The following is a 117,867-nucleotide window of genomic DNA, read 5'->3' as shown; positions in this document are numbered from 1 at the left end:
AATAGTATACACGGTGTCGTCTGGATTTGCAACATAAAACTATTAAATATACCGCAACAGTCACTGGCGTGTACAGGCTGTCTGTGTTAAGTGCTGCAAAATTCGAGATATTTACAACGTACCCATGGCGTCATTCCACCGACAAGTTTTCTGGAGTTGTGTCTATCATATTAAATAGCGGAGACGAAGAAAAATTTATTCTGGAAGCAGCTGATAAGAAATTAACCGCAACATCTTTCTCGTGGTGTCTAGAATTTGTAGCTGAAACACCTCAATTGGTTACTGTATAAAATATAATGAGTACCTCAGCATCGCAAAATTACAGGTACAATCAAGCAAGCAAACGAACTTAAAACATCGAGTCGAACAATACACGGTAAAAATAAAGAAATATCGACGACGACTAGTTATCGTTTACGTAATCGTTTATTCAGTATCCGCTGTTGTTGTGTCCACCGGCGTATTATTATCAACGTTAACAATGATGGTGCCAGTAGCCGTAACAATCTGTATTTCAGCTACAACATAAATTGCAGGCGTGCTAAATATCATTGCAAAAAAAGATAAGTACTTGCACGAATAAAAAATTATCCGATTACATGATAAAGTTGCACACGGCCACGGTAGCATACTCGAAGTTATCTTCGTTGATGTCAACAGGTCTTAATGATGGAATTATATCTGATTTTGAGTTTACAGAAATGATTAAAATATACAATTGTGCTGGTATTATAGGTACAAATATATTAAATAATGACATCACTAGAGCTACTCCCGCAGATCGTGACAAACACAACTCCGCTGAAAAACAACAATGATCTCAGTAAGATCGACTAATCCTGAATTTAATGTCAGTTTTCCAACTGCGATTCCAGCAAAAGAAATAGCATTAGCACAATTACGAGTATATTACAGTTGGCCAAATATCAGATCGAAATCATTTAATGGTAAACCAACAAATAATTCGCTTGTATTTGCTAATAAAAATAAAGATGATGGAACACCTGACTGGGTCGTTGTTGGAATACCAACTGGCGGTTATCAGATTGAAGAGATCACTGAAGAATTTGCGCGTAGAATAAAATCAATAATCGGAAAAGAAGCAAAAATATCAATTAACGTTCATGAGCCGACGCTATCTTCTGCAGTTGAGATACATTCTCCTGATTACGCCGTTGATATTTATCAATCATCGATAAGATCAGTACTAGGTTGGCCTGATATTGCGCCAGAATATCATAGACCGCCAGAACCACGTCGGGATGATTTTATTTCAGATGAAAAGAAATTTATAACAACTCCTAAATACCGAAATTTATACCCATGAAATGGAACCCGTGAATATAAAGTTTATACTTTTAGTGGTGAAATAAGATATTTGGAGGTTTATGAAATGTATTCCGGCCCTATTAATTCTGAGGTCAAACAACCAATCGATAATATACAAAATTTGTTTTTGTCGTTAGCACAACATTATAATGATGATATAAAACAACAGATCATTATGTCAATAGTACATCTAAATCAATTGGAATCAGAATATAATTATGTTAATGAAACTTAGGGAAGTACGTAATCATGCAGAAGCAGAGATTGGTGCTCGGGTTTTTATTTTTCCCACCCTAGAAAGCCGTTCATCAATTATTACAGAATATCAGAAAAGGAATATGAAGAAAAAGATTTTACATCTAAGGTACCAACATTTAAAAAAGATGAACTGAAAATATTTATTGACACAATTTTCCTAAAATCATCGAATCATGGAGAAAAATAGCACCACCTCCAGTTGTTTTCAAACATGAAAATGATCCATATGGCGGCGGCAGACATATTTCACCAGGAATCGTTAATATAACCTCGACGATCGCGGTTAATCTCGTTTGAGATGTGATCGATGGCAGCTATCAAATTGATCTTGGAAAGTCGAGTCAGGCTCAACAAGGATACATTTTATACACGTTCACACCACAAGTACCCCCTGGGGATTTGATCGTGCAAGTACCAACCAACCCGGTTTATCTGCAGTGTCATACTAATATGTTAACACAAATAAATTTTAAACTAACTGACACTTAATTGACCTGCGGGGAGAGGAATTAATTGTGAATCTGCACGTGAAATCGTAGATTTTTCGGAAATATTTTATTTACAAATTAATGGGGTGGTTTGGTACAAATCCATCGGTTTGTTATTTCTGATAGGGTGGTTGGTACTCAAAATCGTGTAAATCAATCACTTTGTTGATTTTGATGGGGTAAATGATACTTAAAATTGTGCAAATCAATCAGTTTGTTGATTTTGATGGGGTGGTTGGTACTTGTGCAAATTGCAATAATTATTATAATCTGAAATATTTTATTCAAAAAGATTTTATTGTTGGTACTCAAAATCGTGCAAATCAATCAGATTGTTAATTTTGACGGGGCAAATAATACTCAAAATCGTACAAATCAATCAGATTGTTAATTTTGACGGATAAAATGATACTTAAAATCTTGTAAATCAATCAGATTTTTTTTGTATATGGTATTTAAAATTGTTCAAATCAATCAGTGCTTCAATAATTATTGCAATCTGAAATATTTTATTCTGAAATATATATTATAATCTGAAATATTTTATTCAGAAATATTTTATTATTGATGGAGTAAATGATGCTTAAAATCGTGTAAATCAATCAGATTGTTAATTTGGACGGTTAAAATGATACTCAAAACCTTGTAAATCAATCAGATTGTTTCTTTTGATGGGGTAAATGGTACTTAAATTATGCAAATCAATCAGTGCTGCAATAATTATTATAACCTGAGATATTTTATTCTGAAATATTTATTATAATCTGAAATAATTTGTTCTTAAATATTGCATTTATTTATGGGGTAAATGGTACTCAAAATCATGCAAATCGATCAGTTTGTTAATTATGTTGGGGTAGATGGTACTCAAAATCATACAAATCGATAAGTTTGTTAATTCTGATGGGGCGGTTGCTACTCAAAATTACACAAATCGATCAGTTTGTTAATTCTGATGGGGTAAATTGTACTCAGAATCATGTAAATCAATCAGATTGTTGATTTTGATGGGGTAAATAATACTCGCTGTAAAATAATCTGAAATAACTATTATAACCTGAAATAGTTTATTCTGAAATAATTATCATAATCTGAAATGTTTTATTCTGAAATATTTTATTTTTTCAGAAATTGACGGGGTAAATGGTACTCAAAATCGTGAAAATAAATCAGATTGTTGATGTTGATGTGGTTAATGGTACCCAAAATCTTGTAAATGAATTAGTTTGTTAATTTTGACGGGGTAAATGGTACTCAAAATCTTGTAAATCAATCAGTTTTGCAACAATTATTCTAATATAAAATATCCTGAAATATTTTATTTATTCAGAAACTGACGGGGGTAATGATAATGATAAAATACATTACATGTATCTCTGCAACGGATCTAAAAATAGTTTTACTATATTGTATTGTATTATACAAAGTAACTGCAGTTATTTTTTCTGTTTGTAACATAGAAACCATAAATATCCTTCTACGTTACATTATTGATATTAATTACGACGTAGATGGTTAATTGACTAATTACGACCATAAAAATCATAATCAACGGAGAAATATATTATTTACAGAACTATCTCCCTTCGTTCAAGTTGAAAAATCAGTTGTATACGAGTGGGAATTTCTGACAAAAAAAAGTAATTAATAACTATAATTTGAGGTAATTCCTTGCTGTGATGACACTTTATCTCCATCATTGATATTGGAAGATGATTCTTTATTCATATTTGTTAGAGAAGGCGGTTTTTGTTATATTTTGTGCAACGAATTGTACCACACGCGGGTTAATATCAAAATTTTTCGCAGCTGAATTTATTGATTCAAACGTTCTCTCTTCGCAAGTCTGTATATTGAAGGATTTAACCGCTGTTGGGATTTTTGGGTATTTACCCGTTCTTCCCCGTGCAGAGTTCTCGTTTTGTGTAATAGCCTGAAGATTAGGTAAATAATTATTAAGTTTATTTCCGTCAATATGATCGATCACAAGACTGTCTTTGATCAATCCCTTGTGACACTCGTATACGAATCGATGACAATAATAAGTTTTCTTCTCAGTAGTAAACATTGAATAACCGGTATTATTAACAGTACCAACTGGTCTGTTCAACCGACAGTGTCTGATAAGACAATCACGATTTGATTCGAAGTTTGTTATTATATGATGCTTCGTAAATTCTTGGCTCATTTATATAATAATAGTATTTGTTTAAATCATAATTTGCTTGAAAACTTAGTTAGATAATCCTCTACAGATTTATAGACCTGTCACTGTCATTATTTTTTATCATAATATCTTTTAAGTTCTCTGTATCTTTTTCCACCAGAGCGTGCGCATAACTGTGTTTTTCCTGGTACTCCAACACCACATCGCAGGCACGGTATTGGTCCTAAGCTTCCACGGTGAACGCTCTGCAAGTGCTGTCCCCAGAATTCGTTTTAACAGGATTTATGACAAGGAGTTAATGAACCGCTCATCAACCATTTGCATCGAGACATTATATATAATATTTTCATTTAAATACTTGTTTAAAATATAATATGAGCTAGTTCGATAGATTTTCCAAAATCAGCCCTGGAGCGCAGATAAATTTAATCTGACAGAATATCTCCTGACCTACCGATGCGAGATCTGGTTGGTCCAAAAAATAAAAGCTTGATTAATAAAATTCACGGCGCCAAGAAAGAATTTCACACAGATGGTGCATTTCATGTATGGTCAACGTTCAAGATTATACGCAACGGTCTCATCGACGCTACAGTGAATGACGAACGAGCAGCAACTATCATTAACTATATTGATAATCGAAATATCTTTTCAGAATAAAATTTGTCGTGCTAACAGAAACAGGTAATTTGATTATCCGTGACAAATATGATCCTGTACAAAAGGGTGAAAAAGCTGTCGTAGTAAGTAAAGATTCCAAACCAGGTCTATTGACTGGCATTGACAAACCGTATTATGAGTAGGCGTATACTGTCAACGCGGTTATTTATGGAATCTATGTGATAAATGAAAAACCCAACGTTGATAAACTGACGCCGATGAAATTTTCAAAAATAAGCTGTGTGGCTGAACGAGTAACAAAACATTTTACCGTTTCGACTCGCAGAAACGGTCTAACAGATAAAAGACGTAAAATAATAAACACGTAGGGAGAAATGGTTAAAGATACCGGGACGTCAATCAATGATGTCGCTGAACTAGGGAAAAAACTAAAGTTCCCAATAACCGTAGCGACGATAACAGGAGAAATATTGTTTGAATCAAAATATACATCAAAACGAGCTTCGATCGAAATTATTGATCATAACGCACATGCGTGGACAAGCGCAGTAACAGTGTTTCCACGAAATCGAACTGTTAAATACTATCGCGGAGATATGTTTGATTTTATTAACGAAATAAGTAAAAACGTTCCGGTGTCAGTATGGTTATTTCAGAGTTCTAACGACGAATCAGATGAAAGCATTTGTACCGAAGAAAAAATCAAGTTCGATCAGTTTGTACGACCTAATGGCGTTATTTATCGAAAAGATCTTCTCCACGAGAAAATGAAATATCTTGCTCTGCAATATACTGATGATACTGACGAACTATTGAGCAACTGTTTTACTGTTCCGTCAGTTGCGGCTCATTTTGCTAGAAAGAAAATTCGTGGAAACCAACCCGATTTGATTTTCTCAATGATATAATATCCAGTTTTGTCGAATACGTACACTGTGGATTATGGAATACTAAATACAATCACAGAGATGTTATTTCGGTTGATATGGTCGTGTGTTATCCCGGAAGTTTTCTCGGGTAAGAGATTGTTGTTTCTTTGAGCGATTCGGTCATCCGACGCACGAAATGACACGAGTATCAATAAATGGACCACTACCGGATTTTGACCTGACTGGATTCGCTTGTATCGAGTCATTCGAGTTTGCTATGGTACTTCATCCAATTTGTTATGCTTGGTTAGGAAAACATTTTTCAGGAAAAATGTGGGTACCAATAGTACTGTTACGGTATATGCTTGATTGTGTGATGTTAATATCGTTGACGATCAGCGAAGCAATTATATCATATCGGAAACAAACCAAAGTTTGGTTACCACAACAAAAACTGTATTATGATGATGAAAACCCGGATAAAACAGATTACGAGAATAAAATTACAAAAGATCTTGGCAGAAAAATAATTGGCAAGTTCACTCAATGAGAATCATACTATCATAAACGACATTGTACAAGGTTGATCATGGACGATGCTGCGTTAGATTTTATAATCGCTGATACAACGAAGAAAAGCACGTTTATAAGTCGAGAAATAGCTTTCTTGTCAAATGGAACTAAACTAGGCACAATCGTGAGCTACATGGACGGTGAGTCACCTCAGTATACTCATTTAAGATCATCGATTCTCTCTTATGTTTACTTAAATCTGTTATCGATGATAAATAAGGTTTCTAAGTTTGCTGTCAGAGTCGCCACGGATTTGTTTTATATCAATAAAAAATACTCAGGATTGCTAGAACAACTACATATCGATACTTGTGTACAGTGGGGTTCGTGGAGAATAAAAAAAAGAAAACATACTCGATTATTCCGAATCCGCTGATGTTACGATTAAAGATAACTACCTGATAAATAATCAGATATCCAAAAAATTATCATCTGCGGCATCTGTGTACGATCCAATAACCAGAAATAAAACGTTTTATCTGAACGGACCGGCAGATTCTGGTAAGAGAACTCGAGCAATCGAATTATTTCAGAATTCAGATATGATTGTTTTAACTCCTACACATAGACTCACGCGAGAGATGAAACAACGAGGAGTGCAGTCGTGTACCTATCACAGCTTCTTCCGATGGAAGGATGATGCATGGACTTTATCGAGGATGGGTGAAAAATATAATCCGAGGAATATCGTTTGGGATGAAATATGTACAGTACCGTTAGAAACAATAAAAACATTTCTTGATTGTTTGTTAACAAGAAATACTGCTGTGATAATATGTGGCGATCACGGTCAACCACCACCTTTTGTTGGACCATCTCCACATGATTGGCTGAAAGATTTTGTTGACCACATCGAAGAAGTGGCTGATAATCATAGAGCACTTGATCCAGAATTAAGTGAGTTTAAAAAATTAATCAGACTACGACCAAATAAAATTCAATGTGAAGTAATGCGTGAAGTGATTTCAGAAACACCCGTGAAAGACTTTTTGCGCGCGTGGAGACCAAACGATTTGATAGTTGCAAGTAGAAAGATAGTCAGAGACACACTTCAGCAGCGGTTGCTTCAGTTACAATGAGAAAAGTTTCCAACGTAGCCAGTGCCGTTGTGTTATCGACCAGCTGATACACGACCGCAAAATATTGATGTTGATATACCAGGACAGACCGAGAAACAGAATTTAGTGTTGAATGATATTGTCGCAGTTGATGTCAATGTTGTTGAAGATGCGCTAAAACAAATAAATCCCCGTGGACGCTAGGATACGCGATGACGATTCATTCATCTCAAGGATTAACTATCTCTGATACAGTTGTTTGGATCGTCGATGATCGTATCCAGTTGTCAAATTTGGTTTATCTCGAAGTGTCTCGAGTCAGAAGAATATCTCAACTAAGAATGATTGTCCTGGACGAGTCAGTGATCAATGATGATGATGCTGACGGTGACATATTAAGAAAAAAATTAGCTGGTTATAAACAGTGTGATAAAAAAATATAAACGTGATTTTGATCTTGACACTGATTTCATCAGCGCGCTAAAACAACAGCAGAATAATCATTGTACAAGTTGTAATTGTATAATGTTATGGCGGTATCTGAAAAATGATCCAAGACAATTTACCGTAGATAGGAACTATAACCATCTTAGTCATACACGAGAAAACACGATGTTGACCTGTCTTGAATGTAATCGACGTAGGGGTGTTAGTTAAGTGATTGTGGTGGTAATTGAGTGTCCTCAGGAATTATTTGTAGTTGTTCACGTACAAATCCACGTTGAGGAGCAGTTGAATCTAGTCTGTAGATTGCTGGTCTACCAGTGGATCTTGTTATGTTAGATATTTTTTGTGTCGTAATACTCCAAATAGGATCAGTCGCTCTTTTTTACCACCTTCAAGTTCACCTCATTCATATAAATATCTTACGGTCACATTACCTAATACTGGCTGTATTGACAAATCACGTCGCTGTACGGGTATGTGTTGTTTATTTTTTGACTGCGCTAATAGGTTTCATGTTGGTCGTTCGAGTAATCTCATTATTTAACGCAGTTGTCACACTTGGTAATCTTGAAACCCATTCGCAAGATCTTTTATCTTGAATGAATTCCTTCGCGTATTGATATCCAAATAACCGCTCAGCAAGTGTTCGATTAAATCATTCAACAATTGCCTGAACACGGTGAATTGCAGTGTGTCCTCGTCTGATGGTGACGTTATGTTGTTTCATCAACGATGATACTGCACCCTGAAATTTTTTGCCAGGATCAACCTGTAATAGTTGTGGCCATCGTAATGGTCCTCGTTGATAAATTTGTTCAATGGTTCTGCCTCTTTATATCTACTTGCAACGTCAATGACAGTTAACGCGTATTTGTATGTTATTTGACGTCTACGTACTTTAATCGTATCATAAAGTAAAAACAGAATATCTGCTTGATGAACTTCATTAGGAACACTAACATCGAAATACGCGTACTGAATTCGTTTCGGTGATGGTAGGTAAATTTGCCATATTGCTTGTTTGGATAACCACGCTTTAGCAGTAGACTGTTTAACCGCTGCTGCATCATCGAGTTTACTAATTAATGCTTTACCCCTCCAATATCACCTTGGACTATAACAAAATGATTCCATTTATAATTAATTACCATCTCCTAATACAAGTTTACTTTTGATTGCAGATTTTACCTCCAATTAGCTAATGATTCTCTGATATTTTTATTTATTTTGGAATCTGGCAAATGAATCAACTTCACATCAGAAATATGCCTATGTTGTAGATCTTTATTTTTATAAGCCACATCATGAACGTGACATACTTTATCAATATCATTTATGGGATACTCTTCTGGTTTTGGCTGATCCTGATTGTCAAGCCTGATATCAAGTCGAGTACCAGGACCACAATAATTATATCCTGGTAGATGTTTTTCTCCAGGGTATTTAGCCCATGGGGTTCCTGGGAAATTTGACATTAATTTAGCAATATCACCACCATCTTTTTGGGGTAAAAAAGAAAACTCTTTTCTGTTACATACTGCACACATTCCACAATATGCTATTCTCGCATTTGTTTTGTTTTAACCGTAGATAGATCATTAGTTGGAGTTTTAACTCTACAACGTAAACAATATAGATTCATATTATTTATATATGGATATGATTGATTTTTCAGCGACACGAAAACAAGAGCCAGTTAAACACCATCCTGCGTTGCCAAATTCGATCCGAATGATAATAATAGGTCTATCTGGATCGGGATAGACGCAATTATTACTTAGTCTGATAATGAGATGGTTAAAGTGGGATAAGTTATATTTGATAGCACCATCAGTTAATGATCAACGATGTTATGATGTACTTAAAGATTTTAATGAAAACGCAAGATTATTGGAAGAAGATAACAATGTTATAGAGTTTATAACCGATATTGATGAAGCGCCGAGCGTTGATGTTTTAGACGGATTTATTAATAATTTAGTTGTATACGATGATATGATGCTGGACAAACAATCAAATCCTGCCAGAATGGTTTCACGTGGCAGACATAAAAACACTGATGTGATTTATGTTACTCAGCGATACACACAAATACCAAAAGTGATCAGAAATAACTGTAATATTTTAGTTATGTTTAATGGAGTCAATGCGCACACGTTGCGAAATATTCATCAAACTTGGTGTAGCGGTGACATGGATATAATTAAATTCAGAAATTTCTTTTCACAAGCACAATCAACCCAGTACGGGTTTATAACAATAAATGTACATGATCCTAGAACAAGATATCGTATTAAACTTGATGTGTATGAAGAAACTGAAAAAAAACCCCACATGAATGCGATGTAAGATACTTTTGGAAAATAATCAATGTTAAGAGTGGGAACATTATAAATTTTTGTCAGGAACTTTAAACTGATGGAGTTAGTGTCCGTGATGATGGTTCCATTGCAAATGGCTTTGCCAGATACTATGAGGACATTCGCACGCCGAATTGTAGAATTAAATCGGGGTCTACAGGTCGGAGTAAGCCATATCGGCGCCTTACAGACCAGTATCAGTTTAAACGAAGTAAGAGAAATCATTAAAAGTCTAAAGAAATCAAAAGCATCGGGTCATAATCAAATTTGCAATGAACGTTTGATCTATGGCAGCGACTACCTCATCGAGTGTATGACAATTTTAATTACTCGGATGATTGATCAATCTTACATACCTGTAGATTGCAAGAAAGGGTTAGTAATACCACTGTACAAAGGTAACAGAAAATCAAAGAACTCCCTCGAAAGTTACAGGCCTGTTACTTTACTGCCTGTTATCTACGAAACCTTTGATAAAATTATTCAAGAAAGTTTGGTAACTTAACTCAAAGATACTAATTCTAGTATACCTAGTTCACAACAACATGGTTACCAAAAAGGTTTAGGCTGCACAACAGGGAGTTTTGTGCTGTTGCAATCAGAACAATATAATCTAAACATGGATTCACGAGGTTGTGCTGCTTTTCTTGATACAAAAAAAGGCATTTGATACCGTGTGGCACAAAGGACTGCTTTTAAAATTATTAATGTTGGGAATTACGGATAAATCCCTTTTGATATTTTTTAACATGTATACAAATTTACAGAGTAAAGTTCTTGTCAATGGGCAATTTTCAGATTGGTTCTCAATTGGCCAAGGAGTGAGACAAGGGGGTGTTTTGTCAACCTTGATGTACACAATATTTATAAATGACTTGCTGCTACAGTTAGAAAATAGTGGATTTGGAGCAAAGATTTGATCCTTATATATTATTGTTATAAACCCTAGCTGATGATGTTTTACTTTTGGCTATATATTCTAGCAATCTACAAAAGCTGTTAGATATAGCATACGACCACAGTAATAAGTGGCGATACGAGCTTAGTGTCCCAAAGTCATACATTATCATTTTCGTTCCCCAATACAAGAATTATATCAATACGAAATGGTATCTTGGCCGGTCATGTGTGCCGGTTACTGATTCGGCAAGACACCTGTGTCACCGGATTAACTCAACGCTGACGTCGCAAGAGGCAATACTCGATGCATGCAAGAAAGGAAAAATAAAATATTTTCATTGTCTGTTTGGTATTGGCATTAAACCGAATGGTTTAAATCCTTTGGTTGCTGCAAATGTAATTAAAAAGGTAATTTTCCCTTCAATGTTTTATGGAAGTGAATTATGGTGTAACATTTCAAAAAGTGACCTCGCTTTATTGGATAAAACTCTGAGGTATTTTGCCAAACATTCATAAGGTTTTCCAACACATACAAGATCAGACATCGCCCTGGGAATGCTAGGGTGGACATCAGCGCTGTCCGAAATTGATAGAAGAAAATTGATGTTTTTACACAGATTATGTTTGATGCCTAACAATGTACACACTAAACGTGTGTTTAACGTTGCGTTATTTCACTTCATTTTGAGCGGATGCATGTCAAGCTACGGGTTAATTTCCAATTTATATTATACCTCAAAGAAGTTTGACTTGCTCGGGTATCTAACTGATTATTTGCATCATTCTGAAATTCCAGATAAACAAAATTGGAAAGAAATTGTAAGGTCACAAATTGTTGGTCTTGAAAATAGCCTATGGAGAGTTCGTATGTCTAATCAAGCAGATTTTGATAGATTCTCTTCGATACACGAATTCTTACGACCTGCCTCAGTGTGGCAGTCGGCTAAAACCAGACAACACACTAAGGTATTTACATATGTAGCTAAACTATGGGCTGCTGTTCCTCAAACACAGTTTGATATGTGTATTAGATGTGGGAATGTTTATACAGACTTGATACTTCATTGGTGTGTCAGTTGTCCTTATATGTCGAATTTTAGAAACTATTTATGGGATTTCCTTACTGATAATTATCCACTGAGCCTGCACATTACGTTATTTAATGCAGAAGATGATCTGCAACTACAATATCTTCTAGGTAAAAGGTTACCATTAGGTGTAATTGACAAAGAAAACTCCAAGCTATTCGTCCTGTATGCAGCATACTTTGTCATGCATTGTGCAGCTATCTTCTGCAAATAAAGGTACTGAAACTTGCAACTTATGCAGTTGACGAACACTTTGTTGACTGATATAGTGTAAGAATTTGTATTCTAATATTATTATATATCTATTTTTTAATATTTTTTTATTTGTTTAAATTTTTTTTATTTTTTTTATTTTTCATTTTTTTAAAATACTTATTTATTGATTGTATTCAGATGATTTATTCTTATATCATGTAATCTTCTATGGAAGGAAATAAAGATGATGACGATGATGATCTTTGGAAATAATAAGTGTTTACTTTTGCATAACAGGTCCAGAAAATCTAAAACACCGATGTCGGTATTGTTCACATGAGACGTTCGTTATGAAAGATATTTCTCGGTGGATGGAGACTAAATGTACGCATACGAATTGCAAACATATTGCCCGTGAAGAAATAAAGGTTGAGTATAAATGAGATCCATCCCGACTGATCTTTGAATTTTTGTAATTATTTGTTTTGCAAAAGGATACTTATCAGAATCCTTGCCTTGCTTAAATATATGACAGTAAATTAGGTTTGACACCATTATTTCTTTGTTTTCTTTTTAAAACTCTAGCTAACATTAATTAATCTTTAATAAGTATCCTCGCTGCAAAGAATATGTATCTGTTATATGAGAAATATCTTTGCATCCACGCCTATTTTAGTTTAACTGTTGTTCTCGATTTTCCATATATTCACCAAACACACTGTTGTTCAACAATATGAAACTTTTATAAGAAGCGATTGTTGCAGTTTTCATAAATAGCAGAAAAGTTAGAACAATAATAACCTTGACCATGAATTCGCTATCTGACTTTGTCAGTCCATCATCTAGCTAAGTACTTAGCCAACTGTTTAATTGGCTGTACAGTTATTTATTTATGGTGAGGGCTTTCTTTTATTAAGTTTATTAAGGTACCAACTCTGAAATGATTGGTTTGCTATATGTATTTCTCGCGGCTCTTCCGTATGACGAATCATTCTTACAAGGGTCTTGATGAAAATGTGACTATCGTGACCGGACAAACTAAGAATGAAATACGTATGTATTTTGTGTATTTAAATTTCCAGTTGTATGTATTATTTCTTAAACCTACGTATGACTATTTAATAGGCAAACTTTGTATTTAACTGTTTTATGTTTGTTCTTTCTTGGTTTTAGTTTATAAAAAGGACATATAATTGATCACTGAAAATCTGCTTTATCTTGTTTTTGAACACCTCTGGTTTTGATTTTTCGTTCTAAATTTTGTGTATGCTAGCTTTTCATTTTCAGTCTTCCAAATGTGATTTTTTACAGAAATGTTGCACATTGTTATTAAGAAGTCGTTCATATCACATTCATTCTACACATAATAACATAAATGTTACAAAAATTATGTCAAATTCTGCATGTGCCGAAATACTTTGAAATTATTAATGATCTATAGGTATACATCCACGATGATGATCCAAAAATGTCTGAAGGAATAAGAGATGAAAATAAATTATATCCTACTTAACTTGCACATTAATTCCAGTACAATAACTGAAGCATAACCATGTGCACCTTTGCATATATATCTATCTCAGTCTAACAGTGGGTATATGTTTCAGTTATTTTAACTTGTACGATGTAAGTTGTTTCAATATATATATATATATATATATATATATATATATATATATATATATATATATATATATATATATATATATATATATATATATATAGTGTAATTTTGCTTAATACCTTTATACATTTTGTATTTAAATAATATCAACACGGTCCAAACACGACACCTTAGGATAACTACTTCTACTTCGCACATCCAGCCTCCCAGATAACACTTTTACCTAAAAGAAGCTAAAAGTTATCTGTCCTCATTGGTCACGGTCGAGCAGAGTGATCAAACTTTGGTATAGAGGTTGGCGCAAACTTGAGCGAATATCTCAGTTACTACTAGAGGTTAAGACACGTTCTCTATGTGGATGTCATTTGGGGATGCTGGAAGGATGTATGTAAATTTTGATTCTGTAGGCAATATCAAAGAGGTACATTTTACTAGCAAAATTTTTTTTCTGCTTTAAATACATTACCGTATCATACATTATACCGCAGTAAAACAAGCAAACTGTTCACGATGACACATCCCTTTACTACTGGGAGACCACTTATGGTTGCCTAAAGTGTGTGAAACAGCTTCCAGATAACCCTACTATAACACGTTCCATCTAAATGAAAGTGGCTTCAAAAAGGAAAAATATTCCATCCCGCAAATTCAGCCGAAGTCGTGAAGCCACGTCTGTATGAAGTTGTCTATCGATCGGGAAGGGTAACCTTTGTTCCACATGGAAATGTTCCTCCAACTCTCCAACTCTATTTGAGCTTTTTAGGATGAGAGATCTCTAATAAGAACAGGAGAAGTTTTCTCGGGTTTCCATTCTATATAGCAAGGCAAAACGGTTGGATAACAGTTTTACTCATATACAAGGATAATGCTGACTGTTTTAACTTCGTAAGCCAATATGATGAGTAAATTCATTGGTGTTGGTTTAGTCCGATATGCAGGATAAAGAGCCAACGTTATTCATGATGAAAATGCCTATGTTGATATATCATGAGTCCCCTCTTTGAAGTTAAAATGGGGCCGATTTCCAGAAATATCACTCACTTCATTCTCGTACTGACCATGAATTTGAGATGAAAGTTTTGGAATAGTCGGGAGTTATTACTAATAACTAATTACTCTTGAATGCAACCCAGTTTTACTGGTAATGAAATGATGGGAGCTTCATGAGCGATATAGATCCAAGGTATAAGAATGGCAAGTAAATTGGTCTACCGTTATGAAATGTATTGCTGATTTTCCCTGACGACTGCCGAAGTAATTAGGAAGTAGTGGGAAGAATGTCGCTGAAGAGTCAGATCACTCTAATATGTTGCTAAGTAGAGGCTTGCGGTTAAGTGACATACATTTCTTGAAAACCTAGACCACAAAATGAGCATCGTACGCAGGAAGTTGTTTTGAAGAATCACGTTGTTTTTTTTTTATTTTATAGATAAATGAATGTTTCTATATATAAGCGTCATATTTGCTCAACATCAGTTCGTAAGTCGTGTATAAACTAAGGTATTATTACAGGTATTATTACAAGCCATGGTTTCATGTCTGAACGTGGTTGCAGGCTAGAGATAATCTCTTACGCAAGGCTACCGTGACCAGAGAGAAGAGCTGGCATCTTAAATCAGCACCGGTGTTAGATAGCGCTACTTCCCACCTATGTGTTGTAGCTTTGTTCTAAGCTCAGAGGAATCCGCGAGGGACCTGGGCGTGTTCCAAATCAGCCTCCACGTGGACAGACAAGGAGAAGACATTGTCCGCTACGTTTGATTTGAGCGGGTCAAGGCGACACCCAATCGGAATTGAGATAGAGGGTGAGATAACAAATTCGATCCGAATTATAACTCCTAACTAGCAAGTGAAAATTTAGTTCTCTGGGAAGATTGCTGAGCGAATAGGATTACTTTGAGAGAGCCACTCGTAATTTGGCGGCAAAACTTAGGAAATTGTAAGGAAAGACAAAGATTCGTAAAGCTCAGTAAGTTATTTGCTCGATTTGTGCAGAATATTACGGCATTGTAATTGTAATTATTTTAGTATATATACTTAATTACTCGGATCCTTTAGTACGTATAATTACCTTTGTAGTGTTTAATTTACATACGTATTTGAGAAATGAATTTGAGTATTACGTAGTGAATTATGCAGAATATTAGCTTGTGGTCAGAAATAAATTTGTAATTCGTTATTAGGTTACTTCATAGTTAACTAGCGCATTAATTAATATGATATGTTAAATTTTACACATGCTTTAATTGTGAATTTGGAAAATGGTTGAAGTGTGTCAGATTAGTTAATATGGATGAATGGATATATCAGAGCATGGATATTTTAATATTTGTGTACTTTGTATGAGCTGTAATATAAAGAAATGTGTCTGATTGCTGTGATATTGTTTAATATAATAAAATTATTTATATGTACTGATGTGAAGCAATTTATTGGTGTATGTACGATGCGTAATTCATATTTCCTTTTAATAAGACGTTCTTTTTCCATACACGAACATATGAGTATTTCCATGTGAATAAATGCGTGACCGAAGAAATTTAATAGCCGTTATCTGAAGATAGGCTGGGTGTAGTGTGAGATGAGAGGGCTAAGGAAAATATTGTACCGTCCTTGTGTTTTCACAGGAAGCCGTTTGTGGAACAGAACTTCCTGTTCAGTTAAGTCCCGAGTCTCTAAGAGGGGAGACGGAATTGTAACTAGCAGAGCAGTCTGAGTCGACAAGTCTAGTCGGAGGAGAGAGTCGAGAAGGAGGAGAAAAAGGAGTTGAGGAAGAGGAAGGGGAGAAGGAGGAATAGTATAGAGAAGTCGAGGAGGAGAAGTAATTTGGATGAAGTCGGGAGGAAGCAGGAGAAGGAATTGAAGGAATGGGGTGAAGAATACACAGATGAGTATAATACAAGGACAGATGGAAAGCTATCTCACACATCAAATCAAATTATGCCATATGCCATCACAGCGTCGAGCAGAAGGAGTGTACTTGGGGAATTTAATCAGTTGACTATTGAATTGTCATTAAATTGTTATTTGTTGAATTTCACTTTCTTTTGTATATTTAATAATTTAACCGTCGGCATTGCTGACTCGGGGCTAGGATATTTACATATATATCTTTCACTAATTTAACTTCAAACCAAAGTCAAGCCTGGGTGGGACTTCTATAATAATTTAAGTAAACATTGGGAGCACCCAACCCCAATACCTACCACTGTGGCGGCATAACAATCCGTCACGCCACAATAAGCTTTACGTCCTCCACAGGAGGTGCCTAGCAGCACTATGTGGTTAGACTCGCCTAAGAGAGTGTATGGATAGACTGAGTATTGTCCGCAGGAAGTGTCAATACTTTAACAGCTTTGCAACACTTTGTGATTCGTGGAACCTGAAAATTCGTTTTCTGCTGATACTTTATGATCGATTGTGACCATGGCCAATGTGATCAGTGTCATATGGCCACGTCCGGTGGTGGAGGAACATGGCTATCTTGGCTGGCACGACGCTGTCCAGTTCTTGAGATTGGGACGGAGATGTGGATATCTGATATGAGACTATGATGCTTGTTCACCATCACGCTGTCCTTGAATGAAAGCATATAGTCCTTGAATGAAAGGGTATAGTTTCATGCCCCAAGTTATGATTGACGTTTCTCCATCATATGCACGTCATACATATATTGAAGAAGTGAGAACAAGTGAAACTGTACATGTTGAGTGGTTCGTATACTTGTCTCGCCCATGGTCCAAATCTGCAAAACATTCTCGAGCAGACCCTATCTATACGAAGAATGGTAAGTGGCCTGTTCAATGAACAACTGACAATCCTTGCAGAGTTACCCACAATAATATATACCTGTAAAGGGGCGCATGCGACCCATACATAGAGAATTAGAGCGTAGCGTTGAATATTAGATAGTGGACGCTAAATAATCAATTATATTAACAGGAACCCGTAGAAATGTGAATCTGCCTGCCTGTACAAGTAGAGTGTGTGTGCGTGAGAGAGAGAGAGAGAGAGAGAGAGAGAGAGAGATGTGGATTGTTAACGTAGCTTTGAAAATTTTTCAGTCATATCGCTACGATGTCTGTAGTGTGATAGTTTATAGTGATGTCTATCACTGTGGCATGTAGGATGATGTCCAACCCAATCACATTATACTGACAACAGGACAGCTAGTCCTAAGACAAACCTCTTAATACTGAGCGAATCTGAGTGAAAGAACACACTATACCCTCAGAGCATTTGATGGAAGTTATTTGCAGAAGACACAAGTACGAAGCAAGCCGTAGAATTATTACCGCTACAGTAGCTGAATGAGACACGATGTTTAAATCGCCAAAACAACCTATAAAGTGTATAATAGCGATAGAAACATGCAACTGGTTATATTCAAGTATTGCTTAATTTAAGGTAGCAAAACAATAGTTTCCCACCTCAGGCAGGCTACACACACAAGCACAATAAAACTCAACTGGAACTTCTGTTACTATGAACTGATTGTTATCGTTGAATAAAGCTAGAAGGTTTTGTTTGCTTCAATTGATCCAGTAACGGCGTACAGTAAAGAAAATTTCTGATAAATAAAGGTGTTAAATCCTTAACAAGGGATAAGAATTTAATTGAATGGAGTGGGGCACAGTTTCCTCGGTCAGGAGATCAAAGGCGTATTTGTCATTAATTACCTCAAATAAAATTTCCTTGTATTTAATCATTCAATATTTTTTTTAAAAGTTAACTATATCACAATAACAAATGAATACTACAATTTACTTTAATGACATTTGCTATTTACCCTTAGCTGAATAACAGGTATTTGAAATTTTAGGAAGCTAGTATAGAAATGCAAGAACAATTTCCGGGAGGGAAGATTAATTTTAAAGATATACAGAGCTGTTCCTCGTTTGGCACTTTTCTTATCTTACATATTCTAAAATGTTCATACTATATTCATAAAATTACAAACACTTCTTTCTGATACTATATAGATATAAAATATTTCTTTTCAGAGTGGTTTTAGAAAGTTGTATGTAAGATGAACAAAAGCAGGAGAGAAGGAATATTTCCCTCCGGAGACAAATATACGTATATATCTAGACTAAACGTGAGGCATTAAAGTTAGTGTTAACGTCTGATAAGGCCAAATTGATCAATTTTAACAAATTTGCGTGTGCATATACATACCAAGGTTTCAATTATATAAAAATTTAAATACATTTAAAATAAAATACACTTAATCAACATTAATACCCGAATTATCGGACATCTATATTTTATGCTTCGGGGGAGGGAGTGGTACCCTACCTTAACTACAACGCATCACGGAAAAATTGAAGGTGGGTTTTAGATGTACAGATCAATCTGGTAATACTGATTCAACCCTCAGAGGCTTGCTAATTAGGTTCGCATATCGCTCATTTATGCCGATGTCAAAGACAAAAAGGGATGAATATGGCGATGGAAATGGGGATAATCACGGCTACGACACAATTTATTAAACAGTGAGCAAAGTTAAAACATCTGCATGAGCAGGATAATTTGGTAACAATGCATGAAGATTTACAGATAAAGCTGTTATACCAAATACTGTATTCGTATTAATCTTTCTTTGAAAAACAAAAGGCACAAGCTTGGACTTTGTCCAAATGAAAGTGACAAAAGTCTAAAACTATCGTTTTAAATAACTTGTATTGACTTGATTAAAAAGAATTGCATAGTTTAACGCGACAGCTAGTAATAAAGCTTGTGGGAAAAAAGGTTATGGGTTCTTACTGATTTTAAACAGGTATGATTTTTAGATATTGTAATTGTCATGGGGCGTAAATGAATGGAGTTTCGAAAAATCGCATACACTTTCTCGCCTGAATTTTGTATGCTTATCAAGGATGTGATGCACTTCATATAGTATATTTGCAAGAGTTATTAAGCAGTTTTGAAGTAAATACCCAGCTAAAACACAACCTTTTCACAACGTTGCTATATGATTGTGTTTCGGTTACGTAGGAAAATAACGTTTTGGCAACGTTACTAAAACGTTATACATGAACATGAACTTAAATAGTCCTGTGATCTAAAAGATATACTAAATTACAAATGGTATGTACATGCATTGATCCTAATAGCACGGGTAATAAATAATATAGATATTACAAAGATAAATATAACGTTTTAACAACGTTGTACCAATGTTGTGGTTAGATTTACATTATGAGGGGGAAAAATCATATTTTCGTAGTTTGTTCATTTGTATTTTTAAAAACAATAACTAAAAGAAGGTTGCAACTTTTGTAGGAAAATATTTTACTCGTCAGCTTTCTTTTTATTACAAACATGACGTACTGCCATTGCCTTAACAATATTCTACGTATATACGAACTAAAGTCTAGCTCAGCCTCTACGGGACGAATCGTATTTGTGGTAGAGACGTGTCTCCTGTTTTCCGCTATTATCAGACGTTAACACTAAAATGGACATGAGAATAATGAAACAAATAATACATATATTGACTTGTATATAATCTCTTATTTCATTTACTTCTCTCTAAATATTAGTAGGTCAATTTTACACTGTATTCATGAATTTAACTCTCCTCTAAAGTAGTATAACTGTTTTATGTCTTACAAAATGTTGGGTAATTTGCGGCTGTAAAATTTAAACACGTTTTGTAGCATTTAAAAACGTTTATGTTTCAATGCACATCAACTTCATTGTGTGCTGTCGCTTCAGTTGATAATAATCTTGTCATCTTGTAGACATTATAAATGTTAGTGTTCAATAATAAGGTCATATATATATGAGTCTACATCAAAATTTGTTTGGAAAATGGGAAATTATGACATGAAAGCACAAGTTTTTGTTGCTTAGTTACTGTTATTTCTAAACATTGTGAGATGTGTAATTAGTTAAATTATAGGTCATAAAACAAACTGTTCAAGACTTAGTTGTACATATAAACAATATTTAGAATGTATTCTTTTTAAACGATGTATTTACTCTGTTCATTATTCCGTTGGGTGTTTTTTTTTTCCTTTCTTAGGTACACACTTGTCATCTCTAAGTCTGATGCCAAAACCATCAACATTGAATGCAAACTTTACAGACAGCAGTCGTGAAACAAGACGTACAGGGAGTAAATCAGTACAGGGTTCCAGAGAAAGTAAGTTTTTTGTCTTTTCAAATAAACTGTACAAAAACATCAAGAATTTCATTCCATAAATATCTTTCATTGTTAATCTCATGTTCACTGTACAGGTCGTTACAAGAAGTTAATAGTAATGGTTTTGATCCTTCAAAACTGGTGCTTAATTTCATCAAAAATCTCTCGCAGATTTCCAGGTCAGTGTACCTATGAAACTGGACACAATTATTGAGAATCGGCAGGAACATCTGGCCCTCCTAAGGAAAGTTTTAGTCAATACACAAGGCCCAGACATAGAATATACATAAGAAATTCTTGCAACGCCATACGATTCAGTGGAGGAACTAGATGGTCTTTGCCAGAGGTTGGAGGGGAATCCCGAACTCTCCAAGAAGATGATTAATTTGGGGCCTTATTTTCTCCAATAAAACTGTTATTCGGTCTATAACCTTTAATCGATGTTGTGAACCTCATTATGCATCATACAAGTGATGGGGCGCCTGCATAATTATTTTCGGGGATGGGGTCGAACATGTAGTGGTCATCTATTTTTTTTACGACTGTAGGCCAAAACACGTTTATAGATGAACAAGTACATGTGTTTTACTACATATACACTATTACATGTTTTTGGGCTATTTTAATTCAATCTTTGAGTGAATGTCATTTATGAAGTTAATAGACCCACGGTGGTTAATTTGTTTTATAATTGCTGTTAGTACATTGTGTACCTGAGATCCTTTGGCGGGTATAATATTGGGGCTAGTGTCAGCAGGATGATGAAAAGGCTTGGAACAAAAGACTCTGGTCAGAGTATAGCCTAAACGGACGCAAAAGGAAAAAAGCATTTCAAAAGCTTGAGATGTCCCGGGTTTTGATAAATAGGTATGACTTGATTTCAATTGTCTGATTTCTTTTTCATATGACTTGCCAAAGATTTTTAAATGAATCGATAAAGTACTACATGTTTCATAATACATGTTCTGCAATTACATGTATATGAAAGAACTTGAGACCACATCTCAAAGTACGTTTTCTATAAATACTCCATTGATTATTGCTGGCATTTAAAAAATGCAATGCATCCTTTGTTGTGAAACTTATTTTAAGACATTGTGTTACTCTTGCAGAAGCCTGCTTGAAAAATAATGGCAAAACGAAATGAAATGGAAGAGGCCATATCGGAGACCCTCAAACATGCACGCAACCAACACTGGGGGATAAAATACACGATTAGACATTTGACTCTTATTTTATCAATATTGAATTCATTTTTGTTATTTAAAGCACGGAATTTGCAAAGCGGACGCATTTCTAAATTGATACAAAAAAGTCAGCTGATCCTAGTGCCCAGGACTATCAAAGCTTGCGTACGGCTAACTACAACTTACATCCATCTTTTCTGATCGGTGAAGTTGTTCCACTTGGAAATTTTATTCACATGAACTATTTGGAAAAAATAAATTCATCTTTGCGCAAAGTGATTTCACCATCCACTTGCCTGTAATGACAAGTAAGTGCAAAGTTACCTTGTAACTTGTCATAACAATATATGGGAAGCACAAGTGCAGTGAAGAAAGTTCCATAACTTTTCATAACGCTACTTAACACGACTTCGTATATAAGCAGTGCTGAGATGATATATGGGACATTTTCAAAAAAACTCGAAATTTATGTCACACTCATTTTTTTTTCAAGATACACAATTAGAGCATTAAAAAAATAGTTTACAAGGTATGTTAATACATATTCTAAATAGGAGCACACAAAAAAACTATACACCTACATATCTTATTGTCTCGTGATCATGATTTATATCCTCAAAATTGACATTTTTGCATGTCACAAAAACAAATTTTAATATTTGTGATAAAACTATGTTACTTAAAACATACAATTTTTAACTTTTTATAGCTCAACTATAAACTTTAACATGATTTCTTTACTTCTTTGTCACTAACATTCAAATATTATAGTATTTTTTTTTTTTTTTCAATTTCACTTTTGTCACAGAAAAAATGTCCATTGCATAACGCATACACATTTTTTTTATTTTGCATTACCCCCCTTTATGTGTTATTTCCCCTTGTACTACTTGTCACTAACTCTACTTTCATAAAGTTAAAATGGCGGGGTGATTGAGACAACAAAAGACATTTTACAAAGAAAACATTGATAAGGTAAGTCCGATTAGTGGCATATATTTTAAACATGTCCAGTAAGTAACTCATACAAATAGCATTTGCTGCAATCTTTGGAAAACAAGAAATTATTCTAATAATTGCATTTCCTGTGCAGATGTTATTAACAGAAAATTATCATTGACCTTTAAGTAGTGACGAGTAAAAATAGAAAAGCATGTGAATATGTCCATTGCATAACAGTCCATGATATAACGCCGAATATCGTTATGCAATGGACATAGTCCGTTATGCAATTGACAAATGCCGTTAGCTGATGGACATGATTCGTTATGCAATTGACAAAACATGCAACAATGAAATAAAAACATTCAGCAAAATAATACACTACCCTCACAAACATTTTTAAAGTGTTTGCGAATTAAACCAGTTTTTATTGCATTTATTCAAAGCCCTTCAAGGTTCATGTAGACTCACAGCATCATACAAAACGTCCTCGTGATGAAGTGGACAAAAATATATTGCTTATTTTAGTATGGCAGTAAAGTGGCACATCATTTATCTAAGAATGTGGTAGATTTTATATTGAAAAAAACAACGATAAAATAGTCTGTGCATTAGTTAAAAATCTGACTAATTCCTGTAACAAGACATGACAAAAAAGTGAATTTAAGGCTATATTTGGCGACATGTCCATTTGAAAAATATCTTCTTTTTATTATCCACAGATAAACCTAAAATATCATGGTTTTGACAACAAAAGAAAGACAAAGGAGGTTTCGTGAAAGATTAAAACAAGATCCAGAAAGATATGAAGAATTTAAACAGAAAATGAGACAACGGTATCATGACCAGAAAGCAGCTGGCAAAATTACCTTAATTGACACCAAATCCGAAAGAAATAAAAGAAGTCAGAGAAAATATTGGAGACAACAGAAGAGGAAACAGAGATCAAGACAGAAAGACTTGGAAAAAGAACTTACACCGCCATCTTCGCCATCTACACCCGCAAGTAAAGATCAAGAACCTCCAGCACCGTCAAGACCACAACCATCTAGACAAAAGGAACAAAGTAAACGTGAAAGAAAAAGAAAGGATGCAAAGTGCTACAGAGACAAGAACTCCCTACAAATGAAACTTGATAGTGCCAACAAAAAGCTGGCTATGTACAGGAAGAGAATACAAAGAATGAAAGATGCACTAAGTAAGGATTCACCAAAAACTAAAACAAAGAAATTACTGAGACATCTGGCAGGCAACAACTCATCGCTCAATAAAGTAAGAAGGTCCCTAGAGTTTCACTATGCTTTAATCAAACAACTTAGACTTAAATACAAGTTAAAAGAGAATAAGAAAAAGGTTAGTCATGCTGTAATTGGTAGTGTGATTCGAAAATATAAAGCCCTAAGCTATATTCGATCAGAAATTGGAATAAGGAATCCATCAAAAGATGACAGGAAGAAGAAGAAAGGAACTAAAATCAAGCGTCTGCGTGTTGATGTTCAGCAGTTTTTTGAAAGAGATGACAATTCCCGAATTACAACAGGAGTTCGTCAAACTGTAACTAAACTCAAGGATAAAAGGCAGAAACGTTTATTGCTAGATACGATTGAGAATCTTTATGAAAAGTATCGAAGGGAAGCTAAGGAAGCCATAAGTTTTACCACATTTTGGCGTCTCAAACCATTTTGGGTGAAACAAAAGACAGAAAAAGAGAGGGAGACATGTCTGTGTAAGACTTGCGAAAATCTTACTTTTATGGCCACTGCCCTGTACAAACACAAGGCAATAAAAACATTTAATATTGAAGTCCTAGTAACACAAGTGGTTTGCAATCCTAATAACAAAGACTGCATGTTTGGGAATTGTAGTAGTTGCAAGGAAAAACAAGTAGAAACAAACATCGAAGATTTCAACACTGAGATCAGTTGGAATCAGTGGAAAACAGAGAAGGAAAAGAGAACATTTAAAAACGGAGAAATAAAAGAAGTAACTGTCACGAAAAAAACCCAGGAAAATGGATCACTTGGACATCTTATGGACAGATTTCACGATGACCTATGGATAAAAGGAAGAAAGCACCTTTTCATTGTTAAAAACCAAATGAATCACTACAGAAAACTTAAGGAATCACTAGGCCCAAATGAATGTCTTCTCCACGTGGATTTTGCAGAGAATTATGTAGGAAAGATGGAAAAAGAGATTCAAAGTGTTCACTTTGGAGCTTCACAGAATCAAATAACACTACACACAGGTTATTATATCACTGGAACAATGAACAAGCTTCAATCTTTTTGTGGAATTTCAGATAGCCTCCAACATGATCCATATTCTATTTGGGCTCACTTGAATCCAGTGTTGAGTGAAATTAGAGAGAAATATCCAGAGGTAGACACTGTACACTTTTACAGTGATGGTCCAACGACACAATATAAGCAGAAGTTGAACTTTCACATTCTTAGTAATGAAATTTTTAGTTACGGCTTTACACAAGCTCAATGGAATTTTCATGCTGCAGGGCATGGCAAAGGGATACCAGACGGAATAGGGGCAGCTCTTAAGAGATCTGCAGATCAGAAAGTAAAACATGGAGCAGATATTCTTAATGCTGACAGCTTCTTAAAAGAAATGAAGACTACAAACACTTTGATACAGGTGTATCTTGTCAGAGATGTTGATATTCACAGTATGGAGGCAAAATACAAGAACCCACTGTTAACAGTTCCAGGGACAACAAAACTCCATCAGATTTTTATTGATAAACCAGATGTTATCAAATATAGAGATGTTAGTTGTGTATGTTATAAACAATGTTGCAAGGACCATCAACTTCAAACGTTCTCATTGTTACCAGGTACAAAAGCAGAAGAATCAAAAAGGGTGTTCAGCAAAGGCAAAAGTGAAACAAATCAGAAACAAGATAACAGCTTCAAGGATATACCGATTACAGATGAGAAAAAGAAACAGACTACCTTGAACGGTCGAACGAATGAGGATCTACAGGAAGTCAGAAGAAAAGAAGGAACATTTAGAAGAATTCTAAAGTCATTACAGGCTAGAGACACATTCATTAATCTGAAAAAGCAATGTGCCATAATAAAAAATCAGATTGGGTATACACATGGAACACCAAGGTCTTATCATAACTTTCAAGCTGAGCCTATTTCACAATCAATTCTACCAAACAACATTTCTGTTAATGGTGACACGGCAGTGAAGGTCAAAGCAGACGGAGATTGTCTTCCTGCGTGTGGAAGTGTTTTTGCATATGGGAACGACTTACATGTATTTGAGATGAGAACACGAATAGTAGCAGAACTGACATTAAATGAGGAATACTATCTAAATGAAACTAATCTTATCAAAGGCGAGGTAGCAAACACTGAAAAGGTTGGATCACTGATAAAAGCATATGCAATGTATTCCGAAGAATACATGCATGATGGGAAACTAACATCAGATAAAATCAGAGATATTTATGAAAGAGAAGTTCTGAAGATAACTAAAGAAAAAGTTTACATGGGAATCTGGCAAATCCATGCCCTTTCATCGGTTCTAGGAATGTCACTTCGATCTATTTACCCTGAACTTGGAAATCCAGTAGTTAGACGACATTTGAATAGAACAGTTGAACCAAGAATTAATGAGAAAAGGTCATGTGTTGGACAAATTTTTTGGACAACTACTAGATCAGACATGCAAAATCAAAACTGGATACCGAACCATTTTGTCCCCATTTTACCAGAAACCTGCAACACCAGTGTCAATGAGATTGAGAAAAAAACAGAAAGAAACACTAATGCAGAAATCAAAGAACTATATCATAAATTTTGCGAACAAACCAAATCTACTGAAGTGAGTATAGATGGTTACCTAGGAAAGTATGTTTTAATAACATACAATGACCAGTATTATCCTGGATTGGTTAATGACATTGATTTTGAATCTCAAATGGTGTTTATCGAATGTATGGTCAGAATTGGATCCAAAAACGAAAACTGCTTTTTCTGGCCAAAGAAAATTCACGACAAGAACTGGTATGAACTTGATGAGATTAGATGCATGATTTCTGAACCAGAACCTATTGAGGGTACAAACCACTTTGCGGTAAAACAGTCTGAGTGGGAAGATGCTAAAAGACCCTAAACCTGCACTTACATTTTAACTGTGTATCAAGATGTAAAGATGAAAAGAAACACTGTTTGAATTTGTATTTCTGTGTAGTTAAGATTTTTGACGTGATAAAATTAGGGTAAAATGTTAGTGTAGTTTGATAAAAGTTAGTTATGATAGTTAAAATTTGCATATTTTAAATTTTGTTTCAATGGTCATCAAGTAAGATACTTAGAGACTTTTGCCTTTATATTAATTGACCATACCAATATGTTTTTTTAGTAAATATGTTTCTTCTGTTTTGACTTTTTAATTTAAAGTTTATATTAATTCTTGACAGGATATTGTCAACTGCATAACGAGAGTGTCAATTGTATAACGGTAATGTCAATTGCATAACATGCTTAATATAACATTTTTTGCAAATTCTAACACCATTCAATGCTTGTTATCTAATTATTTAATGTTGTTTTCATCATGTGTATAACATCAATCTCTTCAAATGGGGATTGTTTATTTGTTGTTCATGTAAAATAATTTTTTTCGATTGTTTTTTAAACATTTTTTAACAATAACTACATGTTTCAACAATATAATAAGTTAGTTGAAAAAATGGAGGATAAAATAGGTGGGATATGTTTGTAATCGTATAACACATTATTTGGTTTATGGTTTTGATTACTATATTAACTCAGAAAAAAAATATAAAGATTTTTGTTATCGTTATGCAATTGACATTTTTTGTAACCTGTATTTGAATATTTTGAAAAAAAATATATTTACTGTTTGAGTTAAGGTTGCATATTTTTTATTAGTGGTATTTGATGTTGGTTTGTTTGATTGAAAAAAATAAAAAGTCTTTATCAAATAATTTATTTTTGTCCACGGCCTAGTCTGAAATTTCGCGTTTTTTTGAAAATGGCCCATATGCCTTTCTTTAAGCATTATAATTATTTTTTAATTTGCAGGTTCCTGAGCAGAAGAAGAAACAGATCAACTTTACAGTGGAGGAGGTGACTGATTCTGATTAGTAATCTTAATTAAATCTAGAAAATAAACATTAAAGTGATATTACAATATCTGTTGTATTGTATACTACTTTCATTTTTGTCTCTTAATAATAAATGTCTGAACCTTCAGTCTGTAAATACAGGGGATTCCTTATCAGCCCATATAATTTTACCGTACACCGTGCTACGTTAAAAGAAAATTAGTTATCCACATTGTGGTAGGTCCCCCAAACCCTCCGCCTACTTTGTCAACTAACCTGCGATATTTAAATCTAATGGAAGGCCCTGTTGTAAAGCCTGTTAGTAATGCTACCCAACAAGAGGATTACATCGCAACTCCTAGATGGTTGGCAATGTTTACATTTTTGTAATGTAGATTTGAACATTCTTGCCAGCAGTGGGGAATATGTGTTTCAGAAGCACAATCAGCTTTCATCAGATTTATTTTAGGTGTTGAATGTTGTAAGCATATTGTAGGAAGGTTTAATTATACCGTTAAACAACAACGTTGTCGCAATATTCCAGCAAGTTCACCAAATCACGTTGCCACAACGTTATATGACAACGTTGCCACAACCTTACTGCATCGTTGCTGCAACGTTGTTACAACGTGAAATTTTTAGCTGGGTAGTAGTGTCAACATGAACGGTGTACTTACAATTAAGTAAACCGTACATACATACATACATACATACATACATCCATCCATCCATCCATCCATCCATCCATCCATCCATGCATGCGTACGTACGTACATGCATGTATGCATACACACACACACATACATACATACATACATACATACATACATACATCTTGCATGCATGCATGAAGACATACAGTTGTATATACGAATGAGAACTTGAAAAATAAGTTCTTTAATGCAGTCTGTGGACATGAAATCGCATTTGGTGATCACTACCCTGTGTAGTGTTATTTTAATATATTTGATGAGCGTGGATGATCGCAAACGAGAAGATTTACAATATACAGTAGTCAGACGTTTTATCACGGAATAGTTGTCATGGTTTCACGCTTATCCAGAATGTCATGCTCACCAAAATTGTTTGATAGCAATTTGTTGACTGTACGCTGCTATCGGAATACCAAGAATAGATAAAAATACAAATGTGAAAGCAAGAGAGAGAGAGATTGAGAGAGAGAGAGAGAGAGAGAGAGAGAGAGAGAGAGAGAATAATGGATTTTTATTGAGTTGATTAAAACGAAATGGTTTATTATAATATCACAAGTGGTAGAAATGTTTAGTAAAAATTATTATTATTTGTGACCTACGCCTTTTTTAGTCGCGCTAATTTAATTTTTTGTAACGGTGGAGTCTCGATGGGTGTAAACACGTAGATGTTCTAGTAACTGCAGTCAGTCAGTTTAGGGGGGATATTTGAAATAGCTATACCGGATGTGACGCTCTCCAAATACATTTGCGATGATTTTATATTGCATTTTGTCCTGAGTATTATCAAGAGATCTACATATATGAGAGAGAGAGAGAGAGAGAGAGAGAGAGAGAGAGAGAGAGAGTTATAATGGATTTTGTATTTAGTTGATTAAAATTAAATGGTTTGTTTTAATGTGGCCGGTAGTAAAAAAAAAAAAAAAAAAAAACTTTTATATTCGCGCTATTTTAATTTTTTGTCACGATGGAGGGATGATGGGTTTAAACATGTAGATATTCAAGTAACTCCCGTCAGTCATATTATATTCGGACGCTTGTCATAGTTATACCGGATATGATGCTCTCCAAATAGATCCGCGATAGCTCAGTTCGTAGAACGATCGACTCGTAATCCCAAGGTAACGAGTTCAACAAAAGCCCGTGAGTGATGATGGTATTTAAATGTATAAATGATCAAGTAACTGCATTCATATTTATGGCCACATAAGTGTCTTAGTTATCCCATATGTGATGCTTTCCAAACAGATCCGTGGCCATTTGTTCTTGCTTTGCTCTCATGGTATTCACAACATAATTACATTCGAGAGAGAGAGAGGTGGATTATTGGATTCAAGAGTAACGGACTTCACTTTGTATATCGTGCTCAACATATGGTATATTCGAAGCAAGGTAACAATCAGCAAACGAAGAGAGTCATGGTAGCTATTTGCATTGAATGTTGGACTCGTAATCCAAAAGTAGCTAGTTCGATGTACGCCCAGGCAGATCAAGATCGGTTGCTACAATGTGTCTTTGGGAAAGGCACTTAGCTACTATTATATTGACGTTACTTAGCCACTAACGTGTTAACAAATGCCTTCAAAACCAACAAAACCTCTTAATGGATTGAAAATACAATGCACAAAATCCATAAATAAAAACAGTCACAGAACTGCTGAAATTTCATGGTCAATATTAATCGAGGTAGGAAACAAATTCCATAATTCATTTATATCTTAATAAGATGTAGACCAATTAACTGCACTGCGCATTTTACAACATGATATTGAGATTGGACTGATGTTAAGAAAATTCCTCCTTACAGTTATTCCTGACTACAGCACCTTATGGTAACATGATTTACCTTACTACAAATATTACTTCAAATTGCCGGTTGATCATAAAGGATATATCTTAACCATAATTCCAAAACCGTTTCCAGATCAAACTCCAATGATCGAACATATGATGAGAGTCCGAGTTTTTTCTCGTCTTTTCTTTCGCAGTGACTAAGGGTTATAACTCCATTGTTACATTTCAGGCGTTTGAGAGGTGACTGGGTTCAAGCTACATCTGTAAATAAGTAAACAACTCAGAATGATGTTAGGTGCGGCTTTTATATCCCCTATATTTTCATGACTGCATAGAATAAGTAGAATACGGCTACTCTAGTTCCAGATATGAATAAGAGTTTTGAATAAATCATAAAATCTTTAGCAACAACATTGGGAGATCGTTACACAACATATTATTTGTCCCAACACCACTCCCGCCCAAAGAAAGACATCTGAACAGGTACTTTAGAGTTCATTACCTATCTGTCGCATTTACATGAACGTAAAGTAGCAAAACATTGTGCCCCCTTCCTGGCAATCGTTGCTGGAAACTCAATAAATGGCGTTTACAAAGATTTATATATTAAAACGGAGAAACAGAAAGACTCACGCGGAGGCAAGCAGAAATGCATAATATATGCGTCTGATGGGCAATATGACTGGATGTTTGTCTGTAGATCAGCGAGATTTAACCGATCTGGGATTTCACATTTCATGTCAGGTATTTTACCAGCGAGTTGTACTTATTCACAATGTATATTGGACGAATGTTTGGCAGGTCATTCATGTCTATTTTTAGCAACGAAACAGGACACGCTACGTTCCATTCGATTTACTTACTGTCGGGCCTTTATCGCTTAATAACGTATGAGCAGGTTCACGTTGGTATTATTCCATGCAGATCAACTTAGTCAACAGTTAGCGTCAGTGTTGGCTGTTTTTCGTATGACGAATTAGTCCGTGTTGCATAGCATAACACTATACACATTGTGTGTTATTAAGAAAACAACATATTCCTGTTTTGAAACTACGTTTTAAGTCGGTGCCTTTTGATTAATGATTATCTATTTGTGGCCTGTCTAGTACGAATGCCCCTGAACTCTCAGTTACTTTGAGGCCGGTAATATAAGGTCACAACATGTTTGCCGAAAAGCGAATCTGGTCTTTCTTGATCTTGACCTGGTTTTCTTGGATGTACAACGTTCGAGCAGGTGAGTATTAAACTCTCTCTCTCTCTCTCTCTCTCTCTCTCTCTCCAATACGTACCTCTCCGCGAAAAATAAAATAACGACAAACTACAACAAAAAACAAACGAAACTGAAACCAGAAAACATCACACGTGTGTGTGTGTGTGTGTGTGTGTGTGTGTGTGTGTGTGCGCGTGCGTGTGTGTGCGTGTGTGTGATGCTGCGACAATATAATTATTTTACTATTCAGTTATTATTCTAGTGAGATATTGACCTTCCAATATAATGAATACATATTCATATTTAAACCGCAGGGGACCCAAAGTCAACAAACTATCGTAATGATGATTAAGTTTGACGTATAATATCAAGACTATAAAATATAAATCTGTCTATATGTGTGTAATGCCAAATGATGACACAACTGACGCTGTAGGCTTTCTATATTCTATCATATGTACACGTATAACATACGAATACTCAATTCTGTTAGTTTTGCCTTTGAAGGACCTTCGTGGACAATACAGCAGATGCAGCCATGGCCATATCACATTGCACAAGCAAATAACATTATTTAAAATTATAATAAGAAAAATAAAATTCTGTGTGACATTTGATTCATCTCCATCATTTTCCTGTTGTACCAACACCATTTACGGAGGCTATTTTACATTTTTGGTTAATGTTATCTTTATCTACACTTGTAATAATTCGTAGATGAATCAAGAAAAGCGCGTTGAACGTTTTAATCTGATGGCTAACTGTTGATGTAGTTCAGAACGGACTTGACTATATAATCAGTGACTTGTTTAATGTATGTGATAGTTTTGACACAACAAGCAGGCGTTACACAAGCTAAATATATCTAAACTTAACCTGTGCTGCCAAGAACGAGTTGATCTGTGTTAACATATTTTGTTTTGCTCAAATAATCCATTAGCTACGTCGATAAAGAAGATGTCAGATACATAACGATGTTACATGCTTAAAACGAGTGTGATGGTGTAGACTGGTATAGGTATACATTTGTAAAATCTTTTTTAAATTAATTGTTTAAAAATTATCTTTGTTTGGTGTTAAATCATCTGGACTCGGTATACATTAAGTTAATATCAGCTCTATGAACCATTATGTCGCGACATACTCAAAGTCTGTCATGAAGTAACTCATATGATTAGGTTATTTACTTGTAAATAATCTCCTTTAATATAATAACAACATAATAAGAATTATTCATCATTATTCGATATCATTTCCATTTAATTTCATAGACAATGAACTAATTATGCTTGACGTACGAGCATTTTGACATTTTATTGCAGAATATGAAAATATTAGAATTTTTGTGTATTTGGTGGTTGTGGGGGAACTTGAAAAAATATAGTGATTCTCTTTGCTTTGCTTTCTGTGTGAAATATTTTAATAATTTTATGCCATATTCACAACATTGGCACGTCTTGTGACTGTAAGAAAACAAGTGCAAAATTTTACTTGGACAAAGGATTTAAGAAAGTTTGAGGCGAAGCGTATATACGTAAAGGCGAAATATATATATATATATATATATATATATATATATATATATATATATATATATATATATATATATATATATATATATATATTAATAACTTGAGGCCTATTAAACGTATTCACCGCTCCGGTGGCCTAGTGGTTAGAGCGTCCGCCTCGGATGCGGGAGGTCGTGGGTTCGATCCCCGGCCGAGTCATACCAAAGACTTACAAAAATGGTACTAACAGCTGCCTCGCTTGGCGCTCAGCATTAAGAGGTTAGTGTTAGGACTGGTCGGCCCGGTGTCAGGATAATGTGACTGGGTGGGACATCATGCTACATGTCTGCGGCATGATGCCCCAGTGCTAGACATCACTATAAACTGCCACATTGCATAAATCGTAGCGATATGACTGAAAAATTGTTAAAGCTACGTTAAAAATCCAAATCACACACACACACACACACACACACACACACACACACACATTAAACGTATTCTCAATGCATATTAATGCAAAAATGAGGAATACTTACAATGACTGAAACCATACATACACACATACATGCATACATACATACATCCATCCATACATACATACATGCATGCAGGCAGACAGACAGACAGACATACAGTTAGTTGTACATACAAATATGAATGAGAAAATTACGTTCTTTAATACAGGCTATTGAAATGAAAGAACTTTTTTCATTGAATGTGTAGCTGTGAAGTCTTTGCAAAATCACATATGGTGATCAGAACTCTGTATAGTGTTATTTTTAATATATTTGATGAGCGTAGATAGGTTTAAGCGCGCAGATTTAAAATTTATAAGAGTCAGACATTTTATCACAGAATAGATGTCGTGGTTTCATTGTTATCCAGGATGTTATGTTCACCAAAGGTGGTTGTCAGTGATTTTTGGAATGTACGTTACTCTCGGAATAGCAACAATAGATAAATAAATATACCAATGTGAAGGCAAGAGAGAGGGAGGGAGAGAAGGTGGGAGGGACAAATAATGGATTTTGTATTATTTTGTATTAACTTGAGTAAAGTGAAATTGTTTATTTCAATAACAAGGGTGGTAAAAGTGTTTTAATAAAATTAGTAATTGTGACCTGCACATTTTAAAGTCGCGCTATTTTTAATATTATGAAACGGTGGAGTCTTGATGGGTGTAAACATGTAGACATTCAAGTAACTGCAGTCAGTCAGTTTAGGATGATATTTGCCATACCTATACCGGATGTGACGCTCTCCAAATACATCCCCAAAGATATTATCTTGCACTTTGCCCGGAGTATTTACAAGAGATCGACATACCTGATTCTGCATTTAGTTTATTAAAATGAAATGATTTATTTTAACGTGCCCGGTAGTAAACAAAGTTTTAGCAAAAATTTTGTACTCATGACCAACACCATTTATAGTCGCGCTAGTTTAATTTTTTTTTCACGGTGGAGGTATGATGGGTGTAAACATGTAGATATTAAAGTAACTCCCCGTCGGTCATTTTATGTCCGGATACTTGTTATAGTTATACCGGATGTCACGCTGTTCAAATGGATCCGCGATGATTTTATCGAGCACTTTTTCCAGAGTATTTACAACAGATCTACGAGAGAGAGAGAGAGAGAGAGAGAGAGAGAGAGAGAGATACTTGATAAATGCCTTAGTTTTCGATTTATATTCAACAATATGGCATAATCTAATCAATAATCTAATCAATGAAATACAACAATACACAAATGGAGTCGCGCTAGTTTAGTTCATAGAGCGTGAGACTCGCAATTCCTCTGGTAACTATTTCAATAAACGCCCATGAGTGATGATGGTATTATATTTATAAATGGCAAGTAACTGCAGTCATTTTTATGACCAAGTCCATGTGGTAGTTATCTCATGTGTGAAGCTCTCCATGATAGATCCGTGGATATTTGTTATTGTACTTTGATTTCAGAATATTCGCAAAAGAACTACATACGAGAGAGAAAGAGAGTATGAGGTTAAAGAGTAACGTACTTCAGATTTTGTATGATACTCAACACATTAGATATTCAAAGCAAGAAAAACAATCAGCAAACGAAGGGACTATCGGTGGCTATTGCCTTTGTACTTTGGACACGTAATCCAAAGATAGCGAGTTCGATATACGACCAGGCCAGTTCAGATCGGCTGCTTCGATGTGCCTTTGGGAAAGGCACTTAGCTACCATTATCTTGACGTAGTTTAGCCACTTTCGTGTTAAAAGCGCCGTCAAAGCCAACAAAACCTATTAAAAGATTGAAAATTCAATGCACGAATCCCAAACCCCCCCACCCCACCCCCCGAAAAAGAAAGAAAAAAAAAACAATCACAGAACTTCTGACATTTCATGGTCAATATTAATCAATGTAGGAAACAACTTCCATAAGTCATTTACATTTAAATATGATAGACTAATAAACTGCATTGCTCATTTTACAACATGACAATGGGTTTGGGCAGTTATTGAGAGTACTCTCCCTTACAGTTGGGGGGGGGGGGGAAGGGGCAACCAGGCACTCGGGCCGAACAACACTTTTTAATTTTATAAAGGAAATATTTTCTTTGAACAAGAACTATGCGAGGCTCGGGTGTTTCTTACCCCAGGGCCCGTAATCGATCTCTAACGGCCTGCTCCGGACTACAACATCATATGGCAACATGTTTTACCTTACTATAAATTACTAGCAGCATTCTGTTGACCGCCGGTTAGTCATAAAGGATATGTTTTAACCACAATTCCGAAACCGGTTCCAGAAGAAACTCCTATGATCGAACAAATGATGATAGTCCGAGTTATTTCTCGTCCTATCTTTCGCAGTGACCAAGGATTATAACTCCATTAAGATGCACAATAGGTGTTACATTTCAGGCGTTTGAGAGGTGACTGGGTTCAAGCTACATCTGTAAAGAAGTAAGCAACTGAGAATGATGTTATGTGCGACTTTTATAACCCATATATTTTCATGACTGCATTCATAGAATAAGTAGAATACGGCTACTCTAGGTCCAAATATGAATAAGAATTTTGAATAAATGATAAAATCTTTAGCAACGACAATGGGAGATCGTTACACAATATATTATTTGTCCCAACCTCAGTCCCGCCCAAAGAAGGGCATCTGAACAGGTACTTTAGAGTTCATTACCTTTTTGTCGATTTTACATGAACGTAAAGTAGCAAGACATTTTGCCCCCTTCCTGCCAATCGTCCTCTGTCGAACACAGTTTTTCGCGTTTATACGAATGTATACATTAAAACGGATAAACAGAAAGACAGACGGTGAGGCAAGCAGAAATGCTTTCCATATTCTATCATATGTACATGTATTCTGTCAGTTTTGCCTTTGCAATACCTTCCTGGACGGCACATCTGATGCAGCGATGGCCATATCACATTGCACAAAAAATAACATTATTGAAAAGTTTATTAAGAAAAATAAAATTCGCTGCGACATTTGATTTATTTCCATCATTTTCTTATTGTACCAACACTAGTAATCTGAGAATGTCATACATTTTTGTATAATGTCCTCTTTACCCACACATCGAATGATTCGTAGGTAAGTGAAGAAAAGCTTGCTGACGTTTTTCTTATCATGGCTAACTGCTGATGCAATGCATAGGTAGGCTTGTCAACACTATCACTGACTCTAGTTTAATTATGTGATCATTTTGCCACGACATGTAAGCGTTACACAAATTAAACATAAATAAACTTTAATCTCTGCCTCAGCTACCAAGAACGAGTTGATACATTTGATCTGTGTTAACATATTTTGTTTTCCTTAAATGATCCATTAGCGACTTCGATTAAGAAAATGTCTGACACACAAGGATGTCACACGCTTAAAACGAGTGTGATGGTGTAGACTGGTATAGACATACTTGTATGTTGTTGTTGTTGTAGGGTTTAGCGCCATTTTTCAGCACACGATAGGCTATACATGGCGGCCAGTATTAATGGTGGAGGAAGAACCCGGGAAATCCCCGGAAAGAACCACCGACCCTCGAGAAGCTACTGGCAAGCTTTCTCACATATCCACATTGGCCGAATCCGAGACTCGAACCCATGCAGACAGAGGTGAGATGGCAGTGATCCGTAACGGAGAGCGCTTTAGACCACTCGGCCACTCGGGGCCCCCATACTTGTATAAAATCTTCAATAAATTAATCATTTTTGTAATTATTATTTGGTGTTAAATCATCTGGACGCGGTACATATTAAGGTATCAGCAGCTACATGAACCATTATGTCGGGGCATACTTAAAGTCTGTCATGAAGTAACTCCTGTGAAAGGATATTTTCTTGTAAATAATCACCTCTGTCATAAAAACTAGATAATAAGAATTATATATCATTATTAGATACCATTTCCATTCAGTTTCACTAACAATGAGCTAAATATGCTTGACGTACGGGCATTTTGACATTTCGTTGCCAAATATGAGAATATTATATTTTTTGTTGGTGGGTGATGGTGGAGGGGAGAACTTGAAAAATATGATTTTTCTCTTTGCTTTATTTGTTTTAAATATTCTAATAATTTCTTACCATATTTACAAAATTGTCAAGACTTGTTGCTAAAAAAAATAGTGTAAAATTTTACTTGGAAAAAGGTTTTACAGAAAGTTTTAGGGGAAGCGTACATACATACACCCGAGGAATAAAAAATAAAGAGTAAAGAGTAAAAGATTATTCTCCCTCCAGAGAGAACTGTATCTGGTGAACGAAAAGAAAAAGAAATAAAAACTATATATATATATATATATATATATATATATATATATATATATATATATATATATATATATATATACTCTTGATATCAAAGAATCTGTTACTTATGACTATTACAGGCATTATGGGACTGCTATATTTTACGTTACTTGTTGCGGGTGCTGGGGGTTGAAGATGAAGCAAACTCCCAACAAACCTTGCCGACACAGCGTCATGCAAATAATGCATGCAAATGTTCATATGCGTGCTTTCGAATACTGTATCGTTTACTCCTCTAATTCAATTAATAGAGACCAAACTCCATTCATGCCAATGAATATGGTTCGTAGACGTGTAAACCCTTCTAGGAATAAGGACTAAACCTCCAGTGGCAGTAATGTCCGTCTATCGATGAAGGCGATGACAAAGGAAAGATAACGACAGAAAATGACAAAGATCGCTGTGACGAAATATGCTATGTTGATCTTCATCATGGCAATTTATTAAACAATGAACAATGTTGAAACGGAAGACCGCTCCAGTGGCCTGGTGGTTAGTGCGTCAGCCTTGTTTGCGGGAGGTCACGGATTCAAACACAGGACGAGTTATACCAAAGACTTTAAAAAATGTTACGAACAGTTGTCTCGCTTGGCGCTCAGCAAAAATAGGTTAGCGTTAAGACTGATTGGCCTGGTGTCAAGATAATGTAACTGGGTGCGACATTATGCACAATATCTTAGACAAGCTGCACCAGTGCAGACATCGTAGCGATATGACTGATATTTTATTATAATAAAAGCTACGTTACAAATCCAAAAACACACACACACACATGTTGAAATATTTGCATGACATGCCTAGTGTAATATTGTTTGTCTTACATGAATCATGCACTGAAAAAGCTCTGATACTAAATTTTATATTTTTATTTCTTTTCTTTTATTTTTCTGAAAAGCACATACTGCAACTTTCGTCCCAAAGGAACGCGATTGAAAGTCCAGAAATTTCATTTGAAATAACTTTTATTGAATTCAGACGAAATTATTATAATTTTATAAGTAGTGAAAAATTTGTGAAAAATTAGTCAGTTCCTGACATTTTTATACTCGTGTTATTTTGTAACTGTTTTAATGGTAAATCAGAGATGGGTGTAAATACACATAGGTTCAATGAACGGCAGACTTTTTCTCCCAGAAATTCTTAATGATTATCCAAGAGGTGATGCTTATCTGCGAGAGATTGGTTGTTGTTGTTGTTGTAGGGTTTAACGCCATTTTTCAGCACAAGATAGGCTATACATGGCGGCCAGTATAACTGGTGGAGGAAGAACCCTGCAAAACCCAGGGAAGAACCACCGATCCACGAGAAGCTGCTGGCAGGCTTTCCCACGTACCCACGCTAGCCGAGCCTTGGACACGAACCCACGCATACAGAGGTGAGATGGCAGTGATCCGGAACGGTGAGCGCTTTAGACCACTCGGCCACTCGGGGCCCCGCGAGAGATTGGTGATTTTGTTTTCTTAAACCTTGTTGTCAGAACATTCACAAAAGTTGTTAAGCAGCAAGGAAGTCAACTATTATAATCTAAGTGTCCTTTCAGGGCACCAAGATATTTACAATACTAGTTACGGATATACAACACTCCAGGACGACACTGTACATACATACATACATACATACATACATACATACATACATACATACATACATAAACAGAAAGACAAACAAACATACGAAATATAATAAGAATAGCTCCATATAGTCAATTGAAACGTAATGGCTTATTCTTCTTGGAACATATTGTAAGGTCTTCGCAAAATCAGTTATGATGGCCTCCATTTTTTATTATCGTGTTAGCTGTAATATTTGTAATGATAGATCGCAGATGGGGCTAAACCTGTCCATGTTAATACAATATATTTGTCATGGTTATCCAGGACGTTATGCATTACGAAATATATTCGTATTGATGTATTTCTTGTAGGTCGTATTAAGGACACTAACACAATATTTGCATACGAGAGAGAGAGAGAGAGAGAGAGAGAGAGATTATAACAATAAGTTGGTATGACTTATCGGTGATTCGCTCCAGCATTTCCATTTACTTTAATTACTGGACACGCGTACATGCCTTTAACATTTTATTCGCTACTTATGAAATTATTACAATAATGTTAGGTTCTGAAAATGTGGAGGGCATACACACATCATTTTATCTTAAACTTAGGGACATTATTAAGCAAAAATTTGAAACACGTACGTGAAAACAACAAATGATATAGAATAACTATTTACATCTTTGAACAAAGATTATCTGGACATCTATATATAAGACCCTTGACCTAATTATGTTGTTGTCAATGACTCATAAACTAATTGGAGGGATTCACAAACTTGTGTGTGCTTTTGTATACCAAGGCTACCATTATACAACATATTCAATGCTTTGAAATTCAACGATTTTCTTAATTAAAACTACTGCTCGCATTATGGGACTTCTGTACTTACGTTTAAAGGGGGAGGGGGTGAAGCAAGCAACCAAACCCACCTATCCAAAAATTCCAGTGTATATATGCAGTATGCATGCTTTCATTCGCAGAATCGCTTACCTCATTTTAGAAAGTAAACCGAGACTAAATTTGTTCGTGATGTTGTGATAACATATTAGCTGATGGACTACACCTTCAGAGACTATACTATTATTTCAACATATCAGACGATGATGGCGATGACCAATCAAACAGTCACAGAGATGACAAAGGTCACGTTCAAAACCATGATGCATACTTAAATCGAGATCATATTTTGACCACTATAGGGAATTGAAATGTTTGGATGTTCAGTATCATGTTGTTATCAAATATGATTTTTTAAGGTCGATACATTTCTGATACTAGATAATTTACGCAGGTTCAAAGTTATTGAGTAGATTCAGAATGGAGGATATATCATGTTTATACAGACAGATATACGTGCAGACAGACTGATGTACATAAGACAGAAATACGTGAAAGTTTAGTCTGTCTTACAGCGACTGCATGTTTTCAAAAGATGTGCATATTAGAGAGTCATATTTGACCTCTAATCAAATATCTTCCATCGTTCAAGTTCAATCTGTGAATTTATATTTTTATCTTTTCTTTTGTTGATTGAACTATGCCTTTACGAATGCGATACATCTGCACACACACAGATACACACACACACACACACCTATCTATGTAAGCTAAAATACAGGTGCAAATCGGGATTTCTTGAATCAATTAACCTTTTCGTTGATTTGATTATTCCTGATTTACGAGGTTGTTCTCTAAAATATGATGGTTATTTAAACCATTAAATATATACACTAATTTAATGTGCTAGTTTTATTTATCTTGTGCAACATCTGAATTGATTTGACAAAACCTAATTGTTACTTGGTTTCATGTACCATCTTTACTGTCACTTACTTCAGGAAGGTCCATCGCCACATGTGGTCATCCTTAATATCAGCTGTTATTTGCTATCATTATGCGGCTATACTACATGTTATTAAGGCCCATTTCAACATCAAGTCACATTTAATCGTAGATATTGTTAACCGCTCCGGTGGCCTAGTGGTTAGAGCGTCCGCATCGGATGCGGGAGGTCGTGGGTTCGATCCCCGGCCGAGTCATAACAAAGACTTACAAAAACGGTACTAACAGCTGCCTCGCTTGGCGCTCAGCATTAAGAGGTTAGTGTTAGGACTGGTCGGCCCGGTGTCAGGATAATGTGGCTGGGTGGGACATCATGCTACATGTCTGCGGCATGATGCCCCAGTGCTAGACATCACTATAAACTGCCACATTGCATAAATCGTAGCGATATGACTGAAAAATTGTTAAAGCTACGTTAAAAATCCTTCACCATGTGGTCATACTATCTATGCTTTCAGCAAAGCCCCTCTCTGCGTCAAGCCAAATTAATCTTAGTTGTTATTTGGCTTCACGATGATCCTTAATACCAATGAATTCACGAAGGTCCCACTTCACGTAAAGATACATACATACACAGCACTTTTAGATGTAATGGGATTGTGTCACGTGTGGGTTACACCTTATGTACACATCTAGTTCGTTTGATCTTATGGTTCACTGACCACTGTATACACATTTATCCTTTTAGAAAAATTAGTTTCACATTCTTTCTCCCTCGGGGAACATTTTATCGGGACAGCCTTATGGTTGACAGAGTTACTTGATGTAAACATTAGTGCATTTTTAGACCTACTACACAGTGTCCTGCGCAAGGTAACCGCGAACTTAAACTTTGACCGACTATCTTAATTGGGGTAAATGAGACTGTACATGGAACAAAATACCAAATATCGATATGTTTTTACTATTTGAGATGCCTTATACTAAATATATATATTACTCGACTAGTACTTTAAAAAAAATAAAACAAAAGACTTTTTTAAACAATGATGTTTTGGAACCATGTGTTTTATCTGTACCTACCGATTCTTACATTCATCTGTATTATGTTTAGGTTGTCTCCCTTCTTAAGCTTTAAAGCAGAGCTATTATACCAGGATACAATTTCAGTATTTGATATCATTAATGAAACATATACGACTAATTTTCACCAGGGAAAATTTGTCAGTTTCTACATGAATTATTAAGTCAGAGGTTCAGTTCCATATTTGCGGCTTTATTTGCTAAACGTTGTGTGTGTGTATGTGTGTGTGTGTTTGTGTTTAATTTGGATTTGTAACGTAGCTTTAACACTTTTTCAGTCATATCGCTACGATGTCTGCAGTGTGGCAGTTTATAGTGATTCATCATGACGCAGACATGTAGCATGTTGTCCCACCCAGTCACATTATTCTGACACCAGGCCGACCAGTCATAACACTAACCGCTAAATACTGAGCGCCAAGCAAAGCAGCTGTTAGTACCATTTTTGTAAGTCTTTGGTATGACTCGGCCGGGCTAGGCGTTTAGTTGTGTATAACAGCGAAGTAATCTTTATATCAATTGATGACAACAAAAATTCAATGTCTGAAGATAAGTACACTATTTCAGCACTGAACACACCATAATTTGTTGTAACTCAACGGTATACAGTGTTGTCCTGGACCAACACTCCCGTTTAATCAGGTCATTCGACGCTCCCTTAAGAATTTGTTTACAAATGTGACGTCATTTAAAATGTTGCTAAAAGAAGCCCCTAGCACGACGGTATATGAATTGGAGAGATTATGTAGGACAGAAATATAGTGTGAAGAATAAATGAAATTCTTCCTCAAAATGAAACACTGGTTCACATGATGTAGTTATAGTAACAATAGTAGTAGCAGGAGGAGAAATGGAAACGGATAAACAGACATATAAATAGTCAGATAAAAACAGACAACCAGACAGAGGTAGGGGTAGCTAAATCATTTTTTCACATCATTTCGTTTCGATTTGCCGGATATTTTAACTGAGACAACGTCGCGAGGTATTTAATTAGTCTAATGCGTCAAGTATTCCAAGCACAATAACATAATTATTGAGTGGACAATAGCTTGGTTGCGACAGTAAGTAAAATGTTGAAAATATGCACTTAGCCTCGACGCGTTTTCAGTTTTACAAAACTTGTAACTTTGAAGTTATAAGCCCAAAGAGGTAGGTAGGGAAGAGAGACCCCGATAACCATAAATATAAAGTGAACAGCAGAAGTAGAACTATATAATCTATGTGACCAGTACTGAATCTTTTAAACACATATTATAAAACATGAAAAGGACAACAGGAGTATATATATATATATATATATATATATATATATATATATATATATATATATATATATATATATATATATATAGATAGATAGATAGATAGATAGATAGATAGATATATTGCAGCCGCCTTTTAACTAATCTTATACTTAGCTATTGATCATTATCATTTTTGTCTATGTTTTTCTAAAGTTAATGTCCAGTATATATTAGGTTTTACAGGAGGTTAGTCATATGACCATACAAACGGACTATTCAGATATTAGGCAATAATACACCACTATCATATCAAATGGTATTAAAGAAAAGTGGTATTAATCACATACGGGTCTTTTAGCCTCTTACCGGAAACTTGTTGTTCATATCACCCACCTAGAACAATCCGTGGAGTGGCTTGCATCCTGCAATGTCACTAGCGCTGGGCAAGCTAGCTGCCATTTTGCAATTTTATCACTCTAGTTTTATAACATTTTAAAATGTCATATGTATCTTTTACAGCACATGCATTTACAAATAAAATCTATTTTTTCTAACTGGCCCATGCTGTTAATATATCAGTTGCTATTGTGTAGACATTATTTGTAACTTCCTTGAGTTTGCTTTCAGGTTATTCTACATATCAGTGGTTTTTGAGATCTGGCTTATCTGTTCTAATTCTCTGTTTTCTCTCAAATAATAAAGTTTATATAAAAATTTCATCATATATTTTAAGGTTTTAACCCTTTAACCACTACTTTGGATTTGATGTACCGTTTAAAGAATGAACACATTTGCACGCGTTTTGAATCTTGGAGGAATCACATGTTCATCTTCTTTTCAAGGGATTTATCATCCTTAAATATTTGGCAGCATTTATATCCATTATAGTTCCAGAAGCTGTGTTTAATTATTTTTACATATCTAACAATTCGATGATGTGCCGTGATACCCAATATATATATATATATATATATATATATATATATATATATATATATATATATATATATATGTGTGTGTGTGTGTGTGTGTCTCTGTCTGTGTGTGTTTGTGTGTGCTTTAATGTATTGTCTAACTTAACTACTGTAGCAGTTACCATTGAGGCGTGTAACAGTCTAAATGCATCTAGCTAAAATCTTGCGACTGGAGTGCGCACTTTATTATGTTGCTAATATGACACTGGAGTCCAGATTATTTAGAAATAGTTGGTATCTTTACAGTTCAATGTTTTACATTTTAGGCCTACATAGTTATTTATATTTGGTTTTATCTTTGTTTCTAAAGAGTTAAGTGAATTCGTTTTTACCTTGACCATTGTGTACTTCCTTAGTTAACCTCTACACGGTTGTCACTATTATGCTGGTGCGCCATTAAACTCTACGCGTACACAATGTGACATAATAAAGTGCTGCTGGGATTAGAGATGAGCTAAGATATAAAGCAATTTCGTGAATGAAATATTTATACTGTAACTGAACGATGAGTGAATCTGAAACCAAGCTCTTGCGAATAAAGTCCAACAATGGATTTAACAGAAAAATGCGACCGAGTTAAACAACCGAGATAACGAATTTATATCGTCGGAAACTGGAACTAGTCCGAACATCTAACTTAAACCTGTATTGAAACTAGAATAAACGTATGCTTGATATATGGGTCTATCACCATGGGTGATCAGTTTATAGAGTTTAAAGCATAAATATGAACAATTTGATATCAGTAAGGTTATCAAAGTATAGGATTAAGACAACTACGAAAAACGTGTGATTTTGTCACCAAGGATGATCAAAGCATAGATTACAGACACAAATGTGAATAATGTTTCATCAACAAATACGAGATATAAATATACTATTTATTTTCTCGTAGTGGTGCTGAATGCTTTATTTCACTCTTATAGTTATATGGAATATCGAGTTAACAACGGAGCATATGCAGCCCTTGGCGTTCAATTGATGAACACGAGCTATTTCTAGTTCTTGACTGTGGCATGTAACCGGGTTTTAATGATGAATTCGGTTTGCAAGTTGGATCCTTCGCTTCAGCAGCCTCGAACGGAGCCTTGGCCGAGACCCGACGGGGACCGTGACGTGAACGCAGATCCATGCTCCCCGAGACATTGAATCTGGTTTGGTCCGTTGTCAGAGCATATGAGAGCTATTTCGACGGATGGAGTGATGAGTGGTCGTCAACTAATGTTGTAAACCACTCCCTCTTCGCTGAGCTATATGTCTGCGCTCCTGGTTTCAGCCTTCAACGACATATATGGACGTTTCCGGACAGGACAGGGTCGTTGTGCAGTCGACCTGGTCCTAAGGGGCCGGGCCACTGACTCTATCTGGAACTGTGGAGTTCTACAGTCTATGTCACACGTTATGAACAATCGTCCACTGACAAAGTTCCCCGGTGAACTGCAGGCTCTGCACCTTACTGACGATGACGCTGTTAAATGGCAGGGCATGCGCTGCACACGATACATACAATATAACTAAATTTCCGGTTCGACATCTCTTGTCGAATGATTAAAGAGCCCCCACATATGACCCGTCCCTTCCTCTCAGCCAATGGATCCTTTGAAAGCCTCTACCGCTGCTTTGGTCCTTCACTGCGAGATAACAAATACTGTCCACAGAGATAACGTTACTATTTATATCATCGTGCGGGTTATACAAAAGCCTACAGTCTTATGCTTCGTCATACAGAAGTCCGATAAACATAATGAATAGAGCCGTGTTGCACAATATACACACTAAAGTCCGTGTGTAGTTATGCACGTTACGCATGCGAAGAAATGACTTTGCTTCGTTACAAACTAAATCATTTCATAAAAACTACTATACGAAATTATTATTATAATAACATAAGTTTGCACGCGCAGATGTATCCGCCAAGACTAATATCACTGACTTATAAGAGCTCTAACACTACTCTTCATTAAATGAGTGCAACTTCTAACTGAATTCAATTTGTCTAGTTATATAATGACAAGCTTGAAACAGGCTATAGTCTGTATAAGCAGATGACATAATACCTATAATATTTAGAATAAATACGTGTGCATTCAATAGATCAAATTTATTTATCACATAATGCAGATAACTAACAGAATGCAATTTTACATTGCATATACCTCTACAGCCGAGCATTGCTCCCATAAAACTACAGCTTCTAGAGAAAACTCGTGCTGTCATAATACAATCAGACGTGACTTTCTAAATTCCGTAGAAATGGTGAAATCAATGGCCTAAGAGCTGAATCTAATCGGTGTATCCAGTACTAGCACTTTGCCCTTGCATCACTGAGTGAACCGACCTCAGTATTTTGAAATAGCTAAAGTTAATAAACCACCCTCATATAAAGATACACGCGATAACGGAACATAGCGAGTATGTTTTCTTTCATATTTAAAACATTGACATTAAGTAGACATACATACCTACATACATACATACGTACATACATACACACAGACATAGATACATACACACACATACGTGACTGTAAGCATTCCTTAAAACGTAGCGTTTGCCCTTATAAAGAAGGCAACGTTATTTGGAAACAAGACGTTGAGACAAAGGAATGAGTATCAAAAAGACACGAGAAACTGATAACTCAAGCAGTAGAATGCGCTATGGCAGAACACTCGACAACAAAGCTGAGTTGTTATTACTGCAGTTGTTGAAAACTTGAAATGCATGTTTAGTTGAATCATGAAGACTGGAAGTTTAATATATACTCTGCATAAATTGCTGTAGCAAAACGAAAGCCGCCCGTGTATAGTGTGAAATTGACAAGTTTCATGACTCCATAAATCATGTAAAATATGAAAATATTCATATAAAAACGAATCTATGAACAAAAACAGAAATATATTTTGACCATTATTTGCTAATATTTTCAATAAGGACGTTTTAATACAAAAGTTGTTTTTATCTGCTATTACTAAACAGAATCGTGTTGTTTTCGGTGTCACGTGTGGGAATTTTAGCCAGTCTAAATTCTTGTTAAATTGTTTGATAAAAATGTGAAATTATGTTTTGGATGTGAGGAAGCGAGACTGTCGAGGGTGCTTATAGTCACTACAGTAAATTAGAGTGGTTATATTCACTACTGTAGATTAGAATGGTTATAGTCGTTACAGTAGATTAAAGTGGTTATATTCACTACAGTAGATTAGAGTGGTTATAGTCACTACAGTAGATTAGAGTGGTTAGATTCACTAAAGTGGATTAGAGTGGTTTTAGTCACTACAGTAGATGAGAGTGGTTATAGTCAGTACAGTAGATTAGAGTGGTTTTAATTCACTACATTAGATTAGGGTGGTTATAGTCACTACAGTAGATTAAAGTGGTTAGGTTCACTACAGTAGATTAAAGTGCTTAGAGTCACTACAGTAGATGAGAGTGGTTATAGTCACTACAGTAAATTAGAGTGGTTTTAAGTTACGGCAGTAGATTAGAGTGGTTATAGTCACTACAGTAGATTAGAGTTGATATAGTCACTATAGTAGATTAGAGTGGTTAAAGTCGCTACAGTAGATTAAAGTGGTTAGGTTCACTACAGTAGATTAAAGTGCTTAGAGTCACTACAGTAGATGAGAGTGGTTATAGTCACTACAGTAAATTAGAGTGGTTTTAAGTTACGGCAGTAGATTAGAGTGGTTATAGTCACTACAGTAGATTAGAGTTGATATAGTCACTATAGTAGATTAGAGTGGTTAAAGTCGCTACAGTAGATTAAAGTTGTTATAGTCACTACATTAAATGAGAGTGGTTATAGTCACTACAGTAGATAAGGGTCGTTAACGTCACTATAATAGATTAGAATGGATATAGTCACTACAGTAGATCAGGGTGGTTATAGGCACTGCATTAGATTAAAGCGCTTTGAGTCACTACAGTAGATGAGAGTGGTTATAGTCCCGAAAGCAGGTTAGAGTGGTTGTAGTCACTACAGTAGATGAGACTGGTTATAAATCACTACAGTAGATTAAAGTAATTATAGTCAGTACAGTAGATTAAAGTAATTATAGTCAGTACAGTAGATTAGTAATTATAGTCAGTACAGTAGATTAGTAATTATAGTCAGTACAGTAGATTAGTAATTATAGCCAGTACAGTAGATTAGTGTCGTTGTAGTCACTACAGTAGATTAGATTGGTTATAAATCACTACAGTAGATTAAATTGTTTATTAGCTACTACAGTAGATTAGAGAATGGCATTCGGGAGAAAGCGTACAACACTCTTTAAGCAAAGAGATGAGACAATACTTACTGGCAAACTAGGAGGTCGCTTGACCGATCAGCGGCCTAGTTATACCAAAAACGTGCAAAAATGGTACTAACAGCTGCCTCGCTTGGATCTCAGCATTAAGAGGTTAGTGTTAGGACTAGTTCGCCTGGTGTCATGATAATGTGACAGGGTGGGACATCATGCTACATGTCTGCGGCATGATGTCCCAGTGATATTCATCACTATAAACCTCCATACAACAAACATCGTGCGATATGACTGAAAATTTTTTAAAGCTACGTTAAAAATCCAAATCACTCACACGCACTGGCAAACTAGTCTTTAAAGGTTAGCTACATTGAGCAATCACCTTTCCTAAACACTCATTTGTGCCAACATCCATGCAATAAATTATTAAGTTAACCTCTGCTAAACAAACGCCTGTGTTCAGAGGCAACAGTTTTTACTTCCGACATTAGAGTGCACTAGACTGTTATGTATCAGCTCTCCGTAGGAAAATGTGAAGACAACAAAACGGTTAGTAGCGACTTGGGTGTATATCGCAGTGGGTATTAGTGACTATAAATAAGAAATCATACGTTATCATATGTTAATTATTCTCAAACTGGTTAAAGTTATACAACGTTAGGTCGATAAACTTTATGACACAGATATAACTCACGATCATATTACAATCTGAATGGAAATATGTATATATTAAACCCATAAAGGACTAATTAGATACAAGGTACTAATGAGATATAATCGAATTTTACCTGTTAGGACTGTTAGGATTTATGAAGTTTACTATTTTATTTTTAGTCAAATGTAATTGATTTATGCGGCACATATTTATCTAACCATTCGATTTTAAATGTTCTATCGATGTATTAGGCAAATACAACACTATATTACAAGCATTAAATAATTTGTTGGATTACACCTTTCTTCTGTCATCGTTAGTCTTTCGTTGCTTGCATTATTTTAATTGTGTACACTGGACTTTGGTATTTTAGAATTTAGTCCCTTAACCGAATCTTAAATGTATTGTTTATCCAACATGCAATCCCATCATGCAACACACTTACGGTGTTGTTTGCATACGTGACGTACTAAGGTCATAAGTATGTTTCAGCGTACGCAGTATTTAATGGATTGTATACCTTACACTTAATAGCGACAGGAGAGCACATTCCAACGCTTTCAAATGCTGTATAATTTCAGTCGACTGATCTTTGTGATCTTTATGTACGGTTTTTATATATGGCATCCATGTGATCGTTATGCGTAATGCCTTAGAGCGGATGAAGGTGAATTTAATCTCATCCCCATTAAGCCTTCTAATGGTTAAATTTTTACGGTCTTTATGGACAGATATTCACACTTATCACCAGCTAAAACTAGGAATATAAGAAAGAAAAACGTAAGGTGTGGAAAATTGAATGCCTGTTAAGTAATTTAAGTCGAATTTTATTTTCCGTGTTGGTTTGGTTGCCTTAGTTTTAAAAAAAAACTATGCAAGTAATAAATTATCAAGTTTGCTGTTCTTATTGTTTTCTGTGTATGTGTACATTCTTTTATGTTTATTGCTTGTTTGTTTTTTTGTCTGTTTAATATCTTCTGTGTTGAGCGTACGTCTGTACTGCTCATATGGGGAAAAAAATTGCATTTGATTTTTTGCAACCTACTCCTGATATATTAAAGCGATTTCTATAAATGTATGGATTACATTGGATTCGTTTTTCCCGTTAGGGACATATAAACCCACAGGCATGCATACGTTTACTTGCTCCACAGTAGCTTTAGCTACTGTCTCGGCTTACATTAAAAATACCTCGCCTTTGTTCATGAAACCATGACACTCTTCTAGGTTGAAAACCATATCCTGATACTGTTGTGAACATTTATCTTGTATTGTGCTGATGGCGTTGGTCTCAGTATTTGAGTGTAGAGGAATACCGGACCACTCGCACGTTTTGGTTGTGTTGTTGGGTTTTGGGGGGTCTTTTTTGTGTAAAGAAATTGCATAGCTAATATATGTCTATGATTTCAGTTTATATATTAAGATGTATTTGTATGTACAAATGTCTAATTGAGTCTTAATTCAGGTCGCTGGTATTCACCTTGGGAACTCCTGGTGTACCTGCTGTTTGCCATGTTCTTTACTAAAGTTTTGGTAATAGACATGCTATTGTTGAAAACTTAGATTGTTATATAAATACAATTTGACCCGTGTCCTGGTCCTTACATTGTGACTTAGGTTGTTTATGTACGGGTACGAAAAATATAAATTCTTCTTTCCATATAACGACATCCGTCGTAGTAGAATCGAGTTGTGTTCGCTGATAGGATTTAAGTTATTTTTATTATTGATTTGAAATACATACTATTCTCTGACTTTAGAATTAAATCACTGGCTAGGAAATATTGCGAATTAATTCAAGTTCATTTTAGATTATATTAATGTGATACATAAAGACTGTTAGCACATTAAAACTATTCCAGACTACTGGCAAGTCAGCACATTTTATATCGAAATTCATTCTGAGCCCCACTGCAATTAATTTGGGATACTCTATTCTTTTGAACTTGTGATAGAACTTGTATGACTAATTGGAATTTAACATAGAATACTGTCGGTTCTTCTATAAATACGTTAAGCAATCATAATACCTTAGGAGAACTGCTACTAACTGGCCAATCCAGCCCTCCCATATACTAATGTCAGCTAAAGGGAGCTAAACGATGATTGCCGACATATGTGACGGTCGGACAGAGTTACATCCGTTTATCTATAAGATTTCGAGGCAAAGCCTAAGAATACATTAGTTACTACTTCCGCTCGTGAGAAGCATTATGCTCTCATCACGAAAGACTTCGCAAAAGCCAGAAGCGAGGTGGATGATATACTAATATTTGTTGGAGTAGTTTTTCACTTCTAAGGAAAATACACTCCATCTAATACCTTAGGAGAAGTACCACTAGCTCGCCAATTCAGCCCTCCAAGATACTACTTTTAGCTAAAGGGAGCTAAACGTTGTCTGCCGACATATGTGGCGGTAGGACAGTTACCTCCCTTGATCTATAAGATTTCGAGGCATAGCCTAAGAATATATTAGTTACTACTTCCGCTCGTGAGAAGAAGCATGCTCTCGTCACGAAAGACTTCGCAAAAGCCAGAAGCGACGTGGATGATATACTATTATTAGTTGGAATAACTTCTAAGGAAAGAACACTCCATCTATTTCCCACCGTTTTCTCTTCCTATCACGACAACGTTCTGCCTTTGTCGTTGTCACACATTGAGGTACTCGCAAGGGGGGCCTAAGCGACTTCACCTTAAGTACGGGCTATACTTATTGTATGTACTTGCTATCCCCCTGGCGATTATAAAAATTATAATATATGTAACTGATATATATTAGCGAGTTTCTATTCCAAGTCATTGGTAGCGTCCAGAAGCCAACTTCAATGATTTTACTTGTTCAAGCGACCTATGGAAATATTTCTACAGCTAATTGCCTCATTTTTATTATTGTCGCACCTACTTAGTTATTATCTATAAATGTACTTTAGTTCCTCTTATGTGAAGCTTTTTGTGTGTAATTCTGTATTGCTTCCGCTCTCGTCGGACAAGTACAGGTAAGCTTTCTATACATGGTTTACTCAGTCGCGTCTCGCTTATGCATCCTTCTTGAGTCGTGTTTATCTGCATAAAGAGCGCGTAATCTCTCGCACGGGTAGCTTATGCGAATTCACAAGATGGGTCGGGCTAAAATGCTTCTAAATGTGCAGGTCTTTACGCCCGTAAGAAAACCCAACCTCCTTATACTTGTATAATTTCGTCGTTTCTGGTACATACATGTGAGTTGCTTTACCACGGCTTCCTTAGCCTTGGAGCGCTCTACTTCAATGATTCTACCTGTATATACCGTCCCTGACTTTCCCTACAGGTAGCATTGTAAATGAGACAGTCTGCTATCAGTTTTATGCAGGTAACCATCATTTATTATAACTCTGCTCCCACAAAAATCACAGAGACTCCATCCGTGGACCTGAATGGTTTGCAAAATAATGTTTGTTATATCAGGAATTTTCACTTTATTACAGCAAGATGATACAGTAGTCTTGGTTATATGTACTGTAAAAGCTGCACGATCAAACTCTATGCAGTAATAATAATAATAATAATAATATTAATCTCATGATAACAGTGTTAGAAAAAAATCCCTTCCTTGAAACTATGTACTTTAATAATCCTTCAGTCTCGTTTAAATCCGTTCAACAATATGTACGTTTGGGAGCTGAATGACATAAGGATGTCATGGGAATTCGTTCACAGTTCATACATTATTTTGCACGCAAGGAATATGGGAATTTCATCGAAATAATGGATACAATTACTTAATCAAAGATAATAATTACGTATCACGTACCATGCTATTTGGAGTACGTACCACATACCATGCTATTTGGAGTTATTGTCAAATACCAGGCTATTTGGAGTTATTGTCACGTACCATGCTATTTGGAGTACTCCAAGGTTAAAAATCTCCGATCTTTCATGTTTTTATTAGAAGTATTGAAGTCATATACACGACTTGTACATGAAAATCTAAAAGATTAGCCGGTAAGTGCACATTGCTTTAGCATAGGAAGAGTTTAAGACTATATACATATCTCACTATTTGGTCTCAACCATAATTTGGAAGCGCACACTTTCAGATTGCGTATTAAAATCCTTCTTTACCTCTTTCCAGAAATTTGCAACAGTTCACTGGGATTAGAAAATGGAACTTTAAGAACAGATCAGTTCTCAGCATCATCCAGCTACAATAACAATAATTTGCCTCATGCTGCTCGACTCAACAATGGAGGAGGTAAATTATTTTATCATCTTTTCACTATTTATTGATGAATTTATGTCAACTGTGACAACAACAAACGGCAATAATATGCAACTTCTATCAGTAAACGGACTATGGCATTTATTTTCCTGATGGTCTTGACTATTTTTTATGTGAAAAGTGATGTTCATTATCTGTCTGTTATTGTATATATTCTGTTCGATATTGACTGTATCCTAGAGTCGACGAACCGCATATTAACATCAATTTAAGGACAGTACAGTGAAAAGATGACTTATGTCTTCAGCAATGTATGTGATGAGCTAATTCGAAAGAAGGGAGCGACATAAATAGGAACATGAAGGAAACCCCGGGTTGCGTAGAAGAAAAAGACGAAGAAGAAAAAGAAATAGAAGAGGAGTATGATGGAGATGTTATTATGATGTTGATGAGGATGAACTAGGATATGGTTCTTCCGAGAAAAGAACAAACACCAGGTACAAATTGCCCAGTTTTACTGCAGTCGCCGAAACGAATTACTATGCAGATGGTGTACAGGCATCTATATGCGACCTAAGTGTCGAAAGGCCTTTCTATTGGAATGTGGTAGGGTTTCCGAAAGTGCTTAAAGGAACAAAATCGTGAACTAAATGATCATGAAATATACACTCATCTGAAACTTTTTTAGAAAAAAGGATAGATTGTTAAATATGTGCACATACAAATATGCCATATATAGGTACATTATATCAATTCAGGTATTTCATACTTGAAATTATTGCATGATGTATGGTCTTCACTTATCTCCTGTACTGGCTTGTACAAAGATGCTGTTATGCAGCAAAATATATGTGTTGTGAAGGGGTTTGTCCTGTGTTTCTTGAGTAGTTCTCTGATGCTTTTTCTGTTAGACCTTGTCACGTTAAATAACATGACTGACGCTAGTTAGCAAGATAAATATTTATAGTGGCAATAAGCTTCATAAGACATTTTCATTTTTCTTTTGTTCTCCACTCTTCTCTGAAACCAGGCCTAAAAGTTCTTAAGTTGATATGTGTTCTTTGCTTTGCTAAAGCCTTAAATGACCTGAATTCATATATCTATACAAGTTGCTTTTAGCGTGTTGTGAAAGTTCACGTGTGTCAAGTAAACACCTAGGGCATTAGTGGTATTATTCGGGCAATTATATTGCAGTAGCGGCAACGTAAATCACTTTAAGCACTTGATTATTTGCCTATTATATTTCAATGAAAGTTACTAATTGTACTAAATATCAAATTTTAATCAGTTGCAAGCTCTAAAAGTCACTTTCAGTAGTCACTTTCAGTTACAGCTACTTAATTTAGGTTACTAGTTTGGTGAACATTTTCAGGAACAAACTAAAGATGAATTGTATGATCAACATTAGATCAAATGAAATTCATGAAAAAGTTGATCTGAATATTACATATGGCACAAGATGGTTTATGGATATTCTGTACATGTAGAATATATATATGAAGACGAATGTGATGTTTTTTCCGTATAAGCGTTCAAGACAGTATAATACATACACACCAAACAAGTGAAGATAACAAAGTCTGTAAGAAAGGTATAATTTATTTGCTTCAGGTTGATGTCTTGTCATATAAATAAATAGACGTCACCGAATAAAATTATATATGTAAAGAGTACTTGAATTTTTCCACATGAAAACAATTTCAGAGCATACAAGACTATATTTGTATTTTTCCACATGAAAACAATTTCAGGGCATAAAAGTCTATATTTTTCGGGGCATACAAGTCTATATTTTTCAGAGAATACAAGACTATATTTTTCAGAGCATACAAGTCTATATTTTTCAGAGCATACAAGACTATATTTTTCACAGCATACAAGACTATATTTTTCAGAGCAAACAAGACTATATTTTTCACAGCGTACAAGACTATATTTTTCAGAGTGTGCAAGACTATATTTTTCAGAGCATACAAGACTATATTTTGCTGGTAAGATGATAGACATCATCCTTGAAAGCTTTTACATTTTGAAGTTTGAAAAAAGATAAAACCTGAAACACTCGTAATCTAACCGGAGTTCTGGCTTCTGCATGTATATTAGATTAACGAATCTGCTTATGAACCATTCATTTACAGTTGTACTAATCGCTTTTGTGTATTTTATAATACATTCTGCAAAACTGCACAACTAGCATATCTTAATTAAAGCCACATTATTCATGAATGGCGTTCACCCTTAAAGGTGAGACACATTTTAACTCAACCAATATGCTCCATATTTGTGATAAAATAAACACTTTTAAAAATAAGGGTCCAAGGTCACATAACAGGTAAGTAAAAATGTTCATATCATAATGCAAGCAGTTTGAATTTAAAATATCAAAAATTCACCTGATCTTTGACTTATACATTTTCAGGTTATGACTGTCATTTATTCATCAAAGTCATCAGTTAGACAAATATGCATATACAACGAATAAGTCCCTTTGTTGCAGTCATTTTGCATCTGGCGAAGATATTTAAAATCAAAATGATTTCTAGTACTTGCTATATACAACACGCATAATTCAACATAACTTGTCAATTCAGAAAAAAAAGACTGCAGCCTGAAACAAACAATATTAATTATGATACCATCGTGTTGTGTAAGATTGTACAACCTAATTAAATTTTAAGACCATTTCTAAAACATTAAATTAAAATGCTTTTTTTTATCAAACCTGTATGATAGGAAAAATGAATCAATATACTTATTACATACCTCTACAACGAAAACACATTTTATTGCCAGCACCTTCTCTGTGTGCATGTGCGCGCGCACGCGTGTGTGCGTGTGTATAATGTGGAGGAAACAGCTGAAATAATAAAAGATACGGATGCCTTCTTCCCCCGGTAACATCGTACGTGCAACAAAATAAATCAATCGGCAGAACTAAAGGATACATCATGGGTAATGCTGTAGGTAGGAACGTGGCCCGTACCAAATCTACGCTCCATACAATGTCAGCATTATTTAGAAAAAGAGTGACAATGATCATGATGTCAATGTTCTTGGATTAGTTCAAAACCTTAATTTTGGGCTAACCAATATAGAGCATAGCATAATCGGATTATATTATGTTCGCAACAATCGAGAGTAGAATAGGGGAACAAATATTACCACGAACACTATGTGGATAACATTGCTTAAAAACCCTACGAATAAATAATGGCAATGCAATAGGTATAAAGCCAAATGCTTCATTTTCACATAGACTGAACCACGTGTTACACTGAGTCATGCATTGTTTACAAACTTTGCAAAAACTGAATATGTTACTTGGATAGAAGTTCACCTGATTAAGAACCTGAAGACAATGAAGCTGGGCGCATTATATTAATGAATTTGGAAGTGCCACATAGCTTGCAAAATTACTTCAATAACTATCCTGTCACCAGAAACGATTTAGCACCTTTGGAAGTAAGAAAGCATTGATATCCAATATTCCAATTAACCTAATAAAAAAATAAAACTAACTTAACAAATTACAGTGTAGATGGGAAAAATAAAACATAAATACGATATTCGCTTTAGTAATGTGAAGCTTAATATAGGGTAACCAAACAGCTGAAACATTATAGAGGATTTTAAATTCCAGGTACTAGGGCAATAGCTGACACAAGGAGTTACTAACGAATTCAAAAAGAACTTTTTATATTGAAGAAAGAAATTATATTCGGTAAACAGATGAAAAATCTAATTCAAAGGGCAGCATCAAAATCATGTCGAAACTAAGATATATTTTTAAAAATTGGATAATATATACTTTCTTCATTTTCAAAGAGAACTAACATGCAAAATAATGTGGTCATATTAGCAAAAATAACTACAAAATAACATAAAATCGAACCATCCACGAAATTTTCACTGAGCTAAAACCGTCTCATGTATGAATTGTAATTGTAACTATGTAGAGGATAATAAACAAAACTGTTCAAAACTTAAACACATTCATTATGAATCTTATTAGAAAGTGACAGGATTCACAGTGATTCGATAAGTAGCATTACCTTTTACGACACGTTTAATTAAAAGATAGAAAATATTTTCAGGGAAACACAAGTAAACAGAAAGTTATGAGCTAGCGGCATATTGTTATATAGATTGTGGTTCAACCCTACTCGCCTAGTTCTTATCATAATGAGATTTATAACATATAAATAAAATACACACATCTAAAGGATCATGATTATAAACTACGGTCTGCAGACAAAACGATGCCTTTCCTTAAACTGATATATTTACGCAACAAATTAATCTCTATTGAGTACATAAATAATAGTTAAGGAAACAAAACCTTATGTTCCCAACTGTTATGTTGACACTGGGTAACTTAACGCAAAAGTAGAAAAGTCATTATGAAAATCTTCTAATTACTGTTAATCTGTAACGTTTCCCGGAACGTGGAAAATACTGAAATATACTAACAGAACACATAATGCCTGTGCACTTGGAAGACCTTATTATAAAATCATCATGGATTTTGGTATATCATCCCATTTACCACGCAAAGCTTAAAATAAAAAGTCAATAATTTGGGAAGGCAGAGGCACTCTTGTTCTGCTGAGATGCCTCAAGTGTTTCACGGCAGAGGCAAGTTATAACCTGTGATTAAATAAATTCTTCAAACAAATCAGAAACGGTAGGCAAGCTAAAAAGAAAACTCTAATGGAGCAAGAAGTGGTGTACCAGCTAACAATTAAACATGTCCACTCATTGTCCGTTGCACTTGCTGAAAAACCGACTCTCGTAATATTTTTAATGTGATTGAAGGGAGTTATTTGCATTTTCGCTCAATACGTTTACTTAGCTTGATCACCTTTACTAAATTATTTAGACCTTGTAACATGTTTATGTAAGCCTTTACAACGTTTATACCAGTGTAATAAATGCAAGAAGTCCGAAGTCCTGAAATATCTACCCGAAAGTGATCTGTTGAAAAGCATGACAGTAAAAGTCTTGCCTTGAATCTGCTGAATGATTCATATATATCCTGGTGCACAGTTAACATTATATTCCTTGATGCCTTGTCGAACTCAATTCTACAAACATGGATGTCATATTCAACACTCGGCTTGGGAGAACTCCAGGACTGAAGTGCAAAATTTTGAACAGGAATTAAGACAACTAAGCAACAGAGCTGCAATCAACGGAAAGAGGAATGAGTGAGCATTACTGCAATAACATTAACGAGAACATCTGAATTAATAGGAACTGTCTCAGATCAACCGGTAATAACAGAGATTTAAAACCTCCGAAGCCACAACCTCTTATAAATATAGTACGAAGTAACCACAGTTTTACAATGGATACCTGTTTAAAGCCGTGCAAAGTAAAGAAGTCACGTTAATAACAAACTATATAGTTAGTGTACAGTATGTTGAAGATATATGTTTCGTTTGAAGTGCTGTCTATCTAATATATCTAACATTTTATATGTATTCAGCTGGATGGATAGCTTCAGGATATGATTCCTATCAGTACCTCAGAATAGACCTGGAAGGTAAATGGGACATCAGTGGATTCGCTGTACAGGGGGCTACAAATGGATGGTTTACAAGAGAATTGCGAATATCATACAGGTAAAAACTTTGAATCTAACTGATGCACAATATTTACGCGGGTCTAGTGCCGTTTTTACTGCAGGATAACTCTCATCTGTTTCAGCGTATATCAACAAAGATGGGGAAGATATAAAGCAAATTAGTTTGATGTGGCTTTCGAAACGTACATATCGGCATCGTTTGACACTTAATAACCCATTTCACATGCAATAATTGTATGCTACCATGGAAACACAAAATTGTGTCACATTAGCATATAACAGAAACAGTTTACCCTAGGTTAGTAGAAAATATGCAGGATGTAAATGTTCTTGCTAGACCAAAGGTAAAGTACATTTGTCAATCTCTCGATAGATTTTTCATCGTTGAGCCCAGAAGCTCTGAATCGAACAAGGCTCAAAAATACCCCGCTGATTTATCAGCTTAATATTGTATGGCTTAAGTAACTACGGATGGATTACATTCAATTTCAACACCTTCATGTAATAATACAGTCATATCTTTTCAGGGAACACAAAAATACAAAGTAACTGACGAGCGAGTCTCTCTTATCGTGTACAATAGCTTTTGATGCTTCTGTAAAAATGAGTGGAGATGATTGTATTTGACTATTCATAATTTGTAAATACATATCCCCCGTCAACCACATTACGGTGCCTTGGTAGGACCTGAGTTATTCTCTTCACATTTCAATTGAACAGCATTGTATTTACATCACGTATTATTCCCTGACCAATTCCCGGTCTGCTCAAGTCCACTACAAGCTGTCCTTTAATATCATGATTATTTTCGGATGCGAGGCATTGATGTCTCGTTTGTCATAGACGATTTTTGGGAAAGGTTAACTGTTTGTTTTGTGGTGCTAGCACATAAGCACATTCGAAACATCGTTCGGAATACATTTGGATAGAGTCCGGATTAATGGGAAATTAATAATACATTTAGGATACTATTATAGGAATTCATTCACTGATAACTTTAATTCTTTCACTTTTCTTTGGTTTATGATTTTGGGAAATATATAAAATAATGATTATGTGTGAATGTGTGAAATACATTTAAGCGTTTATATAATTATGTTCAAAGAACCACAAAGTATATATGTTGTGGTCCATTATTTAGAGTCAACACTATACTAAACATAACTAGAGGGATCACATTTAATGTCTGCTGTGAGCAGGTGGGAATCTATACAGTTAAATTGATAAGAAAATCGGCCCAAACATTAGTGAGTTATGAAGCGTTGCCCTTTATTGGAGTTGAAAGCTTGTGTAGGCTTTAAAAATTATCACGGTGATTGTTGTTGTTGTTGTAGGGTTTAACGCCATTTTCCAGCACAAGACTGGCTATACATGGCGGCCAGTATAACTGGTGGAGGAAGAACCCTGGAAAACCCAGGGAAGAACCACCGACCCACGAGAAGCTACTAGCAGGCTTTCCCACGTACCCACGCTAGCCGAGACTTGGACTCGAACCCACTATCTCAGTGATACGCATGGTTTATCTGCATGTCGATTTGTATAAACAAAATAACATTTATTCATATAATCTAGTAAAACCATTCTAACTTGCCAAGGATAAATATATTTGACGTTCTGTTTGTATTTTATTATTTTGTCTTTATGTGCTCTTTGATTTTTTCCGAATGTCATAACTACCTGTGCCTTTTTATTTTGGCTCTTAGGATTACTATGTTAGTGCTTGTTGACATGGTAAAGCAAGGTTTTTTATTCTTGATTTGAGTTTTAACATGTGTACCACACTAACGGTCTCTAGAGAATCCTTCTGAATTTATTCAACCAAAGTTTACACAGTTAGTGTTTTAGCAATAAAAGAAACAAGTCTTAAAGTTAGGAGGATAAATATCAGTAAATATCATGCCGATCAACAAGGCGGGTTAAAATGTACAACTGCAGTTTACAAATCGCTTTGCAATGCGAATCGTTAAAGGCCATAATGTAACACATTTTATTAAGAAAAGTTAATAAACCTCGCTTCGACGAATGACAGTGTCTGTTATGAGTTTACCCCACGCTGCATATCTTTTAAATCAAGTCTTATCGATATAACTGTTATCGTCATACAGATTTATGTCTAATGCATTATCAGATCTTGTCTTTTAAAAACAATGCAATTTATTCTCATTTGAGCGAACAGGTACAAAGCTTATTTTAGGTTGTCTAATTATTCAATGTTAAAGTTGACCAAAACTTGGCAAGGACATGGAAAATAAAATAATACCGAGAAAAAAACTGAAGTAATAATCGTTTCCTCAAAGAATCTATGCAAGAAGTATTCTCTATTATGCTGATCATTTAAGAAATTTCGTCGAAGTTCTAATACAGTTCGTTTATCAGAACTGGGAGCGGCGACAATACACGTCATTTATTTAAACAATTGTTTTTAGAAAATCAAGTCTGTTTGCCAATTTTGCCTTAACATGTATACTTTTTCCGTCTTACTTCGTCTCCAGCGTAGCTCTTTATAAATTGTTTTTGTTAAGTTGAAGCTGCTACTTTTTCCGTTTCAATAATATATCTAAACCTTCTCATTATTTATGGAACAGTGATGACAACATGGTTTGGTATCCATACAATTCCCATCTATCTGACGACCTATTAGGCGAGGTTATGGCTGCAAATGTACAATATAATCAAATAAAAAGAATTCAACTAGTTCCAACAATTAAGGTAAGATGTGATATTTCAATATTTTTCAGGTGACTTTAAGCTGAAATTTGAATTAATTATTTTAACACATAGATCGGTTTGATAACAATTATTGACTGCTCTTCTGCAGCCTAATTTTAAAAGATGTTTACGCTAAGGCAGACCACATATATAATGTATACATTCCAATGGAAGGAATACATCAAATGTATAAACAATTAGTTCGTTCTAGAGAACCTAAAATTTATGGATATAAAAATTTAACGGTATAAAGATGATCTGGATTTATATATTTTTCTATTACACGAACTTAGTTCTCGATGAATGCAAGCCAAAAACGACACTTAGCACAACATATAGAAGAATCAACATTATGTTTACTATAGCAAATTATAAACTGCCACAAGTTAACATTTACATAGAAACGCATTAAAATATCATTCAAGTGATACAATGCGATATTGCTATCAGTGTAATCATGATATATATAAGGATATCAAGGAAATAAAAAACCCATTATATTATAATATGTAACAAACCTATTACAATTACAGATAACAGATGGCAATCTAAGAGTCCCAGAGGAGACTATACGTGTACTCTGGCGTGTTTCAATTGCTTTGATGTACATGACATCAGCCTATATATATATATATATATATATATATATATATATATATATATATATATATATATATATATATATATATATATATATATATATATATATATATATATATATATATTGCAGGCACGATTCATAGCTTTCAATACTGTTTCATTCTACGGTAGACCATCTCTCAGACTTGAACTGTACGGCTGTAACGTCGGGAACTACAGTAATCCCGTATACACAACCATTGACAAGGATATCGAGGTAGTACTGCATGAACGTTTTGTTCAGCTTAATTCAATCGAAATCGATTTAATTCAATTCAGCTCGTTTCAAATATACCTTTATTACTCTAAAGATATACTTATTTATTGTGTCCGCGTCATACGCTGTGTATAATGTGCTCTTCCAAAGCATATTTCTCCACCAATTCATATATTAATAAATGCTTGACAAATCAAGTATTTTCTTCAGCGGTATTGACCGTAGCATAATGTTATTATTTGTCATATAGTGTCTCATATTTTGGTCATAATGTCTATAAGCTTTACCTGTGAGACAGAAAACTGGAAAGATAGCAAATTATCCGTTTGATAAATATCTCCCACTGTCTCTAATTTCAATACTGTTACTTGGCTTTTATCGGTAACTGTAGGAAGGAGTTGCGGAGACTGTAAGCACTTTCCTGAATAAGTTGTCTGGTATTTAACTTGGCCTGCCCCCACTAATTTTATCAAATAAATGATAGACACGATTAAACAAATTTTAGGATAGCCGAACATGGATTCCAAGTCAAAGTCCGGTTGTCGTTGACAGAAAGATAGCAGTCAGACCTTCTGGAATTTTATCAATACAACCAGGCGTCACAGTAATATTCACAACTCCAGAAGCTGAACTAAGTGTATTCGGTGAGCAGAGCTGGTTCTCTCTCTCTCTCTCTCTCTCTCTCTCTCTCACACACACACACACACACACACACGCAGACACACACACACACACACACACACACACAAACACACACACAATGTACTGAGGTCCCCATTGTTGCCCAGATCAAACCTGGTAGTCTGCGCTCTAGTAAACAAAAGTCCCATATTTCATCCTTCTTTGAGTAGTGTTGTGAACGGACAACTCACGAATGGGACGACGTCTTGAGACCAAAATTGTTTACATTGGCGACACAACGAACACCGAATAGAAATAGCTTTCTATATCTTAAAATAAGTTCTCGGGTCTGTGGAATATTATTTCCTAACTTCCACTGACATGTTCTAAGATAATATCATGAAGCCGTTTCGTTCACATTTCATATACATAGCATATGATTTGTAATTTAATCAAGCGCGCAAATCAAAATCCCTCAAAGAAAAATGGAAACTTCCGGCTATTTGGACACGATAGAAGAAACATATCGTTTTGTATAACAAAATCTATTGACGTAAAAATTCAGATGGTTAAGGATACTGACATTGCTCAGATTCTAATGTATCAATAAATGTGACGTATTTTCTTTATTATTTCACTGACCGTACCAATCATTCAATTCTTTATTTTTAATTTCGTCAGAATAAAATATCTCTTGCTTTCCAAATTGTATAACCACATGCTCATACTTCAAAGAAGGCAAGGACCGTATTGTAAAACGGCGAGTCAAAAGAGACAATTGCATGTCATTCTTTATGCAAATCTAATTATCTTACGACGATTAAATGTGTGAAGAACGAAGTAGTTCCTTAATTCAATCTTGCATGACATTTCGATGTAAGCTCTACATTATGCTTTGATTTCAAATAGATTTGATAATTTTGTGCATAATGATTGAAGTTAATCATCTGTGTAGCAACATATACTGGTCTTGTTACCTTTCTTGTAAAAGTTATGTCTGTTTAATTTTTAAACAACTGTTTTGAAACATCACCTTCAAATGGCAGGAACAAAATCTAAAAACATGTTGCAGTCTATAAGACGTGAATAACCTTAAGATAATTCAAGTTTCTTCTTTAACGCTTGTGCGCAACTTTTGCTTAGTCAGTAGGAAAATGATTTTGCTGCCTTTGATACATAATTTAGACAAAGAGGTAACCTTTATGACGAAAATATATCTGGCCGATGAGACACAATTTGCATGTTCTGAAAAATTATAATTTGGTGGCTGAACTCTTTTAATTGTAAAAGTTTGAAATGGCAATTTCTGTCCACTTTTTGATTATACTTGTATTACAGGAAGGCTGTCTACAAATGGGGTCAATGGCGTACCAGTTTTATTCAGTGGTAGTCATCCGGTCATGCAAGCCATGAATCTGTGGAGTGGAATAAAACTTCAGGCTGGAGGTAAAGTTGTAATTTCTAACTACAAAACAGATTTCATTTTTTGGTAGGTTAGAAGGGCAAGCTCAAAATCCATGTCGCGAATTTGCGTTTTATTTGAATGACACAAAGTTCCACAAATCATAAAGCAGGCATGTCATCGATATCATTTTTGTAACTGCAGTGTGCTCAGTCGTAATGGACGAAGATCCGATCCACCCGCTTAGCAACTGTTTCTGGAAGTGTATTATCTTGCAAATGGACATTTTTCTTCTAATGGTTGAATTTAAAGGTACCTCACAAATGTGCCTTTCCCCAATAAATCCTGGTGTGACGAGTACGAGATTGTTATACATATTGTTTCGTAAATTAAATATTCTCCAATATCAACACTCTAACCAGATTTTCATCCATAAAGATTGTGTACATTACTCATTTAAGGTTTAAGCGGCCATCACACGCAGTTTTCACGTGTATGCTAACAAAGTCATGATTATATTTATGTTATAGAACATTCACGTTAAGATAAGTATTTCAGTTTAAGTATTACACTTTATCAATAAATTTATAAAATATCTAATACATGAATAGATGTGTGTGTGTTTGTGGCTCATTCTGAAAACAGAAAGAGTCACTTTGATATTCCTTCTAAATGTAACAGCATAAATGATGACTGACTAAACACTGCTTTAAATGCACAAATATATATATATATATATATATATATATATATATATATATATATATATATATATATATATATATATATATATATATATATATATATATATATATATCAATTGTGCATCTTCTTTGTCTATCGAACTGCATTTTGTTTAAACCTATTAAAATACAAACATAATTGTCAGAAATAGGTAACATCAAACATGTCTAGATTTGTATACATACTTCTATATTAAATTATGTACGTCCTATACAATAATGAATATTTAATATGTTTGAATGCTGGTCACAATTTCTTTCTTTATCACCTCTCTTTTATTTTACTCTCATTACGTAAGTGTTCTATTTTAAAGACTACATTTTCTTGCATTTATCTTTAATAGCTAAATCCATATCGAGTATCACGTCAACATTATAACTTTCTTTCTCCAACAGATGACATGTTCTGTGACATTTATGTGCAATATGAAAATAGTTTACATCTATAACATAATTCATATAGCCACCATCATTATCGTCGTCGTCATCGTTGGTTGTCACTGAGCACTTAATTTAAATTTTTAATTACAATGAAGGAACAGATACATAAATGCATGCTTTCTCTTTTTTTCAGGCTCCATTTTTACTGTTGACACCCGAATTAGACAAGCAACTGTAGGCATCACGGGTGCCTCGCAGGGGTTGAAAATTTTGAAGACTGTAATACATTCCTGCAGCGATGCAATTCGAATATCTAATGGAGTGGAATATAACAACATTTCTGTGATAATCGAATCGAGACTTGTTTTCAATGAAAGAGGGATCGTTCTGCATGGTAGCAATGCTGTCCCCTATATTACCATAGAGAAAACAGAAATCATGTTGAATACAAAGAGTGGAGTTGTTGTGGAAAACTGGGACCGTACATTGCAGGATCCTTCAGCTACAACAAAATTGAACCTGATTAGCTGCAAATTAAGCAGGAATTCACAACATGGACTTGAAACATCGCAATCTAATCCAGGGCATATTCGGGTTGAAAATTGTTCTTTTGAACAAAATTCGCAGCAAGGAATATATGTTTACAGGTGGTACAGTTATGGCAATAGCATGAACATGACGGTATCTTCTTCAAACTTTTATGGCAATGGTGGGCGAGGAATTTATATTAATCAAGTCTACATTGATTCATTTGCTCTTATGTTAAACAATAATAACTTCACGGGAAATCTAAATCAGGCATTGTATATGTACGTTACTCCTGCATATGACCGAACTACCTTTATTACAATTATGGAAAATGTATTTTCATTCAGCCCTGGACAGATGTATCCCCTTGAATTTCAAATTACAAGAAGAATGGAGTTCCAGTTTCAGAATAACACTTGTATGGAATCTCCTGGATGTTTAATTCTAAAGAGCAGCATTGATACGGAAGCAGTCATCACGAACAATCGATTTAAGAACATATACGGGGTTTCAAACAGTGTCGTAAGTTCGGATAAGGCTGTACTCCTTTTCACTAACAATAAGGTAGAAAATTGCAGTACGTCGACTCTTCTTGAAATCGGAAGTGGCTTTGATCATGTCATAAAGCACAATAACTTTACCTCAAACAGTGGCATATCGTGTCTTCTTAAAGTTATGACCCTATTTGATAAAGACAAGTTTATCTTGGCTCCTGAAAATTATTGGGGAGACACTAACATTACAACAATAAAGCAGAAAATATGTGACTTTTATTTAAACGTTGCGGTGGCACGTGTCAAATTGCAGTTTTATTTTGCAGACCCTTCCATGGACAATGGGACTCTCACACACATAGATAATGAGGATAAATTTGATGATATTCCACAGTTATTGAATGGTTCTTACTTGTATGGAGGCATTATTACAGGCACACTAAACGGGGTAGACCAGGCAAATACCCCAGTACTTGTAAACCGGAGTATTCTAATAGAAAAGGCAGGAATATTATGGATCCTTGGAAACAACGTATCGTTTACAGAGAATAGGGGAATCGCTGTCAAAGGTTTATAGATTTGTTTTATATATCAATTTTGCATTAATTCAAGTATTTGCGAAGAAAACATTATTTAGTATTTGGGCTAGTTATTATATTCGAAAATAAACTATTTATACTGTCTTTTTAATTTCGAACAATGCTTGTTCGAATGTAAAGAGGTATCAAATAGTTGTCATTTGGTCTAATATGCAATGAAACATAACAGGCCCACAACGTCCTCAAAGTAATCACGTTGCATTGCTGAAAACGATTCGATACAATATTATCTTATGTGTATGGTCCTTCATGTGAACAACTTTGCGGCAAATTAAAGCCTTGAAGATCAAGCTCTTATTTATGTATCGTATTACTAATATTTCTATTTATTGTTCTATTTATTTAATTATCTATATTTATTATTATTATTATTACTATTATTATTATTATTATTATTATTATATGATTATTATTTTTTAAGGTCAGTTATTCGTTGGCAGTAACAGCAGCTTGGTCAATATTACAACTCTTCAATCAAATACAACTGGCCAAGTATGGAAAGGTATCACCATGCATGGAGGAAGTAAGTAGAAATCTTCGCATTTTCACTTCCAACACTAACGATAATATCAGTGCGGCTATCTGCAACTCGATCCTCTGTTTGCTAAATCCACATTATTGTTTTGTCTCTTAACACAAAAATTGTAATACGAGAAAAACCATAGGAATCAATAATTTTTTATTAAATTCCTAGTCGTGTTCTTGACAGAAGTTACCTATTAATGCTTGGCTTTGTTTCGACTCTAAATACCTTACCCAATCCTAATTTCTTAAGAGAACTACCACATCCACGCAAATACATCCTTACCAAATGTTGATTTTTACTGAAAGGAGCTAACTGTTGCCTACCGACCTATATGGCGGTCGGACAGAGCTATCTCCCCTTACTTATAAGACTTGCCGTCAAAGCCTAAGAATATATCAGTTACTATTTCCGCTTGTGCCAAGAAGCACGCTCCCGTCACGAGAGACCTTGCAAAAGTCATAATTCACGTGAAGGATAAACCATTACAAGTTAGGGGAGGTTTTCACTTCTGTGGAAAGTGTCCTCCATCAAACGTGTTCTTTTCCTATCCCTTCAAAGTACTGCCTCAATCTTTTGCTAACACGTTGTCGTAGTCACACATTTAGGTACTTGCACGTGGAGCCTAAGTGGTTTCACTTTAAGTACGGGATATAATTATGTTACGTACGTGCAAGTCTCTAGCGCTTATAAAAATTTGTAAAAGATATGTAATACCATTAATAACGGGTACATATTGGTAAGTTTCTGTTTTTACTTGTAGAAGCAGTCTGAATTCCTCTTATCTGGAGCTTTTTAAGTGCAATATAGAAACTTGTGTACATTTTGTTATTGCTTCCGCTCTGATCGTAGAAGTACAGGTAAGATTTATACCCATGGTTTACCCAGCCGTGTCTCGCTCGTGCTTACTCCTATAAGGGACACTTGAGTCATGTTTCTCTCCAGAAGCAGTCGATCATATTTAAAGAGAACTTTGTCACTCGCACGGGTAACCTATGCGACTTCACAACACACCTTACATATGCATAATTTCGTCATTTCTTGTGAATTTGCTTTACCACGACATCCCTAGCCTTGAAATGCCATACTTCAATGATTCTACCTGTGCATGCCGTGCTATACCTTCCCTACAGGTAGCATTGTAATTGCGATCGTTTGTTATCACTATCACATAATTACAAGTAATCATCATACCAAAGACTTGTAAACATGGTACTAACAGCTGCCTCGCTTGGCGCTCAGTATTAAGAGGTTTGTGTTATGACTGGTCGACCTGGTGACAGGATAATGTGATTGGATGGGACATAATGTTTCATGTCTGCGGCATGATTCCCCAGTGCTAGACTTCACTATAAACTCCCACACTTCAGACATCGTAGCGATATGACTGAAAAATTGTTAAAGCTACTTCAAAAATCCAAATCACACAGTCTCATTTAGTATAGCTCTGCGCCTGCACAATATTCAAACATCACATGTGCAGCACCACAAGCTTATAATTCTTCTCCTTATAGGTGGTAATGCTATCATATTTTACCTGTATGATTCATTGCTTTATAGATTATATGTAATCAATTTCTGTGTCAACAATTTTAAGATTTAGATCTTCTCGAATACTGCGTTCTGACAAACCGGTGCATGGCTATAGTTTTAAAGGTTTTGCTCTATTAGTTTAATAGAGAATAACTATGGGCAAGCCGCAAAAACACACATCTCATGGCGAGGACGTCAGAAGCCTGCATGCTGACTTTTCCTCAGTATGAAATTTGTGGAGGAGAAATGAGATAAATCAAATTACCCTTCAGCCACAAATCTCCTGATATTAAAAGGCTCTGAAAGAGCTATATCACCCAGGTCCCCACCAGATGATCAGCATGTATTGTCGACTCGCTCTTTATTGCCTTCTCTGAGATAGACGCGATTCCGATTGCCGAACATTCAGGTACAGAACTAACAAATAGCCATTTTCCATCTCACTCAACAAACATTCCAACGATTACATGGATCAAACATCCTACAACCCGTCCCAACGGATATTCCTAACGATATCCTTCCCAATGGTTGGCCTACGTCCGCTGCGAACGACCTTGGCCATATTCACGGGATCACGAAAAATCAATAGCATGGGCTCAGTCACTACCAACCTGGCTTCCAGTACCTCGAACCCGACTTTGTGCAGTGAACAGTGTAAACCCTCATACCACATCGAGACTCATTCGGCACGATGACACGAATAGTTACTTACGCTTCAGTTACGTCGCTTCGCAATTATTCAAAACTCTGCCACGAAACGTAACTCTTTACTCAGCTAATTTCTCGAAAACACGGTTTCTAATCCAAGCCGTTCTACGAGTTTTGAAAGCGACAGAACTCACGACCCTTCTCCAGCTAAGTCCAGCGCATTGCCGGGGACCTTATCCTCACGTCATGCAACCCAGTTAATGTTACTTGATCTGCAGTGCTGTCATCTATTCTACAACATAAGATGACAGATATAGACTTCCGAGCCTCAATTGAGGACGTTATCCACCTTTGACCGCTGACAATGTGTCCTCCTCCTCCTACATCAGCAACATAAACAGACCTTCAACATATGTTGATCTAGCAACGTTCTGACTAGTCTCCCTCATCAATTAGTTGTTGGTTATACCTTTGCCACACACCAGTCTTCCAACTGGAACACCAGTAGTTGACAGTGATATCACCACTTAGGGGATGACAAAGGCGCATTACATACATATGCCACTGATGTCACTTGGCATTTAGTGCGTAAAGCAGTTGCCGTGGCTTCGACGTTGTACTTTAGTCTCTAAAGCTATTTTCCAACAAGCAGAACATAGCTTATTTTCTTCCACTTCGAATCCCTCAGGTCACGCTTGGGAGTGGGTTTCACGAATAGCCTGTATACTGAACAAAGCAGCTCATAACAATTTGTTCAGTGCAGTAACCTCAGCTACAAAGTTACAACTGGCAAAACGTAACTTAGTGATCTTTGCCTGCACTTTCCTGAAGGACCGCTATAAGTCCAAGATAAGAGCACAGGCCTTTTCCGCGAACCTTCTCTTTCACGGCTAGATTGAGAAATTCTACAAACAAGCCTCCAAGGAGACCAGTTCCGCTTTCTGCCACAACTATAGCGTCGATATAGGGTTAGTACGGGAAATAAACCAAACTACACAAAGCCCACTCACTGGAAACTCTGAAACCGTCCTATGGACGCTTTGCTCAGCGAAAGCCACAGTTCTGGCATACTAAAGAGGATTTAACACTGAAAGGGTCGTATCATTTTTCTAGACTTATTTTGATCCTAAATACAAACGGCATTCTGCGTCTGGTCATTGACCTACGCGCCCTCAGTCAAATTTTCCGCACCCCTTGGTTCTCAGTGGAAACACATCAGCGTATTTTTAATGCCATCCATGAAAGAGACTTCTCTATCAGTGTGGCTTTAAATGGTGCATATCTTCATGTCCCTATTAACACGACCTCCATGTTGTTCATGCGGTTCGCCTACAACGTGTACCAATTCAGAGCACTGCCACTGAGGATTAGGAGCAGCCCTGGGGCTTCACTCGTCCTATGAATCCAGTAATGGTGCATGTCCGGGTCATTTCTATGTTTGCAACATCAGGTTACCTGGACAACATCCTGTAGAAATGTCACTGAGTTAGATCAAACAAGATATGATATCCCCATTTCCCGATATGGACTTCTCGTCAACAAGGAAATATCGACCTAGTACCATCTTAACAATTTCTGCACCTAGGTACTAAATTCAACACAAAAGCAACATGTTTCGTCTTCCTCAAGATCGGTCATTGTAATCTGAACCATGGTAACACCTTCACTTTCGTGAAATGATATCCGCACGTGAATGTTTCGCCAACTAGGCTTTATCAATGTGGCCACGGACTTCATGGTCCTAGATCGCCTTCCTGTACCCCCATTGTAAATGAATCTTCTGCCCGAATAGAGGCTACACTCTCAACATCCGCGCACAACTGGATCACCATCTGCGACATTGGAGCAATATAACTTCGCTCATTTCGGGTACACGTCTACCAGTGTCCCGCTCGGGATTAGAGTCTGTACCGATGCAAGTGCTGAAGGCTAGGTATCCTACCTGCTACCGCCGGCTCTGCACGCTTTCCCTGGAACGAAATCTTTATATCAATAGGTTCATTGGAAGACACCATTGTGAAAACCATTCAGTGGTAGCAGGAATATTTGCATGGCAAGGGAGTTCCCATTCTCACCTACAATTCTACGGTATAGATTTCTCTCAAAACAAAAGGAGGAACTACGTCCTTCAGAAGTCACGTATTGCAAACGACAATGATGAACCAAGACCCGAGAATTTTTCGTCGTGGTGTGGGATTTTTAAACTGGTTCCGTCAACAACAAATCCACGTAAAAGTTCACCATATCCCAGGACTCCTAACGTACTAGCCGAAGCTTTGTACTTGAACAATTGACTAAAACAGAAAAAGAATGGTCTTTTCTTTCCTCGCTTTTCGTTCTGATATGTACCGATGAGACTGATCCTTGGTGGACCTCTTTCCGACAAAGTGGAATACCAAATCCCAGCCTTCATATTTCCAGTCCCAGACTCAAAGACCGAGCAATCGACGCTCTATCGATAGTTTGGAATATGCCTACCCTACAACACCTTTGCATTCAAAATGTGATACAGAGAGCAGGAGATTCGGAATGTCACCTTATCTTCATTGCACCACTCAAATGGAAGAACTGGTGGAACAACGTCCTCATCAATGTCGCAAAGGGAACTCCACGGAGACTTCGGATTTTTCCTCATTTACTGAAACAACCACAACGGCAGTTGTTTCACTTCTGTCCAGAGCTACGGAATGTGTACGTCTGTTTGATATGAAAGAGGCCCTCAAATAAAACATTTCTCACAACCAGTCGTGAAAGAATCGCTCTGGCAAAAGGTTCCTCCACTATGAATGCACAAGAAAGCAAAAGACACATTTTCAATCAGTGACGCACAAACAAACACATCTTACCTTGCCAGGCATCTAGACCGCAAATAGCTTAATTCCTCCACCTCTTCGTGGAGATAAAGTTTGCAGTGAGTACAATAAAATGATTCATCATCACGTAAGAGTGGATACTGGACAATACAAGGACTTTTCAGACCTACTATCCAACTTTGAGCAGATACGACCATAAACGTTCGCTTTGTAACCAATGTAGAACCTATCTTGGGTGTTAACTGGCTGAACAAGACATATTTCAACCACTTTTATGGGCATCTCTGTCGCACCTTTTATACAAGATCTGCTTTCTCGTTGAGTTAGCGATGGCAGGCAGAATTTGAGAAATACAGACACTATCGGCAGATCCGAACAACGTTCAGTTCCAACAAGATGGGTCAGACGTATTCATAACGGCACTTTTTTATCCCAAATAACTGGTTTCATTCCACCGGTAAACATACTTTGGTCACGAACCCTCTGTTTAATCTGGAAACATAAGCTGAAGGCCAACTATATGAGCCTTTCAGGGCGTTCAAATGGTACCTTATTGGACCAGATCACCCTTCTTTCTTTTCATAAAAGGAGAGGAGTATAAGTCAGAACATGCTATTTCCTCCTGGAATAGCTGGGTTGTTCTTTCGGCATATAGAGAAATAACCCCAGATCAATGATTTTATTACGAATTACGGCTCAAACGTTTAGATCACTTGCCATCAGTCAAGCATTCTACTGGTACTGTTTGCATAACCGACATCATTAAGGCTGTGGCATGGAGATAGGGGCCCACTATGTCTATCTCTCTGTTATCTCTGAGATATGTTATACCAAATGGACAAGTCTGATCTACTATAATTTCTATCCGCACCTGAACCTGTCACCATGTCGAACAACAGTGTAACAACAGGCTTCATCTCGATTTCCGCTGGATTTACGGGCCGAACCTTTTCCTTGTTTGAAGAAGCGTCCCCGTAGATGAAGTCTCCTGAAGTCGAATCTCTCTCGCATATCATACTAGACCACATATTGTATCTCCTAAGTGAAGGGATGCACCTCCCTCCACCTCTTACTTGTTCTCCTAAGGTAATAAGAGTTCGGACAGGACAGGTTCGTTGTAAAGTAAACCTTGTCCAATGGTGCCAGTCCGCTATCTATTCTTGCTGACCTGGAGCTCTTTAGGCCATGTCACACACTGCAAACAACTGTCCTCTGACGAAGTTCCACGGTTGACTGCATGCGCTGCACGCTGCTGCTGATGATGTTGTTAAATGGCTGAGCACGCGCTGCACATGATAATATATATATATAACGTATTTAATGCAGAAAACAATTTTTCCTAGCAAAATATGTTTCTTCGACAATACTTACTCAATTATAATATACATTCACCCACCCGGTCTCCTCACAGTTACATCCATATAGAGCGTGCCTTCCGCCCCAGTAGTGACATGTATTATTAGGCTTTTCCGCAAGTTATGTACCAAACGGGAAATAACTCTGACCGACCGTTAGATAGGTCGGCAGACAACTTTTAGCTCTCCTCACCTGAGAGGAGTATTGGGAGTGGGGTGCTGGATTTGGGAAGTAGTAGAAGTTATCTTAAAGTATTATCACTGAGTAAGTATTGAAAAAATAATTACACAAGTGAAGTTTTAATACGAAATTGTTAAAACCGGCCACACACCAATTAACAATTTCAACGAGTGCCACTTTACGAGTTAAATATATCCCTATTTATACCAACATACTGTTGAGTTTTATATTAAGTTCATGAAAGCAGAGGATGTCGACTTGCAATGAATTTTTCCTTATTTGTGTTCATGTGGTAAAAGGCTCTAACTCTGATAATAGTACAATTTCCGAATTATTACACAATATTACCACACTGATTTTCCATATATCCTTCCTATATAATGCCTCATTATGTGTATTTTTTCGTATTATAAATGGAACTATCCGTCAGATCTGTCAGATTTCAGAGTTTAGCGTCTGTTCAATACATATGTTAGCATCGTATGAGTTTAGAAAAGACTTTGTTTATTTGCTCAACGTGCCTACATTTTCAAAATGTTAAATTATACATCTTTGACAAGTATACAGTCTAGTCGTGCTCAATAACAGACAATAAACATGACAGTCATTAGTCGCTTAATTTTGGTTCATAATACTCATTAATTTGTCCCCAATTTTCCATGGTTTATATACGTAAGTGAGCAAGAAGAAGAACGAGAAGAATGAAATATCTGTATCTTTGGGAATATCACATTCATAAGTGAGACACATTTCAATTAGTGAGAAAAAGAACCACTTCGGTAACGAGATTGGCGCTTCGGCGATAAAGGTTTTTTTTCTCACTAACTGCATTATTTCGAATTAGAAATGAAATATATTGTATTTAAATGATGTATATGTAACTCACAATATAATCCATGATTTTGTTTTTGTTTATATATTTTTGTGTGGGGTTGAGGAGCGGAAACTACGATTGTATTTCAATACTCGAAATTTATTATTATTATTATTATTATTATTATTATTATTATTATTATTATTATTAATTTTAGTATTATTATTATTATAATTATAATTATTATTATTATTATTATTGTTATTTTATTAATAATGAAACATTCCAAGAATAAGTGTAATAGCGGTACCTTTGTTCCCACTTCCTACTGCCGTTTTAATTCATAATGAACGCTGTTTTGAAGTACAAATATAAATAATATGCGATTATTGCTGGTTTGAAAAAAAATCAGATCAGTTGAATTCAGGTATATTAAACGTAACCATTGATTACTATTATACTTTATATATTGAATACGGAAATGAAAACCTGATGAACATATGGCCCATACAATATTTTGATTTATCCTTACGGTTATATGTAGGAAATTATATTATCCAAATTTGAAAAGAAATTCAATCTACATCAATACATTACACGTTGCAAAGACAGTCGACGAAATTATGTTTATATAAAGATAAACTTGCATTGCGCCTGCTGGGAAACAATCCTTCTAATGAAAGACATTATGTAGAGAGGGTGCTTATTTTCTAAATGAATCTTCTCAATCACCTTTTAGCAGTATAAACAACATACTAACCCAAATTTTAGCATCTCTATTTATAATTATCAGCAACATTTCTTTGTCAAATTGTGCAACTTACTTTGCTGGAAAATTACTTTTTCAGAACTGATGTTGACGAATACAAACATCAGCGGCGTAAGTGAAGCTATCACTGTAAAATCACTGAATATTAAAACCCAAACAGGCATCAATGCATCAGAGAATGTCGCCACCGTTAAATCGGTATTTTCATCAGCCATCTCCTTGGAAGTTCGAAGCACCTACGCAAGCAATTCTGGTACCTTCATCAATGTACCGGGTCTAAATGGAGACTTGAGTATTCTAATAGATTCATCACGTTTTAATTTGAACAGACAGACAGTGCTAATTGAGCTGAATGATACACAGAATATCTATATTCAACTCGTTAATAGCACATTTCAAAGTAGCACATCCAATGTCATCAGCATCACTGAACAAAGACCACAGACAAATTTAACACTAGTTAATGTCGATATACAGAATAGTAGATTGAGTAGCGTATCTAGTAATACAATATTGGTTTCTACTTGTTCTGTTCATTTTAGCTTTCGGACACATGGTAGCATTTTCTCCAGTTCATATTATATCATTTACATTAATGCACAATCATCAAACACATTTGCCACCCAAAACTCATTTATTGCTGGTCAAAGAGCGTTCTCTTTTCAGTTCTGCAACAGACAGTTTGAAAATGTGAACGTTAGTCGGGTTATAAGTATTCAAAACAATACATTCTCGACATCATCTAATGGGGAGGATATTTATTACTACAACTGGTATACAAATGATGCAATACACACATTCGATATTCAGGATAACGTTTTTGCACAACCGGGAGTCACAAATAAACAAGGCTTTGTAGTCTACGGTCCATTTTGGTACAATACAGCCAATAATTATTTCATTAGGGAAAATTCATTCTACGGGTATGGAACTGCTTTAAACTTCAATGGAAAGACAAACGAAATTCAGATATCCCATAATACGTTTTTGAATAATTCGTATGTCTTGAAACTAAACAGAAGAGATTACAGTACAGGGTTTGTAAATATATCTGAGAACCGTATAGAACATAACAGTGCTGATGGAATCCTACAGATTCAGCCTTCTGTGTCAGACGAGAACGTTCGAATTCATGTCATCAATAACACATTTATAAATAATACTGGCTCGGTAATTACAGTGTCGGCTCCATTTATACTTCTTAGACATAATTTCTTCGCAAATCAGAATGCCAGTTACAACCTGAGAGTTATCCCTGACATAGGAACGTCATTTGCAGGCAAAGTTATTAATGCTTCTTTAAATTATTGGGGTACCACTGATGTCAACGTTATTGGAAAACAGATATATGACGCAACCTACGATGCATTGTTATCTGATGTCATTTTCCGGCCATATCTCGGATCTATGAATTTATCTAACATTCAAGATGAAGACGCCGCATTCGTAAGTCCCAACGGAGAAATAGGAGGCATGGTAAAGGAAAATATTTATTTGTCAATTGAAAGAAGCCCTTATTTGGTGACCTCGAACATTGAAATTAAAGAAGAGGGAACACTTACGCTCGGTGCTGGAGTAATCTTAAAATTTAAAGCGAATCTTGGAATATCTGTCTCTGGTAAGTAAAACTGTAAATTGTATACTTTAATCTGCATTTGATGACCTTATTTTTCAAACTGCTCCAATATTGGATTCTAATATATTCTATTTTATAAGTACGTTTTCCAATTTTCATGCGTTCGTTATTTGACTATCGATGAATGTTTTCGATGTTTGCTGGGAAGTTCTCATGAACAGACTGACAGTCAGATACTCATAAACCATGTGTGGACTTGTTTTTCTATCTTGATTCTCCATCTGGTGATATTTATATTGCTATATATTGGTCCATTCTTGTTATATGATGGTAACGGAAACCAGGACTCCGCGAAAATACTTTGTCGTGGATTATATCTTACTTTTTGTATCTAACATAGGTCGAAATTGCACTCTGACATAACATAAAACTCTTACATTGTATGCATGCCCGTTCAAGTTTATGTCATTTATCATATTCTGATAAACAGTTGCTCTCTTGTATTCCCTCCTGTAAACCACCATATTACCCTTTTCAGTTTAAATTTCAGGTTCTTTAATAGCTTTAGGTAATACGTCACATCCAGTTCAGCTTTTCTCGGAAAGACATGACCAAAAATGGCGAGGCATAGAGTTCAAGCGAAATAGAGGTACAGTTACTGTTTCAATTTATGTAATAGTAGTGCAATTCAAGGTTATGAGATGGTAGTTAAGTTATACTAGGTTATTTATCTTCCCTATTTAGGATTAGATCATTTAATGTCAACATTTGTCGAATAATGCAACTAGAAATAAAACGACAAAAATGGTATGTCAGCGTGCAAAAATGAATAATGTGGTATAATCAATAACCTTCAGAGAGTCAATTAGACTTAATAATTGATAATTATGTATAGTGTAAAATTTAAATAATAGCAGCGTCATTCGATAAGTTTCAACGAATTTGAAATATGTAAATATAAGCCCACTGGAGAAGAGCACGTCATTTTGAATTTGCGTTAAATGTGGTATCATTATTGATCTCTCCATTAGATTCACGTGTTAGGCTTGGGAGTTTATGCAGGTGAAGCTGTTGCAACGAGCGGGAATTATTTAGTTTCAGATCCGTTCTGGATGCAAGCATTGTCAGGCTTCACATACGGAGTTCGAGGGTGTAGAATATATATATATATATATATATATATATATATATATATATATATATATATATATATATATATATATATATATATATATAATCTTCTTTATATTTGTAGGCAATGTAATGTCAACTTTACGCAGCATCCACGTTAACAATACGCTGAACGGTGTCTCTATCAATGGAAATTTTTCAGAGATAAGTGGTGTTGTATCCAACTTCTCACAAGAACATGGGTTTATCTTCAGCACTACAAAGGATAACTCTTCTTACTATGAAATAAAGGTTGAAAATCTTATTGCTGCCAACAATACTAAAAGTGGAGTTCTCATCCGGTCAGAACAAGTACCAATGAACTATCCAAGGATCGAGATTCAGACTTGTTTAGTACAAGGAAACACCGAAAGTGGATTTAGTGTCGAAGCAAATGCCACAGTAATTATTTCGAAATGTCATATTGTGGATAATCATTTGAGTGGAGTATACATAAACACTGGAGGAAAAACCCATCTCTTCTCATCCATGCTGTCTCTGAACCGTCAGTATGCTTTAAATGCTTACAGGCCCTATGAAATCCTCCTTGAATCTTGCAATGTGTCGAATCATAATTATGGCAGTTATACTTATTGGGGAGCATGGAATACGCGGCAATATATAGAAATCTATCTTGATCAATCATCGCGTCTCAACGTGACCATGAAACGTAATCGATTCGTAAATAATACAGCAGACGGAATTCGTTTATACAAAACTTACTATAGTAGTAGTGAATTCTTCTATACTTTAGAACACAATACATTTCAGAATGGCAATCGAACACTCTTAATTACGGATCAATCGTACTCGTACGCAAACAGTATCGGACACATTACGATTCGTAATAATACGTTCGAGAATATCACTGAATCTGTGTTTCAGTTAGCATATATTGACATAGATAAAGTGTCTACCGTTTGGATAATGAACAACATTTTCAAAAACAGCATTACCGCAAACTTAATTGTCTTTACAGGAAATGTCGACGTTACTTACAATGGTAATATTACCATTTATGAAAACAATTTTCTAGACAATAAAGTAAAGTCAACAATCGTGTTGAACACTTACTACGATAATGTAACAATATCTAAAAATATTTTCAAAAATATAGGATCTGAATGTGAAGTATTGGGACCAGACTTCAAAAGTACCTTTAAGATTGATGCCAAATTCAACTTCTGGGGCGAATCAAAAGGGGAGAGGGTTGTAGAAAAGGTGTGCGGTTTTGAAAAAAACATGACAAAATCTTTCATTTACTATGTTCCATATTATATTGATGTCAACATGCAAGTAAAACTTGCACAGGAACAAGACACATTCAACCTAGATGGCGCCCTAGGAGGAGAAGTGACAGGGGTAGTCAATCTATTAAAGCAGATGTCACCGTATAGAATTACTCGATCGATCATGTTGAGGTAAATCGTTCAATTTTCAATACGATATTTGGATCAAAGAATAATAAACTGTTTCTGACGAACGATTTCATACAAATATTTTCAAAACGTTTTGTGTTTATAAATATAATTTATTTGAATTTTGACATGTGTAACTATTTGAACTGCGTCCTGTCTCAGTCGCAATAAATGACAGTCTTTTTCACTTGGTAAACTTTACTTACCATGTTGGTGCACTTAAATATTGTATCGAATCAACGCAAATTTGTTGCTTTAATCTTTCTAAGATATAAATGTAATGTTCTTCCAAAGTGAAATTTGCTATCCATTCTTTTGTTTTGAAATTATATTATGAAATATCAGTGGATTTTCACCAGACGAAATTCTTACAATTTCTTCTAAACCAATCCTTGGTTCAAATGTAGTGCTCCACCAAAGTAGCACTTGCTATACTCTTTTGAGTATGCATATAGCAAACATCTGAATTCCAGGAACGATTCAAGACTCGTCATCGAAGATGGGGTGATACTTCAGTTTGAGAACGATCGCGGAATTTATGCATTGGGTAAGTATGCAAAATTGTACCTGGTCACAAATTATATAATAAAAAAATGGAATATGCGACATTTTCACAATTTAAAAAATGTTTTAAAAATTATTCCTGTTTAAAGATAAAGTATTTTTACTATATATATATATATATATATATATATATATATATATATATATATATATATATATATTGAGAGAGAGATAGATAAATAGATATATAGAGATATATAACTCACACCAAGTCTTGATACAAATCAAATGAAACCCTTAGTTTCCGCCGAATTGTTGACAAATAAGACAATGTTGGAAAAAAAAATATAATTTTTTTGAAGTTCGCATTGAATGTTTGAAGATGATTTAGCTCATTTAATTGTATTCGTAATGGGAGATGAGGATGTAACATTCAGGGACCACTATAACGGACTTGACATCTCATTTTACTTTTTACAATTGAAGATAATATATCCTTGACATAAATTTCATCTTTGCCATTATACCCAGCCTCCTCTGCCAGAAGTTGTATATTAGTTTTCTCCATTATTACAACATTTACTTTGTTTTCTCGTTACCATTCCGAGAGGATCACCTGGACCCTAATTAAGGAATATTTCTTACCAGTGTTAATTATATTTCGTACCAGTGTTAATTATGTGTATTGTCTTGCTTAGGTTCCTTACACACCAGAGGGCTTGCCGACTCAAGGATAGTATTAGAGGGATCTAATGCATCTAGATGGTTTGGGATTATTCTGAATTCAACAGTCGCAGGTACATTATTGACATTTTTATGACAGATCTTGCATTTAATAACATCTTACCTCATTTTGTTAGACGATGTATCATTGCCTAATTGACGACATCTCTGGTATAAACCAATTAGGTCTTGATAGTTTCTCTTCAAAAGGTGATTCACTCGTTATTTCTTCCTTTCTTTACCCCTTCCACTACTCCAAAGAGTTAAATTCCCGCGATAGGTGTATCTTTCTCTCCGACGATTCGCTCTTTGATCATCCCTATCGCTCCTCAAACCTAAGATATGAATGCGGTCTGTAAGTAGTGTTGGGTTTTTGTAGTTCTTTAGATGAGAATTTGATGTCATGAAAAGCATACTAACATTTATTTTCCGACGTTCTGAACATTACATCAATTACTGATAATTATTTGTCTAGCCTTTAATGAGACTACTAGCGAGTTAATGTTTCCACTAACCTGAATCGGTGTTTAGACGATTATATAAATGTTATGATAATGTTCCACTAACATAATGTACTAGATATATGTGCGACACTTGAATATGTTAAATTATAGGGACGAATAAATGGCGAATTTCGCTCTTAAATATATATCACAATATTTAGAATATATTCCCTATCTTCAAATATTTCTTTCTCAAATGTGAATGACGATAGTTCAGTTTGTCGTTATTACTGTTATCATAATACCATATACTCATCCTAAGTATAATTAAATAGTTCATGTAAGGCCTGGTCCACCTGTCTCGGTTTTTACGGAAGGGGCAAGATCAACGAGAATGGTCAGCGACTGCTGGAGATGTGCTGCTCCCACAGCCTATGTGTGACAAACACTTTCTTCAAATGCAAGGAGATCCACCAGGTGTCGTGGAGACACCCACGTTCACGCCACTGGCACCAGCTAGACCTCGTCATCACCAGGCGTGCAGAACTGGCCAGTGTCCTCCTTACCCGCAGCTTCCACAGTGCCGATTGTGACACGGACCATTCCCTGGTGGCCAGCAAGGTGCGAATATTACCCAAGAAGCTGCACCACGCCAAGAAGAAGGGTCACCCACGTATCAACACCTACTGTGCAAGCAACCCAGAGAAAACACAGCAGTTCATCAGCAAACTGAAGGAAGCCCTCACCAAAGTGACACCTGATGACACCATTGATTCCAAGTGGTCCCATATCCGTGACTCTGTGTACAAATCAGCCATCACAGCTTACGGGAAGAGGGAGCGAAAGAATGTCGACTGGTATGAGGCAAACTGGGAGGAGATGGAGCCCGTGACTGAGGCAAAGAGGAAAGCCCTTCTGGCATACAAGGCTGCACCTAGCCCCAGAACACTACAAGCCCTCAGGATTGCAAGGAATAACGCCCAGAAGACCGCCCGCCGCTGTGCCAACACCTACTGGCTGAACCTTTGCAACAGTATACAGACAGCTGCTGACACCGGGGATACAAGAGGAATGTATGAGGGTATCAAAAAAGCGAGAGGCCCCCCCCCAGCTACAAGACCGCCCCCCTCAAGTCCAAGACGGGCGAAGTCATCACAGACCAGGGGAAACAACTGCAGCGATGGGTTGAGCACTATCTTGAGCTATATGCAACCCAAAACAATGTCACTGGAACTGCCCTGGACGCCATTCCAGACCTGCCTGTCATGGAGGAGCTAGACACACAGCCCACCCTGGAAGAGCTCGGAAAAGCCATCGATTGCCTTGCCTGTGGGAAGGCTCCTGGAAGCGACGGCATTCCGCCTGAAGTCCTCAAGAGCGGAAAACCAGCACTGCTCCAGCCCCTACACACACTCCTCTGCCTTTGCTGGGAACAGGGATACATCCCACAGGACATGCGTGATGCCAACATCGTCACTTTGTACAAAAACAAAGGAGACCGTAGCGACTGCAACAACTATCGGGGCATCTCCCTCCTCAGCATCGTCGGAAAGGCCTTCGCCCATGTTGCCTTGGCACGCTTGCAGATCCTAGCCTCCCGCGTCTACCCAGAATCCCAGTGTGGATTTCGAGCCGGCAGGTCAACTGTAGACATGATCTTCTCACTACGTCAGCTGCAGGAGAAGTGTCGCGAGCAGCGGATGCCCCTCTACATTGCCTTCATAGACCTGACGAAGGCGTTTGACATGGTTAGTCGGAGTGGACTCTTCAGACTCCTGCAGAAGATCGGCTGCCCCCCACGTCTGCTTGCTGTCATTATGTCGTTCCACGAGAACATGCACAGCACAGTGTGCTTCAATGGCGCAACATCTGAAGCATTCCCAGTCGTTAGCGGAGTCAAACAAGGCTGTGTCCTTGCACCGACGCTCTTTGCCATCTTCTTCTCCATGCTTCTCCAGTACGCATTCAAGGACTGCAGCGAGGGAGTGTACATCCATACCAGGGCTGACGGCAAGCTGTTCAACATCGCCCGTCTCCGTGCTAAGACTAAAGTCACAGAGGTACTCATCCGTGAATTGCTCTTTGCCGACGATGCAGCCTTGACATCACACACGGAAGATGGACTCCAGCAGCTGGTATGCTGCCTCTCCCATGCATGTAAGGAATTTGGACTGACCATCAGTTTGAAGAAAACAAATGTCATGGCACAGGACACAGACTCCCCTCCCTCTGTCTCCATCGATGGGTACAATTTGGAAGTTGTCGAGAACTTCACATACCTCGGGTCTAACATCTCCAGCTCACTCTCCATTGATTCTGAGGTGGGCGGCAGGATTGCCAAGGCAGCAGCAGTGATGGCCAGACTTAACCAGAGGGTCTGGAACAACCCCAGCCTCACAGAGAAGACCAAACTGCGTGTCTACCAAGCGTGCGTGCTCAGCTCACTTCTCTACAGCAGCGAAACATGGACCACCTATGCAAGACACGAGAGGAAACTCAACAGCTTCCACCTGAGATGTCTGCGGCGCATTCTGCACATCCAGTGGCAGAACAAAGTACCCAACACAGAGGTTCTAGAACGCGCCAACATGAACAGCATGTTCTCCATACTCAGCGAGAGGCGCCTTCGCTGGCTCGGCCATGTCAAGAGAATGGACCCTGGTCGCATTCCCAAGGACCTGTTATATGGGGAGTTAGCAGAAGGTGCACGACCAACTGGACGACCACATCTGCGCTACAAAGATGTTTGCAAGAAGGATATGAACACAGCAAACATCAATGTCAACGACTGGGAGAGCTGTGCAAACAACCGTTCCAGCTGGCGTCTAGCTGTCAGGCAGGGAGTTCAAAACGCAGAGGAAAAGAGAAGAATAAAGCAAGCTGAAAAGAGAGCTAAAAAGAAGGATAAGCAAAAGCGTACTTTGGAGCTATGCCATCGTCACTCGTAGACGGACGGATGCCAAGAACGTTATTACTGTTATCATAATACCATATACTCATCCTAAGTATAATTAAATAGTTCATGTAAGTTTTTTTATATATTATTAGCGTCCATTTCGTAGTTATATAGGTGCCGCTCTAATGATTTTTACCTGTAATGTCTCTTAGGTAGTCTTTACTTCATGTAATATTGTCATGCAAGTGATAATATAGCGTAATTTCGCTATGAATCAATTAAGACGCTTGATTTAATTTATCTGTGCATGGTGTGGACTATAGGAAACACAGTGATTTTGCTGTATTGTTTTCTCCGCGGTCATGTACTTACAGGTAAGTTTTATATCTATAGTTTAGTCAAAGTTACTATGAGCGAGGCTTATATGAATTAACTTATATTTATATAGACAGTCAGTTGGCCTTCCCTACAGGTAACATTTATTACAATTGATATTTTAGCGTATTCTTCATAAACATTAATAGCAACTATCCAAATCTCTGCTTGAATGGGTAGTCAGGTGCGCATATTTATAGGTAATTGATCATAGTGTGAAACCCTTCATCTCTACTGCGAATTTCAAAGCATAACAGGATGCGTGCTTCGCTGAATCTGTATATATTGTTTGTTCTCTTTTGTCTTATAGCTTTAGACCATGAGCAAGATCGGAATGGCAACCGCTCAACATGGGTAGCTTATTGCTGTTGTCATTCTTCAAATACGTTACAGATATGCATATTATGGACATAAGTTAATGGGCGGGGAAATCGCAGAAGCACACCTTCAGAGACTGGCATGTCATTAGTTTTCACACTCGGGTTCGACACCATATCTCTTGCTGGATAGCGTGATAGAGAGTAAAGTAACAGTGATCGTGGATTAATATCCCATACCCTGCCCCACCATCATGAACTGAACAAAGGCAGGCCAGCCACTATGGCCCTGTACTTGACCGGTCTCTGTCTTATACCTGTGATCTTAATGTATCACGACCACAATCGATAATTCAGTAGCAGTCACCAAACTAACGACCTTACCCATTCTCACGAACCCATATTATTCAGGCACTCTCAATGGCCTATTGTAACCACATAGTGCCTAAAGGCACTCCCTGAGTAATATGCCCAGCGTAGTACCTCAGAATCAACGAGATATATCTTCACTTTGTGCTCAAGCATTTGCCACACAAATGAAGTATGTACTTACCAGCGGCCTGGACGTCACCCCATCAAGCTCGAGATGTTCTGCGAGCTAGATAGGCACCATACTCGACTATTCTCCAGGTATTTCACAGGCAAGACCTTCATCCACATTCAAAGGAAATTTCCCGCAAGTCCCCTTGACCTTTTCGTTTTTGTCTTTTTTCTTTACGCATCGATACTCACCCAAAATCCGCAAACAAGCCACGTCCCTCACTATTGCAGATAAAGCGGAGTTATTCTTGGGACTATTAACAAAACGATATAAATGACACAATATACATGGCACAAGCCACTGGAAAGCAGTCCACCGAATATACAACTGTCGCAACCTCAGTTCTCCTGAACAAAAATGGACTACAGGCAGAGAATTTGGGTCCGCTACAGCCCAACATCTAAACAATTATATCATCTTCATGTTGCCTTTAGCACCGACCACGGCATGGAGAAGATCTTGTTCATCCCTACTGAATGGGATAAGATGTGACCCGATAACCTATAAACCCGACAAGTGGTTCCCTAGGAATTCAGGGTAACATTTACCGTCCCTATGCCTTTGTTAATGGTCACGTGAGTCACAAACATACTCTTTCAATTCAATCGCTCTCCTTGTGTCGCGACGAAAACACCTTGATTTGTTCTAAATGTCTTCCACGCGGGAGGCTATACAATCAATGTTGACTTGGAAGATGCGTATCTTTACGTAACCATTCACACAGCTTTAATTTCAGAACACTCTCAGTAGGACTCAGAACCAGCATGAATTTGGAATTCTTATCTGTCCGATAAATCAACTGTGATGAGATATCTCAAATTGCATGTTGGAACGAAGTCTCCCGACGTTTGTGTTTTTTTTTTGCTTGCTTAACATGGTGTCCTCAGCGACAAATCGACATCCACATTCGTCATGTCCCATGCCGCTTTCCCTCCAACAACTCTGATTTTGAAGGTTGTACAGAAGGCAAATGACTCGAAGTGACTCTTCATCTTGATTGCTTTATCCAAATAAGAGAATCGTGTTATCAACGACCTCATCACTGTCTGGTCAGAAATCACCAGGAATCGAAAATGTCATCGTTTGTTCAAGTAACAGCTGCGGCAGGTGTTTTGATGCATCCCAGAGTAACTGAACCTGCTTGTCTTGATAGCATTACACAAACCCTCAGGAACAGACTGTTCTCACAACCAGTAGCTGAGATATCGCTCGAGCGAGACGGCTTTCCACTTTAAAAGTGTATGAAAACAAATGGGATCTTCACACTGTTGCGTTCCCAAGAAGACAACATACCACTGCAGACATCTGTGTCTCAAATATCTAACTTCTTACTATGTATGTTTGACAAGAAACAATTAATACCAATCAAGCGCTTTCGTTTCACACGTACTGACACTCTGCATCATCGTGAAAGAAAGGATACCGAACAAAACAAAGGCCTATCCGCTATTCCTTTAATCTCAATGTATTGTACGGGAACATTTCGACCTAGGAAGTGTTAATTAAAAAGGGCATAGCCGCAAGGTAAAAATCCCACACCTCTTCCTACACCTACCTGAGGGAAAGGATAACATCAGCACGAACAGTCTTGTCTTTAAAGGTGAGTTAGTGCTTCCGCATATCTGAAAATAAGTCCAGGCCAAACGTACCTCAGCAACTAAAGTGAGGGCAGTTTGAAGACACACTGCATTTGAGCGAAACTGTTCTCTATCTATTATTATCGATTTCTTTCTATAGAGAATCGAGTTCACCTCTCCGTCCTTAACTCAGAGATCTTTAATCCTAAAAGGCACACCTGTATCTGCTGTTGCATATAGTCGTTTCGCAAAACTTTACAGTCTCAGGCCGTTCAAATTCTTCATCAGGACGCAGGTAATCGACTGCTCTTGATTTGCAGGAAGAAACATATTTCGATGTTGCAATTGTTCCTCAGACGAATATAGTTTGTTCTCCAGTCGGGTTATCTAGAAATTGTCTCACACACTTAGCACACCTCATATCGTATATCCTTGGTAAGAAGACGTATCTTCTCCACCTCGAACCTATTATCTTAATGTATTATGATTGTGTAACGTAGTTGAGTAAAAAAACAATCTTTGTCTAGAAAAATGTTTCTTTAGTTATACTTACTCGTTTACGATATACATACACACACAACTCCACAATGGCATCAATATGGAGAGTGTCCTGTCTATTCTAGCAAAACCACTCGCAACCTATCATGGTTACGTCCATACAGATAGAAACCATTTTGATCTAACAGTAATTGAAACATTTTTTATATGTTGCGCCAATACATGTTCCAGTGTCAGAACAATATACCTTCCATCTAAGTGGACAGATAACTTTTATATTGTTCGCTAAATGTATCAGCCTGGATGGGCTGAATTTGCGAGGCACAATTATTTGTCCTAACCTAATATATTAGAAAAGAGGTTTCCTTATACGCGCCATTTCATTATAAGTGGTCATACAAAGAGCAACTATATATATATATATATATATATATATATATATATATATATATATATATATATATATATATATATATATATATACAAAACTTCTACAATCATATATATTTACCACTTCTCCGAATATTAATATTTGCTTATGAAACTTTTCGCTTTTATTCCCATTCTACCATTTTTTCTTCTTCAGATGAGTCAAGGCTGAACTTTACACAGATTTTACGAACGCGATTTGGAATACAGACTCAGAGTCCATATTTTGTTATATCGTCGTGCATTATCTCAGATTCGTCCGGGTTTGGACTTGCTATGAGTCTCGAGCAAGGAGCCACCATTCATGATTTCTTGGGAACAATTATCGAGAACACGAATGGAGATGGAATTGTTTTGAGAAACAACGGAAACATCTCCATTGTGAACGTTACAGTTCGGAATGCATCGTCGCGAGGAATATATTTGAACTCAGACTGGGGTCAATTCAAACTAAGCAGAAGCATTATACGTAACTGCGCCAAAGCCATCGAAGTGATATTCGGTTCCACAAATGTTGCCGGAAATTTCTACATGGAGAACTGCACTATTGACAGCAATACAGTTGGTGTATTTATTTCAACTCAGAATTACTACAGTATTAATACCATTAACTTATTTAAAAATAACTTCATGAATAACAAGGGACTAACTTTGGATGTAAATGCTCCATCATATCAGTATTGGTACGTGTATGACAATGGATTTACAAGACAGATTGACATAGGGTATAACTACTTTGAGAATAATGGAGACATCATGTTAAAAACATGGAACTTAATGAACTTAACATTTCATGATAATATTGTGAAGAAGGGTAACAAGACAAGTTCTACTAACCAATGCATGTTACATGCTTTTGCTAGTGGAAGTTCTGATCTCGCTTACAGACGATTTGATATTTCAACAAATGTATTTGAGATAAACGATGCATGGTGTGCTATATACATGGATGCGAGCGATTATGTGGTAAATGGAACATTTTTCTATAATAAGCTATTGTCCAACAAAGACAAGGATTCTGTTGTTAAAGTCAATTCCCGGCATTACACATTTTCTCAAAATATTTTCGATAATCCGGGTTCACCATTTGATTTATACGTGACCAAGCAAGGCAACGGTACAATTACAGCTGCACATAATTGGTGGGGTAGTGCCAACCCCACTTTTGTTTCCAATAGAATATTTGACTACAGAAGAGATATTACTCTTTTAAGTGTTAATATAACACCTATTTTGACCGATCAAACGTTCGACTGTTCTGGTGTTAACAACTGCAGTGGACATGGAGAGTGCGTGCGTCCAAATGGTTGTAGATGTATTTCAGGATGGGCGGGACAATCGTGCTCAGACTATGACTGCGCAGGTGTGAACTTCTGTTATGGAAATGGAGAATGTGTCGGACCTGACCGATGCAGTTGTTTGGACGGTTGGACTGGTGATGAATGCATTTATGCTACATGTAACAATGTCAATAACTGTAGCGATCATGGAGTCTGTATTCGACCAAATGTGTGTACATGCGCAGGAGACTTTACAGGCAATGACTGCAGCAGATGCGTTGCTTTACACTGGGGACCGGATTGTAAACCGTGTCCATCTTGTAGAAATGGAGTCTGCGACCTAAACACAGGTATCATTTTCGTAAAAAAACTCCTCTCTGTAAAAGAATTGCATGAAAGAAAAACAATTTCCCTAATTCATTCAAGTTTTATAAGACATTTTTATTTTAAATAAATTATGCTATTATAACACTCAGTTCCCGGCGTCAGTTCATAATCCTCCTAAACTTTATAAAATTGAGAGAATATATAAGGCAAGGATGAAACAATGTCTACATATAATTAACGTTATTTATTCCTGAAATAAGTTTGGACCAATCATAAAATTCTACAACTTACTTGATAAGATTAGAAAAGTTTGATAGCTGATGGTAGAGTTCAAGAAAAGTTACAATTTCGGAAAAAGTGAGATGTATTTGAAGCTAAACTGTGCAATCAAGCCGAATGTCTCCGAATAATAGTAGATATTATTCATCATTCAACACAGGAATGTAAGTTATTAGATTATATGCATCAATACAATGCGATCAGTATAAACCCAAGTTGATTTTCTACCTATATATATATATATATATATATATATATATATATATATATATATATATATATATATATATATATAATCAGTCAGTTTTGAACCTACAGGACTCTGCGTGTGTAATGGAAACAACTGGGCTGGATACTTATGTGACACATGCAATGAAACATTTTATGGACCGAACTGTTTGCCATTGATCATGGCGTTAAATATCATACCAAGTCAAGGTACTGACAAGGGAGGTAACCTAGTACATGTCTGGGGACATAATTTTCCTGAGACACAAAATAATACCTACTTTTGTAAATTTGGAACCAACGTTTCCAATGGCACTTGGGTCGCTTGGAATCATGTGATTTGTACCGCTCCTGCACTTCCTTCTGGTGACATCATTCTTGAAGTTTCACCAAATGGAACGGTATATACTAACAACAAAGTAAGTACTTGTCAATGTTGTTCTATATACAAAATACACTCTTGTGTCGCTAAAATAGCCTATCTCTGAATGTGAAACATCATTTGTCATCAATCCGTTTTCCTTGTTACGATACCCTTCGTGTATGATTTTGTCTGTATAGAACTACAAATAAAGTCAAAAAATTTAAAACATGTGTCTCATTTTTAACAATTCGGTGGCAGTTTCTGTTTTTTCTTCTTTAAAATAATAGTCGTGAAAGTATATCTTAGCTCCGCCTACAAAGACAACACAATAAGAACTACAATGTATATCTGAGTTGCTATTGGAATTTCACCCTCCGACCCGAAACAATGGCTTCGTGTTTGGAAGACTATTTAGCGATGTATAACTGTATTACGATTATAGTTGGATTAATTATTTTATTAAGGAGTTCGAGAGAACACAATGGCTTGAAATGACAAAATGTTTCATTAGAATTACTTCTTAGTGCCAAATATAGTGTTTTCATTTCCTGATTTGTGATATTGTTATTATTAAGTTTTTATGGTTCAAACATTAATATGAAATTTACATTATATGCATATTGCACGTACTTTCAGCTCGTTTACACATACTATGCAACATGTCCGCCAGGAGCTTGCGGGCGTGGTCTGAATCCTCCCCATGGCCAATGTCTATTTGGTGGTTGTTCCTGCAACCTTCCATGGACTGGAGATGGGTGTACTGTAGAATTGCTCGCTCCCATCATACAAGCCCCTCCTGCACAAGCAACAGTTTCGGAATCAAGTTCGTATTCCTACCAGTTGAATTTAACTCAGGTTGGTATACATTTACTGGTGCACTACATTCGAAACTGTAGCTTTAATTTCGTTATTCATTTATTTCTCCTTGCATCATTTAAATAACCAATTTTATTTTGTTGTCACATTATGATTATATTTGCGAAACACTGTGGAAGAAATTAAAGCATTATTTGTTTACAAACTCATCGTCGTACTCATTAAAATTATATTCCAAATAGGCATATTTTTGATCATTTGATTTTATTACTTATGTACAATGACATCAACTGCGATTCCACAATTTTAAATCCGATAGAAGTGTCCCGCAGTTTCATTTTGCAGTCATTAGCAATAAGACGTTGTATGATACACATTAAACGTACAAATAACTAATTAAATGTGAAAGTCCTGAGCACATATATACCACGAAGCCTGCTTTAAGTCAACCAGCCTAATGTTCAGCTAGCAGATACATATTCAGACATTCTCGTAAATGCACTGGAAAACAAAATATTTTAAATGTCACACTACGTACTAACTCTATCCAACGTATAACTAAGTATCCATACAAACTATTTTCTTCACAAAAACCGATGACGATTTCATCCACTTTTTTCCAGGGAAGTAAACCAATAACATGGACTTTGACTAACTATCCAAGTAGCATGACAATAAATGAACGAAATGGCTTGGTGGAGTGGAGGCGCACACTGGCTGGTTCAACACCCTATCAAATTACAGCAAAAGCAAGCAATATCATTGGTTCTCATAGTATCACGTGGTCAATAATGGTTCCACGCTCATATTCTGCACAGGCGACTAGTATTGAACCTAGTGGCATTTTACCATTACCCAAACCTGTGTCAATATCAGGTGTTGTAAACTTTGCAGATGGGAGCACGCCTCGAGTTGTTCCAGTTGATATCAGGTACGTTAACTCCAGCTCAAGATTTCAAACTAAAGACCTTAACAATTGTTCTGTATTCCCAAATTAAGATGTAAATTGAGACAAAATTTGCAACCAAATATCTAGTTAATATGTCGTTTTTACGAACCATTAAAAAATAATCTATTGTGTCTTGCAAGTACATATAAATACAGCCAAACCGACAAATGGTAGAAATAAGGTTTCCGAGATCACATCACAGGCTTGCAGGTAAATATATGTTACAATGGACAAGTGATAGTGCGTACACAGCCAATAGTAATTGAAACAACGTATATGCAACCAAACGAAGATAATAAATGTTAGTCCAGTAACCTATTTGCTCAATATTGTGGAGAAAACATCCGTCACACATAAAAAAGTACCTAAATATTATGCCATCATTTGTAAGTCAAGAATCCTCGTTGCATGTCGCAATGTAATATAAGTCAGGCTCGTCTTGTAAGGGTTCTTTGTTTATGAAGAGAGAGAGAGAGAGAGAGAGAGAGAGAGAATGTGCTTGGAGAGAGACAGACAGATATACAGACTGGGGGTGGGGGTGATGAGACTTATAATGTTAGGCAAGCGTAGGGCGACCTTCGGATATTTTAATATTGTAAATCCATATTAATATTGTTAAAAAAACGAAAAAGAAATAAACAAAAACGAGCAAACCATTACAATGATATATGATAACCAATAAGTGTACCGTGCATGTTTAACAGGTCATTGTAACATTGCATCTTTTGTATTGTGAACTTTGTGTAAAAATACCATGAAAAGTGTACGCTTAACAGTTAAGAAGTCACTTGATCTTGCTTTTTTCAGTTGCATTTTTTTAGAATTTAGTGCTTTGGTTGATTTCTGAAATTGACGGTCTCTCAGAGATACTTGATACCCTTCAGCCCTAAGATGGCGTTCTATGCTGTTTCTTTTGGAATCTAAAGAGCATGGCTCATACTCAGAACCATTGACTTTGTCAATCGTTATAAACATTTCGGCTAAATTCGTGTTTAAATGATCCGGAATGATATTTTCAATGCAGCGTGTCACACGTTTTTTATCATACAGCCATCGCTGCACATTTCTGATATCACGCTCAGTCGCCTGCTTTGTTGAAAGTTACTTTTGTGATTCTATGAATTCATACACATTTTCAATTATGACATCTCTACTCTCAATAGCTCAAACAACTGGTTTACTTATTCCGCGGAAAAATTAAATCAAAAGTGCTGGCGTCTGCGTCCACTGTTTGTTTACAGTAGAAAGTAGTTCCTTTATTCACGTGAATGCTATATGTGTATTGTCGCGCGCGTTCAGAATCGGGGAATATTGAAAGATTCTGACAATGTAAAGTTAACGGGGAAAAAATGAGCATATAATAATGCATATTACTTTATGCAAGTATAGGTTTCTTTTATCTCACACCACCTACTTTCCCGTATTTTCTACCTTATGTAAGAGAGATGGAGGGAGAGAGAGAGAAATGCATTGAAAAGCAGAGAGTATTTCCATGAAGTTGTGTACATATTTAATTCACATAGAAGACTGGAATTATGAATAATGATATCGTTATTTTATAAAATGTCTAAACGATATTCTGTTTCTGAAATATAACCTAATATTGAAAAACTATTATGAAACATCATTCAGACGGATCACAATTTGATATGCCAAAGGTATTGATATACCACATTGCTTTGTAATAACACTTTAAACTTTAAACGTCATGCTACTTAATCGGTGTTATTTGTACTCGTGCGTTGCACATACAATCGCATGTCGACCAAGGGAAAAAGGGGAGGGAGAGAGAGAGCTGTTCCCAAGACAATTACGTCTGCATAGTTGTATAGTTATTTTACTAACTGAGCCAATGTTCGTTCTTGTTGTTTCACACGTAAGTCATTTTACCCGAAATTTTATTCATCTGATAATTCCAGAAAAGTTTCTTGGGAAACAAAACTGAAGAATATACAAAGGCTAAATATAAAAGCCCATCATCTTCATCAAACAATTTAGCGAAGGCATTATTTATTTTTACAGCAAGAATTGTGCAAAATCGTTTTCTGACCAATGTTTATATTTTAGTTTCATATTCTTAAGTTTTCACTGAATCATATGTTTGCACTGCATACAGATATTCAACTTCCACAATACTGATTTAACTAGTGATTTCTTAACATGTTAGGAACTCCTTATCCAGATAATGTATATATGGCCTAGTTCTGAGTATTATAAATTCTAAAGCATGTATTCTGGACCTTAAATGAATGTACATAGTCAATGTCATGAGATATTAAACACGTTTAATATCGAATACATTCTTATTTAACTGCCGTCCTTCCTCTTCGAACAATACGTTCTGAATAATGATTTGAAGCCTCTCCTACAATTAGAACGAGTGTCGCAGTAGATAGAGTAAAACAAATATTTAAGTCGATCGTCAAATATCCAGAATACTGCCCTGTATTTGTCCTAAAGCCGGTCTAGGTGCATATTTGTCTTTACTCCAGTTGGCGTACATTAATAAACGGCCACTGAACCTCAGCTACAAATGTATATTGCTGATTTGTAACCAGTGGCACTTATTGTATTTCTTTTGTCTGTGAAAAAATATTCCTAATATTTTTCCATCACGTTCCTGTCTACATGATGTCTTTCCCAGAAATATGCTCTACCAAATTTAGTTTATTATGGTCATTATGGTATTTACCTACTTTTTCATTTTCGAAACAAGAACTGCGTTCAATTTAAAGTGGCATATTACAGACAATATGACAGAAAGAGTATTGCTTTGAAACAGTAAATTATTGTGATCAGGTTTATATACGTATCGCTCGTTCAGTAACTGATTCACAATATCGTTTAATATCAAATCAAACATATATAATTCCCGAAGGGAAACAACAATATTACCATTCATGGTAAACAACAGAAACATAACGTTTTACCAAGGTTAACTAAGAATGATTGTCTCTTAAGTGCAATTACTTGGGAGAGCAGTTAACGCAAACTCGACTGGTATTGTCAGTTTGTATTCGAGATTATTGGGTTAAAATGGCACACCTAAATCGATATAAATTCAGAGCATCGCAGTCCAAACGTTTCATGTGGCTTATATGATTCTGTACATGGGATTGGCTGCTGAAAATATAAGATACTTTGTAGAGTTAGAAGTCTCTCCACGGGAAGGACATCAGTAATATCAGAGTTGACCAATCCACTGCAACCTACTAGTTGGACAGCCACCTACTACCCACGACCGGATGATGCTGGAACGTTTGAAGTGGTAATTATTGCAGATTTGGTATCTTCTACGTATATCTAGAATATTCAGCAATAATCCTGACAAAGAAAGATTGCCTTATTGGATATATATCTTACAAAAGTATTAAAGTATATTTTAAAGTCTAAATGTACCTAAGACTGTATACATTTTTGCCAAATTGCACTTTTATCTTTAGGTTTTTCTATATCATGCACAATAATACATTTGTATCTTTCTCATTAAAATATAATTCGTTATCAAATGAGAATAATTGACTACAGTTTAGCTTCTCTTAGTCAGAAAATTGAATGAATTGGTGGTATTATCCTAATTTTACAATATATTCATTTGCAATATATGTTTGCGGGAAACATCTTCACAAATATCAGCATAATGCTAGCGTCACAATTTTAAAACAAAAGTATAAAGAAATCAACCATTACCAAAGAATCACATGTTCCTTGCAATGGCACAAAATACCTGCCGAAAATAATTGTTGTGTATCTAATGTCTAACTTCAGGCTGCTTATCATCCTGCTGAACCTACCTTCAATTCGACCGTCACTTGGTCAGTTTTGGGCATGCTCTGTGAGCCAAGTTCAGTATCCGTTGAAAAAGTTATTGAAGATGGAACCATTATTTTCCAAGGACTATCAAAACTTATCAACGTGGGTGGATATCCAATACCTGCAATCACCACTAAGGTATTTATTTACGTCTGTTTACAAAATATTGATTATTTCCCCTTCAAATTTAAACTACAGTGCTTGAATTGTATGCGATGATTACCGTGGAATGTCAAATTGGCAAGAGAGAAAATTGTATTCGATACTTGACAAGTAATCTAGCGAGCTATTTGGCAAGTCATTTACAGTAAAACCACAGAAACCCAGCAATTTATGACATCAAGGAGTTTGCAAAATGCGTAAAGCTGAGCACTTGCTCATCGGTTATCGTGACAGACTCGGGACTGCCACAGAACCAGCCTGGGTTAGCTATCGTTTTTGCAAGGCGGTGCCGTAAAGCACCAGCCCAAAATAAATCATATTGTACATCGATGTCTAAAACCACGTTTAAACATCAAGAACACTAACTTAAGATTTGAAAGTATAATACAGCTTATATCTGTATGCTAATGATTTGCAACAACTTTCATATGTCATTAGAAAGTTTAATATTTCTGTATGAAATTTAGCTAACATTATTGAATATGAAAGTCTTTGTCTCTTTGTAAGATAATATATGCCGTTTAGATCTACATACGTTTAATTATACGAGTTCTTTGCAGTATATATTTTAAGAGTAATATAATGGTTCTGCAAAAATGGACCAAAGTAGTCTTATTGTGTAAATCGGTAAGCACATTTTAAAATCTATAATTGACACAACTTTAATGTATACAAGTTCAATTGCACGTAATTTCGTATTGACAGTAATGCATAATATTGTGTTATATCAGCAATATTTAAACGGATTGTTGTTTAATCAGCTATTCTACAAGATAAAATAAACTACAGTTGTTTGCATGAACTACTATAGAAGAAAGGAAACAAACGCAATCCATATTTTTCCACATAGGCAATAACGTGTGCCTCGTATCTTACAGCTGCAGTTGGTGATGATGCTCACATCCAAGTGCACACGTGACAAAATGAACTAGGCCAGTGTTTCAAAGTAAATGTAAATTTGAAAGATTTAGGTGGTCAGTTCCAAGCTAAGTTCACATTTTTGTGACAAATTAACTGTAAATCATAGTTAATAGTACATATCAATAATTGTTGGAACAAGCAGCTAGCCGATATTTATATGATAACGTTTATTTGAAAACTTTGTTCCCTAACAATCCATATAAATTATGATATATATCTATACGTTACTGCATTTCTATGGGAAAATAGGAACGAGTTTTTGGAATGAATACTGCACGAACTTGTGAGTGCAGTATATCCTTCCGACAAAACGAGTTCATATTTTCCCATACAAATGCAGTAACCTTTTTATTATATGCTCATTTTTTTATTCTACCTAAGGTTTAATTATATAAACAAAATACACTACAAGAAACAACGTAAATGAATGAATGCCGTATTCCAAACTAAATACACAAGCGCAGATTTGACATTAGAAAATGACATCATTATTAATGCGCACATAACTCCGCCCAGATAAATTTGAACTTAGTCACGCGCTCGACATAACTTTCGAAAGAAAATGGGCATGTCTAGTTAAAGTTGAAATTTGCAGTCATGTTGTGAATGAATGCGCATTGCAACGACTTTTCCATTTGATCTCAAGTGAATATATTTTGGTATTTTGTTTCGATTCGACGAAGATTTGTGATTTTGGACTGGATTCATCTGTGCAAATTATACATGAAATACATCGGATTGAAGTGGTGCGGGAGAAGCGTGTTTACGTCTGCAAATAATTTCTGTCATTGAATGTTTGAAATCATAACGTGGGAAACGATAAAGTCTTTCAATTGCAATTTTCAAAAATGACGCTATGGAATTTAATGTGTTTTTCATTTTCAGTGCAGTAAGGACGATGCAAATGCACCTATCACCGAAATTACAGCACACTTTCGAAATGTGTAATCCAGATTGAAAACCTATGACATGGCTCATGCAATTCAGATTTGTGCGCGTTCAGTATCGGGGAATGCTGAACGATTCCGACAATGTAAAGTTAACGGGGAAAAAATGAGCATATAATAATAGATGATTCAATACACTTCATAAACGGTGCTTATCCGGTTGAAGGTCAATATAATATTTGTGTCTCTATCACTCCCCATTTTCAGCTTTGTATAGTTTCATCATTGTGTCCGAAGTTTACGGTCAGAAACAAAGCTATTCAATTGGATTAGCTGTAATCATATATACATTTGAACCTATCTTATTGCAGGAAGTAAGATTATGTTGTTTAAACTGGAGATCGTTTGTGAAATACAGGCCAGAAAGAGCCAATATTTCCTAGAAATCTAGCTCTTCTACTCGTATAATGCATCTGTTATTGTCGAAATGAAACAAACTATTCGAGGATCATGTCAACTACCAATTAAATATCAACGAAATCTTACGAAAACTGCCATATATGATACGAAAAATCTATATTATTCGGAATCCGTGCATTTAGTTCAGCACCCACAGAAATACAACGATCATACTAAAGCGAAAATCGGACTTGTTCTAAGGTCACATTTATTTTATAATCGATGTTTCTGATTACTAATGTAATATGTGGGCATTGATGAGACATGAGCAAACATGAGATTACATTATTTGCTGTGATTTCACGCTCATAGCAACGTATATCCAAATTAAATTTTGTGATCACTTCACTCTTTTGTCAGTAACTTGGTAGTAACATCTATCAAATTTATTCATGGAAACCTTCACTCGCTGAACCACTGCTTGTTTGCTATACATATATATATATATATATATATATATATATATATATATATATATATATATATATATATATATATATATATATATATATATATAACTCAGAGACACTAAGAAACAGACAAATAGACATATAAATAAAATAAATAAACGCGCAGACCAACGTTACTGGAGAGAAGATTTACGGATACTTGTAGAAATTAACAGGTAGTTTGGCGAATGGTAGTAGTATTAGTATAGATGCTTTTATCCCCAGTGCCTTTTTAAACAGTTTTTAAATTGTCATTTCACAGTTCCTTATTAACACAGATACTTGTGTGCAAAATGTTTGTGTGATTATATTTCTAAATTGTCCTTATTTTTGTCTGCATAGTTCTTAAACCAGCCAATTCCTCATGCATATTCGTGCTTACTCAGTGCGGAGTAACGTCAGTAAATATCTGACTTTATTTACTTAGCTGTCTTACGGTTCTAGAGTATCAGGTATGTGCAAAATGTATAGTTCGTCCTCTGCGCGAAACTATTCAATCGCAGAGTAAACATCATATTTACAAATGTTTGTAGACAACTAACTTCAACATCTACCCTTATTAGTCTATAGACCGGCAGATGTTTTATCGGATAATAAATGTAACTCTATGACTATTAATATCCTTTGGGTCAGTGTAAATGATCACACAATTCACTCTAGTTTTATAAGACTGCTGGCTCTTCTATGATAACAAATACACTGTTATGTTCAATGTGATCAGCCACAGTTTGGATATATATTTAAAATCACCAACGTCTATTTCATGATAATGATATCTAGATCTAAGAAATATCAAGTCGTGTTCAATTACTTCAAATACATTCTCATCATTAACTGCGGTCCCTTGGATACAAATGTGGGACACATAATATTATATCGCAATGAAAAATGTTAGCGGTAATAAATTATTTCAATCATATCTCAAGATCACATTTTGTATTAAGGGCAAATTGATCGTTCTCTTTAACAAGGATAACGATTTGGAGAAAATCGAAATCAGAAATAATATACTTTTGTACACATGTTGGCGCTACTTTAGTATCCGTTCAACTGAAATTGTTCAGTTAGTTTTCACTGATTTTCTTATAAACAAGGACACCATCTTAAGTAAAGAGGAAACTCAAGAAATGTTAAGTTCATTGGTTCCATAGTGAATCAATAACATGATAATATAATATGTAGAATACGTTAAAGGTTAATCAGTTTGAGAGCTATGAGGTAAGTACAAACTTATACAATATAGCCCATGTCTGTGCCAACGTTTCATTGATGACGAAAGAAATGAGTCTATTTTATAGAGGTATGTACTGCTCATTTCAATTACGTGTTAAGTACATTCACTCTTGTATGTACAGTGTGCCTACACGTAATACCTTCGTACATCGGATATGTTGAGGCTACGAGTTAATAATAGAATGTCTCAAAGTACATTTGGAAATGGACAATGTATATTTTCGTAATATTTAAGAAAAATAAGTACATATAACACCTGATAAATGTTATGTAATGGTTTTCATTAGCGAGAACAATATAGAATCCATTTATACAACATTATTTACATATATGGGATTTATGACCAAACGAGAGTTTAATGATGATGTAATCCTACAATTGAATTATTCTTTTCCTAAGAACTTGCAACCCTAGGCCAAATACTTAACTTTCCGAAGTAAAGTACTAATTATTATTACTATTATATTTTTTTTGTAATACAAAGATAATTATCAAGCGGACCTGTTAGTTTAGAAAAGTACTACACGATGGCTAATCATAGATCTGCCTTTTCACTAAAACTGATGAACACGAGGACTTATAAATAATCTCAAAACATATTGTATATGGAAGGAACAATTTCATATGATCTGATACCATTATATATTGAAGGACGAATTTCATAAGACTTGCATAGATAGTAACTCAGCTTTTATATTTATAAGATACTATTTGTTTAGTTCTATTTAGAAAACATTTTCGAATGAAAGAGATGGTTTTGGACATAAAGGTATATCTCAGTAATGAAAAACACTGACTTCTGTTGCTGCTATAATATTGCATGATATTCTTCAGTAGTGTCGAATTTTAAACCTAGAGTGATCCAATCTCTCCGCATCTTTCTGTCAATAAAGGTATTTTCAAAAGTAATGTTTACCATTATGAATCCTTTATACATGTAATAATTGACATTTTTCAGGTTGATGGATTAAGTGGTGCATTTGTAAGAGTATTAGGTTCCAATTCCAATAGGTCTTCTGACCCATTCCTGGCAACTCTTAATAATGCACAAGAAATAGCATTTGATTTAGTGGTGACTGAAGCCAAACCTTTGTCTGGGACGATGTATGTAATCTTCGCTTCTGATCAGGGCACAACAGCCAGACTACAAGTATACATTCGTTTAACAATTAGAAGACCATTACTTATTTTCAACCCAAATTCAATATCAGAAAATATCATTCGAGGGACACAGACTATAGTTGAGGTAAAGTTGAGTAACCAGGGAGAAGTCGCAGCCAAAAATATTGTTCCAGACCTTCCAAATGATCGGCGCCTTTCTCTTGTGTCATTTTCTAACGTTAAAGACAATTCATCCACAACTTCAGAAAATATAAATATAGCTCCTGGAGAAGTTGCAACAATGTTGATTGCCGTAACAATACCACCAGACGCAGGGTTGGGAGAAATGAGCGGAACAATAGCTGTAAATTCAGATCTAGCTTCTGCCACGTTTGGCTACAGGTTCTTTATTACATCTATTCGGCGCCTCAACTTGACCTTCACTGTCAAGGACGAGTACACATATTTCGCGTCAGGGGCACCTCTTGTCAGTGGAGCAGAAGTACGACTAAGCAATCCACAAAGACAATACTCGGAAAAGCGTTTCACTACCAATGAAACAGGTATGATGGTCTTTGATATGTGTATTGCTGTCAGTATATCTGATCATTTCTATACGCAAAACAAAACACTTTCTTAAATATTATTCACTTCTGATCACACGTCTTTAATATTTTAACTTCAGTTCACTAGTAATAACTCAGACTATCATTTTAATTTAATAATTATGATTATATAGTTGTAGATCTTACTTTTTCATCCAACATCCAGCTTTAGTTATCATGATTGAATCGTTTCGTTACACATTATCATGATACCATAAAAGGCACATATATACATGTGTGTATATGGATATGAATGTGCATTCTTGATTGGATATTACATATTGCATTATCAGAAACAGTGGGAGAGTTTCTTTCTTACCTGACGTTTTGTATTAGATATTTCCTTTTAGGTGTTGATGCTGACGTTGGTGATATCATTTAATCATTTAAATATCTTTCCGAAGGTCTGGACTATCCAGAACAAGTTATTATTTTAAATAATTTTATATTTACATTGCCAGGCCAATGAGAATTAAACATTGCTGTAAATTAGCGAAAGAAGCAAATAACCCATGGGATCACAAATACTTATCGCATTCTAAAAACTGTATAGCTGTTTAAATAAGATTTACCCTACAAACGTAATAATTAGTATGTCCGTTATTTGAAAACGCTACAGAAATATATGTACTTCAACGTGCTAAGCTAATCGACCTCTACAACTAATAAAAAGTCTAACAACTTGTAGAATGCCCATTCACTAAACTGAAGTTGATGATGTGATAGACGTGACAAAAATACAAACAGCTGAGCAAATGAACATAATTCTTATTATCTTTAAGATACTGAACAATTATACGCATTGGTAAATTCAGTGCTAAAGTGAAAAATATTGCAAATCACTAGAAACTAGATAAGAAGCGCAATTTTTCTGTAAATATCTGTCACAATAAAATTTAAACAAAAATAGTATATTCTTATGTTACAGAAACATATGATATAATGGATAATTTATTAAAATCATTTGCATTTCCAATGTTTTCTCACCAGTTAGCTATTATTTTTACCTTACAAACGGTATTTCCTATAATATTGGTTTGATTTCTAATAAAGCGTATTGGCATAAGTTTGTTTCTTGTCTTAACCTCTATGTCAAAGATCATTGATTCCGTTATGAAAAAGCAACTCTTCAAAACGATAAATATCTTTCAAAACGTTAGCTTATTTCGTAGGTTATCCAATCTGCAGAACATATTATCTTTACCAACGACTTACAGGTCGTGTGACATTTGAAAACATCTACGAGGACCAGTACACGGTCTATGCAGGAGCTGATGGCCATTCGACATACAGTGCAGTCATATTGGCAAAACCCGAGAATAACCAGATGGATATATTCTTACAGAGAGTAGCGGTAAAATATACCTGGACCGTGACCCCGACTACTGTTCAGGATATTTACATCATTAAATTGGAATCTACATTTGAAACATTTGTAAGTACTAGATTGCTGAATGGTGTGAGAGTAAGACAAACGTGTTTTGAATTTGGATGTAAATGATATCTGAGTTTCTGAACGAGTGCAATCTCTACGACATCATGGTTTGTAGATATGGATGATAAAATTGTTAGGTGTTGAGGAACTATGAAGAAAGCTATCCCAATTCGTGCAGATTACGACCTTCGTTTTCAAAATGGAACATAATAACGGTAGAAAAGTTTCCGATGTTTATGTGAATAATACGAGTAGGTACCGTAATAAAAATGTATATTTAACATATTTAGATGTCTCCACCAAATCACTGAATGAATCTTAACATCATTCTTATTCAAGGACTGCAAGACCAAGCATATTTGTCAATGTATATCTAAAAACTGGCATGGACGTCATGGTGCTTAAAAGGATACTTTTACAAGTTATTCCTCGAAAGAGGCGAGTGATATATTGTTAACATCATCGCATGTTTCCTCAGATAAACGTATTTGTCTCTGAATGATGGGCGGTAAACTTCAGCATAAAATATTTAATTATGCGGTCTTGATGGATATATTTACAAGCGTTTAAGACTGTTGGAGGTTGGCCGTTGTTCAGCAACCATTTGTCACAGTGTATTTTGTGTGCAAATATATTTCTTTTCTTCGTGTGAATTCTGAAACTATAGAAACATAAGTTAAAAAATGAAACATCTGCATACCTGTTATCCTTCGAAATCCATCTTCTCTACCTATTGTGGTGCATTCTGTTTTTTTTTTATGGGTTTCTTCCGCATGTAACAGACCGTATGAACTGTATGCTAAGATAATCTCTTGATTTGTTTCTGCAATAACTAGTTAGTCAAATTTCTTATTTCCTGTCTAGATTATTATACAATGTGGTCTTTTGCTCAAGAGTATAAACATACTTAGACTGTCTTTGTTATTTTCTTTTTTCATTTTAATTATGACACAGGAAATAAAGTAAACGTATCTCCTAATATAATATGACGGGCTTTCATTGTCTACAAGGAAGCAATGGTCCGTTACATACCAGAAACAGATCTGATGGGATTTCATTCTAATTGCAGGTTCCTATGCCAGTAGTGACAATACAACCAGCAAAGGTCAACACCATTCCCTATGAACTAGGCGAAACAGATGTTATTGAATTTACAATTACAAATCATGGACTTATTCGAGCAGATAATCTACGTTTTTCCTTGCCCACCAGTCACCCGTACTTGAATTTTAAATCAGTAAGTACAGTGTACCTGTGTGTACGTGTTTGTTCATACCTATATTTATTGTTTCTTTCCTGTCTCTTGTGACATCATAGGGATGTTCGAATATGGACGTCCTGTTTTACTGCTCTAACAACTTTAAGGTCAGTATTCAGCCACTGTCTTACCAGATTCTGGATATTGACTGCTCGGAACGATGCGCTATGAATTTATGAATAACATACATATAGATCATATATGTATGTTTATGCAATAATACGATTACATTCAGGGCATAATGATGCTCATGCGATTTGAAATTTATGGGTACTCTATAATGACCTCCGAGCGATATCAAACCTTAAATATTTTGCTCCTGTATAGCAGCCGGAGTGCGAGAAACAATCATATTCCTTACATGCCAAAGACAAGAGAACATATAAGGACTCTTTCATTTTTTCATATATCCATAACACTACTTCAAAAGACATAAAGTCCTTTCCGAGCTTGATCGAGTTTTGTCTGATGATTTACTGGTATATCGTCTACAACAATATTTGATATTTCGCTTGTCTTATAATATCAAAAGCTGTGGAAGGAAAAGCAAATAATAAAATCACTTATGTAAAACAGTCATGCTTTCAATGAATAACTGTATTCAGAGCTCACCTGAACAAACTTGACAAGCAAGAAGATGAAATTGCAAATGCTACATGGTGACAAGATTAATCCATAGATTTTGTTTTCAATTTTAAGACGATAGAGTCAATAGGCAGCATAGAAGCAAATACAACTTTAATCGTTCCTGTGAAAGCCACATTAAAAAGTAAAACAAAGCGCAATGTAGCTGCTGCGGCATTTTGTGGACTCTTGCTTCTATACGACTATGACTGTGCCGGATTGCAGACACGAAATCTTGACGTCACACTAACAAGAGAATACCCTGGGCGTCCGCCATTGCCTTGTGGATTGGGTGGTGGAGGTGGTGGTGGAGGTGGTGGTGGAGGAGGAGGTGTTTCTTGTGAGTAATGCTGCTTAAACTATTTTAACATAATTTTTATATAATCAAATACAGCATAAACATATAGAAAGAACCTTCCATTACTTCAATACTTTTGAATAGTTTACGTTTAAGAAAACACAATCAATTTCTAGTTCATGTAATACCCCCCTCGATGTTTGGTCATGCCTTATATTCATCCGGGGATGTTTAAATCGATATAGTAATAATGCGTAGAACTTATTTGCAGTTTTTAGTAGAAATACGGAAATGCTTGAAGAATAAAGAGCAAACATTGCAATATAATGGGTGGGTAAACCATCAGCCACAATATAAAATGTTTTATTTTAGTATATCTGCCTTAAGTCGCATTGTATTATACATGTATAAAGGCAAAAAATATCCGATCTCCATTGCGTTACTTAGTTTGTATCCAACTTTATTAAAAGCTGCATTGCTACATCGCTGAAAACACATTTACAAATTGCTTGGGGAGGGCGATGTTTGACAAAATTAGCGTGTACATACCATGCTTTAATATGTGTATTTTGTCAAAATATGGACTATGTTCCGTACGTAAATACCATTTTATTTTGCTAACACATTTTATGCGGTTATTTTGACGACTCCGTTTTGGAGTAAGCAGTAACATAAAAGAGCGGTTGTATTTCATAGACTTCAGAGCGTAACATTTTTACGCAAAATAGTATAATGATTGTTAATGTACTTGTAATGAAATGGTTTTTCGTTTTCTTTATTTGTAAATTTGAAAAGTAATTTGTGCTTGGCCTTGGCAAGCTTTCGGTCTAGGTCGGTAGCAGAGGATGCATCCAATTTTCGATTGTCACTTCATTTCTGTTTGCTATCAATACTAATCAATGCCTGATTTAACGATCATTTTAAAGACGACTATGGTGCATGTAACAACTACTACATAGAACACCTCATCGCTTTATAAAATAATCAGTTTTTATTCTCATTTTGAAATGTTTATCGTAGCGTATTATATGTATACAATGTTAAAGTGTCTGCACGGCCTCTTCAAAGAATAATTGAATAGATAAGTGTATGGACGCATAAAGACTAGATGTTGTATGGTGTGAAGCTGTTAATTGTAATTTTTCTGCTGCGCACGATGGTGAGATGTGTTATTAGGTACATCGTACTCATTTCATACCAAAGTTGGTCCTCAGTACAGAGACACAATCATTTCTCGCAAGAATACGTGAACATCGATTTAGGATGTAGTAGACACAGTATGTTGCATTGCGAAATTGGCATCACTTTCGATAGCTCATAATAGAAGGAAGGAGAGAAACGACAAAATAAACTAGTACTACAACATTCATTTACAGCTAATTGGTCATCTTTTATGAATGACTCCTTGATTAGTATCCAACAAATACGGTGTGCCAGTATACGTAAATTCTTCGCAAATCAACAGGTCTTGTGCGTGTAGTCACTGTGAGTGTCCATGATGCATGTAAAAAATAAAAACATGGAAATATGAGTTCCAATAACACAAAAGAGGCACATATATCTCCTGAAGGGAAAAGAAAGTAGTTCCAAAAGAGAGATCGTTCACTGTGGCGATGAAAATAACATGGTCATTGTGGCAGTATTATTATCATTTGAATATGTCCTTATGAAAATATAATCAGTATTCTATACACAGTTCTTATACAGATACTAATCTTGAGTCAATAATTTTTTAATATTTTCAAAAACATAATTCACCAAACACAAATGCGTAAAACATATCGAACTTAGAAACTTTATAAACCATTTTCTACTGAGATGTTAAATAATGTTTATCTCATACAAATATTTGCAGACGGTGGTGGCGGTGGCTCTAGTGGTTCCGGCTCATCGGTTTCCTATAATCCCGTGACGCCATTGTCATGTGATTGTGCAAAGACATTAATCAAATCATGCGCTCTAGCTTATCATCCCATTGTAGGATGTGCTTATGCTGTGGCTGACTTGGGAACTGCATATGCAGTGAGTGTTGTTCTTCTTAAAGTCATTATAGCCGTCATCATTGTCTTGGATTGATGTTCTAAATCTGATACATGGTCAGATACAATACTTTACACTTATGCTTTACAAATATCTATCATTTTATTAAATGCTCCGAAAAACACTAAGTTAAACGTGAAAGTTATTGATTATTCTATTTTTGCTTTCCGATATGTTTTATCAGAGTTCATAATGAGAGAAGGTTTTGAAAACCGACTAGTTGCATTTGTTTCAAATTAAACGCATATAGTCGTAAACATTCGTAATTACTGTTTTTCGATACGCTTTAATAAACATTATTAAATATCTGTTTAATGTATTATCTTGTTTTCATTCTTTCTTTAAATTTAATAGTATTGTTACGATCGATCATTTCAATTTAAATTTGTTTTAAAAATAATTGTACTGAAGGCTGCTAATTTCGAGAAAATTTCTTTGTTTCATCTTCAGTGATATATCAATTCAAAATCTGCCTATTTCTCGTTATGAAGCGTACAAGTTAATAAACTTACGACATCCCTTTTTTAACCCAGAGAAGTGGCGGGGATGCCATTCTTGGAACCTTGAATGCTGTTCTGGGATTAGCCGATACCGCATTCGCCTGTGTGTTCGGTGTCGTTTGCAACCTATGCGGGTTGTTTTACACAACAATCAGGTAGGATACATTCGTACATTGCATAACAATCACAATGTGGTATGGATTCTGGATCTGCCGGTAAATGTTATGAAATAATTTCAGTATATTTTTTCCGTTATGAAATGAACTTGTTAAACGAAATTGGTTGCATCTAAGTAAGAACAAAATTTACTGTGTTATTTACCCAGCATTACTTTTCAACTGAATCACCACAAGAGGAGGAATGTATTTTCCTTGTCTGTTTACCTATCCCAGTCACTACCACTATTGCACAGATCAAATAACTTGCATACCAGAAACGTCGAGCATTATCCATGCTCTTCATATGTTGCATTACTGTATTTAATTCTTAATATCTGGCAAATCAATTGTATTTCTTCCCTCCTTTCTAATAATCCACGAATAATAACAATTACTATTACATCACGCAAATAACATTAATTATAATGAGTAATAGTCTAATTAATATAACATATTTCACACGTACAAGAATGTATATATTCACCGAGGTACTCGGGGTATTGTTTTAAATATAATCTGCCCTTTATTTTGTATATGTATAAAACAAGCTGAAATCGATAAGACTGAGATTCTCTACTCTTTGCTAATCGTATTTGAAAGTCATCTCGAATAAGTATGTCAATACGTACTTTCCTTTTGGTTCTAGATGTGTCATCGATGTCGCTAACAACTGTGGTAGTGCGAGACGACGACGTGACGTCAGTTCTGAAGTGGTTGAAAACATGATACAAGCCACTAAACCAGTAGACAACTTCTTGAAAATGATGGCAGACATCTATGGAGATGACGCTATGTATATGTTTAACCTCTTTGTTATCATGTTTGTTCAAATTACTCCATTTATGGGTTTAATGCATACATGAGTCCTTTTCATTTTACTTATGTTTTATACATTTTCCAAGGTGTACCTCAAAGATAATATGGTTGCAGCATATAATTATACCCTTGTACTTTCGTTTCTCCTTCCGTTTTTTTTTTGTTTTTTTTTTTCTTCTTCTTTTTCTTTCCAGTTTCATTTATGTCAGTGCTAAGGCAATGCATATGGATATTCGTATATTCCATTAATACATACATGGTCTCTTTCTAAACTCGGAAGATTCACTTTTGCGACAGTTTCGCCTCTACTGATCAATCTCAACCAACTGAATATTACCAAGTCATTGTTTCGTTTAGCTCAATTTTCTCAGTCTTTCCCTGCGTGAGTCAGAGACCATGTCTCAGAAATTTTAATCCTCTTGATTGCTTTCATTGTCGTCTACACGTCGTTTCAGTTGGATATTCGTAGCATACTGACGTCAATGACACTTCCTGACGATTGTGTTGAATCATTCCACAGCATTTGCATATACTAAATATAAGCTAATTTCTCCCCGTCCACATTTATTAAGGTTTCATAGTCGGAATAAGCAGAACTATATTTTTACAGGTACAATTTGAACAGAACCTGGTTTGACTCCTTCAAAATGGTTGTATCTGACAATAGTCCTGGGGGAACCTTACTAACTGCAGATGAAAAAATAAAAGTACTTGGAACTGTAGGAAACCAAGAATCGAAAACAGTTTTGAACAAGTTTCTTATTCGCTGGAATAACACAGGTAAAACTGAAACAATTAATACACCAATTAGTGATTAACAATGTACAGAACAGAAATGGCTTTTCGCCTGGCCAATGCTTCAAAGTCTGTCTTTATAATAAGAATATGCTCGTTCTTAGATTAAAACAAATAAACAACAGAGACTGTTTATGTTATATTTGCAGAATTATTCTAAAACTATTGATCCTTGATGTATGCGGCCTTTGATAAGCTCGAAACAAAATGCTTTTCATTGGTATCCTTAATACACAATTTCCTGTTAAAATGTAGTTATCTTTATTTTTCTTTCTTCCCCAGTACTCACATTTTCTATTTTGAAATAAAGGAAAGTATATATTTAACGTATCGTCCTTCAAAACGTCCTAATCATGTGCTATTTCAAACGGTAAAAATAATTGCTAAAATACACGATTTACATGCACCAGAAATGTTACATTGGTTCTGTTAGTTCTTAAAAAAAATCCTATTGAAATTAATCAATGGACACAAATGAGTTTAACATGCATATATGTGTTACTAATATGTCTTTCTTTTTCTTTCAGCCGCCGCCTGGGAAAATGGAACTCTCCCGGAAATTACGGATACCAGTCTTGTGATACCGTTAAATAAACTTTCACCTAGAATTAAGCAATATCTGAATGATGTTATTACTGCAAAGCAGGTCACATATACAAATTCATATCTGCATGTTTCATATAGTATTTCTTTCATTTTTTCTAATATGACTTAAATGTTATTGCTAAAGAATATACAACTGAATAGGCTTCATTATTGCATATTGAAAGGTACAGTAGGATAGGTTCTTTAGAGGCCGCAGAATTCAGCCGATTTTAATGTAAAGCTGCAAAAACTATTTCTTAAATGTAAAGTCTAGAAGCGAAAGCTAAAGCAACGAAATAGATCTCACCGTATGTAGCCCGAAGTCTTTATAATGACGTTTATAGTTAAGCCATTCTAAGGGTACATTGCCATCATCTTACAAAATTGCATTGGATCCTGTTCGAAGCCTGCATACGTCTTATTCTCATTCTTCATATGGTTTATTATTGTTAATTTGTTCTTTTCCTTTTGTTTTCATCTTTTAATTTTTCACAATAACTTGGGATTTTTTTTGTCGTGCTTTGTCCGTGCCAAATGTAGATAATTGTCTATCTCTTTTTGTCAGAGCTTGGCGCGAATGTTCGCATTGTGCTGGTCACATCTTACTAATTGCAACCGAAATACTAAATATCAGAATCCATGAAAACTGGTGTTCAGCTGTAACTGCTTTCTTTTCTCTGTCTTTAAGAGCTTCTGACGATTAATCCCTCTAGCCGTAAATGGCTTTTCAATATTAAGATATTGATTTTTCCAATGTAAGGTTTTACAAAGGAAGAAATGATCTCTCTGTTTACAGCTGGTTATAAAGTATCAGAAATAAATACCTGTGAACAATAGCGATGATTCTAGTTTAAGTCAGAAGGTTACATTAAACAAAATTATATACATTTTTGAAGGCAATTGGAATCAAAGTTATTCGAGTGTTTCATGCAAATAAAATAGTAACGCTGTTTCAAAGTGAATCAATTTAATTATGCATTTACGGTTAATAGCACATCGTGTGTTTATCGTTCTAATTAATTAAAATTGCACAATTCACCATTCAAAATAATATTCTATTGTTTTGCATTCAGGATATTTCAAAACAGATACCAATTTCTATTGCAATGTGATGTGCACCGTTTCATTTTCTTTTTTAGAGAGGCTTTGATTCAATATTCGCCAATTTTGACAATGCAGCAAATACGTACAAGACTGCTGAGAAGCTGAACGAGGTACTATCATATAATATTGACGCAGCAGGCGCTTATCTTGTTTAATGACAGTGGTTTCATCCAGTCATATGGCGTAGTCCATGGAACATTTAGTAATTTCACTGTACAGATTTACTCCTCTTTGCATACCTGTCCATTTCTGATAGTGATACTACATATAATGAATTTATAAACAAAAAAAAAAATATACTTACTAACAAAGAAACACATTTGATATGATATTTCGTTTTATTGTTAATCAGTTCAATACATGTGCTTTCATCATGGTCATACAGTTTACATTAATTATTAGACTATTTAAATCGTTATTGCAGGGTAGTACCAAAGATGACGGAGTCTGTGCGAAAGTTAGAGTCCGGATCGTCCAAGAGCTTGTTTTCACACGAGACGCTTTTAATGCGCGCCTTGAAATCGAGAATGGTGAAAAGGCTCCTCTAGAAAATATCAAGGTTGAAATAGAAATTAGACAGACTTATGGAATTGGTGAACCTGCAAACAATAAGTTTTCTATAGGTAAGAAAGGGTTCTTCTTACACCGCCCATACTGCTCCCTTTGATGTTTCGTATGTTATAAGGCCTTTCAATACGAAATACCATTTTGCCTCGGAAATTGTTCCTTGATGAATACTTATTGGTGTCATCAGATTAACGCGTGTTTACATCAGACTACTCAGTAAAAACGACGCCATCACTGCGATTAAACTATAGCCTGCTCATCACCATAAATTGAGCAAGGAAACGTTACATAAACTACCCTAGGTTGAATTAATGAACCGATCTAAATGAGGAATTTTTGTTGTTCTTGTGAATTAAGATACAGTAGTGCCTGTGACTATTGTTTACAAATAAAAGGCATTGAATATTTGCTTTAGAATAAGAAGTGTATTAGCGATTTATCTTCACTAAGATGCAACATTTTCATGCTATACCATATTTGTCCACGATTTGAAGTGTATTCCTTTCTTCAGACTTCCGTAAATGATTGAAAATGTTTACTAACTGTTCTATATCAATAATATTTTTGGAATGCCACATTTGATAGCATTTTTTGAATGCATGGATACGATGTATTCATATTTTCCTATTGGAAGCAGATTGTGTACATTGAACTATTGGGTATTAATTTATGTTAAAACTACTTTCAAAAAAACACTTCTGTAGAAAACATTGCGCAATCAACAACCTTGTTTCGAGAACAACAATGAAACATCTTCACCCATATTGTAGTCCAGTGCTTCTTACCATGGTTTTCTTATAAAGTAGATACATTAACATGGAATGCATTAACATGGAATACGACGATGTTACATGTTTAATTGATTCAAATTTAGCGGAGGTCAGCACATTGCAAGATAAAATTTACATCGTTAAATTTCAGCAGTTATTGTTATTTCATTTGTTTGTAGGAAAACCCACGTTGAATGGTATAACTGCAGTTGACGGTACTGGGCGGTTAGGCATCGATATATCGGGATTTGCAGAATGGCTGATGATACCTTATTCAAATGCTGCGCCGCAAGATGATACTCTATACGACGTCGGTGGACGTTTGTCCTATACTGTCGGTGGTTCCAATTTTTCCGTGCCCCTTTTACCTGACACGATAACAGTGAAACCTAATCCAAGTCTCGTCGTACATTACTTCCACGAAAAGTACGTGAGAGGCGATGACCCTCTCACTCAGAACGTTATTGAACCTATTGTGCCATTCACTTTGGCTGTAATGGTAATGAATGCTGGATATGGAATTGCACGTGCTCTAAAAATATCTTCTGCTCAACCTGAAATTATAGAAAATGAAAAAGGGCTTCTCATCACATTTAAAATTATTGGAGCTCAACTTGGAAACAATCCTCTTGCACCCTCCCTTACAGTTAATTTTGGCGATATTAATTCGTTCGAAACAAAAACCGCAAGGTGGTTACTAACCTCAACGTTGAAAGGTACATTCTATAATTACAGTGCAACGTTTGAAAACATAAATCCACTTGGTGATCCACAGCTATCCCTTCTTGACGAACTTGGATACCATGAGCTCATATATTTAGTTCGAATTGACCTCTCTTCCAAAGACGACGGCCTAGACGACTTTCTTGTGAATGACGTTGTTGACGAAAATGACATGCCAGATAGCCTTTATAACAGCGCTAATGGAAGTGATGTCCATCAAGTACTTGCAGGTAATGTAACGACATTCAAGCTTTTGGATAAAATCACTCAGTCATCTTCGAAAAGATATAAAGTCGTGCAGCTTACAGTTGTTACAAATGCATCCTCTTGGTTCTACGCTAGAGCTGAAAACAAAGTCACAAATCCAAACCTTGCCAATGAGGAATATTTGTTAAAAGTAGTTAGAACCGATGGAAGAGAAATTTGGGTGGAGAAAAATGCATGGCAAACCACGCATATCAAGAATATGTTCCTCTTTCATTTATTGGACTTTATATCACAAGATAGCAACGAAGCGATCGCAATAAGCTACAACCTTACATTCGGACCAAGAAACATGTATGCCCCAAAATTCAGCTCTTCCGAATATCTGGCAGAAGTTTCAATTAACGCTGTACTGGGGACCACAGTCTTGACCTTGAAAGCTTATGACATAGATAACGACACATATTCATTTAAATTCAAGAATGCAAGTTCTGAACAGTTTTCTGTGGAAAAGAGCACCGGAGAAATAACCGTGGCGAAGACATTTGCTTCTGTAGGCACTATCACATTTGAGGTTGTCGTTGAAGACTCTGGTATCCCATCCAAATCATCATTTTCGGTCGTGATGGTGAAAGTAAATGATGGAGACATGACCTCATCGCCACTGAATACTACCCTGGTAATACATACTATAACGTCACCTTCAACATCATCAACTAACGCAACTTCCACAAGACTTACTAATGCTATCACAAACGGAACAATGATTACAACGCATGTTAATCCAAATTATACCGCTTCTACTCTTACCAAGTCGGATTCGATTGTAACTGATACAATGCCATCTTCCAGTTCCGTTGTTGTGACTGAGAAATCATCTACACATACTCTGGTCAGCTCTACAAATATCATAATGTCAACTACGCCAAGAAATGTAACAAACAAAGAGGAACAAGCAGGAAGCACACCCTTTTGGGTCATTCCCACTGCTATTGCTGCAGCAGTTCTTGTATTACTAGTGATAACCATAATAGGTTTAATTTATGCGTTAAGGAAAAGATCATTGTTAAAAGCATACGTCGTTTGAGTTCATGTCCGTATGGTTCAGTTATTAATAATTAGTGTGGTGTCATTGTAAATAGAAACACTGCTACTACCACTGCTGCTACTACTACTACTCATACTCCTACAGGTGCTAGTAATACTATCAATAACAGGGACACATCAGTAGTACTAAAGCCTTTATAATGAACATGGATTATTGGAATATTTAATTATCAAGAAGATATTTTGCGAATTGCAAATAGATTTATGGAACATGTAGCCATCTTATAATACTGCATTTAATGAATTCCATATGCATTTATTATGTATACCAATATCATATATAGCACAGTCCTTTTTATAAATTGCTACTTTTTTCTCATCAATCTCATCACAGGAGACCTGATTCAGTCAACCTTCTCTTTTTGACCTAATATTATCTCTGTTCGTTGTTGTTTGTTTCCGATATAGATTCGTTCTCTTAGATTATACCTAAAGAACAGAGTAAAATATGTTTTCCTTGATCATGTAATGTTTAGATATTCCAGTATTGATGCCGTCATAGACAGGTCGATTTCTGCAATTCACTTACTTTATGAGCACCATGTTGTGCGTTTAAATCATGTAACCTTCCTAATTTGAGTTTATTTCTCTAAGCAGTCTCCTAAACGTGATGAAAATGAGGCATCTAAAATTCTATTTTTCAAAATATCCCCATTTGAGACACATTTGCTCAGATGTTTGTACGAAAAGAGTCTACATGAACAAAAGTTAACCATATTGTGGATTTTCTTATCATTGTTTTGATCATGATGAATTTCATACAAATTCTTCCAAATCATATGTGGAAGAAGTGTTGGCTAGACTTGATCTGTCAAAATCCTAATTGTTTCTGACATTCATAAATATAAGAAAACAGGCAATGTGTTTACCTGGTCTCAGTAATCTTTTAAGCTGTATGAGCTTTTTTTAAAAATATGTTCAGTCTTAAATGATCTCAACTGAATTTTATGAATGTAATCGCACAATTATACCCATTTTGACATATTGTTGTTTTATTGTTCTCTAGCAGCTAGTAGTCAAGATACTTTAATGTGTTTCACCCTCTAACTCGTGTTTAAACGTATGTATAACCTTTTCATTATATATATATTTTTCTTGCATTTTTATTGTTTTGTTATTTTCTATCTTATCTCTCTGTATCTTTGCCCTATAACTTTTGCATTGACCTATGCAATCTAGTCGTGTCGTCAAAATTATGTTCTAACAATTCAGAATGAGTTCAGGACCACATATTTTTAAGGTCTTTATAAAAGATAATTCAAGGTAGGTTATAACAATAATTTTCCTTTAACCTCTTACAGTATGCAGATGTCTCATAGAATTGCAATAGCCGAGGCTATCAACGCTCGTACGGTGCTTGTACAAAATTTACACAAAATCAGGATACGCGGTCTGTTCCAAGTCGGAACAAGTCTAAAATAGCTGAATCATATACAGGCCGTGAGGTAGACAATAATTATTATGCCAAATCTAACCAGCTGTCTCAGTCGATCCAGAAGAAGTCACAAATAAAGCTTATATATATATATATATATATATATATATATATATATATATATATATATATATATATATATATATATATATATATATTGCATACAACAGTCCCTTTATCCGTTCCGAATAGTGTCAGAATTACCTTTGAATAGAGTTTAAATTAAATTGTCATTATATAATTTATATTTGGTGCATCGGGGAACGTAGACCCGCGTACATTAATGAATGAGTCGGAATAGTCCTACCTATCTGATCGTTATCCAGCTGAACCGTATATATATATATATATATATATATATATATATATATATATATATATATATATATATATATATATATATTTATATATA

General features: G+C 35.7%; 2 protein-coding genes across 2 annotated transcripts; both read left to right on the top strand.

Annotated features, from left to right (window-relative positions):
* The first annotated feature begins 68,570 nt into the window (after positions 1-68,570).
* On the top strand, positions 68,571-90,897 carry LOC149772576 (uncharacterized). The gene is made up of 6 exons (XM_089947630.1): positions 68,571-68,583; positions 76,776-78,314; positions 80,422-80,863; positions 81,334-81,407; positions 82,063-82,161; positions 89,321-90,897. Exons 1-6 carry the CDS (start codon positions 68,571-68,573, stop codon positions 90,895-90,897), a joined length of 3,744 nt encoding a protein of 1,247 aa, XP_089803756.1.
* Positions 90,898-91,420: 523 nt separating this feature from the next.
* On the top strand, positions 91,421-117,120 carry LOC149772575 (uncharacterized). The gene is made up of 17 exons (XM_089947623.1): positions 91,421-91,696; positions 92,278-92,496; positions 93,081-93,388; positions 96,554-96,674; positions 97,175-97,357; positions 102,289-102,994; positions 104,254-104,471; positions 105,541-105,708; positions 106,429-106,693; positions 108,507-108,673; positions 109,225-109,346; positions 109,996-110,142; positions 110,776-110,945; positions 111,488-111,606; positions 112,685-112,759; positions 113,074-113,272; positions 114,166-117,120. The coding sequence occupies exons 1-17, from the start codon at positions 91,460-91,462 to the stop codon at positions 115,998-116,000; spliced, it is 5,259 nt and encodes a 1,752-aa protein (XP_089803749.1). The 5' UTR covers positions 91,421-91,459; the 3' UTR covers positions 116,001-117,120.
* Positions 117,121-117,867: the final 747 nt, after the last annotated feature.

This window comes from Sinohyriopsis cumingii, unplaced genomic scaffold, assembly GCF_028554795.1.
Source record: "Sinohyriopsis cumingii isolate HCF-2022 unplaced genomic scaffold, ASM2855479v2 utg001392l, whole genome shotgun sequence".
Classification (NCBI taxonomy): Eukaryota; Metazoa; Mollusca; class Bivalvia; order Unionida; family Unionidae; genus Sinohyriopsis; species Sinohyriopsis cumingii.
The sequence above is the reverse complement of the archived record's forward strand: the minus strand, read 5'-3'. Positions and strand labels throughout refer to the sequence as shown.

Bases quoted from the DNA above. Each gene is read 5' to 3' on its own strand.
- LOC149772576 (XM_089947630.1), top strand. The intron at 80,864-81,333 runs GTAAATCGTTCA...TCTGAATTCCAG, and splicing joins ACTCGATCGATCATGTTGAG to GAACGATTCAAGACTCGTCA. The intron at 81,408-82,062 runs GTAAGTATGCAA...TGTCTTGCTTAG, and splicing joins TCGCGGAATTTATGCATTGG to GTTCCTTACACACCAGAGGG.
- LOC149772575 (XM_089947623.1), top strand. From the start codon at position 91,460: ATGGCGTTAAATATCATACCAAGTCAAGGTACTGACAAGGGAGGTAAC. The intron at 96,675-97,174 runs GTAATTATTGCA...GTCTAACTTCAG, and splicing joins ATGCTGGAACGTTTGAAGTG to GCTGCTTATCATCCTGCTGA. The intron at 102,995-104,253 runs GTATGATGGTCT...AACGACTTACAG, and splicing joins TTTCACTACCAATGAAACAG to GTCGTGTGACATTTGAAAAC.